At 33.5% G+C, this 138,423-nt stretch overlaps 1 protein-coding gene across 1 annotated transcript; it reads right to left on the reverse strand.

The window, feature by feature from the left end:
* Positions 1 to 3,618: 3,618 nt before the first annotated feature.
* Positions 3,619 to 113,894, reverse strand: LOC124369970 (collagen alpha-1(I) chain-like). Its single transcript, XM_046828204.1, has 34 exons — positions 113,801 to 113,894; positions 113,266 to 113,421; positions 96,441 to 96,533; positions 91,550 to 91,597; positions 88,666 to 88,797; positions 84,634 to 84,723; positions 83,998 to 84,026; positions 81,772 to 81,837; positions 80,785 to 80,898; positions 79,934 to 80,078; positions 77,991 to 78,115; positions 77,059 to 77,265; positions 75,711 to 75,809; positions 75,500 to 75,608; positions 73,300 to 73,487; positions 70,883 to 71,099; positions 66,194 to 66,282; positions 64,657 to 64,818; positions 62,034 to 62,195; positions 60,437 to 60,634; positions 59,314 to 59,367; positions 58,745 to 58,835; positions 52,188 to 52,448; positions 51,589 to 51,722; positions 34,367 to 34,636; positions 27,422 to 27,637; positions 23,466 to 23,555; positions 22,853 to 22,978; positions 20,097 to 20,169; positions 18,031 to 18,227; positions 16,532 to 16,733; positions 14,326 to 14,498; positions 9,522 to 9,743; positions 3,619 to 4,320 (listed from the first exon to the last, which is right to left on the reverse strand). The coding sequence occupies exons 1-34, from the start codon at positions 113,844 to 113,846 to the stop codon at positions 4,174 to 4,176; spliced, it is 4,731 nt and encodes a 1,576-aa protein (XP_046684160.1). The 5' UTR covers positions 113,847 to 113,894; the 3' UTR covers positions 3,619 to 4,173.
* Positions 113,895 to 138,423: the final 24,529 nt, after the last annotated feature.

Consider the following 138,423-nt stretch of genomic DNA (forward strand, 5'->3'; position numbering starts at 1 on the left):
CTTTAGTCAAGTTACTGTGTTAAAGTAGTCTGAATGTGTCTCACTGGTAAACAAGAAGAAATTATATGGCAAATCAGCCATTTGTATTTCCAGCTATTTGTACTTCCTAATGGGCTTCGGTCAGACAAACTTTATAAACGCTATGTTAATCTTGGTTGTTGATGATTTTTTATCCTTGCGATAACTTGTTTTACGATTTTGTGTCCTAAGTTCTCAAAATAATTACTGAGTGAATGTTTTATCTGCATTACAATAACTTTAAATGTAATTTGAAACAGTGGGTGTTAATTCCTTAATAATTTTTAAAACACTAGAACAACGAGATAAGTGATGTGTAGCAAGTGAATATTTGAGTGTCGGCTTGGAATTATCCAACAACACATCGCTACCAGCGGACTCCACGGAAATTGATCAAGGTAATTAACTAGATTGCTGATTAGGTAATCTATCCACGTAATTAATTAATTATTGAAGGACTAAATATTTGCCTATGTTTAGTTGTATGAGAAGTTCTGTTGTCGGAAAGGGGTTTATTATGGTTCTTTAACATAAATCTTATATTTATTGGTGCCTACAATTAAATACTTATGAATCTCTTGGTAACTGCATACAGTATGTAAACAGTCTAAGGCTATTTTACCGCTTCATGCACGTTGCATCACAGTTTTGAAAAGATCAGTTTAAATATAATTATTTATTATTTATGCTTTGCTGCAAACCCAACTGAACTCTGAAGTGACCTCTTACTGGATTTGCGGTAAGGCATTACTAGGAGTTTTGGAACTAAACTAAACATTCGAATTGAATCATCTCCTCCCACCATAGCTACTTTACCTATGACAATGTTATATTTTCTAACAAATTTCATTTAAATAGGAGGAAGAATCTGTATAGAACATCTTTTAAATAGTGGTGATGTTAAAATATCAATTGATTCAAATAAAGACAAAAATATTTGTTATATTTACAGACATAATACATGGATTTCGTTCGTTTCCTTGTAAATTATGAAAGGAAAATTTATACAAAATGGTTAAGCATTTCTTCATAAAGAAAGGTTGAACGAATGAATAAGACTTTCCAAAAACAAGTTATATTAAAAAAGTTTTAATTCTTTATTTTAAGGATTATTTTACAAAGTGAAATAAAAAAGATATTGATAGTTGAATTAACACATACTCAAAAACAAAAACACTCAAAGAAAAATTTCAAATTTATTTCCTTGTAGCGATTCAAATAGTGTATTGCAGTTTTTAAAATTCAATTCAGAATTTTTATAATAAATACTATAAGCGTACGTTTTAAAAGACTCTATAGTGTTCCTGAACATCTCTTTGTGGCATGCGCCATGAAACTGATTGACAAATTCATATGCATAACTTCTACAGAATCCTTTCAACGCTTCCAGGTCTTCTGCAAACTCCCACTGATGAGTTTAAGTATAAAATACCTGCGTACTCTCTCCACCTGCATCTTACTGAGTTTTCTGGAATGGTCCAAATCTGGTATTTCTGTTATTCTTGTAGAAGTGAAGTATCCAGTATATGTTTCTCTATATTGCAATGTTTGTAACTGCATCTGCTGTACTTCAGTTGTAGTATTGGTCTAGTAGGAGCTACGAAGAATCTAAAACCCTAGTATATTGCGTACCCAGATGTACTAAATACTTATTAGGTTACACTTTGTAATTTAGAGGATCTCCCAACAATTTTCGAGTGTTTCTGCCAAGGATTTTCTGTTTACAAGTCGTTTATTTCTGATAGGAAAGGTCAGTCAAATGAGCAGTCATATAGTGTACATTATTATTCTGTCCATTGCACGGATTGCAGGATATATCAAATTCCATCACACCAGGGTCTAAGTGATTTAATATTAAATAATCTAACATTGGTAAACACCATCCGCAAGCGGTTTGCAAAATGTCTAATCATACGTGTAAAAATATGACTCCCCATTATGCAGTAGACGTCTTTAGAAATAGTAGAATTTGAACTGGGCTTTAAATATATGTCATTACATACTGGTTACCAGCAGAGTGTGCCCTTAAATCCATTGCAATAATTTTATGTGATTTAGATTTTTTATTCTTTCGTTAAATTAATCTTGTGGTAGTAAACCACCATCATGCAATTTCTAAATTTCCTTTTTGTACTATTTTGTCTTTATATAACGTTTTTCGTTCTTTTAATATTGTGAAATTGTACTGTAATACAGTAATTTTATCTCTTTCGTTATTTTCCTTCTCTAAACTGTTCATATGAAATGTCTATATATATATATATATATATATATATATATATATATATATATATATATATATATATATATATATATATATCATATCATATAATATGTATATCAAGAACCATATCCTTAAGGTTAATTGACATATATACTATCATATGTTTCCTCTTTGTTCTATTCCTATGTTTCCCTCTTCTGTCAGTGGGAAATTTACCTTTAGTGGCCAGTTCAGTTGCAGGATAACTGTGTGTAATCAGCAACAAGAGCTCCACAACAAACCCTTATTCTGTCTTGCCCCTTTCCCTTTATTACAATTATTACTTTGTGTATATAAGAATAATGATTCATTTAGGGTTCTTGGTCTCTTGTTCTAGGCCGACCTCTATCCAAGGGCCAACAGAGAGTCCTCTTCATTAGCTTCAATATCTACCAAACTGCTTACACTGTTTTATATTTACACTTTGGTCCTGTTTCATAGATAGTACTCTCGAGTAATTTATCAGCATCCCTACTTAAACCTAGCGTAGTTCGTGTTTTGTTTATGATCCAAGAGTCACGTGACTTTCTTCATCACAGGAATATGTCATTATCGCTGAATTGCATTCAGAAGCGAAATTACACTAACTTACTAACTTCATACTGTATATTAGAGGTGAGAACACACAAAACAGTGCACTAGAAGAACAACACCACACTGCATCAGACAGCGAGCTAACTGATGTCAGCGCATGCGCAGAGAAGCAGTAGTTAGACGAGAAGCGTTACTGCTATGAGACATATTTTTTCACACAATTTCGGAATCTCGAACTCTATAAGTTTCTACATGACCATCTGTTACAACTATTAACGCGTTAAAAAAACATTTAACTATGCGTTTTTTGTCCTGAACACTTAAATTTTGTTAAGAATGTTTTATCGCGTTATGAGCCGAAAAAACTTAGATATTTATAACTCAGTACAGATAATCACAATCAACGTGATGAACTTATATTAAAAAAGTTAAGTAAAGTAATATCTTATTTTATCAGGCAAAGTTAGGGTTAAGAAGCCCTTTCTAACACTTAACCTAGAGACCAACGGCTTAAAGATGACTTCCGAACCACCAGCAAGGAGAGCTGCTTGCAAGGACAGGATAGCCCAGCGGCCACCCATCCAAGCAGCAACCACGCTCGACGTTGCTTCATCCGGTTATTTCGCGATAACCGCCGTACCCTCTACACTACGCCATTAGCAACAGGTATATATTACTTTCTATATTCAATCTCATGTCGAAAATAACAACATAAATATTCATTCCATCGGCATATAATCGTAATTTCAATATCTACAAAAGCACTCGTGTATGGAAATACGTGAAATAAAACCACAAAAACATATATTAATATACATTTATTAATAACAATGTAAAAAAATATTTACAAATTAGTTCTCATGGCAGTGCGTATGATTTACGGGGCAGTGACATTGGCAATGGTCTAAAATAGTTCTAGATCTTAGTCCACACAGCTTACTGACTTAAAAAAACATTCGAGATCTATTTTTATTTATATAATTTATTACATTTATTGAAGTTAGAATTGCATTATGCCACAGTCTTATGATTTGGTTGCACCTATGATTGCCAAACAAATCATTTTGTAAAGATAAATTTTAAATTGTCGGATGCATTAGGTAAAATCTACATTTTATTACATTGTCGGATGATGTGTATTTTCTTACATATCAAATTATCAAACATGTTATTGATTTTTCAAGGATATTAAATGTACAACTAAAAAACGAACAAGGTCAATAAAGTAAAACTCAACTCCCTAATGAAGAATAAGTAACATATGTTCAGTCTCTCAATATAAGTAACGAATGGTAAAAGTGTCAGACTACACTACGTCGATCTGTACGTGGTAAACCAATGTGCAGAGGGTACAGAGGCTACTTGAAGCAGGCCATTCCTATCTCCAGCCAGAAGCTCTGGTCGGACTTGCCGATGTCTCTGAGAGCGATGTCGGTGATGGGCAGCCTCAGTGACTTGTCCGTGGAGTAGCTGATCGTAGTACGTCCCCATTCTGGCTTCCGGGCCTTCGCAACAGAAAGTGGTCATCATTTGACAATGCTGTGGTAACGGGTGTTACAAAATGACCATTTTTTAAGACATAAAAAGTGTGATTCATTTTATTTTTCATTAGAATTAAAAATAAACATAGTAAAATACATGTAATAACATTATTAGTGATGAGATTATTAGTACAAGAAGATTTTCAAACTTATTAATATACTGTAACTACACAAATATAGGTCCAATTATAACTGACTAATCGATCACTGAGTATTTTTTTGTTATTCCAATGGATATTTGATATTTCGATTATCATTTAGTAATTCGCTACCATGCAGTATGTTTATAGTTATAAAGTGGACTTTGACCCTTGGAAGGAAATAAAATAAAATACTATAAAATATGCATTATCTTCTATAATATTGTACTGTATGTGTATTCAGTCCCATTTGTAGTTCTAGCTTTTTTCTCAGTGGCTTCATTGTTATGTTAAAGCTCATTTGTATTCCTGAGTAACACTGCCTTATATATTACCATTGTGTGTGTGTACTCACAGACAGTAGGAGGTCTAGTCGTCCCCTAGTGGCTTTATTGTTATGTTAAAGCTCATTTAGTATTCTGAGTAACACTGCCTTATATATTACCATTGTGTGTGTACTCACAGACAGTAGGAGGTCTAGTCGTCCCCAGTGGCTTTGTTGTTATGTTAAAGCTCATTTGGTATTCTGAGTAACACTGCCTTATATATTACCATTGTATGTGTACTCACAGACAGTAGGAGGTCTAGTCGTCCCCAGTGGCTTTATTGTTATGTTAAAGCTCATTTTGGTATTCTGAGTAACACTGCCTTATATATTACCATTGCGTATGTGTACTCACAGAAAGTAGGAGGTCTAGTCGTCCCCAGTGGCTTTATTGTTACGTTAAAGCTCATTTGGTATTCTGAGTAACACTGCCTTATATATTACCATTGTATGTGTACTCACAGACAGTAGGAGGTCTAGTCGTCCCCAGTGGCTTTATTGTTATGTTAAAGCTCATTTGGTATTCTGAGTAACACTGCCTTATATATTACCATTGTGTGTGTACTCACAGACAGTAGGAGGTCTAGTCGTCCCCAGTGGCTTCATTGTTATGTTAAAGCTCATTTAGTATTCTGAGTAACACTGCCTTATATATTACCATTGTGTGTGTACTCACAGACAGTAGGAGGTCTAGTCGTCCCAGTGGCTTCATTGTTATGTTAAAGCTCATTTAGTATTCTGAGTAACACTGCCTTATATATTACCATTGTGTGTGTACTCACAGACAGTAGGAGGTCTAGTCGTCCCCAGTGGCTTATTGTTATGTTAAAGCTCATTTAGTATTCTGAGTAACACTGCCTTATATATTACCATTGTGTGTGTACTCACAGACAGTAGGAGGTCTAGTCGTCCCCAGAGGCTTTATTGTTATGTTAAAGCTCATTTAGTATTCTGAGTAACACTGCCTTATATATTACCATTGTGTGTGTACTCACAGACAGTAGGAGGTCTAGTCGTCCCCAGTTCATGTACTAGTAATAAGATAAGTATTCTGAGTAACACTGCCTTATATATTACCATTGTATGTGTACTCACAGACAGTAGGAGGTCTAGTCGTCCCCAGTGGCTTTATTGTTATGTTAAAGCTCATTTGGTATTCTGAGTAACACTGCCTTATATATTACCATTGTATGTGTACTCACAGACAGTAGGAGGTCTAGTCGTCCCCAGTGGCTTTGTTGTTATGTTAAAGCTCATTTGGTATTCTGAGTAACACTGCCTTATATATTACCATTGTATGTGTACTCACAGACAGTAGGAGGTCTAGTCGTCCCCAGTGGCTCTGTTGTTATGTTAAAGCTCATTTGGTATTCTGAGTAACACTGCCTTATATATTACCATTGTGTGTGTACTCACAGACAGTAGGAGGTCTAGTCGTTCCCCAGTGGCTCTTATTGTTATGTTAAAGCTCATTTGGTATTCTGAGTAACAACTGCCTTATATATTACCATTGTATGTGTACTCACAGACAGTAGGAGGTCTAGTCGTTCCCCAGTGGCTTTATTGTTATGTTAAAGCTCATTTGGTATTCTGAGTAACACTGCCTTATATATTACCATTGTATGTGTACTCACAGACAGTAGGAGGTCTAGTCGTTCCCCAGTGGCTTTATTGTTATGTTAAAGCTCATTTGGTATTCTGAGTAACAACTGCCTTATATATTACCATTGTATGTGTACTCACAGACAGTAGGAGGTCTAGTCGTCCCCAGTGGCTTTATTGTTATGTTAAAGCTCATTTAGTATTCTGAGTAACACTGCCTTATATATTACCATTGTATGTGTACTCACAGACAGTAGGAGGTCTAGTCGTCAGTGGCTTTATTGTTATGTTAAAGCTCATTTGTATTCTGAGTAACAATGACATATATTACCATATCTCATAGATTAAGAGTGGTATTCTCCAATGTATTACTTTGTTGTTACGTTAAAGCAGATTTGGTATTCCCAGTAACAATGACATATATTACCATTGTATGTGTACTCACATACAGTAGGAGGTCTAGTCGTTCCCAGTGGCTCTGTTGTTATGCTAATACAGATTTGGTATTCCGAGTACCAATGTATTCTCTTTTACCTCTTATTCTATATGTATTAATATATTAAATACAATAGGAAATGGAGATTTTTTAAGTATTATAGTGTTTTTGTAATGAAAATAGTTACATATAATTAGTAAGTTTCCATAATACATTTTTATAAGAATAGTAAGTATATTTTATTGCTGGGTGCTAAATCCTTATTAATAATTTTTGATAATGTTTTTGTATATAAATTAATTAGTTAGTGCTTATTTTTAATTACTCGCACTCAAGGTAGAGCCACTTTTTGTTACTACTTTTTTTAGATGTTTTGTGATGTTGATATAAATCATGTCTACTCTAAGTACAAATACGCAATGCATATTTATTTGAAACCCTAAAGCTTTAACAGTATTCATTTACATTGTTATTAATAGAAGAGCCACCATATTCTTCAACAGTCTGAATTTGAAATCTTACTAGAAAATATAATTACAAGTGGTGATTCCTTCTACTACAGACAAATAGTCACTTAGAAAAGTGAAAGATTTTTAGGTTCTTTGTAAAGCAAAATAAGAGATCCTATATTATTAGCTTAGAACATAATTTAAATCAAGCAAAACAATAGTGGATGGCAAATAATATATTTAGAGTAAAAAATTAAAATAAAGTATGAAATATTCCATGGAACAAATGGGTGAGGAATATTAAATGACGGGTTCCAGTATGGAATTTGCGTTGCCTTATTGTAGCGATCAGTCTCTTGATAATAATTTTTTAAAGCAAGAAATAATATTCATATCGTGCAAGATTAGGAGAAACAAAGCACCTGGTTACGATAGAGCACCCTCCGCAAATTGATAACTTGGGACTCTGATGATCGAGGATCATTCACGCAAGGAACAGATGCGAAAAACGCTTGGGCAACCTCTGCTTCATCCCGCATCAGTTCGTCTCTAATTTTTAATTTTATTAGTTTAGGTGTGTTGTTTTATTTTTGATCATGACCAATGCTGTTTTTGAAACATTTTTGGAAGAAATACATATTTTGAGACGTCATGAGCTTTAGTAGCTTGGATTACTTTTCGATAAGTTGTTTTACAATTTCAAAAATACTACATTTCAAGTTTTAATTACAAATTTTACTGCATATTTGTAAGAGAAATTTCAGTTTTTCTCTTGAAACCAGTATTTTCTTTTTAATACAATTGTTAACTGCCTTTTTAGGTAAGCTTTCGTAATTTTTGTAGGACAGCATTATTTTAAATAAAAACTTGTTGGACTAAATTAAAAAAAAGTTCCATTGCTCCTCAGCAAGAGACAACTTGAGGAGAGCAAAGAGGTTTCAACCCTCTTATCGTTTTTTTTACTGATTTATTTTGGGCTCTCTTCGATTTGTGTTCCAGTAGTTACAGCCTCTTGGCCATAGTGGTTCTAGATTGTTGTGCTAACAACGGACACTGCAGCATTGGGAAGATTGAAGATGGCATTGTCGATAGCTGAATGAATTGTTGGTGTCACTCTCGTTGAAAATTTTACCAAACAAATCCAAGCCAAGGGATCGTAGCATGTCGACATATCGTGTATAGAATCTGTACACATAAAATATACACACCTGGTTATAGCCTTTGTGAAAGGCTGTTTTAAGATAAACACATATAAATTTACAGATATGCATTTTAAAGGGAGTCTCTGTTACGATAAATTACAAATTTTAAGAAAAGTCCTTATGCAGTTCGTATTATTTTGCTCTCTTTGTTCTACATTTATTTTGGGTTTCATTGTGGAACAAACTTCATGTACAAAGGGAGGCGGCCTATTTTGTAGAGTACACAATACTAAAGGTTTTAAATGGCCACTTTGTCGTGTTCTTTTAGAATTTAATTTTTGTAGTGTCGCTGTTTGTATTATGAACACCATTAATATGATATATACAACTTTATATATGATTCACCTGAATATTCTGAAGGTCTCCTCACTGCCTTTCTACCGTATGAGATAAATAACCGCCAATGATGTGCATATTCTGACTTAGGCCCTAGATTTAAATAAAAATATGTATTTTTATAAGGTACAATGTTTATTTACAAGGATTTATCAAGCCGTTCCATACTACTCACAAATCCTGAAGAGGAGGCTCTGAAGCAACCCACTTCGAAAGGTTCCTCTAATTTTACTAGGATTTCGGAAATTGGCCATCGTTATATGTTACAAACTGTGTAATACAACGCTTCCCACTTTCCCCTATGTTGATGTGACGTGTGATATTACTATTAGACTCCTTGTGACTTATGCTAGTGACTTGCATCCTGTGCAAAGACAACAAATACCAGGATTCATCTTCTCCTGTCTGGACAAGCAATTTTCGGGTATGTTTGATCCCTTTTCTTTCTCTTCTTTTTTTACTTTCTTTTCCGTCTTTTTTATTTACTAATTATCTTCCCAACTGACAAAGAGGATAGATTTCAATCCTCGATACGTTGTGTTTGTAACATATAACGATGGCAAATGTCCGAAATCCTATAATCCTTTCAAACCTTGCATCTTCAATAACCAACTTTAAACGAAGAATAACTTTTATTAGTTGACTGAGTTTATACCTGCCACCCCCAGTACTCACTCGACATTCGTCCTCGGTGACGGTATAGCGGAATTTGATGTTCCCCCGTGGGGTGATCTCAGCATCATTCCACCCCAGCAGCTTCAGCCCTCGCCGGTAGGTCTTGTGTTGTAGATCAAAGTAGCCCACGGAGTTACGGCAGTGGTACGTCAAATTCTGGGAAGCACTGGAGGACAGCAACTGCAGGAACCCTATCTGGTTGCTGTCTGCCTTGTAGTTGATCTGAGATAACAGAAATAGTAAGATTTAAAAACCATTGTTATAATACTTCAGGACTTATTTTGTACGATTGTTTCTACACTGTAGTTCAGTACGAAACGGTAGCAGTGGTTTTACGAATTAAACAGTTTTTTTACAATCTAAATTAGTGAAAACTTTATTGTATTCGACTGGTAAATACGTTAATTGTGTATTTCTCGTACATATCGAGGTTAAAACAGTTAGTGTTTCGAATATTTAATTTTGCTGCATACCACCTTAATTGCTCATTACAATTATGTGCTTACTTTGGATGTTTCTATGACAGTGATTCTATAGATAAGGATTCGTGGAATAAAACAACAAACTGGTGCTTCTACTATCCAAAGACTACAGTAGAAAGCCAATAGGAGAGTGGGAGAGTCAACAATCCAACGTGGTCTCAGCACCAGAACATGCACATCTTGAAACACAAAACCTTCAAACAAATAGAACAACTGAATTTGAAATATATATATATATATATATATATATATATATATATATATATATATATATAATTTTAAAATCATACAATAATCATAAACCAACAACTTTGGGGTTTTTTTAAATGGTACTTTACATTTTAAATAAGAGTTGAAAGTCAACTGTAAATGTAGGCCTATTTATAGTTAATGCAGGATTTTAAAGACGAAATTAGGGTTATGATGTCTTTGAGGGCAACGACGTAAAGGAGGCTTTCGAACCACCAACTCTCGGGAACTATAAAATCACTCAGCCAATGTACAACTAAGTAATAACATTTCGCGTTGATCCTTGATAGGTTTAACACCAATGGTTCAGAAATATTTTATTTTTAAAGCCAAATCGTATACAAACACAAATTTGTACTTTTAGCAGTATTTAGTTAATAAATTATTAATTTTATATTAGTCATCGAAAGAAGAGATTGGTTTTAGATCATAAAAAGTTGCAAAGTTTTCGTAAACAACAGAAAGTTAGGGATATTGTTTATCTTAAATTGGTGATATTTGTATACTCGTTAATAAATTTAATACACATGTCTAGGTGAATGTAGATCATTGGATGGTAACAATAAACCAAGATATCTTCATTCATTTTTTTTATTTTTACCTGATAACAGTTCACATTTTTGAACTAAGTTGCAGTTATTGTCAAACATGAACAATATAGGGAGTACCGATGGGCGAGCGGTCTAAAACGTTGGACTTTGGATCTGAATTAGAGATAGCGCAGGTGTAAATCCTGTCTGTGACCGTTGCACTTTTTATCAGTAACACCGATCTTGTACTGTATCGACTCTCTTCCTTATCCTGTTTGATAAGATCCTCGCACAGGCCAGTAGCCCATGAAGACGGGCAATAAGGCAAAAGGGGATCGGCCTCTGGCCGTAAACAAACGACGCTGGTTATCAGAAAGTCTCTGCTGTTAAGCGGTAATAACAAATAAAGAATTTTAACTTAGCCAGCTTAGAACTAAAACATTACACATAATATCTCTTTTTAAATTTTTACACCGCACGCAATATATTTGACTCATACATTAATAAACTCCCCCACCCACCCTTAAAGTTATCGGTTGCCAGCTTATGGATTACAGACAGTATTTTTGTTAATATGCATTTTAGAAGTATGATCTTAGATCATTAATTTTTAGTTACTTTATCTATAAATATAGTTCTATAAGTTATTTTCATAAAATCTATAGTTCACTAAATAAGAATTTTTGCGTTTTTTTAAGACCCATTTTTCGTTCTTTTCACTGTAACTTTTTTACCATGGACAACATGACAAAACTCTTTGCATAATGGTTTTATCACAATTTATACGTTTTCAATAAATGTAAACACGTCCATAGTTTTATGTAGTTATGAGTATTAAAAGCGAGAGTAAATGAAAAACACGTAGCCGAACGAAACCCCGTATACTCTGTCCGGCCGCGCGCCCGCCGGTTTATCAAAATGTTTGTGTCTTTGGGCATGAATTATTATAATTGAATTAATTTTTGCAATAAACTATCAGTGTATACATTATTATTAATTATACATTTCAAATATAAAGTTTATTTTGATATATTTCGAATACTATTATAGTACCACATGTAGCTATAATCTTTTTTTATTCTAATACTAATATAAACTATATAGGTTATTAATTTAGTATATAGTATTCTTATTTTTGTTGTATACAATAACAATATATTTTAAACTCATATAAAATAAACAAACGTAATGATCCTCAAGTATTGGATTATATGATTTGATTTCTTTGTATAATTTTCTGTATATTTTTAGACATAATTATTAATTGATTATTATCCCAAAACTAAAACAAAATATGTTAATACAAAAATTGAGTTTTTCTGTATACCCTTTTTTTGAAATGAGTTTATGCACTTTAATATATACATATTGTATATTATTTTATGAATTCTCTATATCATTTTGAATGAATAGAATATAATATGTTATACTTTAAGGTTAAGTTATACCCATTCGTTTTTGATCCTCTCATTTTTTGTATATAGTAACATTTTCTAAAGTTAAATTCTATGCAGTAAGTTTCTGCTCATTCAAACCAGACGTCAGGATAGTTCCTTTCAATGTAATTGAGATACATTGTTTGCCAACTTCCATACAAATCAGTTCATGTCACACTGTATATACATATAAATGGAATATATTTGTCTTCTGCATTCTTATTCTTCCCTTCCTATGTCATTGGCTAAGACATTGTTTGGCAGTCCTTTAGACTGATGGACTATATGGTTAACTTAAAGTATCCATTTTCCGAAAACTTATGATGTTGTGTCGCAAACAAATAAAATATATCTAAATATTACCAAAACGTTATTTACATTTTCTATAAACGACCACATGAGACTTATTGTTTGTGTTCGCTACGATAATAGCAAATATTTGGACTCCTGAAGGAAACTTATCTTATTTTTGACTTGAGAAAATATATATTCTTAAATATTAAGAAATATTTTGTCATATTTGTTATAGGATCCTTGGGATACAATACAACACGGCCATTAGGATAATCGTAATTTGTTACATGAGATGACTTCCGTCAGTAATATGTATCTTAAATACAGAACTGGCTCCTCCTTCACTCATTCCTCAAACAATTTTATAAAATTCAGTCTTTTCACGTTACTTTTTATTTTACAAACATCAAAAATGTGTGGTCTACATTTATGGTTGACGTAAAATTTTACATCACTTGTACTTTGGAACGCACACTTTTCCGGCTACACTCCTGATCTTATGTATTGTTCTTTAATTGATATTATAGCACTAGAATTTTAATAATGGTCTAAGTATGTATATATGGTTATAAGAAATGCGTAACCAAGCTTCTATTTACTTTAAATTGTCTAACGTAATTGAGAAAGTATTAGACAAAACAAAAGTAATCCTCTTAATCAATGTGTTGGATCAGTTGATTTGTATGGAAGTAAGTATGCGATGCATGTCAACTACATTACAAACATAGAATTTCAGTTCATAACGATAACACTCTCCAAACATATAGTTCGGTAGAGCAATCCGTTTGATTTTTGTAACAGTTAAAAATAAATGTTGTTTATATCGTGAAGATTACGAATGAAGTAATCAAATAAAGCTATAACTATGAGGGTAAGATAGGAATATCATAAAAGAACACAAGAAAACATATTCATTATTAATTTCAAGAACGTTGCTGAATGATTAAGGGAAGGTCATATAAAATATCCCCGGAACATAAACCTGTTTATTATTAGTAGTAATACTTCCTTTCTAATATAGTTTTAATACTTCGTTTCAAGTACTATAATAGGTTTACACCGCTCACATCTATAAACCAATCACGTGATTTAGAATTTATAACCTAATAATATTAATACATTATGCCCTAATGTATTTGTTGTAAATGCTCACTTCCTTTACAAAAAATTGCTTATTTCTAGTTTTTAATAAAAATTTAATATTTTTAGGTACAATAGAATAGAATTTATTATATTTGAAGATTTAGTTATATATATAAAATTATTTTTCATAACTTTTCATTAGTTTTGTAATTAATAATGGTTATCGGTCAAAAACTAAAATTTAATATTATTTATAGAGGAAAACGCACCTTAAAGTTGTATAGATCTGTATCAATATTTCAAATAAAACCATATATCAATTTAAATATTTTCTTAGAAATGTATAATTATTACTATAATAAATTTTGATTAAAACATTTAATTTAATTTTACTAATACACAAAAGAGTTAAGACACAAAAATTTAAATTTAACGCGACCAGGGTGTCGGACGGAGAGGCACGTTTTTCATGTACTCTCTAGCCGCTCTAAACTACATCAAACTATGGCATGTTTATATTTATGAATACCCTATAAACTATGCAACAACTATCACAAAAATAGTTTCGTCACTTTGTACATAATATTTCTTTTACCGTTCAATCTAAAATGACAAAGGGCACCACAAAGTAAATTTTCGTGCCTTATTAAGAAATGCTGAGTTTAGTTTTACTGGTAAAAGCTGTTTAAAATAGTTCCACACTTTTGCATAATCCTTCATAGGAACTAACCTTAAATCCAGGTTTGATCTCAGATAGCCACAGCTCTTGCTCTCTACCGACATGGGAAATCTGAGGACTAGCGGCAGGTTGCGGCAGGAGACAGGTTAGTTTGTTCTCCATGTCGCAATATACCAGAATGGCGTCCTTGATGTCTCCTTCATTAGGATCCAGCCAATACTCACCTGGTAAGAAATGGAGATGTGAACAACTGAAGTTAATTTAACGCTAAAAAATGATAAAAGTATATTGAAGTAATGCTGTAATATCGCTGAAAAACCACTATGTTACAGACAATTAGATAATTTGGACTGCTCCATGGTTGTCAAAGCATCAGCACTGTAACATCCCAAAATCTCCTCATGGCCTGAAACCCAACAAACTTTGTTGATCCTGTCGAGAAAAAGGAAGCCACCTAGAACAGTCCAAATAAGGTTACAGCTGAACACACAAGAGTCCAACACCTCATTACTGCATGGCTATTATTACACATATTTATTATATTGCTCTTATAGAGTGGACGAAGATTCGCAAAAGCACATTGAATAATGATGAAGACCTCTGGTAAGACAAATATAGATCAATTAAACGTTTGAATCATAAGTTATCTCAATGGTCTCATCCAGCAGTTCCAGTGTTCATGCCACATTTCTTCTTACAATCACCAAATAAGTTACACCTGATGGTTAAGTGTAACTTCTCTCATATCAACCTTCCTCAGAGTCACCACTTACCTTAAGAGTTTTTCAAAGGAAAAATTTAATCAGGTATCATGTGCAAGAACATCGTCTCCTTACAGTGAGAGAGGACAACCTGTTTCCTTCGCTTTCCTCCGGAGGTTGTCCAGAAAGTTAAGACAGCATTGTAAGGCAACACCTGGAGTAATTGAGAAAACTCTAGTGATTGCCATGTAGACTATCCTCTGAAATCCTGTCCACCGCTTCATTTACATTGAGCCCTATTGTATTTGGACTTAATCAGCTTAACAACTAACAGTCAGTATTTAGGTGTAACTAGGTTCTTCCACGAGGTACCCAAAATACATTCTTCTGGTCTTTAATTCGAGACGTTGCATGATACACTCCTTAGTAAACGGATTATATCAATTCAGACTTTATTTGGAACTGATTGGTGTAGCAGATTCCATATATGTTTTAGCTATAAATATAAAATATGTTTTTGTACTAGGTATGAAAAACTATGGATTATTCCTTAGAAGATGGTTTAACATAATGCATCTTAGTGTTCAATCGGGGAAATAGTGCTTGTTTTACTAGTCAATCAGTAAAGAACTACTTATTGCCTTGGTACCGGAAATTATTATTTTTTTAAATCAATATTGTTTATAATTATAAAAAATGTTTAGTGATTTTCTTTTTACTGAAACACAATCTCAAGAGGACCCTTTTGAATGTGTTTTGAAATGTTGCCAGCTAAATTTTGAATCAGATATATGAAACAAAAAACTTTGATTAAAGGAGCTAAAGAACATTTCGGGTCGAATGATGGATGTAAATGTCGACGGAGATATCCTGCTTCAACTTTATTTAACGCGAAACTCACTAAAAAATATAGAATGTTTTTCTCTAACTTCCTCAAATTTGAAATTTTGAAATGGACCATTGGAAACTGAATCAGAGGAATGTTTGTTTTGAGAAGTCTATATGGATAACATCGTTTGACTAAGACAATCTAGAATTACAATTTTGTATTGGAGATACTTGGAAGACTTTTTTACTGTTGTCCAATATGGAATTTGAGATAGAGTAGTCATTATTTTTAAAATCGAGAGCATGATATTTTGTACTGGCGATATTCAATTATCTTAATCAGTTCATTCATATTAAGAGCCATCACAAGTGATCGAAACATACCGTGTTGCGTGAAACAATGTTATAGGAATAACGGATTTTCTTGACTTCTCAGAAGAAAGCAAGTGACGCATCATTTGGCATCTAGTTGAAAGTTAGTCTTATCTGCTTTACCGCAATTTTAAAATTTGGAAAGTGAACAAAAGAGCAGATTTCAGTCCTTGAAATGTCGTGTTTCTTCTTAGCGATCGTAAATGTCCGTAATTCCCTTATCTCTTCTGATCATTTATCGTCTGTAGGGACTTACAACATAGGGCTTTTATCTTGAGTAATAGTTGCCCAATTTTATAACCAAGAAACACTACAAGAATATCTTTAAATAATACACAAAGGTAAAATTTACCGACCATTGGCCAAGGTGGGATAGGCTACTGAAAGGTCTCTGCAAGTCTTTGCTGGGGCACTCTTAGATCCATCCGGTTTCTTGAATCTCTCAAAACTTGCTTTCAGTTGCTGATAAGCCTTCTGTAAGAGGGCACGTCGCTCTTCTTCTGTGACATCATTGCCAAACAGTCTCGGTGGTTCATCCCCGCTGAGTGGATCCGGACCCTGCATCACAGGTGAGAGACAGAGGTTATCACAGATTGCAAGTAATCCTACTGTGATACTGTGAGACACAAAGTCCACAAATTCTTCAGTGTTCAAAAAAATGTTTCAGCTGTTACCAAACTAGAAAGCAGAATATTTTATCAAAATTGATAAAAGGGAAAGATTTCAATAGATATAAAGATTCCATATACCATATACCACAACTAAACACAAATTTCTATAGAATCAAATATGTCCATGACTTTAATGGTTTTTAGTCCCTCACATTACTCTGCTGTAGCCACTGGCTGGACTTGGAATTGGTTTTAGCCAACATTATTATTAGAATTAGTGGCCAGCATAGAATTTGATTCCAAAAACTAATTCTACTCTAGTTGGTTATAGAATATTAGAAAATTTAACACGTGTAGAAGTTTTTGAACATGGGATAGCCTTATTTGTGTACAGTAGATATCCTATCCAATACAATGCATTGTGTTCTGCAATGTTTTGGCAGATCAGTTGTACATATAGTGAAGTGTATCTTTAATTCAAAAAGACACAAACTTGAAATTGAGTATGTGTATATTCTTCAAAATCGAGGATTTATACAGGCGATTTGCACTTAACTTTCACTATTTATTGTGTCCAAAGTAATTTCAATAAAGTGTACAACGAATTTAGTTTTATTTGCATATATTATACATATATAATATATGCTTCAAGATATATAATCAGGAAATACAAGATCCAAAGAACTATTTCAGAATTAGACAGAACATTTTTTTTTGCCACAAGACCCTCTACACGGTAGTTATTTTTTTTTTGCAATATAATCATTTTTCGATAAATATATCTTTACAGTTATAATTTATTGTATTTCCGATCTCGTATTCTATGGACAATATGAATCACAGTTAGTTTAGAATACCATAAAGTAAACAAAAAATACGGTACCTAATACAGTGAATTAAATATTTACTCTTTAAACGTAACAATTACTCTGATGGAGGATTTTATTTGACAACGGTGGTTGGCACCATACAAAAATAGTTAGGAATATAAAGGATGCATATTGTATGTATGTGTAAAATTGGTGAAAAACTAGGCAGATAATATTTTTGATCTTGAGTTGGAATCTTCTTTCGAGTGGGTTTAAATTAGACACAACATAAACTTATACTTCATTATACTTAGATTTTTAACGGCATACAGTATTAATTGTTTGTAACTACAACTTTATGTTCTCTTGATTCGTTTTTTAGTAAATTCTATTAATTCTCATTTATTAGTCGGTTAATCTGTTAATTTAGCATACTTTGTTTGTCCCCTGTTCCAGAAGGGCTGCCAGAGCCGCGGCGTCGTACCCCAGTGGTTCCCCAGCCGGTCCTGGTGGTCCTGGTGGTCCAGGGATACCGGGGGTCCCATCCTTGCCCGGCTCTCCTTGTGGTCCCCTAAGTCCATGCGGTCCCGATACACCCGGAGGTCCAGGATTTCCGTCTCTTCCAGGAGTACCTAAAACCAATGTGTATATAACAAATTTAAGTTTTTTGCTAATTTTTCTAGAAAATATTTATTAATAATTTATGCTCTTAGATCAAATAAAAACAGTTAGTAAACTCCTTCAATACGTAGAGGGATTACCGTGAAAATATTCATAAATTATAACAAGTACCTGATGTTTTAAGGAATATTAAAATGGCATATGAGTTTCTGGAGAATACTCTAATACCCCATTTTTGAAAGTACTCGTTTTTATTTTTTGGATTCTTATTTAGAACTGAATATTGTGATTATAATTGTGTTAGGTGCGTCGAATCAATAAAATATCAAAATAAATGTTGTTTCAGCGAAATTCTGTATTCATTACAAAGTATATTACTTATACTACAGTAGTAACAATTCATTGCAAGAGTTATTAAATGTTAGAATATATTAGGCAAAAGGATGAGTTGGAGATAGAGAGCAGCACGCTGAATTCTAATCGGCGTTGTAATATCGCGGTGCAAGGTAGAGGAAATAGCACGCTGAATTTTAATCACCGTGGGAATATCACTGTACAAGGGAGAGGAGTATAGTATTCTGAATTCTAATCGCTGTGGAAATGTCACGGTACAAGGGAGAGGAGTATAGTACTGAATTCTAATCGTTGTGGGAATATCACGGTTCAAGGGAGAAAGTATAGTATTCTGAATTCTAATCGCCGTGGAAATATCACGGTACAAGGGAGATGGAACATCAATCTGAATTCTAATTGCCGTGGGAATATCACGGTTCAAGGGAGAGGAGTATAGTATTCTGAATTATAATCGTTGTGGGAATATCACGGTACAAGGGAAAGAGAACGGCACGAAGAATTCTAATCGCCGTGGAAATATCACGGTATTGGGGAGATGGAACATCAATCTGAATTATAATTGCCGTGGGAATATCACGGTTCAAGGGAGAGGAGTATAGTATTCTGATATCGGTATGCTTTGGAAATATCACGGTTCAAGGGAGAGGAGTATAGCAGAAGGAGGATCTCGACAAGAACGTGTGGAGAATCTAATCGCCGATACAGAGAGATATCACTTCGGAGCGGCTGTATAGCATTCGACGTGGAAATATCACGGTTCAAGGGAGAGGAGTATAGCATTCTGAATTATAATCGTTGTGGGAATGTCACGGTGCAAGGGAAAGAGAACGGCACGAGGAATTCTAATCGCCGTGGAAATATCACGGTATTGGGGAGATGGAACATCAATCTGAATTATAATTGCCGTGGGAGTATCACGGTTCAAGGGAGAGGGGTATAGCATTCTCAATTCTTATCGCTTTGGAAATATCACGGTTCAAGGGAGAGGAGTATAGCATTCTCAATTCTTATCGCTTTGGAAATATCACGGTTCAAGGGAGAGGAGTATAGCATTCTGAATTATAATCGTTGTGGGAATGTCGCGGTACAAGGGAAAGAGAACGGCACACTGAATTCTAATTGCCGTGAGATTATCACGGTTCAAAGTAGAGGGGTATATCACGCTGAATTGTAATCACTGTTGGAATATCACGGTTACTAGGGAGAGGGAATATGACTCTGAATTCTAATCACCGTGGAAATATTAGGTCAGAGGGAAAGGGAATAACACGCTCAATTATAATGTACGTGAGAATATCTCGGTCGGGTTCGTCTGCTCAAATATCTCTATCAAAAGAAAGCACATCATAATTTTATACTGATAACTCCTTCTATTACAACTGCTTCAATTATTCAATTTCATCGGATACATATAATAACTTATTCATTAGTGATTGCATCTTTACGTTTTAAACATCCATTTAGGGAAAGAATGTGACGTGTTTTACAGATTAATATGTTAAAATAGATTATTAAAATTTGCTCACCCCTAACACCGGGTTCTCCATCCTTGCCAGGCAATCCAGGAGGTCCTGTCATTCCTTTGTCTCCAGGAGGTCCCTGCGTTCAATAATTATTAATCGAATATGAAAATAAGTTATAAATACTACGCATATTAATACGAGCATGCCATATTGTTTGTCTCTCGCTGCTTTGAAGACACTTACTCGATTAACAGTGTATCTCGTTTATACCACAAACCAACTTTATATGCTAAATATAAACTAATAAATAAATTCCTAATTAAGTGACTCGAAGATCACCTCAACCTTTCATACCCCAGACAAAGTTTAACGCCTTCAGTGCGTAACGAAACATGTTTGGACAGCCGGGTTAATAATTAGCTGAATACGGTTTCCACAGTCAAGGTTTAAAACATTCAAGTCCAGAGTATTAATGAGTTAAAGTTTCCACTCATTTTCACACTCCTTAGAAAGGTTCTTAAAGAGTTATATACAGAAAACATCCCTGTAGCCGATTTGTTGGCCACTTGAAAACAATGAAGTCTTGAGTATAGAATAAAAAATTCTCGTCTCGTATGAACGTTTCTAATTCCTTGTCGAAGAATATAATTCGTTCAAAGTGTAAAGATGTAATAGGATAAATCAGAAACGTCTCGAAATAATGACAATTTAAAGGCATACTCTGAACCGTTTGCTACTGATAAATCATGATCATGCAAAACTGTATAAAAGAGCAAGTGTACCAGAGTACGAACAGCAGTAAGTCAGAGTTCCGTTATGGACATCGGCTCCAGCCAGCCCCGTAAACTTTCTGCCCACCATCGAAAGGAGTTTCCTTTGTACAGCCGCAATTGCTTCAATTCAATTAGAAACGTCCAATTTGATACAAAACTTCATTCGCGTGTAGTATATCAGAACATATTCTGCACCATATATTCGTGCTTTCTTTTGATGCTACTGTAAACAGGCCAGTAAAGAGATTTGGGACTTAAGTTGGATTATTTTTATGAGTAACCATGAACCCACAATTTTGCTACAGTTCAACATCTTATAGTAGAATAAATGGCTTATTATAGAGTTAGATGGACTTCGGCGATATTTCTACATTAACGTTGATGCTTTTTTCGATAAAAATATCTTTTCGGAACCATGAATACTTATATTCCAACAATGGCTCTATATTTCTTCAGAAGGAGGACATATCTGGAATCAGCAAACATGAAAAAAGGTTTTATTCAAAGAACGTATTATTTAACCAGGTGAAGCTTAGGGCTAATAAGCATTTTCTAACACTTAACCTGGGGACCAACGGCTTAAAGGTGACTTCCTAACCAACACCAATAGCCGGGCAGGCGGACTGCTTGCAAGGACAGGATTGCTTTAATAGTTACTCATCCAAGCAGCAGCCACGCTCAATGTAGCTTTATCCGGTGCGATAACCGCCGTACCCGCTACATTGCACTGCTTCCAACATTCTAATTGATGTAAGCATCCCAATAAACTAATATCATTTTACCTATATAAATAACAAATTAATAATACTATTACGGAAAAAGAGAAAAGGCATACTTTGGAAAATTGTAGCTCTATAATATGTTTTATATGCAGAATACCTCATAACCCACACCATTTTTTTAATGATATTGACTATAGATAGGAATATTGAAAAGTAAGAAATTAAAATTTAGAATTGCAAGCAAAATTTCCAACAAAAATGTTAAATCACATTAAACATTGGTGAAGTAGCTTGATGCATAAATAACTTTTGAAGTTATCCTGCTATTCTCTGTTTGTCATGGGTCAACTATAAAATAACATGGCCTATTTAATACCTAGTTCTTTCCAACTTTTGCTGACTGTTCATTTTTTTATTTCATACATGTCAAAATTTCAAAATTATATGCTGTTTTTGTATGGTTAAATTCAGTATTTTCCACGGCTAGTGGGAAAATCACCAAATAAATTGCTGTTGTAAAAAATAACAAAAACATTTGGTAAAGTTTATAAAATTCTTATTATATTTTTCATTGTTTTATCTTTAGTATACGTGGTATTACTAAGCACATGTATTTTAATAATTAAAATGACACATTCATTTATATTATTTGTGCACCCGTGTTTTAAAATATACTTTATGAGACTTTTATTTAAAGGTGATTTAAATATTTGTACAAAAGTTTCGAAACATACTATTACAAATTGAAACAGTGTATTCGTTTATTAAAAGTTTAACTTTCATCTTATTTTGCCAGGGTATTGGATCGCTGTCTTCAATTAGTATAATTTTTTTAATGTACATTATGAGCATATACACTTATTTTCAGTGCTTCACTTCAATCATTGGTACTATTATTTTGCTAAGGCTGTCGATTTCAATACTGTTGGCAGCCAAATCTTGTATTCCACACATTCTGATTGATATAATACTTTTCAATGATGTTCCATTCTGCGGAGACTGCAGATGTTTCATTGAAAACGTTTTGAAATTTTGAACTTGATTTCCAGTCCTGGAAACTTGTTTCATAGCCGTGGATATTATCGAATGAGCAACGATAATTTAATACGTTCTTGTTAGTTAAGGAATTTTCACCTAAATTGTATACTTGCTGTTTCTAGCACATATTCCTTTTTTGTAAAATATACACTGTTTTTGTAACACAGTTCAGTCGTATGTTAATAAAAGAAGCAAATGAGCTAATAAAGGCTCGAGTGTGTAGAGGTCACCTCTGAGGATGCTGAAACGTTATTATAGACGGTAAGTAATTAAAAGCGTCTCTTACCTGCAGACCGGGCAGTCCCTGAAGTCCATTCAGGCCTCTATGGCCCTTAACTCCTTTGGCACCAACCTCCCCTCTCTCACCCCTGGCCCCTTCCGGTCCCGGAGGTCCTGGCTTCCCTCTTTGTCCCTGTTTGAAGGAAAACAATCAATTGACTTTAGAGGTAGTAAGTCATCTTTGCGTTTTACAACTAAGCCGACTGTATCGTTAACCTCTTTTAATGAGAGAACCAATAAAAAAGTGTCTTTCTGACAAAATAGAAAGCTAAAACAGTAATTTTTTCTCCGTAGTTGAGGTAAATTTCATTAAAATGTGAAATTTTCTTAAAAAAATAGCATTGCTTGAGTGCCTTAAAAAGAAGTTTGATTATTAAATATGGCAATTAGAAATAAAATAGTAATTTATACTAAATTAATTAATCTCAGTTAAAAAGTTTCGATAAAAATTAAAACTAATATTAAATTAACCACTTAATTGAGCTAAAAAAATTTCAAAATATTTTAGTATGGTAGTCTATTTTTATCTTTCTTATTCGTACAATTTTAATACCTACCGCTTTAATAACTCAATTTTTTAAGAACATTTAAAATAAAAAAAATAAAAATAAGATACGTACAATCGGACCCTCGACTCCTTGAGGTCCTGTTTCTCCTCTTTGACCCCTCTCGCCAGCAGGTCCTGGGGGACCCGAAGAGCCTGGAGGACCCTAAGAGAATAAAGAAATTATGTATTGGTATTTCATAACTTATAAAATAAAAAGAATCAAACGTAGAATCTGGAACAAGAAAAAGGTTCTGCTTAGCATTTTTAAATCAAATAAAAATAAGTAAGTAAAAAGGTAGTTAAAAAATAGTTAATGCTAGCTTATACTACTCTAAATGTAAAAATTGTATAATGGATCACTTGAATTCAAAACAATGATCAATTTCTACTTCTGCTGATGTACTTCCAAAATGTATTCGTTGAATACCCCCTAACTAAAGCACCATGATATCATTTCCCAATGTTCCGTAAACCGTATAGAACATTTGAGCAGTCTTAAAAACATTCAATACCTATGTATAAGTTAAATATATTTCACTCACATTGTCTTAAAAACGGTGAGGCCTTAGACCATGAAACTAGGCAAAAATATTCTTTATAGGCTTTTGCTGTGTGCTATGACAGGGTTTTGGAAAAATGTAACCTGTGGGTATGTTGAATATTTTAAAATGTGTTTATATGCAATTTTATGATTGAACTGACCATTCCTCACAACATCTTTTAAGCGTGATAATTTTAATATCAATGGTCATTGAAAGGATTATCTCTTATTTTATTGAAAAGTCTTCTTTAAACTTGAATACGTGAAACAATTTGGCATTTGTTTTTTGAGATGGTTGAAATTATCTTCCCTCGATAACCGAAGAAAAACACACAATTTATGGAAGCAAGTGATTTCACCTGAAGTTGGTTCCTGTTACCTAATGGTAAAAGTTTATTTGGGCGTAAATATAAGAGTATACTTTACCCTGGAAAACTTATTCATTCCCGCAATTACTTTAAGGGAATATTGTTATATTTAGTTAATTTATTGCTCGGAAGCCTAAGGTAAGAAAAGTTCATAGCAGTCGCGGTTGTATCATCTGGAGCCGCGATTAGACATGGTGGAAAACTGCAAATCTGGCTTTTAAGTTGCCTCTTGATGTACAGATTCAAATTTGAAACAATCTAGAAAAATCCAACTCCGCCCAAAAGTTCATCTAGAACGATAGTCTGGAACGTTGGCCCATAAGAGAGGATTTGAGGCTTTGGACAGGACACTCCAACACATACTGTACGTAGCTGAATGCCAATTATGGTGGGATAATGTTGATGGATCTCTAATAATGTTGCTACGAAATGCCATCCCTCCTAAACTATGTAATGGCTCAAGACTAAAAGTTAAAAATTTGCACTTAAATTAAACTCTGTTTTTCAGTGAACACAAACGATTTCTTCCACCGCCAGTTGTGTGGGGCCTGCTCTCGAATAAGTTCTACTGATATTCATGGTGAATCTGCAAAGCGAGCTTGAAAAATATGTTGTGTACAGGGAAGTTTCAAGACAGTAAACTTCCAAATATCAATCGCTAACTCATTTATTACAGTATCCAATGCATAGCAATAGTTGGCACATAAAAAACTAAGTGAGACAATTTTATGTTTTAATCCCATAGTAAGCATTGTTTATTAAACTGAATGACCTTAAATTATTTTATAATGTTCCTAAAAATTTGTATTTTTACAGAAGTGACATTATAAATTGTCATATGGAAACTTTAGATTAGCACACAACAAAACATATATCAAACATAATCATGAGTTGAGAGGTACGAAATAGGGTTATATAGGAACACAGTTTAGTTTTTCGAGGGATCGGTTAACGAATTTGTTTTAAAGTAGGAGTAATCAGTTGTGCTAGTTTTGATGGATTCAAAATAAAATGGTTGTAAAAGGTTTAACAATACCAAACGATATATTTTTACAGGTCATATATTTTTTAGCCTCTATCAAATTAAGTCAATCCTCAAACAGGTAAATAATAGTTGTGCTACTTATTATGAGATAAATAGACTAGAAACAGTAACTTTCAGATCATTAATCATAAACTGAAAAAGTTTTTTAACAACTTTGGAAAGGTTTAATGGAAACTTCATAACTATCCAGCTTCATAATCGATTGTCATTATTTTAAAGGTGTTATACTGACTTTTTTATTTGGAAATGTCCCATGATAAAATTTGAGAGTTTTCATCAAAGATTTTTAGTCTACTTTTAGACTGATAAATCCTTTTCCTCAAAAAAGGGCTGGGGTGAATTCCTAGAACATTTTAAAATTAATTGTTGTTACATTGTATGTTAATTATGGAAATAAGTTAAATCAATCAATCAAAAGCCTTGATCATATATTTTCATGAAAGTAAATTAGACTTATTGGCAATTCCCGCAGATATTGCATCTATTTGAAATGCAGACTGCCCTTCGGTCCTCACCTTCTAATGCCTTCAGAATGTTTCGGAAATGCGACCTGAACAACTGTCTTTGATATGCTAAATAGCTCCAGTTGCTGAAAGGGAATGGGAACATCTTACTCAAAACTTTGCCCTTTGAATTAAAATTCGGCTACTTGTAAACACGAATAATTTATCAGTTCAAGGGCATAGGAATACTTCATATCTGAAGGTTTTATATCTAACGTGAAAAGTATTTAAATTGTCATTACAGCCCTAACTAATCATCTAAATTAAACTTAAAATAACAGGCTTCATTTATAATGGTAGTGCTTCCATCTATATATATATATATATATATATATATATATATATATATATATATATATATATATATATGGAGATGTATTTGTAATAACATGGCTGCTTTTCGGAACTTTGTTGTTTAAATGAATTTTCCTTTACATCTTTATTAACAGTTATTAAATGATCTTTAATGGCCATAGAAAGCTGTTGATCCTTTTCTCAATAGGAGTATATTATAAATTTCCTTTTTTGTTTCAATGGTCCTTATTTTTATTATAACCTTTATTTTTGTAATCACACTTATTAATATAACAAAAGTAATATATTTAAATATTAGATTCCATAACATGACCTTGAATCATTGATTTTAAACATAGTGTGAAAAGCTGCAACAATTTCACATTTTCTATTTTGTTAAAAATTACCATAATCCGTGTTTATTTAGACCAAAACGTAAACGAAACCTTTATCATGAAGAAGTTTAATTCTTCGCCTTAAATGCTTACTCTGGTTATCCATAGAATAGTCCTGCATTGTACTCATATTGAAATGAATCCAGAATAGATTCAACAGATCGAATGAATGAATAAGTTGTTATTATTATTAATTCCACTAGTTTATAATTGTATTTTAATCCGTAATATATCTACTATTTATTCTTCTACGAATTTAATACATGTACCATGAGCAATAAAGCTATTCAATTCTGTCACTATTCTGTTGTACAGCAATAATTCGCAAAATTCCTATTTTTGAGTTGGCTATTATGTATTTTTGGTTTCACAAAACTCTGGTGCTGAATTGTGGAAACCCGAATTGTTATCGTAATTTTCATAATTATGGAATTTCCTTACGAAATTATAAAATAAAATACTGCATTCCGTTATTGCATTTAATACTGCATTATGTAGCAATACAAAATCTATGACTAATAAAATTATTTGTAGAAAAGTTGGGATGGTCATTCGGCACAAAATCGGGTACGTAAACTGGCGGTTGAACTCTGTAATTATATTGTTCCGCTGTACAAGACTTAAAAATAAATAACTACAATAAAGAATTTATTTAGTTGAATATATGTTAAGTTTACTTTATTCCAGCCAGTTCAATTTGTTAACTTAATTTTATTTGTTATCTTTCTAAATGGATTTAAATTTTAAAGGTTTCTTAAGCCTTTTAATAAGACTGTGGTATTAAACTGGTAGTTTTATCTCTAAACCAAACTAACCGAACACGGTACATTGTAGGGGCTATGAAGACACATGTTTACTTTGTTGTAGATCTGGAACAACTCACCATAAGGCCAGGTGCTCCAGGTGCTCCAGGATTGCCAGGAATTCCTACAGGACCCTTGTCTCCAGGCCGACCTGATATCCCTGGGGGTCCCATCTTCCCACTGGGACCTTCAGGACCTTGTTCGCCGAGAGGTCCTGGAGGTCCTGGGTTGCCCTGAACACCCTGTGGTCCTGGAGCTCCATCCGACCCAGGTTTACCAGCAGGTCCTGTTTCTCCCTGAAAAGAGACATTTTCTTGTCAGGTCAGATTCACTTACCATTACTTAGACGAAGATATAATAATCACTAACGTATAGTAATTATATACATAAATACTAGATTATACATATATTTTATGTCTACATATTGTTAACTGTGTAATTTGATTACAATAGTCTACCTAATATTTATTATATTACCACACGATATATTAGTGATAATAATTCATACTTTAATCAAAACTAATACTTTTTGTCATTGTGATAATCGTCTTTAATTAATCTGTTTATGGTAGACAATCTAGAGTTTTCAAACGTATACTGATAATTATAAACTGATTTTTATAAACAACCTATATTTGAGGAAAGAAGTCACCATGTATATGATCTTGAAAAGTAACATACAATGACGACATATACCATCTATATCATCTATATTTGGTACATAGCTCAATGTTTATCTTTGGTCATTAACATACATGTATGTTCTTGATCACATACACTACCGTTTTCAAATTCGATGCATAATAATATATACATTTAGTATTTATGTTCTGAAGGATTAAACGTAATTATAACTTTGCTAAACTATAAAATTATTCATACAAGTTGTAAACTATATATTGAAGAAACACTCTAGCTGATAATTCAATATAAACATTTTCAAATTCAATATTTTAACATAGATAGGAGCATGGCAGTTTTCGGTAAAAGCCTAACACCAGTTCGATGCAATTGTCCTACCAGGCTTATAAGGTGTCATTTTTTATTCAACAATGTAAGTTATATGACTTGCAACAAAGCCTTTTATCAGGGTTTATTATCTCACTAGATCAATCATCATTTGTTATTTATAGACTTTTAGCAGAGTTTATCAAGGATGTATTATTGATACAATATTTATTATCTTGCTGAATTAATTGTCAATTTTTTGTGCATTCAATCAAAAAGTTTTAGCAGGGTTTATCAAGGATGTATTATTGATGCAATATTTATTATTTTACTGTTGTTATCATCGATGTTTTACGATTTCATTCAAATACTTTTAGCAGGGTTTATTACTAGTAGTATTTTCATTTATTTATTTACCATATTTATTATATCACTGATTACCATCATCAGCGTTTTATGCTTTCATTTAGCAGCAGAATGAAAGAGAATAATTTATGACTTTAATCGTGTATTCTCGGATTTGGATTTAATGGTTGTATAAATACAGAGAGGTAGTCTGCTACCTTATTTATTTATGTTTTATTCAAACGTTTTATAAAATGTACAGTTACAAAAGCACTCAATGCAAAAGAAATGTAAATTAATGAAGATACATCAGACGTTAAAAGCATTTAATCAGGATAATCTAATTTTGTTATGACTTTTATGCATACATTAATCAATAAAACTTCCAGTAAATATATATTAAACTTTTTTAGTCGAAAAGTGATGAAGTATAAGCTATTCGTTTAGCTTACCTTCCTTTTACCTTTTGGTAACTTTCGTTGCAGTTCAAATAAATAGTCCACGAGGAGGTCATGGTAGTCATAAAAATGACAAGGGACTTTTGAGTTAATTTAAGCATGAAAAATACAGGAAAACTCCCAGGCATATTTGATAAAAATGTTGTCCAGCATGTCTGTAAATCTTATTAAAATTATATTCTTTTCAAAAGACCTTTTACGTGACAGGTTTGCAGCCTTGTTTTATTTGTTCATAAATATTTCATCTTATTGCTTAATGGTGCTTATTTTCATATATGTTTAAAATTATACCAAGAAATGTACAGAAACCTTAAGTTAATTTTACAATAAAACTCTAGAAAGATTTGTAATCGGTTCGCTTTACAATTCGGTTTATTTCTAGCCTTGCGCTGTAAGGCTAGTCAGACAGAGGATAGTCGTGATACCAGTGTGATGTGCACACAGTACCTGTGTAGAGCCTGACACCACAGAATGATACTGATAAAGTTAGAGCATACAAAAACACAGTCTTGCATATGAACATACAGGATTACTGGCGAAACCGGTTTATTTCTAGCCTTGCGCTGTAAGGCTGGTCACACAGAGGGTAGTCGTGATACCAGTGTGATGTGCACACAGTACGTGTAGAGCCTGACACCACAGAATGATACTGATAAAGTTAGAGCATACAAAACACAGTCTTGCATATGAACATACAGGATTACTGGCGAAACCGGTTTATTTCTAGCCTTGCGCTGTAAGGCTAGTCAGACAGAGGATAGTCGTGATACCAGTGTGATGTGCACACAGTACCGTGTAGAGCCTGACACCACAGAATGATACTGATAAAGTTAGAGCATACAAAACACAGTCTTTGCATATGAACATACAGGATTACTGACGAAACGGTTTATTTCTAGCCTTGCGCTGTAAGGCTAGTCAGACAGAGGGATAGTCGTGATACCAGTGTGATGTGCACACAGTACGTGTAGAGCCTGACACCACAGAATGACACTGATAAAGTTAGAGCATACAAAACACACTCTTGCATATGAACATACAGGATTACTGACGAAACCGGTTTATTTCTAGCCTTGCGCTGTAAGGCTAGTCAGACAGAGGATAGTCGTGATACCAGTGTGATGTGCACACAGTACTAGAGACACCACAGAATGTTGAGATAAAGGATTACTAAGCTAGTCTCGTGATACCATACAGTACCTAGAGCCTGCTGATAAAGTTAGAGCATACAGGCATATGACATACAGGATTACTGGTTTATTTCTAGCCTTGCGCTGTAAGGCTAGTCAGACAGAGGATAGTCGTGATACCATGATGTGGTACCTAGCTGAGCATATGTGATTACTAGTGCTAGCCTTGCGCTGTAAGGCTGTAGTGATGATGTACACTACGTGTAGAGCTGATACCACAGACACATGTGATAAAGTTGGAGCATACAAAAATACACTCCGAATTTAATTTAGATTAGATATTTACACAATCGCGCATTCGTGCTTGTTTTTTATAAGACCACCACACAGAGTGCCCCAAAAAGGTATTTTTTTTAAAACACAATTTTTTGTAAAACATTTTATTTATAAGTACACTCTATTACTCTGTTTTACTTTTATTGTAGGCATTAACGAGCGTAAACAAGAGCAAATGTAGAACACATCTGTCCCCACTCATTAGTTATCTGTTCTAACTTTTATCGTAACCCCATCAAGGATGCTTCGAGTACTACGATATGAGACGTAATTACTTGATCATATAATCGGTTTGCTTTCTGAACCAATTAAATTTTATTGGTTACACGTTCAAAGTTAGTATATCCTTACCGTTGAAATAGGTCAAATTGTATGCAAACAGTTAGTGTAACTTATACAGTACTACTCTACAGTACTACTAGAGTAATACGAACTATTAACAGTGTATAAAAGTCGTAGACAATACTACTTTATACAACGGTCATATCATGATAAACACAATAATCTGTAATAACGTCGGTTACGACAGGAGCCGGGAGTAATACAAGTCACATCTCCATTTAGTGTTATACAATAACCCTAACAACACGACTATCTCAGCTCCTGGATAGCTCAAGGTCTATAAAAGTTGTTTGAACAGCGTGTTAGTACTGATGGTTTCCATGATATCCGTATCCGTTCCAACTGGTTTACTGTTTCTCAATAAATATATTAAATTACCTGTAGGTTCCTATGAATTAAAAATTTAAATAGTCAAGTTGTAGATGTGTACATATGATATACTTTTATAATTTTGTATATTTTAAGTTATACAACATTAAATATACATTTTCCTAAAACTTCCTCATCTTTGTTCATATATCAAGTATAGTAACTAAACATTCCATGGAAACAAAGTAAGAAATAAAATTGTCTTCATTACTTTTTTTAATATTAAACCCCAAAAAGGCCTAATAAACAAATCTTAAAAGTTTTTAGTTTCTATACATATTATACATATTGGCTGACTTTTAGCGAAGCCTTTCACTGAAGAGGCTGGACTAATTTCATTTCTGTCTGTCTGTCTGTCTATACGTCGTCTTTCCGCACGAGATCTCGAAAACTGAATGAGCTACAGACTTGAAATTTTGCATGAATCTTGATTGCAATATGAGAAACACTGCCTTGAATGATGGTGCATGTCACTTCATGGGTTTTGGCTGAGCGTTAGCGAACCTTTTTACGTTGGCCTAATGGGTGACCATGATGCCAATGAAAATTTACAGAATAAATACATATTAATTAAAAAATCAATACTTTCATAAGAGATTCGAATATGTAAAGTATTACCATGTGTAGGCTTACTATCCCAACAAATACAACACCATTTTATAATGGCTTTTACTTTTCTGTATTTAAAGAAAACTGAGTACAATAATGTGAGATTTGAACATGTGATATTTTTAATTATAGAGTAAAACAAAAAATAACAGAATGGAAAGTCAATATGAAAAGTACGGTGGCAACCGCATTCGCGTTGTAGTGCCCTCCCTAGCTCTCCGGAACTGTTATTATTTGAACACCGCTAAGAAACATAACTTAATGAACAAAATTTTGGATGTATCATCTGGCTAAATATCCCGACAAAGTTGTTACCCATAGATTGTTTATTTTCCATGAAATTTAATTTGTATATAGACAAGGTGTTCTAGGATGGTGCATACCCAACAACGGAATTTGTCTGAGCGTATCAATTTCTGTTCTGTATGGTTGTATGTCTGCCTATCTGTCCGCAGGATATCTTGAGAATGAAAGCCGTTACGCGGCATGTGGTAGGTATATGTGTAATAATGTTGAAAGAGAGAGAATGAAAGAGACACAATTCTCACTGACGGCTAGGATAGAACCCTCTGGAGACGCCCGCGGTGTGAATTAATCCCCGAATCCCTCGGCACGACCCCTAAAAAAGTGTTTTGTGGTTTGAAGTCTACAGTCAACTGTAACGTCCTGGCACAAGTGATCGTTTAGTTGCAGTGTCGTAAGCTGGTAAATATTCACTTATTGTATGACCAAATAGTGGAAAGTTAAAAAAAATAAATCACAAATATCCGTTTTTGTATAGAATATTGTACATATTTTACATTTTATATTGTATTCTTGTGACACGGATAAAATGAATTAACGTTTAACGCATTCCTCATAACTGTGGTGAATTGTTATTCATATGTATCAATTTTAATTATACATATATATATATATATATATATATATATATATATATATATATATATATATTTATATTTGTTAATATTTGGTGCAATATTTTGCTTGTATAGCAATTGCATGGTTTATAATATTGTATGTTATAGTTTAACATCAAATATTAATACAATATTTTTAAACATTAAATATGATATATAACATGTGTGTGTGTGTGTGTGTGTGTGTGTGTGTGTGTGTGTGTGTGTGTTTGCTTTTTATCTTTGGCCCAGTATTTGTATATTTGTAACATTTGCTTAGCGTACATATATATATATATATATATATATATATATATATGGTATATATATATTTATATATAATTATACAACATGTATATAATACAATACAGTATATGTAATTAAAGAACACAAACTGCTTATAAAATCTGTAATAATGAATATAAATAGAGATGTTACAGAAGTTATTAACAACAAAATCTAATAACATAAGACCTGTTTTAACCCTAGATTGTGTCTGTAGTTTATTTGTGACTCTATTCAAAGCAATTTTAAGTCCGAAAACGTCCAGAGTAGTCTGGAAACCAATTTATTTGTATTTAACGAACATTTGTTTTTTAAATCTATAGAGGAGTACTAAAAAGATAACTCGACAGGCAGCTATGCTAGTTTTGATAGTAAAACTATGGCAGGAAATCGATTAAAAAGTTTTTCAATTAAAAGTTTTTTTTTCTAAATTTAATTATTAATTTGAGGCGTAAAACCATTTGTCAAATATGAAAATAATAGTTATACAGCCTTAGCCATAGAGATAATACAATCGAAATAGTGATTTTCGAGTCTTTTGTTCATGTAAGATTGTTATTTTGAAGTGCGATAAGTTAAAAAAATAGTAACCGTTAAAAACGTTACCTTGGGCAATGTTAAGTTAAATTATAAAAATTAATAAATGTAATTATAAAATTATTATACAAGTAACAAAATAATTTAATGTTTTTTTTATTTAAAAATATAAATAATTAAAAATTTAATTTATTTTTTTTAATTTAAATTTCAAATATTCTTTTATTATTTTTTTAATGTTTATCCCCACTAAACCTCGTGTAATTTTGTGATGATCCGTTTCACACTAGTCTCTCGACTCCTGGGACAGGGCACGATCACGCCGCACTAGTCATATAACAATAATTTTCGATCTTCTAGATGAGGTTATTGCAGCTGTTTACCACCATTTTTGATGACGTGAATAGGTGAAATATGCTTATTCACAAATGAAAGGTCTTTCACCAACATTTACTTGCAAAACATTATTTTTATTAAGTTATTTTCTTCTGGTACCTGTATTAAATATCATGTTTATAACCAAACATTTTCATACTAAAATCATTAATGTATATTTGTTTACTATATAATATATTTAATGAAAGTAGACCTAAGACATATTATAAACATGTTTATATCGTACGTTCATCTAAACAGTGACATTATAATTCAACGAGACTGGCAATACTTAGGAAAATATAAAACCATAGTTGTAGAAAATCAGCACTTCTTAAAACTTAAAAAGAAGTGTGAATGTGTCAAAAACTATACATTGAAGAAGAACGTACCGGAGCTCCCCGTTGGCCGCTGAGACCGGGAGGTCCTGTAGATCCAGGAAGTCCTGGTAATCCTCTGTCACCGGGAGAACCCTGAGGTCCTGCGGGTCCTGGTCCTCCAGGAGGGCCCTCGCCTCCTCGCTCTCCCTTGATCCCGTCCAACCCCTGAGGTCCCGGTTGCCCCATTGGCCCCGGATTGCCAGGTCGACCGGAGTCTCCTGGGATTCCCTTGATGCCAGGAACCCCTGCTGGCCCCGGAGGTCCTGTTGGTCCTGATTGACCCTGGATATAAAGAATGATTTAATTTTAGGTAATTCTATATTTTCAGTGATTTATACACTTCTTCCCTTAAACAACTGATAAGATATATATAGAACGATATTTTTCTGTAATCATATTAATCATTAAATATTAAAATCATTAAATATGTACTAATTATTTTGTGTATATATATATATATGTATATATATATATATATATATATATATATATATATATATATATATAAGTGTCAACTAAATGTCGTCTTGTAACATATACATTTAAATAACCACATAGTTTATTCGAATAAGTTACATAGACTAAAGCAATCGTTCAAAATGTATTTGCATGCGATATTTACTGTATTATAGGATTCACGCATACTACTATAGACTTGTAAGCGATCGTTTTGAACAACTATGTAATTAATATTTATTATACTTTTAGCCGCGAGTATTGTGTATTTTTATGACGTCAGTAAGATTATAATTATTTTAAAATTGGAAATCCATTGTCTAATATATGGACGTCTATCTTCATTTCCATGACAAAAGTGGCGGTACAATTTTCAACGGACGATAAGTTTTTTTAAGTGAGAGGCTACTCAAGATAATTTCATTGTATACCAGCAGTGAATGCGTGAACAGAATTACGAAGTAAATATTTTGACCTACATTTCATGTGATGGATTGCCAATTAACTAGGTTTTGTATTCAAAAAATAAAACATTGTTTGAATTTATTACCACATTTGTATTATGAAATAGTTCAATAATATAGTGTTCAGTGAGTAGTGTTGTTTCTTTGGTATTTATCACTAAAATTACACCTTATCCTGCTGATTAATGCCATTTTAATTAGTCAGTATATTCGGTCACCAATCCAGGCCAAAATTATAACACAGTGCAGTACAAATATACATTCAAAGATCAAAGCAAATAACTCTCAGGCTGGATTGGAAATACAAATGCCAAGCGTCTTGATTGGAACTCGTTTTCATGGTCTTTTATTTACTGATCTTAATTACAATCAAAAGCTCGCCTTGAAACATTGTATTCAATTAGCCAAAATAGTTATATTATGATTTAAAATGGACTTATATATAGCATAAAAACTATGTAGAACTAAATATGAATTAATACATTCAATGACATTTTTCTTTTTGTTAATTCATTTAAATAATGTTTTAAGAGTGTATCATCATTTATCCTTTAATAATAATAATGGGTATGCTATTTAACTGTGTAAAATTTAACACACAACCGTTACGTGCCGATTACATCTTTTGATCATCTTTCTACAAATAAATATAACATTTTTATATTTACTACGCAATACTCTTGTGTAAGTTTCGTGTAAATAATGAATAACGTTGGAAACAATATACAGTACTTAATTTGGATTATTAATTTATTTTTTATTTTTTCTACATTAAAAACATGAATTTCAATGTGGTATTTCAGTCACATTTATAGTATTTATAACAATTTTATACTTATTCTACTAAAGCAAACGTTGCTGATAGTGTATGGTATTGCATTGATATAATTATAATGAAATTAAACAAACACAGCATAACTTCTCTTTACGTGGATTTATTTTATTTTTTAAGGATAGTTCGATTCCCTTGTATTCCTCGTTCTGCCCGTCCTTATGGGCCACTGGCCTGTGCGAGGATCTTATCAAAGAGATTAAGGGAGAGAGTCGGTGCAGTACAAGGTCGATAGTACTGATAAAAATGCAAAGGTCACACACAGTATTTGAACCTGTGTTATCTCTAACTCAGATCCAAAGTTCCTAGAACACTCTAACATATACCGCTCGTTATGCTGGAATACAGTAAATAATTTCGAGAACTTTAACTTCCATTATCGAGATATATTATACCGGTAAACATACCAAAATATTTTGATAGTTCATCTAGCCCAAAATAGTTCGGTACCTCCCAAATTTATTGAATTAGTATGTTAACACAGATTCTACTGTTACAATATTTTATAATACATGTATGTACATAAAACATAAGTAGTTGAACTGAATAACTATTCCTTCTCCTATATATAAACTCTATGTTATTGTTTGGCAACAAGAGAGTAATTTTAATTTTTTTTTTCCATCATGATAGTAATAATGGTGTGATAACTTTTCTGAAAGAGCCACAAACTCAAGAAATATCTAAGCACACACACACACACACACACACACACACACACACACACACACATATATATATATATATATATATATATATATATATATATATATACAAATACATATATATAAACAAATGAGTAGATATGAATATAAGGGTTCTAGCGCACTTTTGGGACAGTCAGAAAATCAATGTAAAATACTGTCCATTGAACCATAAACAAATCTAAGAAATCTAACAGGAAACCACGAATGTAAAATAAACCGAATCTATAGCTGTTTTACTGTTTCATTGTAGGCTTCTACATTTTATAAGCTGTTTTAATGAAAAAATCCAGAAATCTTAATGAAAAATCTAATAAACGGAAATAATGAAATTTGCTAACATTCGCTCAACAGAAATCTAGAATTTTACTGAATTTCTTTAATATCGTTCTTAATCACATCATAGGCTAAACATTTCTCAGAAACCACAACAACATAACAAATCGCGTTTGTAACAGCATTTTGAAAATCCATATTGATAATTATATCGTTCTTTGAAGCAGAAATATTTGTCAAACTCTTTGTTGTATCAATGACATAAATAGGTCTATTCGCTAAAAATTCTTTAGGATTATAATACATTTCCATATTTTTGTAGTAAACTTTCTTAAAATCTTGATACATCTGATACATGATTCTGAAAAGACCACCGGAAATGTTTAAATTTTGTAATCCATCTGGATAATAAGAACCATTCAATTTTACTCTGATATTTTTTACATCCAAACTATCAAACTTTGAAGGATTTTTTTCTTGATTATTCTGTCTATCTGTTTGAAAACCTATGATAACGAACTTGGGGATTGAAGATATATTTCTATAAATATTTGTGATATCGAACGAATAAGTTTGTTCCGGAAATACCTTTTTGCTCAATTACATTGCCAATCTAGAAAATTAAACGTGATGTTTTGAGATTTTATAATTTCATCAATCAACTGAATTTTACTCGTGGTTTTGTAAATAAATCATCGGAACTCTAATGAAAAACTCGTTAATTGTAATTTTGCCATCAACAGGCATAACATTTCCAGTTGCAGTCTTCAGAATCACATCATCGTCTTCAGCTCTTATGAAACTAATGTAAAATCCACCTTTATAGATCGAATAGTAACATTTTCAAAGAATCCTAAGCCGAAATGTGCTAAATCACCGACCGCTTCAAATTGTCCAAATTTAAAAGTTGATTCAAAACTGTTTGAAAATACATCACTTTTGGAATAACAAATGGTTCCTTTAATAGTGCTTAATTGACCACAGTTTTCGACTTCTTCTATCAATTTATTGTGTTTTCTTACTTCAATCTTAGAAAATAAAAACGGTATAAAATTATCGATTAATCTAACATTATCAGTTTCCAAGATATGCTTGACCATCTTGTTTTGTTAAAGTTTCCAGAAATATAAAACTGGAAGTTAGACGAGCAAAAGTTATCTCCAAAATCAATATTAAACTCAGTTCTTTTATTCGGTTCATTCAAATGTTGTTTACTAATTGGATAGAATTTTTAAACTCCGCCCTTTCAATATTCGCCTGAATACTTTTTGTAGGTCCACCATTTAATAAGAGAAAATTTAGAAATTTTAAAACATCATGTATAAGTCGATAAGAAAAGATTTTAGTCATTTTTAATGATCTACTTCGTCATATTCAGGATTCTGTTCCTTAAATTTTTGCGATCTCGGTCACATATTTCAATAAAATCTGCACAGGGTAGTAACCGCTATCTATAATATTGTTCCAATCAACTGTATCTTTATTTTCATCCAAAAAACTTTATACTCAAGTGTTGATAGAGGCAAAGAACAGACATATGATCTTTTAATTGATAATGTATATTTTCTTGAATGAACTCTGGGGACAGATTTTGATATTTTGCAATGTTTATACCAATTCAATTTGTTTACGTATAATCTCATCATATCTTCGGATAATTCATATTTTTGAGAAATATCATCCCAATGTTCTTTTTTCAAATCTCTTTCGTGTTGCATTATAAAAAGATCGAAAAGCACTGTAGTGTCCCGCCATCTCTATTTATTAGGGAAAAATTTCAAGTTTTTATAAATTGGCTCTTTTTAGCGTTACATTCAGCACATTTTCCAGAAATTCTCTTAACTCCATTGATGTTTTGCATAGTATTTTATATCGTTTGTGGCAGATTTTCTCTTTACATCTCACACAATATATGAGCGCCATTTATTTAGGGAAAATTTATCGTGCATAAAACCCTACGCGAATACCTATTTCAGTAAGATCTTCCTCCATATTATTAAGTTTTTCTTGTAATTTTTGAAATTTGACAGCATAAGAATCATTGTATTCAACAAATTTATGACCAATATTCTCAAAAGTTTTTCGTAGCATCTAAACTAAACTTATCAAAAGACTCTTTAAAATTAGTAAGTTTTTCATTAATTTCACCAACATCGTCTACTGATCTTCTATTTCTGGCTTCTAACTTGTCATAGACTTCTGTTGTAAAATCTTTAACATGCTGTTTATGATTCTCATAATTTTGTTTTAGTTCATTAAACACTTTAATAGGATCTTCTAATTGAATCATTACAACAACATCAAATGGATTAATTCCTTTACTAACACTGCTAATTCTTTTTCCTTTAAAATCTAAGGCACTTTTAAAACATTCGGATCAATGTAAATCAACAATATCGATGTTTTCTGATAATTTTAGAGGTTTTAAAATTTGTTCTTTAACAACAACATCATGTTTGTCAATACCAGGTCGAACACCGACAATTCTTTTTTTATTAGCTAAACTAACATATTCTTTTCAACTTTGATCGCTTCAGTAATTTTATCAGCTTTTTCGATATGAGACATTAAATTGGTAAATAATTTTTTTACACCATCATCAACTTCTTTTTCCAATGTTTTTATTTTATCAGCAACTTCATTTGAACTCATGAAATTTGCAAGTTTGTTGTCATATTCTGCTTTAAAATCTTCAATCTCGACAGCAAACATATCTGAATCTGGAAGGTTTTTGTAATAAATTTTCTAACTTGTTATCAAACTCATTTCTCAAACTATCAAAATTCAAACTATTATTCTACATTTTGAATAATTTGTGTTCCAAATACGTCAAAAATATTTTGTGAATCCATATTTATTAAGCCAATAATTTGTTAACAACTTCTTTAAAATCTTTACCATCACTCAGTTCATTCAACACAAAAACACATAAATGACCACAAATTGGGGATCTTTGTAGTCTTGAATTTGAGAATCGTTATAATAAACGTTTGATTTTTTCAAATATTTAATCAATTCTATAGGTGGTTTGTCCTCAATTCTTCCATACGAATCAAAATAACATGCATTCTTATCATTTTTATAATAACAAATCCAATGTGTTCCACTTCCATAATCGAGTCTAAATTCACAATTCCACATTCAAATTTCTTAACTTTTTCAGGTAATGTATCTCTCATGAAGATTCCTCTAAAATGTTTAATGTTTTTGCAGATTTCTTCCAATTCTCCGAATGTTAAAGGTTCAAATTTTTTTTTTCCGATGTTTGATTTCACGTAATTCAAAGTTTTTTCATCTAATCCAGATCCTGTAACATCTTCCAAACTCTTTATCTAACCAATTTTAAAATGTTTCGAACAATAGGAATCACATCTTTTTTAACGATTGGAGCAGCTTTACGAACATAAGGAACAACATTTTTAACAACTGGAATATTTTCTCCAAAATCTAATAAATCTTTCAAAAGTCCACCATTTTTAAGTTCTTTCAACTGATTATAAGAAAATTCTATTCTGGTTCCTTTATTGTTTTTCTTATGTTTTTCGAGTTTATTGTAGTATTGTCTATTTGTTAAAAATATCTTATCTTCGCCATTTTTTAGTTGATCTATTTTTAAATTGAATACTAACGGGTATTTTTTTCTTAAAAGCGGATTTTATTTTTTCTTTCTGATTTTTGCTGAAATTTACGTTCACCTCCATTTATATAGTTAAAATTTCAAGTTCTCTTCAATTCCCATTCCTAGTTTTCTCTTTCAAAAACATTGCTCCAACTGTTGGAAGTGCAACAAATCTTTCACCTAAACTAGCATCTTTTGATAAAAATCTATCCATTGCCTTATCTTGCAAAACTTTATCTGCTATAATGTCTGGAATTTGTGTCACTATGTTTTGCATAAAAAAATATCGTGTTCCATAGCAGCTTGATCTAATTTATTTATACCAGGATCTCCTCTTTGTAGTCTTTTTTCGAGTTTTGTGCCAGGCCCCAGATACTGATAAGTTGGTACGTGTAATTCAAAAGGTAAATTGTTGATAAAATCATTCAAAAGTCCGCTACCTTCAATCATAGATGAACTTATTGCCGGCAAAATTCGTTTTAAATATTTAATTCCATCAGGTTTTTCAATCATTTCGTCAAGTTTGTTCGAAATAAAATCTTTAATAGCTTTCTTTTCATTCAAAAAAATTGTTGTTTCCAGCCTTCTCTTGAGCATAAATATAATTTTATAATTCCATCGAGTTTTGTCAAATCGTCGATATATCTGTACTCAATCTTATTATCATTGTATTTTCTTACACCTGATCCTTCGATTCGTTTTTTCCCAAATTGGTTTAATCAAATTGATATATTTTTTACCTCTACTTGACTTAGGCTTCTTAGTAGATGGATCATTATTTTTGTAAATTGAGTCAGATTCCCATAAAATTTCTGTATACTTTTTCAAATCTTCTTCAGAATATAAATTATCTTTTGGAACGTCATTGTCTGTTAATAATCTCCATAAACCTTGAGTACCTTCGTACATTTTTTCATTAATAATTATATCATTTTGTTCAAAATTAACGGGTAAATTTCCAATCATAAAACTTTTCTTTTTTCTATCCCAATACAAACCAAATTTATCATCCTTCGCTCTAGGAAGGAATTTTTTACCAATTTCACCAATTATTATATCCGTTGTTTTCCAGGACTTATTGGTTCAACTATGGTAGAGTCTTCAATGATTCGAGGTCTAAATGGTGTTGAAGATGGTAATTTTGGCGATTCAAACTCAGATTCTGGAATCGAAATATCGGCAAATTGTCGTACAACTGGGAACCAAATTCATTAAATTTTGATTATCGCTTAAAACATTTTCAATTTTGCCCTCAACATTTTTTATTGCAGAAGTTACAGGTTGATTAATTTTTTGAATAAGTTCTTGTTCTTCTTCATCAATTCGAATCTGTTCTTTAAATTCTTTGATTAATTTCTTTTCGATTTGATCAAGTTTTTTTCGCTTCTTCAGAAGTTACGTTCACCATTTATTTAGGAAAATTTTTTGAAACGTGGAACACGAAACGTGGAACGTAAAAACGTTGAACGTGGAACGTAAAAACGTGAACGTGGAACGTAAAAACGTGAACGTGGAACGTAAAAACGTGAACGTGGAACGTAAAAACGTGAACAGATTTACCGTTTTTCAGTTGTTTTCATAATGTAAATAAAAAGTAAAGATAATGTAAAAATAATTGTAACAAATATTTTATCAAGTAGATTTGTCAGACCACTGAGCAGCATTTATAATTAGAAAATTTATTCATATATTTACCATTTTTAGGCTTCAAAGTTAGATTAATAGTTAAAAAATCCATAGTCTTCTTTCCAAATTTTATCACACAATTCATTAAAGTGGTTAAAACTCATATCAGATCCCACATAATTGTTGTAAATTTTTCTCGAATAGTGATCGTCTTGCTTAAAAACACACAGCATATTCAAATTATTTCTAATAACTTGTTTATCAACCTTTGAAAAGCATTGGGAAAGATAGATACAAGATATGTTTTTGTGACGGGACATTACGAAATATTCCTTAATAACGTCTTTATTTTCTAAAATACAATCATCAAAAACGATTAACGAATTGGGCTTACATTCGCTTAACGGAACTATATCCCTCAGAGGCATTATAAAAATGTGATACCTTTTTTGCTTAAGTTTTTCTCAATATTTTCAAATCTTTCTTGCAATTTTTTATAAGCGTCTTGTTCTAAAGATTTACTAAAAACATACAAATTGGAATAAGGAATCAAACCTATTGTAGATAAAATTCAATAATAAAGTTTGTTTTTCCACATCCACTGAACCAACAATTAACAATCTGATTGGTTGATCTTTCTTATTTTCTTCAAACGTTTGAAGTTTTATCTGATCTTTTTGCTTTAAAAATTTCTCCATTTAAATAGAAGATTTTCATCTTGAAGCAACGCTTGCGAAAATGAAGCTGTTCAAGTTGACTTCAGAAAGCTCTAAATTAGTTTTAAACTTGGAACATCCTATACACTTAGAGGAAGAATCAAATTATTTTATCGGTTTAAGCGGTTTTTATTCTGACAATTTTGTAATAAATATTAGTGAAAGTTCTCCTTATTGTATAGGATTTAGTGAGAAGAACATAACAAAATATTATGGTTTAAAACAAAGGATATTATACCTTCGTTCAAATAAAAAAATTCCCTTAAAAATTATCTGAAAACATTCAAACAATCAGATAAATCTTTAAACTTTGACGAAAACAAGTTTGAAATGCAAAAAAATTATCTCTCTAATAAAATTCAAATAAAATCACCAGTAAGAATAATGTTTTCAGCAATTATTGTAGATTTGTTAGGTTTGTTCAAGAAACTATTGAGCCAAATCAGGTATATTTAGGAAATAAAACGCCAAAATTTAGACCGTTCGATGTAATTGAAGTGCACTGCAATCTCGTTGAACCTAGTTTTGAAAATCATACCGAACATTTACACAAAGAATCGGAAATTTTGTACACTTTTTTCCCAAATGTTGCTTATGGATCAAAAATCAGTGAAAAACCGAATGAAATCGATTATATTCCAATTAGAAAAAATATGAAAAGAATTCAAAAAATCGTTCTAACTATACAAGACTCTGAGGGAAATTTATTAAATAATGAGAGTAAAAAACAACAATATATTTAAGATTGTCGAAAGAATGATGAATCAAGGGGGAACTTATCGTTCTTACCTTCAAACTTTCAAAACGAGTTGATAATGATGATAAATACCAATACTTTTATCTAAAAGATAAGGTAGCCCTCGAGGCCACCTCACAAATATTCACAAAAAATACGAATAAAGACAATGTTAAAGAAAAATACAAAAAAAAGCTTTGAAAACATAGATTCTGACAAGGGCGTCGATTCGACGCTCTTACAAAAAATTTTAGAATATGAAAACACGAGACAAGCAATAATATTAAACGTTGACGAAGATGATAAAAACTTCTATTTTTAATCCTAAATATAAGGGGGGCTATAAATAGCTTACCTTCAAACTTCCAAAATAACACTGTTTTCGTTAATTAATCTGGACTTTTATTCTTTAATTTTGAGATCGCATAAACCAGAAGCGAAATTGTTTTTAAAAATTGGGTTACGAAAGAAGTATTATCTTCCATTAGAAAATATGGTGAGTACAAACTCAAAAAACGAAAATAAGCAGTTAAAAGATGAAATAAAACAGTTACAAATTAAAGATGAAATGAAATCATTGAAAATAGAGAATCAAGAATTGCGAATGGAGTTAATGAAACCAGATCTTGTTTGTAAAGATTTTTGATAAGAAAAAACACCATGTTTTTTGTGTTAATTAAGAAGAATCACATGTGGGAATATCCCTTATTACGTTATCAGAGCTCAGAAACGAGAAATACCAAACCGATTAAAACATCTAAAAATAAAATTATCCTGAATTAGAGATTTTGTTCATTGATGACGAACCAAATTCTATCAATCTGTATAACCAAATGAAAGAATCTTTGAATATTCCTTATACAACGGAAATCATTTTACCACAAATATGACTGAATCTCGACTGATTTATAGAATATCTAAATTACACGATGAAAATGTTACTCAATTTTACTAAAAACTCTTGAATTATGATATTTTTGTTTGTAAATGTTTTTGATAATTATTTAACCATTTTATAGTTCTTCCACATTCACATTGAGTATCTTCATAATATAATCTATGGTGATTCTTCTTTACACAATCTTTACAATATGAGTCTTTCTTATCTCTACTATAGTGATCACTATTAAACTCTGAAATTTTTTTAGTTCTTTACATTTAAGACATTCTTTCTCTTCCAAAGTTAATTTTTCTATTTTATCATACAGCTCTTTATGATACTTCCAATAACAATCTTTACAATTATAAATAATTCCATCTTTTCTACTTTTATCTTTATAAAAAGCTTCAAAACCTTTTATTTCTTTGCACATTGAACATTTCTTTTGAGCCTCCATTTATATAGAAAAAAATCTTTGACTTTCTCAATTCATATTCATAAAACTTTCCGGTTATTTCTTCGTTGTTTAAATCTTTTATACTATAAGTTACAGGATCTGTGTTATTAATTTGATAAATCACAAAGATTTCTCTTGACCAATTGTTCTTATATTTGTTCGAAAATGTTTGTTTTTTTTACTAACAATTTCTTACATGATCATTGACTTTAAATTTAGTTTTCGTGTGAATTTCAGGTGAGAACATACTCGAAAACTGTCTCTAATAACTCCTTTTCTGCATCCTTACCTACGTCCTTTGGGCTTCATTTTGATTGTGCTGTGAACCGTATCATTATAATTTGTGACTATTTTTTGAAGAATATCGATCCATTTAAAGTTTTTTATTAACCTCAAAAAGAACTTTCATTCTCTCATTTTGAGTTCTGTTATATCTCTCTACGATACTTGATTTCTCTTCGTTTTCAGTATGATAAATCTTAATGTTGTATTTCCTCAAAACTTCGTTAAATTCTTTATTTTTGAACTCTAAACCCTTATCTGTATGAAGTAGGTTTGGAGGTTTGTGATTGATCCTTATGGCATCTTTTACTATATCTTCGAAAGCTTTTGAAATATCCTTGCCGTTTTTTCTTTTGATAGCTCTTGACCAAGCATATTTTGAGAAAGTATCAATAACATTTAACATATACTTAAATCCATCATTTTGATCTGAATAGTTAGACATTATAACTAAATCTGCTGCCCATAATCGTCAATTCCTAATGTTATAATTTTTCTCTTTTTAAACTTTTTTCGTACTGGTGCATGAATTTCTCGAGCTTCAATCTCTATCTCATCTTTAGTCTTCAATTCTTGCTTAACAGGTTTTGGATTTGGATTCTTTATAAACTTACTCTTGTTTGTCTTACATTTTGAACATTTTGCAGCAATTCTATACAACCCGTTTTGAGTTTGAACGATTTTTGAATCTATATTTTCGTTTTTTTCTTGCATTTGTGGCAGTGAATCAAATCATCTTCCATTTACATGTCAAAGTTTCCAAGTTTATTTAACTCATCTAATATATTAGATTTTGCTTCGCCTTTATATCCATACGGTACTGTATCGATCTTATTTTCTAGGACATTTCTCTTATCATCTTTAGCGTTCAGTGCCAGCTTGTTTATGGTGATGGTATACAAATCATGTTTTATAGCTTTTGATTACTGTCATCTCTCTAAATTCTTCTTTATCTTCAAACAAACATCTCTTCAAGTTTTCGATATTTATTGTTTTATTTACAACGCTTCTCTTAATTCCTTTACACCTAACTGGATTTTTGTCTAGATATTTGTACGAGTACATCTTTCACCTCAAACCACAAAATTCTTCTAAGATTTCCCCATTTAGTTCGTCTTTGAATTTCCCTATTACCTTCTTGTTTTTAGTAGCGAAACATTCGTGATCTTTTGGATAATCGCTCGTATCGAAATCATCTATATTTTCTTTAATAATTTTTGTAAGGATCACGTTTCAATTCTAGGAAGTAACTGTCTGTGTCCATGTAACACAGATTCAAATCTGGATCAAACTTCTTTAATTTGTTGTAATAAAACTCGTACATTAACAATTTTGAAAGGTCAAGAACTGAAAAACCTATGTAGATTGGGCTTGTTAAATTTAACTTTCTGCTTGTACATGTGACTCGCTATACAGTTGTCGTCAAAGATGTTAAAGCATTTGAAATTTGTTTTCTTAGCTTGTTTCATTGAAAATTCTTCATTTCCTAGTCTAATATCACATCTGTTTCTCACATTTTCCATAGATTTTCCAAAAACAGAGTTGTTCATCAGCTTGTAAAAATCTTTCTCAAAGTCGCTTGTAGCTTTGGTTCTCATACTAGTATTAAAATCAATGTAATCTTTCATAAAAGGCTTCTGATCGAATGCAATAACTCTATTCACATGTTTTAAACACCATTCCTTGTTTCCAGATAGAATTTCAAATTTCTCGAATGAACAACATATTCAGTTTTATCCAGTAGAGTTGTGCAAAGTTTGTTGTTATAATGTTCTGGAGCAAGAGGCAAATCTTTTTATGATTTTCATGTAAATTCTTCGGATATTCAAGATCAACTTCTAAAAAATATATCCATAATCTTCGTCGCCAGTGAGTTCCAAAATTGTTTCTTTCCATTCTGCTGTTGTATACGTTTTAGGATCCATCCCACTTGATTTCGTTATATGGTAAATTTTGCATATAAGTCCATACCCATAAAGGTTGTTTGCATCGACGTACAACAAATAGTTTTCGGCTTTGTCTTATCAAAATCTTTTAAATATTTGTTATTTGCTTTCACATATCGTTTAATACACTGAGAAATGCCTCCGCGAATACCTTTTTTCGATCATCAAATACATGTTATAATCACTAATTAATTGTAATTCTATCTGCGTTAATTTTAACATAGCATCCCAAGCAAGACTGGGAGCTGTTAAATAGTGTGCTGGATCAAGCTTATAGCAATTCAAACAAATGTTTCTGAAATTTTCAAAGATATCAGCGAGCAATAGAACATCTTGAATGTTATAGAGATCGGAGTAATTTCCTAGATTTTTTACTTTTAATTTGTTCCATACATTTAAGTAGTGTTGAAAAATCTTTCTCAGATTATGCTCTCGTCTGTCAAAAGTGAATAGAAATCTTGAATTCTCAATTCTTCTGTGTAAATCAAGTTTTTCAATACTATCGATAAATTCATAGGGAAATATTCCTTTTCCAGATAGAATTTTTAAAGATTTCTTCTTCGTCATTTGGTTGTCTATCTAGAATTGCGTTCAGACCATCTTGTATAAAAATGATTTGTATGTTTGAAATCATCTTTTTTGAGGTTTTTAGCTAACTTTTCTATAGACGATGCCATAAATCTGAACGTATCTCGAAAGAAAACTTGATGAACTTTCTTGGTTTATCATCTTCAAAACTCATACCCATATCCTGAATTTACTGAATAATTTTATGTATTTTTCATCGGTGTTTGCGATCAAATCAACGTTTCCATATTGTTTCGCCAACTCTTTTATGTACAAATGAGTATCGTAACATGACATATTGTGGCAGAAAAACTGGAATATTCTGAGGAAATTTGAGATTCAAGTTACAAGATAAATGAGCTGAACCTCTAAATTTACCTGTTAAATGACAATGATCTCGTACCTTTTTTTCTTGTTTGATTATCAAAACCCTCTCACATTCACAAATATGGCAAAAGATTTGAATTTTGATATGCAATTTCTTCTTCTTCGGTCAATTTCATAGGTATTTTATTCTTAGAATTATACTTTTTAGCTATGTATTTCGATAATTTATTAAGTTTCTTCAAAAACAATTTTGCAGGAACATTTGGCCAAATCTTCTTCATTTTTTGCTGGATAACATATCGGCTTGTACATACGATTGGTCACATTAGACACTAAGTATAGAGTAAAACCATATGGAATGTGCTTCTGAATCTTGGTTGTGATCGATTTTTGCGGATTGTTTTTGGCATGTGGGAATTTTTTTCTAATATGCTTTCAAAATCCATATAAATAACGTTACGGATGGCTAAACTTCTTTTGATAATTAGTGAATTTAGTTGTTTGACCAGGAAACGGCATAACTGGTTTTACAAACTTTCATGTGTTGCTTACAAATTTCTAAATGGTCTGTTAAATCTCCAGATTTGTAGAAATGGCTTAAAACATCTTCTGCATAGAAATTTTTTATTTTTACACTTAGATAACTGAGAAAATACAAGTTTGTTTAAATCTGTTATCAAAACATAATGAGATTTTTCATCTTGTTTTACATACAATAAATTGATTTCTAATTTGGCGTCATAAACTTCTGAAATTTTCAACGGAACAATATTGAGTTTTTCCATCAAAACTATAGACATTTACAGACATTTTCGGATAATTATACTTTTGCTTTACTGCTTTCGTTTTTTCAAATAATTGTATATCTTTTAAAGACATTGGATACTCGAAACCTGAAAATATCTCGTCATTTACAAATTTTTCATATTGTTTTGATCTTTTCGCAGTCTCTTTTCGGGTTTTTCAATAGCACATCGGATAGAATAAATAAAGCAATAATCATCTTTATTTTTGATATTTATACAAGCTTTCTTATCTTTGATTTTCTTTGGTAAATCGATATATGATCCTGCGTTCATAAATTCGTGTTTATTAAGGCTCAAAATCAGTTGTTTACAGCGTTTTTAATGTCCATCCCAGAACCTCGATTTGGATGATTTGTCTGTTCTCGATGTGTTAATTTTATTAAATTGCTTAGTAATAAAGTCGTTTATTATGTCAAAGATTTCGTCTGCTTTTATAGTAAAGTACATTGGGCAAGTTATGTGTTTCACCGTTCACTAAAGTACGTTCGTATTCGCATTCTAAAGAGAGATAGCCCTTCATATTTTTTAACGGTTTCTTGAAATTTTTCGATTAAACTTTTAATTTCTGGGACGCAAAATAGAAAGATATTTGTAAATTGACATGAAAATTTTCATTTAAATTCGTTAAAATGTATTGCTTGAAAAGACCATGGATAGAGGATAAAACTTCGACATCAATGATATTTTCTGGTTTCTCATTTAAGCGTTTTGTCAATTTCTTCGGATCATTTCCAGACTTAGTTTTATCGTTTGTTTCAATGGACAATTTCTCAGCGATTGATTGAATTTTTTTCATCTTTAAATAGATTGAGATCTTTTTTACTTTCCTTAAAAATTTTTCTTTAGTTCACGCAATTTTTCTATATTGTACATCTTCTCGTGACCATCGATTTGATTATCTTTTAGCCCAAGTCCTCAAATAATTTAGTTCTTTCTCATAAAGTTCTTTGTTTTTTAGATGGTTTTTTGACTTATAATGTCGGGTAAAATGATGTTCGAAAACATCTTTTTTGCAGTACGGGCAGGATATCTTTTTCCTCTCCATTTAAATAGGGAAAATTTTGAATGTGCCAAGTTTTACTATTTAGTGTGAAATATATTTTTATTAAGCTGAAAAATAGCAATAATTCAGTAGATTTCTAAGGATTTTTATCAAAATTTGATAAAAATCAGCACAATTTATGGTTGAACAGCCTTTGATTCTTCTATTTAAAGAAGAAAAATTTGTTTAACTAACACTTTGAAAAAGTGGAGAATTTTACTAGAATTTTACACAAATCAGGCACAAATTGTAGTAAAACAGCTGTAGATTCTTCTATTTATTATAGAAAAATCTGTAAACTAGACTTAAAATTATTGAAAAAATAGTATAGTTATAGTAATAAAAGTACTTTTATTACTATATTGGTTTGTAGGGGGTAATTTAAATTCTATAATACTATTTTTTCAATAATTTTAAGTCTTAGTTTACAGATTTTTCATTAAGATTTTAATATATTTACAACAGAATTTTTCGAGAAAATATCGTTCACATTATCAACTTTTAAAGCTAAAAATTCGCAATAATTAGAGAAATTCAGTAGATTTTCAGGATTTTTTAAAAAACTCTAGTATGTATGCACCTTAAGAGCTGTTTGGTTTTGACCCTAAAAACACGTTTTTTAGGGTCAAAACCCCGGTTTTTTTTGTGTATTTTGGAAGTATAGTTTTTTGATTTTTCACCTTAAAAGTGTAGAAGTATTAATTTTTTTTCTATGTAAATGGCGCTGTTACAAGAGTTGAATAAGGTTGGTGATTTAAAGTTCAAAGAATACAAGAGATTAATAGAATTAGAAGAAAATAAGAAATACAAAATTTTGAATCTGGAGAAAAATGAAAGATAAATTCGGGTTTACAATAATTGCCGAGTTGGAAGATTATAAAGTACACTTACCGAACAGATTTTTTTGACTGTTTTGGATGAAAAAAAAGATTAAAGAATTGAATAAAAATGAAAAATTACACTTGGTTGTTACTGGAAAGAAGACTATTAAAGATAAAGACTGTGTTACAATTAACTTTGTAGAATAAAGATTTTTCATTAAGATTTCTGGATTTTTTCATTAAAACAGCTTATAAATGTAGAAGCCTACAATGAACAGTAAAACAGCTATAGATTTCGGTTATTTTCCATTCGTGGTTTCCTGTTAGATTTCTTAGATTTGTTTATGGTTCAATGGACAGTATTTTACATTGATTTTCTGACTGTCCCCCAAAAGTGCGCTAGAACCCTTATATTCATATCTACTCAAATGTTTATATATATATACACACACACATAATAAAGGATAAGTGTTTAAAGGCCAATTAATATGATTAATTTAAAAAAAGAAAACACATGATTATATCTGATTACGATAGGAAAATTATTTACTCTATCTCTAGATAAACAAATCACGTATGTGACTGAAAATTATAATGTACAATAACAGTGTGCACTAGTTAGTGTAATAGTGTAAACATAATTATAGCATGATCTATGGATAGTTGAATGTACACACCGCTTGTCCCGGCTCGCCCGGTCGTCCAGGTGGGCCCATCAGTCCCTGGTCCCCCCGAGACCCCGCCTCTCCTCTCGCTCCCTTAGCTCCGGTCAATCCCACAAGCCCTGGTGGACCCTGCTCCCCAGGACTCCCTATCAACATTAGTTTTTATTGAATTAGATTTCCAATTTACAATTCCAATCGGCTGCAACAGAGCAAGACTGAACGACTATGGGCTTGGCGTCACGAAAAGCTCTGCAATATTATTGTAACAATTAAAGTTACTGAAATGGTTGAATAAGAGGTAACACATAAGAGTGTGACTGTAAACAAATACTTTTTATAAATATTTTTGACTTACAAAGAAACTGGGCAGGAATAAAAAATTTTATTTATTTTCATAAGCATATTTTTTCAGGGAGCATGAAGTAAACTTTGATCAATGCGACATTATAAGGATAAGTGAAGAAGGCATATTACATATAAAACACGCATTAAGTATACCAACAACTATAATTAGTAAAATGTATTGTACCTTACTTAAAAAATTCGTTTAAACTGTTTTAACAATGAAGTCAGTATTTAGTCAGAATGTTTCCTGATAAAAGAGATCTTACCTGAAGGCCCTGGGTTGCCTTGCTCTCCTTTCAGCCCGGTGAGTCCTCTTTCGCCCTTGACCCCTGGTAGTCCTACCAACCCCTGCGGCCCTGGGAACCCTTGAAGGCCTTGGGGTCCAACGGGACCTCTCTCTCCTGGGTTGCCCGTCGCACCTACTTCTCCCGGCGGCCCCGGTTGTCCTGGATCCCCTCTCTCAGCCGGTTCTCCGGGAGGTCCTTGAGACCCCAACGGACCTGGAGGTCCTCTTTCACCTTGTCTTCCTAAAGAGTATTATTTATACTTGAAACTTTAAGTTCAGAACAACAACTACATAGAGATATTAAGTTTTGAAATACTAAATATTACTTTTGCAAACCTCCCCCAAAGAATCATACTAAATCGGTGTGCAAGTGGTATCAATAAAAATTCCATGTATTTATCAAGGAGTAAAACTGTCTACCTCTCTAACACAACATGTTCCTTTATTCGGTTATCAAGCTATAACTGCGCGTAGGGACCTATGCGGTCTGGATTTTTCATAGACAGAGTACATATATTTTAATGTAGCGTTCAAAAGTAGTTACACCGCTTAATTCAATGTTTGGATTATCCAATGACGACTATTCCTCTCTCGGAGTTTACACAAGGTGTATTCGATAAACCTTCAGTCCCTGACATTTCAAACCATGACTTTGAAATATAAATTTGTCAATCAATATTTTTAATACACTATTGTGTTACAAATCTCCCGATTTTTCCAGGAAATGTATTAAATAGATTAGATTTATTAAAAATTCCATGTATTGATCAAGGAGTAAAACTGTCTACCTCTCTAACACAACTTTTTAATTTATTAAATAGATAACCTTCAAACAAAGAAAAAATGATTGGTTTTTTCAGATTTTATTTACACATGTGCAAGGATCATTGTATCTTCTCTCAAAATGTGGCATTTCAATATGTATCACTACTGGTGATGGGGATAGTGATACACTCAGCTGGTGCTGGGAGACTTACTAAAGCGAGCCTAATATTTTCCCTCACAATCCTCTAAATAACGTTCTTCAGTATCACCCACAAGTGATGTAGCCATCGACTCCTCTGATACTGTCTGTAAGACATCTTCGAGTCACTCAGTGAGCTATCAGAGACATTGTGCCTACTCTAAGGTCTGTAGGGATAGTTTAGAAGTTTGGGGCACGTAACAGATTGTGAAACTTATAACTAAACATACACAAACTAGTTCAAGTTTCAAACATCATAAAGACGAATAGGGAATACCAATGATACAAACTGTGCCAAGCAGCTACCAAGGGATTGATTTTACGGTCGGTGGCGCAACCAACCAACAATTAGATTACCCTGGAGCCTACGTGGATTTTGGACATTTGACGATTGGTGGAGCAACCTACAACCATCAGACTGCCTTGGAGCTTGTATAGAGTTTGGAACTTTGACGATTGGTAGCGCAACCTATCAGCTTTCAGACCACCCTGGAGCCTCTATGGAGTTTGGACCTTAGACGATTGGTAGCGCAACCTACCAGCTCTCAGACCACCCTGGAGTATATGTGGAGTTTGGGCCTTTGACGATTGGTAGCGCAACCTACAACCATCAGACTGCCCTGGAGCCTATATGGAGTTTGGACCTTTGACGATTGGGAGCGCAACCTTTTTATTAATTTTCTAGTTTATTATTTTGTTATCTTAACTTTGGTATCCAAGCTACAAAAACACGTATCATCGTAGCCGGCAATAACCTTTCAAAGTTTTAATGGCACCGTTCAATATCTAAAAAGGAAACCAATTATATTAGAGACCCCCTAGACATTGTTGCTATTTGTAAAGGGTTTTTTATTCTTGTATTTTATTCCGTTCCAGCTAATTGAAACAAATGAATGGAGCTTCAAAACAGGCACAACCTTTGACTTCCTAAATAGTCCATTATTGTTTTCTTTTAATGGTACTTATCCATCTTTTTCATTTTATCTAAGTTTAATCTCGAAAGTTTAAAGTCGAATCTGAGACGAAATTATCAAACTCATTGTATTTTAAGAAAAATTACGTCTGATCAACTTACTTTTTTCTTGATTTTATTGCTTTTCACTCATATTTTTATTTTATTTTATTCTTGTGAAAATATAAGAATTCTTTTATTATTTAAAAAGTTGTTGAAAAAGAAAATAAAACATTCTTATACTTAGTGTCAAAGACCTGCTGAACACTGGACTGAAGAAAACTGAGTCGTATTCGCTTTGATACAGTTTGCTAACTAAAATTTCAAAGCTGAATTAACTCAAAAGAGTCGAAACTTTAACTTATTTTTATAAAGGCAAATACATTGGTTTAGTTATCAAATATTACTTGTTATTGTAATTTGTATACCTATGAATACGAACGAGTTGTGTTGATGTCCGGAGGATGGTATCAATTAGTTCTGAAACCTGACGCATGACTGCGCTACGCAACTTGGATTTTTACCGTTCCAATATTTATTCCCTTAACTACTTGAGCCCTCACTCTACATATGACAGTCTGAGCGCTAACTTGTTCTTATACCACTGAATTATCTATATCTTGTGTAATTAAAACAATCAATTACTGCTAACACCGAATCATATTCGTTTTGAAACTGTATGTTGTCAAAGCTGTAACGACTGAAATAAATCCAAATATAAAACCTTATATTTTATTGTTCCGAGAAGGCACATTTACACTAACTATTTTACACTAATATTATTATCATATATACATTACCAAACCCGGGAGTCTTTAGCAACCGATAAATTCTCCCAGGGGCCACCCTTGAGCTCTTCCACAGTCAAATGCATTTGACACCATAATGTATTTTAAACGACTATTTACGAGTATATGATTTTACTGGCTTTTGAAGGTTACAAATTCTATTTAGTTTATATTTTGCATAGCTGTTCTAGAGTCTTATGACACAGCTTAAATGGAGGTGTATTAGAAAAATAGGCCACATTAAGACTTACGGAAAACAATATCTGGCAATATTACTCAAGTATGATATGCATGCCTGAAACAACCCTAGAACGCCTTTCAGTGAATGCAGTTCATTAGAGGGTAATCTAAACCTCGATCGAAGGGCATGCCTAGGATTTGATGATGGCAGTGACTATAATGCTCAAACGGACAGAAACTACATTTTCCCTGCCCCTTGAGTAATAAACTTCGCAAACTCTCAACAAATGACGAATTTACTTTAATAATTAAATATATCAATATAACAGGTACCTTAAAAAGCATGTACTTTTGAGCAATCACTTGTTTTACTTGCTTTTTTTAGTTTATGCTTTTATTCGGTTTTATAGCCGTGTTTATTTATATTAATGTTCATATCTCTCCAGTACTGTTTGAATTATATGAAACTTGATGAAAAATACATTACAGAGTTTCTATTTATAGCTCAATAACCATGGTGCCTGACAAATAAAAAGTTACTATAATATGAAAATATAACTCTTAGTGGCATAATCAAAGTTCCATATGCCTTCCTTGAATGAGCAGATTTTCATTTTATAATTGGAATCAATAAATTTTCAATTGCTAAATTTCTTACAGTGCAATTACAATAATTCGTTTCATCTCTAAAAACTCGCCTTTTAAATTTAGGCTAATGTACCTTAGCAGAATTTGCATCGTAGATCCGTATCGTCTGTATTCGAGTCGACCTCTGTGCGGGGTATTTCCCGCCATTGAGCATCCGTTGCCAATAATTCCTTTGTAGTAGGAACATAATCGATGGGAGTTATCCTCGGATAGCGACGTATTGAATCCCTTAGAAGGTTACTGTATAGTGGCAATGTGTGTATCATATCGAATATCGATATAGTAGTACACGATACAAGCGAGCACGATACGATTTCGGTACGTTACATCGATACTCTTGTCTACTTGTGTGCCACTCGTATCTTTCACAATTGTTTGTGTATTGTTGTTAACTGTTGTGTTTGTGTTTATTTTTTGTTATGACTATTTTCTTGTAACAATCTTGGAGTAGTTTTGTATTGTAATCGATTAGTGTCACACTACAATTGGAACTCGATTCATCGAAAAATCGATAGTGACCCTATATTCCACGCGTACAAGACGACAATATTGTACTATAGAACAGATTACTATATATTTATTGGGCCAGTTAGCTTTATGTTGAACTAAGATGTGAATTAGATACATTAACGTACCGGTATTTTCTTTTATATTTAAATAAACGGTATGTTTATTTTTTCATATAGAGTTGTTCTCGTGAACATGCATCACTCGTTTTAGATTTTTGCCTATCTTTCATCACATTTATGTTGTACATTTATGTTTCGATACTGTTTTAGTAGAACTCCAGTTTTTTAGGAGTGGATTCATGTTATTCCTAGACATATATTTTGTTGGTTTCTACCCCACTGATATTTTGATAGAGGCTTATAACGTCAAGCCTTGACGGTTTTTTTCTTTGTTTATAATTATTAAAAAATAACGTGACTACACGAAAATTTCTATACTTATTCAGGGTGGTTAAGCTAAGTCTAAATAGGCTAAGGTTTCAGTCAAAGTGGTCAGTTATTGTTGAACCCGTTGTGATATTGCTTATCATGTTGAATCCTCATTTTTGTCATCCCTCAATATAAATCATACTATGTAGCTTATTTTTCATTATTGAGAGGAAATCGACTGGGACAGCTTTATCTCCTAGCAACAAACCAAGGATTAAATTCAGTTTCACTTTCAATACGATTTCAGATCTTCTCAAACGTTTAAGTGGTATTACTAACACAAAAACTGTATGTCACAGAAAATATACGTTTCGAGAACTAGAACCCATCCTCTTCTTCAGGGGTGAATATAAGAGTGGATAAAAATTAAAACTAATTAAATTACAGATACAAACAAAATGTGTTTTTCTGTGTATGTCTAACAGTATGTGTTAGGTTTTGATGCCTGTATACGAGGACACATTCCAGTTCTTGAAACTTGCGGTTTTATATTTTTGTAACTTATATGTTATATATTTTATAACAAAGAAGCAACGTCCGGAATTCCCGGAATCAGTATTAACATTATAACATCGCTATCGCTATCAGACGATCCAATGCGGACGTTTAACAACAGTGAGGAGTATTGGGACTGCCGATGACCGAGAGGTCTAAGTTGATGGACTTTGAGTCTGAGTTAGAGATAACGGAGGTTCAAATCCTGTCTGTGACCGTTGCACTTTTTGTCAGTACCATTGATCTTGTACTGTATCGACTCTCCCCCTTATTCTGTTTGATAAGATCCTCGCACAGGCCAGTGGCCCATGAGGGCGGACAAAGAAAAAATAAATAAATATTCACTTCCCTTGTCTCAACGGAAAGAGGAGTTTTTTAAATTTATATTCAGTTGTTAAATACAAGTTTTATCTTTTTATTGTATTATTATTGTTCTTCGAGTTTGACTGCGAAATTATCCTTCATTTCTGTTCCATACAAGGTTTGTTTATCTTTGATGGCCATTCACATTTTCATTTATGCTGAATGTAGTTATTGAATGTGATCCTAATCAAAAAGAGGCTGAGAACTTTCTGAACTAAGGGGATGACTAACACACTGACACAGAATTCTCAAAATGTGCATTTAACATAACCGTTCGGTTATCACTAGACCTAGTCATTTTAGACAACGACTTTGGAACACGCAAACAGATTCAAGATTTCATTAACTTTTAATAAAACTTTCATTTGTAACATACAATAGAATTATGATATATTATGAACACAACAATAAACAAAACATTATTTGGATTATTGGAAAGAAATTATCTTTATAGCCAAGCCTGTGAGTGAATACAACCCAAAGAGGAATACAATATTTGCACTAACTAACACTAAAGCTCAGCGTTGTATCCTTTAGATCTCAAAACAGTGTTGAATACTTCTCTTAATAACGTGTTAGAAAAACCTGAGTAAAGTTTTTCTTTGGCCACAGAAGGGATCGTTGGAATTTTGGAATGTTGCATCATACAAAACTTTCGCAGAAGTTAGCAGTGTTGTAGAATGAAATGAGAAATGGACATTATTTAATGGTGGAGTTAAGGCTGTTTTAGCCCTACTTCCACTTAACCTCGAGATTTGATAAACACTTGTTTACAAAAGATTAATGACAATTACTTAAAACCTAAACATAGATCGGAGTGCCGATGGCCGAGTGGTCTAAGACGTTGGAATTTGAGTCTGAGTTAGAGATAGCGCAGGTTTGACTCCTGTCTGTGACCGTTGCACTTTTTATCAGTACCATCGACCTTGTACTGTATCGACTCTCCACCTTATTCTGTTTGATAAGATCCTCGCACAGGACAGTGGCCCATGAGGACGGGTAGAATAAGGATTAAAAGGGGATCGGCTTCTCCTTAAAAACAAAATAATGATCCTGTTGTTTCTTTGATTATATATATCTTTTTATATTACTGCTTGATGGCCCTGAGAAAAATTACCTGTATTCTGCTTCGTTTTCATAATTTGCTGTCAACGGTTTTTAATTATCAATAATTCAATGTTTGACAATGTAACTTAGCGTATATTTTACCTTCTGGGCCTTCCGGTCCCATTGGACCCACGGATCCTCTATCTCCTTTGTCCCCTGGAGGGCCGGGCATCCCCCTCAGTCCGGGCAAGCCCTAAGCAGTGAAATTTAAGTAAAGCATGGATTCAAAAAAGCTATCCTTAAATATGTATTTTCTAACCTGAACATTGTTGAAAATGTAGCAAAAGCCATTAAATACTTAAAATGCAAAATATTATTACCTTATTGATAGTGTTTGTGATTTTAACCTAATCAAGTAATTCAGTAATGTCATTGTATGTACGTCACTTATGTTTCATACACTATTCAAAACACATCACTGAAACATGTGTAAATTCTTATACAATTTTCGATAAACAACGATTAAAACTTTTAAAATATTATTATTAATAATATTATATATATATATATATATATATATATATATATATATATATATATATATATATATATATATATATATATATATTGTAATCATTAAATGTAGTTTTATGTTTCTATTTACAATGCACCTTAATGAAAAAATAATTTTTATTGATAATGCTGTAATATTAAAATGTAATATTACTTACCACAAGTCCAAGTGGTCCAGAATGTCCCTTTTCACCTCTAACCCCAGGAGGTCCCTAAGACAAAACGTTAGAAAACAATAAATCCTCTATATAATATTAGCTTAGCATATCTTATTTGATACTAAATAAAACGTTTGAAATCAACGGTTATTGATCGTTGCATTTGAATATTAATTTGTATTGCGTTGTAAAAAAGTGGAGAATTTTAAGAGATTCCATAAGAATATTTTACATTTAAAAAGAGAAAATTACAAAATATTATTTTATTTGAGGTACTAGTGAACTAAGATGTCTTAAAAATTTACAATTTGTATATATTACGCATATCTTAAATAGTAATCAGATGTAATATAGTGAACGATAAATTAAATTAGTTTGTCATTTTTAAATTAATATTACTCTGTAACGTGACTTAAATCAGAACATCTTATTAGTAGTACTGTTTACTGGTCATTATAATTAACGGCAAAAATTTTGATTATTGAATTTCTTCGTTAAACAAATTATAAAAGGTTTACTCTTGTCCAGTTGAAACTATGGAGATAGTCAGTGAGAAAAGGATTTAGTATAAATTGAATTTGAGCTAAACCAATTTTATCGTGCGAATATAAGAGGCTAGAGAGCTTTAGACTAAACGCTCAACATCACCGGCTATCCTTTGCAGTGTTTTAATTTGCAATTCCAATTAGGGATTTTTAAATTGTTTAGGAAAAATGCGCTTTTCAATTTCCGGCCAAGACATTTTTTTGCAATTTTCACACATTAACAAGATACTGTAGATCAAAAGGTTTCAAAGTCGGTACATTTCGATGTAAGACAGTGTACGTAGTATTTTTATTTATTAAGTGCAAATTATTAGAGTACTTAAATATAGCCAATGCACTTCCAACTATTGTTTTCATGAAGGAATTATTCTTGTTAGAGTATATAAATCTCAAAATAGTGTATTTATAAAAGCTTTTGCTTTAAGTATTATTCTAAAAATTTACAATTTTTTATGCAACTCAGAGTACATTATATTAAGAGTACAAATATTATAGCACATATCATATTATTGCATTTAATGAGAATCCTGACCCCCTTCAAATCTCCACATGTAGACTAGCACTACAGTGTAACTCACCGGTGCGCCGTCACTGCCTTGAACTCCAGGCTCCCCACGTTGTCCTGACGGTCCCATAGGCCCAACCGCTCCCCTCTCACCCGGGAATCCTCTTTCTCCTCGAAGTCCTGCGGGTCCTGATTGTCCTGGAGGACCCTGTACTCCCGGCTCACCATCTTTACCTGGTGCTCCAGGGTTTCCCGATATTCCTGGTAGTCCCTGTCAGATAAACAATGAACTTTTAACGAAGAAATCTGATAACATGGATTTGTTTAAAGCCTTACACAAAGGATTCTGTTAATATGTTTTTTTTTTTTTTTTTTTTTTTAAGTTGAGCATTCTTTCTTGCCTGAAATACTGTTTTTATTTTTCAGGCTTAGTAGACATATTTTAGTAGCGTTGATATGTTTGCTTAAATATTGTTGTGTTTCGCTTAAAAATTAACAAAAAACATTATTAGTTGTTACAAATTTTTTTAAAGAAGCATAAATGTGACAGGCAAGAAAGGTGTTTTGCTAAGTTTATATGCTAATGTGTATTATTATTTCTCATAGACCTATAAAATGGTATTTTAATAATTAAATTATTACTTTTAATCAATTTTTCCTTCTTTTAAAGACCTGATACTCTTCTAAGGTACCGATCATACTAGAGATTTAACCACTCGTATGTCTCCAGTATGTTAGGTGTGTCAGTTACTTTAGAACTTTGACGAGTTGTCAGTAGTTGTCTGTCAGATATATACTTACTTTAAAACTTTGAATAGACTACAGGCCTAATCAATTTAGCTCGGATTTTATATTTTTATAAGATTTTACTCCCTCGTTTCATGGCTATAGATATTTATACCCTGCCATGTTGTTGCCTTTTTCAGGTTTTAAGATGAATTCCATTTATTTTCTTCTGTGTATGCTGTAAGCAAAACGAAACACTTGTAATGATCAAGGCTCATTCCAAATATGAAACGTACAAAATAAGCAACATTTAGTTTTCAACTTATTTATATTACCTGTTTCAAGGTTACTTTAATGAATTTTTACTCCCGGATTTCCAATTTGGGTAAATTTTCAGGGAACAGTTTGAGTTTTATTTCCCTATCAAACGCTCATAATTGTATCCCTTAAAAAACATAATAAACTTATAAATAACAAGATGTAAATAGGTCTTCATTAATTACTCGTACAATAGAATTAACTTTGTGTAATATTAGTCACATTAAGAGATTTGGTTAAATATCTAATTTAAACTTTCATTACAAGCTCAATTGATTTCTGAATACTCAATTTTAGTGGAAATAAACTAATTTTGTTGTTTGAAGAGTACGATTTTGCAAAAGAATTTTTTAAATCTTTACTGAATCAGCAGTATAATATTAAATAAAATTTCTATCGTAGAAAACAAATATACTGAAATATAGCAATTTTACAATTACTCTACAAATTCTATAATACGGTATTAAAATAGTCATATGTTAGAAAATTACTTGTTATTAAATTACTTAACACCACAATTGTTAAAGTGAATCATAAAATAATTAATTATCGTTCTCAAAAAAACGTGGTTCATTGTAAAAATCCTCAGATAAAATCAGTGTTGACTCATTTGTTATTATTATTACCTGAAACCCAGTTGGTCCAGGCGATCCGACAGCTCCTCGTTCCCCGTCCAGTCCTGGTGGTCCTGGAGGTCCTTGTATGCCTGGTGGTCCGTCTTTGCCAGGGTCTCCTCGCGGTCCCACTGATCCTTGTGGTCCTTGATCACCATCCTTCCCTGGTTCTCCCTTGAAAATAAATGCACACTTTGTAGTCTTTTCTTGCTTTAGCCGTGTTATATTACTTTATAAACTTCTGAGTACTAATATCGGTCCAAGTAGTTAAATATCGTTAGGTGGAAGATACGCCGACGAATATAACATCCTTTTTTATTCCAAGATTTAAACTAATCGATCAAAATCAAAATAGCTTTTAAGAATAAATCAAAATAAAATAGTTGAAGATTTAAGTTTTAAGATAATGGCCAACAGATAGCTATTTTATTACTGACACTAGATTAAATTAAATACAGTATAATCTACTTCCATTTCAATGAAAGTACTTTAATCATTTTCTTTATTTTTTTATTTTTGGTGGTAATTATTTTAAACGAGTCCAGGAGTAGATGTAGAACTATTGGGATAGCATATTAATAGTATAATATACGAAAAACACCTATGTATTCATAATTTTAAAGAAATCTGTGTTTAAAGCGTTTTAAGACCCTCATCCTAAGCATTCCAGTTATTGTAAAGATTATAAGTAAATTACAAGATAGCATCTGTTTTACTCCAGATATTAAAAATCGGAATAGTTTTTTACTGCCAACAAGCGCTTGACATGGACACGTAATTTATGATGCTGCAAGACAGCTGAACATAATTAATACACTGCAAGAACAACAAAGGACAGAGGACTAGTCCTCTTGTCTGTAGTAACTAATCTTACGTCCTACTGAACACTGTTTACATTAAACACATAATTTACAATCTGTGGTATCAATTATAATATTAAAAGCTTGTCATATACGATACTTATGATTGTGAGTTATTTTACTGAAAATATCTTTTGTATCTTTATAAAGCATGTAATCATTAAGCTCAAGGTAGTATTGATGAATACCTACGTAAATGAATAAATCTTGTATATCTTTGTATCTTGTACTATGCTGTTCGAATTAATTGGGACAAACATGTTTTTCTGGTCTTTGTTAGTTTGTGATAACTGGTGATGTCCCAGACCGCTTCAAACCGGTTATAACTGCATAGAAGTAGTGTGCTGGGTTGACCTTGACTGTAAAAAAACTTGTTTGACTGGTTTTGGAGTGTCATTCCTTCAGTTGTGAGCCTTTCTTTGTGGCGGTCGGTGGTTGTGGTACTGTGTTCCGTTTATTACGTGCTTCTTCAAAGATGGATATAACACCTAGGAAGCGTGCTAAAGTTGTTGCTCTTAATGAACACACGTCTATGACTGTGAGAGATATAGCTACAGCAGTTGGTGTGGGAAAATCTAGTGTTTCCAGAATTTTAAAAACATATCAAGATTCCGGATCATTGTCTCCAAAAAGAAAAGGAAAATGTGGGCGCAAACGTAAAACGACTCCAAGAACTGACAAAATTCTAATAAGAAATAGCAAAATAAATCCAAGAAAGACAAGCACAGACCTTCGAAGGGATTTGTTGGATTCTGGTATTGAAGTGAGTACTTCAACTGTAAGGAAAAGACTTCTGGAAGTTGGTCGAAAGGCAAGAAAACCGAAGAAAAAACAATTTCTTACTAAGAAAATGATGCAAAAACGTTTAGTATGGGCTAAGAAATACCGATCATGGACTGTAGATGACTGGAAAAAAGTTATTTTCAGTGATGAATCACATTTATTTGTGCAGGGATATCTATCAAGTGTTGTTAGGCGGAGTGAAGGTGAACCTTTGCGAGAAGGTCATATCCAACAGACTGTTAAACATCCTTCTAAACAGATGTTTTGGGGTTTTTTTACCACAAATGGTACTGGGAGCTTAGTTCCCATCAATGGGATGATGAATTCAGCCAAATACATCGACATACTACGCAGTCGGATAGTTCCATTTATGGAAACATTTGATGGAACATTTCAACATGACTTAGCCCCTTGCCACAATTCAAAATTGGTCAAGACTTTTATGCGGGAAAACAAAGTAAATGTGCTTGATTGGCCTGGTAACTCACCCGACCTAAATCCGATTGAGAACTTATGGCATATTCTCAAGAAACGTTTAGCTAAGATGGATTGCACTACAAAAGAAAAAAATGATAACAAGTGCTATACAAGTTTGGTTTCACGATGATGAAGTCAAGAACATGTGTGCTAAACTAGTGGAGTCAATGCCAAGACGTGTAGGTGAGGTCATTTCTGCTAAAGGAGGACATACTTCATACTAATGTATTGATTGTTCAATCTAAATAAGGTATCTAATGATTAAAAACTAATGTTTTAGGAAAAAATTGGTTTTTTTCATTTGTCCCAATTAATTCGAACAGCATAGTATACTACCAATTATCAGACTCCATATAACGTAAAATCTTAATGAGCACTGCAAGCTGCTGAATGTCCAAGGGGTCCTGGAAGCCCCTGGAGTTTCTAAATTCCCTGATCACCAGGTTTTCCTGGGTGTCCTGACTTTCCCGGCGCTAGAATAACTAAATCAAAGATCAACTATATATATGTTTTACCGGCATTCCCTTTTCCCCTGGTGGCCCAAGGGGTCCTGGAAGTCCCTGGAGTCCCTGGATCCCTTGATCGCCGGGTTTTCCATCTGCCCCCTGGATTCCTCGCTCGCCTGGATTTCCAGATTTTCCCGGTGCTCCTGTACGTCCTACTGGACCTCTCAGACCCTATAATCGGTTTAAATTTAGAATAATAAATGGAATAATAACATTTACATATTATTAAACACAGTTATAACTACAAATTCCTTAAGTTTTGGATATTCATTTAATACTTATGTGATGCTGGCAAAAAAATAAGGTAAACCTTTTAAAATACTCTCATATTTTCCGATGCGGTGTCGTGAGAAAGGTCAGAACAATGATGAGAGGAGAAAATGGTCACGGCTGTAGAGGTGATCAGAGGAGGGGAGAAAAGAGGTTAGAGAACTCAGAGATATTGATGGAACGATGTTTGATAGTAGTTTTTTGCAATCTATTAGCAGTTGAAGAACACTTTTCATTCCTGCAAAAGGAATTGTGCCATGGAGACTTTTTTGAAGGTTTTACGTGGTGAGGAAGGACATGTGAGATCGTCCTGGAAACCGACAAAATATAGAACTCTAGATAAATATAGCACGTTCTAAATTTGCAATACTTTCTCTCAGAACAAGAAATAACGTGATGTAAAAACGAAGATCAGACAGTGGCATTTTACTTGGATTTGAAAGTTTTTTCTTGAAAACTTGAATTAATACGTTATATTTATATACTGTTCAAATGGACGCCTATTCAACAAGAATTTTCTCAATGTTAAACTGTAGAAGAAATCTCAATACTTTGAGCTCTCATATCTTAGTTATTAAAGAAAATATAAAAAGTAATAATAATTAAAAAGTCTTAAAATTACTTTTATACTAAAAATAATCATACAGAGTGTTCCATAACAAAAAAATGTTACTACAAATGTTAAGACCCCCATTTAAAAATGGCGTTAGTTTTTAAATGTTTGCCTTGCATATTTTTAAATGCCTCTAAGATAAGGATAGATCCTCCATTTTAAGTTTTCGTCAAATTTATATTTTCAAAAATTACAATGGCGGTCCACTTAAAACTGACATCCTGTTTATTTATTCTGTTACGTGTATTAAATTTATGTTATAGCTTATATGTATTTATTCAGTAGTAATCGCTAAGTGGATCATAAATTATCTGCTAGGGTCTCATACCTGAAAACACGCTAATGGAATTTATGGAAAAGGCTACAGTTGATGACTTTCTTTACAAACTGTATATTACACAACGTTTTACTTTTTTTAATCATGAAGAGTGTTTGTGAAAAAATTATCAAATTTATTTAATTATTTCACTGGTAACACATTATATAATCACTTGACCTTCAGAACATGCTCTCTGAACATCCGTTTGTAAAAAGTCCTTCATTTATAAAACTAAAATGACTCTAATTAAACAAAATTCTAGGTAGATTTTAGAATATTAGATTTTAATTTTGTGAAATAGCTTCTCTATATTTTTCTGTATTAAATCGATACAATAGGTTTACCTGAAGTCCTGGAGGACCAGGCCTGCCTGAATCTCCTGTGGCTCCTTTCGTCCCCTGGGGTCCTTCCGGTCCTCTGTCTCCTGTTTGGCCTACATAAACAGACACAGGTAATATATAAATTATTGACTGTTTTTGATACAACAGATATGAAATATGTCTTTATTTGTCATATTTAATATGACAAAGTTAGGCGGTATTAGCCCTCTTTTCCACTCAACATCAAATGTATATTTTCTATATTTATTATTTTAATTGTATTATTATCAGTCTAACGTTTAATAAATTAAATATGACGGTCGTCAATTTGTGAATCGAAGTATAAATTCAGAGGATAAGATAGCCAATTTTTTCACTGTTTATGATCAATTTACTTCTGGAATGTATTTGCCTACGACATTTGTTGTTTCCTACCAGTGTACGTCCACCAGTGGCGGATCTAGGAAGTCATAAATGAGGACTATCCTACCCCCTCAAGTATAATGGAGGTTCCCAGAAAACCGTATGAAATGAAGTGTCTAATGCGGTATTATGATGCTCTGTTTAATGATAACTTTTTCGTATTAACGTTTTACAACGTCGTTTATAAAACTTTAAGAATTTCGTATCATTGCTAAAATTTTAGTTTTATAATTGAGACTATTTTTAAATATGTATGAGCCAATATATATATATATATATATATATATATATATATATATATATATAGAGAGAGAGAGAGAGAGAGAGAGAGAGAGAGAGAGCCACATAATTAACGCAGGTAGATACAGATTCAGGTAGATATTCATTTAAGCTGTTACTCGGTCCGAGAGACATATTGAGTACAGGTACATAAAGAGAAATCCATTACGACCACGCAAAGGTTACAATGGTTATTAGAAGAGTACAATGCCGCAAATCCGACTTCAAAAGGTTCACTCTTTAAAAAATTACACTGGTTTACAGTGTTATACATTTACAACGTTGGTCCTGTTGTAGATGGTTTAATATTCTTGTCTGGGCTCAACACCATCGTAATAAATGTTATTCGTTTACGTTCCACAAGCGACATTGCTTGAAATTTGCAAGCAATATCACACTCTTTGAATAATGCACTGAAAGAAAAGTTGGACTGCACTACTACAACAGAAAAACTCAAATGAGTGTACTGGCTAAGTGTAAAGTCCAAAGGCTAACCTAAAAACAAGAACTCTATTGCAATAACTGATACCAGGTTTTCCCCTTTATCATTCATCTCTGTTAAGCAATCCCTATAAAATGTAGTACACCTTTATCTATGCTTACGTTAATTTTTTTGTAAAACTCCGTGTAGACCATCCTTCCAAGAGTCACTAACTACCTTCAAAACTATTTTTAAGGCTATTATTCAGTAAATAAGTTTAACTTTCACATCTTAAGCCAAGATAGGAATATTAAACCATTTTGAACAGGACCTACATTGTAAATGTTACGGGCCATCCCCCTGGCGTGACAAAAAATGGTAGTTTTTTCAAAGAGTAGATTTATAGGTGCAGTAATGATGTAAGTTTTATAACTTTACATGTACTCGTCTAGGAATTTATCAGGCGCGTCTGGGTCTTTATTAACACCATGTATATTAATACTATAATACTATTAATACTATAATATACATGGTCAACTATAATATACAAAGTTTATTTACAAACTATAATATACAAATTTTTGTCAACGATGGAATTAAACGTAACTCGTAGAATATAAATTTATCACTGTACCCAGAACATGTATGATTGCATTTTTCCGATCTGTCAATTCTCATTCAAATTCCATTTATCGGCACACTCGTGACAAATAGTAAACCACATATGGTTTTATCTTTAAGATATGGTTAAAATCTTGTTTAATTTTTAAGTATATTATGAGATAGTTGTTTTAACATTTGAATCCCACGAAAACAGTGTTAAAATAAATTTAAGGACTCAGCCATTTAAAAGAGACCACAATTAAGTGATGTAAAGTTTTACTGAATATCCTATCGTTTTGTTTGTGAAGTTTTAATAATTACTATTAATTTATCTAAATAGTATTATATTATAGAATTCAAATAGAATTCCCGTTCCTTAGTGAGGACATTTAAATTAACATGAGTATATATATATATATATATATATATATATATATATATATATATATATATATATTCCCTAAACGGGAATTATCGAGGAATTATCATATACATTTCTGTTCTAATTTTTTTAGGAACTTATTATATCTTTTTTAGTAGGAATTTATCAAAAGTGACGGAAATTAAACGTTCTATTAATTTTTATATTAGCCGATTTATAATAATAGTTTTTATAACCTATATACTGAAATGAATCAAGATAATTCCTCTAATCAAGATCAAAGACTTAGTAAGTATCTCAGAATCGAGTTTCTTGCAGCTCGAGTGAGATGTTATCAAACGAGCTTAACGAGCATCTTTACAAACGATGTATCTTGCTCTCGTCGCGTCTTAGGACCAGACCTCACTGTGTAAAATTGTAAATGGCTGAGAACTTTAAACACGTCCTGGATACAATCATAATATGTTGACCATTGCTGTTACCATTTTGATATTGTTAATACTAAGTGAAAATTGTTATACTCTTACATTTATTAAAATTATACGCCCTATGGTGGTTGTTTTTATTCATTTCTAGAAGTGTCAGAAATGCAAATTATAATGAACATTTTATAGAAATGCACGTACAAAATCAATTCAATAATGAAAATAAACTTTGTCTCCCCTATGCTCGTTTCGTTTATGATTTATGTATATGAGTTTATTGCAAGATAGCAATATTCGACGTTCTATTAACCCTGTTATTTTGGTTAAGTGGATTTATAATATTATAAAGTTCATGAAGGAAACAGAATTTTTCCGGAAATTTGCCATCATTCAGTGATACAATAAAATCAGTAACACTACGTTTCGAGATCTGCAATCTGATCTCTTCTTCAGGTTGACCTGAAGAAACCTGAAGAAGAGACCAGATTGCAGATCTCGAAACGTTGTGTTACTGATCTTTTGTATCACTGAACGATGGCGAATGACTGGAAAATCCTGTTCCCTTCACAATCCTTCCATCGTCGAAAACAAACTTTAAACATAAAATTCATATATAAAATTTATTTTTAAAACCTTTATAAACCGCATCGCATTGTTATTATCAAATCTGCCATTATGTGTTCATTCGAAAATAGAGAAACCCCCGAACAAAGAAATTAATAAGAAAGTAAATTATGACTATTTACTGAACTGACCTCTTCACACTCTTAGGCTTCAAAGTGTGTCAGTATATCTAGTTGCATGATTCAGTTGAGAAATGTTGTAAGAAAAATGTCAAAATAATGTACGAAATTCAAAGTTTAGATAGGCAAGGGGCCCTGTAAACACTGGAACATATGAATACACACTTGAAATTGATTGTCACTCGAAACACTCTTGTCAACTATTCAATCTTCAACCACCTCTCGAGTATTACTTTTAGCATCCGTCATTGTTTCTAAAACAAGTTTTTTACTTTCTGCTTGTTGGGTGAAAGGTAAAACTGTTTCATTGTAAAGACAATTTACGAACTCATACCGTTTAATAATTTACGAAAATTGAGGAGTTATTTTCAACGTTATAAGTAATAATGTCATAAAAAGGTAAATCTGCAAAAGGTAAGTCAGCTCCTTCGGGTCCAATGTAAGTCAAATTTTGATATGAACATTCTTTTTAAATTCCAATAATGTTATCAAATACTTTGAAATGACGTAACGTGCATTACACTTCAGTAATAGAGTAACTATCACATTATATTATATTACAATTATATTGTTTTCAATGAAAGATTAAATTCTCGCTCCAACGGAGTCAAACTTTAATAGCATAATGTATGTAGTGAATGATATATTCATATTTAAATATTTCATTTACTGAAGTCAACGAAGTGCGCTAATGATATCGTGTTTAATCTTTCTATTTGTTCTATTTATACTATACTAATTATTGTATATGTAATACAATATGCAAGATATTATTTGCCAATACAGTACAATTGTACTTTATTAAACATTATTTAAGCACTGCTATGAAACGTAACTCAACGAACAAAAATGTGAATATAAGGCGAGATATCTCGATATTTAAATCTTAAATTTAATTTCTACATAGACAAGAATGAATTTCCATGGAATGTAGCTGAGCGTTATTAAAGTAAACCACTGTGTAGGCTGATACAATATATTTTTTGTCTGCCGAGTGGATGTAAAGTTTTCTTCTCTGTAAGATATCTGTGTGTTTATCTGACCCAAGGGTATCTCGAGAATTAAATTACCTATAGGCTCGAAATGCTGCACTGAACCTCAGCAAAACGTACTTGGCGACACGTGGTGTGGCTTACTTCTACCTCGTATTACAATTGTTATTCATTTTGAAACAATACAAAGGTATTCTCGCAAAACAAAAGTTAAGTAAAGATGTCTTATTTTACCAGGCGAGGTTAGGGCTAAGAAGTACTCTCTAACGTTTAACTTGAGGACAAACGGCTTAAAGGTGACTTCCGAACCACCACCAATGGCCGGGCAGGCGTGCTGCTTGCAAGGACAGGATCGCTCAGCGGTTACTCATCCAAGCAGCAGCCACGCTCGACGTTGCTCGATCCGTTATCTCGCGATACCATTGACAACTAACAAACTACTTACCTTTAGGTCCAGCAGCACCGTCCGCCCCGGGGAGACCCCTCGGCCCGGTGGACCCCCTCTCGCCCACTGGTCCAGTCGGTCCGGCGGGCCCTACCTGGCCACGCTTCCCTCTCTTGCCATCAGCTCCTTGCAGGCCCGGCAAGCCTCGAGGTCCTGGTGCTCCTCCTTCTCCTTTCATTCCATTTTCTCCCTTGTAGCCCCTCTCTCCTGGCGTACCCTACGGACAAGATATCTCGTAGTTCACACGTTCGTAAACAAATGAGCAACAACTGTTTATTGGAATTATCTTATTTTAAAGAAAAGTATGGCATTGGTGACATTTATTTGCATTATTCACATAATGGAAGGAGTGCTATACATTTTTAAATAAAACTCAATATCATTAAGCATTTAATCATCTCTTTATACCTTCTTCTCATAATAAAATAAAACTCCTCAGGAGAGGAACCTAACAAAATTATTCAAAAATACTGATCCAGTGGATTCACGTTTGGGATACTCACAAGGGATTCAGGTTTGGGATACTCACAAGGGATTCAGGTTTGGGATACTCACAAGGGATTTAGGTTTGGGGTACTCACAAGGGATTCATGTTATGGATACTCACAAGTGATTCAGGTTTGGATACACACAAGGGATTCAGGTTTGGGATACTCACAAGGGATTCAGGTTATGGATACTCACAAGTGATTCAGGTTTGGTATACACAGAAGGGATTCAGGTTTGGGATACTCACAAGTGATTCAGGTTTGGATACACACAAGGGATTCAGGTTTGGGATACTCACAAGGGATTCAGGTTATGGATACTCACAAGTGATTCAGGTTTGGTATACACAGAAGGGATTCAGGTTATGGATACTCACAAGTGATTCAGGTTTGGTATACACAGAAGGGATTCAGGTTTGGGATACTCACAAGGGATTCAGGTTTGGATACACAAAAGGAATTCAGGTTTGGGATACATACAAGGGATTCAGGTTTAGAATTTTCAAAAGGAATTCAGGTTTGGGATAGATACAAGGGATTCAGGTTTGGGATACTCACAAGGGATTAGGTTAGGGATACTTACAAGCTTAACTTTATACTTGAAGGAGGATAGGCTAGAATTGCCTCTGTTCTAAAAATTTATATAATAATGAAGAATATTAAATTGTATAAAATAATTCTAAATCCCGGAGTAGGGTTGTTTTAATGAATTTACCCATTATAATAATATTATATAGGGATTGATAAAAACTTAATAAACCAAATTTTTTATTATAAATAAGTAATCAGTACTTATTCAAAAGTACTGATTACTTATTTATACCATTCCATATACTTCATTGTTAACCAATTTATTAAAACTCCTTACTATTCAAACTTTTATTTTTTGCCATTCTTATGAATCAATCCATTTTAATTAATTGTTATATTAATGGCTTATTTTGGCAAAAGGAATATTTTGCCCAACAATGTCTCATACCTTGGTGTACACTTTATGTCATCTGTGAAGCATCCAATTGTATGTGCCCCAATACATGATTGATAGCCACCGAAATTGTGGTTTCCGTGGCTGAATACAACGCAGGTTATTTGGAAACAAATTAAATTACGTTCACAAAAGGAAACAACTTCATTCAAACAATATTCCACAAAAATGTGCCAAACTGAATTAAAATGTACACTTGACCACTTATCGACGTTGATGTAATTAATATAGGGTTTCAATTTTGTGTGCGCTATATTTTTATAGTGCCATGTTTGGATATTTCATAGCAATGTAATAATTAGAATATTTAGGGAATTTAAAATATCAACAACTCTACATGACGCATATTCATGATATTGTAGAAATATATTAAAGACATGAATGTATAATAAAAGTTACTACAACACAGAACTCAATCTGACTTAATCGAATGCTTTCACTAAACATGAGTTCAACAGAGTAATTGATCTTGTTTATTTGATAAAGTTACTTGCCGTTTGCTTTAGACTTTAGATTTTACAAAATCACAAATTAACGAATGAACTGAACCAATAGAGATACCAGTTCTAGAAAATAGCGTGATGTAAAAAATGTTGAAACCTTAACTATGGAAAAAGTATGCAATCCTTTTATCCTTTGATAAATGTAGATATAATTGTGGAAGAGACATAAAATCTGAAAATTGTTTCAATTTTTTTACTGCATTACAATGTATTTACTTTATATGTTTGTTCTGCACTATATAGGTATATTAAAATAATTGAAGATAAAACGTGCAACCGTTTTGACATTAATGAGAAGGATATAATATATTGTTATTTGATTTTCTACTTTATTCGCAGATGTAATTTTCCACAGTTCTGAAATACGTAGGTTGTACGGATATAATATAATATAACTCCAATATCTATGATCCTTTTTATTAATTCGAAGAGATCGTTTACCTGTTGTCCTTTAGGGCCTTGAGGGCCGACACTGCCAGAGAGTCCAGGGGGTCCTCGAGCTCCTGGAAAGCCCGGAGGACCTGGAATGCCGTTAGCCCCTGGATTTCCCTTCTCTCCTGGGTATCCATCCTTGCCGGGTTGCCCTGGTAGACCTGACTCACCGGATATTCCTGGACGTCCAGACTCACCTGTCGCAACCAGCAGAATTACATGCCAGTAAAATGTACAAGGAAACGCACTGAGATGGAAAGTACCAGACAAAATCGCGTACCGTAACCCGATCCTCGATTTAGGAAGGTTACATGAATTGTGAGGTGTCTGTGGTTGTCTTCGTTCTGACACCTCTTCTGAATAGTACTGTGTACTATTAGATGGTTCACAATATTTTTAATTTATCATTAAGGTCCGGAGATAGATAATTGGGGAGTTTCTGTACATGAATATAAACTCTTTACATCACAGAACCATGTTGATATTCCATGTGGACCATGAAATCCTATGACTTTACATTGCCAGGAAATTTAGGACACCGTGGCTTGTTTCTGATGAGATCTATAGGCTATGGAACATAAAGCATCGTAAAAACTTTGCTTCACTCTATCTTTGTAACATGTTAGCAGCGGAATATAAGACGCAGCCATTATTCTTGAGTGCTTCCAATCCTTACTGTACACCGTCTTGCAGTGAATGTGCTAACTTTACTGCTAAAGTTCTGCAATGTACTAAGGTCTGTAAACAGTAGTGACTTATTACTAAAGGCATGCACTAATTTTCTGAAGCAAAAATAGTAATGCCAATTCAGGAAGGAATCTAATATAATACTAAGAAATTATTAGACAAGAGTTAACAGCAAGTAAAAGTGTCATGGGTAAACCCGATACAATTATGATATATATATATATATATATACATATATATATATATATATATATATATATATATATATATATATATACTGCAATACTAATATTAACAATCAGAAAAAGATCATTAATTTAGGAGTATGGCGAGCATAAAGCCCTTTTGGTTGATGCGAAATTATCCATTAATCGACTACAGATATAAATCGGTACTCGTATTACGAAACAGTTGAATGAAATATAAATGAGAGTATCACAAACCAACGTAAGATTGATGATTTCAAGCAGTCTATTGTTGGAATGGGAGAGTGGAACTGGTGAATGAAAAGGTATTTTTTACATTGGTTAAACGGTTTTGAAGGAGAGGGCGATACCCTTTTTAGCTTTATTCTGTCCATACTCGGTACAGTATTGGCAAAAAGTGCAAACGTCACGGACAGAACTAAAAGATGCGCTATCTCAAACTCAGTCACGGAGTCCTGAGGCATTAGACCACACGGCACCGGCTCCGCGACTTAAACTTATATTATGAGTGGCTTTAAATTAGCAGAAATATTCAACAAAAGCGGAATTTATAAGCAATATTTGTCATAAAGAAACATAACAACAACCAAATACGACTCGAATGACTTTCAGTGGTTTCGGAACTTCGTTCACTGATCAGAGGCGGAATAACACAAAAATGAGAAGAAATAAAACTTATTTTGCTTTCGCAACGACTTAAGAAAATTCTCATGAATAATTCATTCGAAGGCGAAGTAAAGTAATAGAAATTTAAATAATTAAAATTGGACGAGGTAGAACGAGAAAAAGAAACAGACGGAACAGTTTAATTAAGCTAATTTTTTGGTCGATTAATTGGTTTATGGACGCCTGCCTTACAACTGATTTTCTCTTTGTTGGAAAACCTACTTTTCCTACACCCGGTTTACGAAAACGTCAGCAATGGTTAACAATACACCTATGCATGTATAATAAAGCTATTACTGCGTCGGGTATAATGACCGAAATTATGATGCAATTAAGTGCGGATTAAATAAATATTGTTGTTCACATCACACACCTGGGTATCGTCACTTGTTAATGTGACTAAACATGTACAAGTGTAGGGAGACCTATAACAATTTGGCCCGTTAACAAATTATTGATATAAAAAGTTTAGCAATGGATTCTACGAGTTTATAATTACTGCAATAAAAACTATGGAATAAAATTTAAATATAAAAATAATAACAAATAATAATTAAATAATGCGATATTTGCAAATAAACCAACATTTAATCAAGCATTAATTTTCTATTCAATTTATCCTGCGTGATCTACTTAGTAGCACAACTGACCTCTAGGCCCTTGTAAACCCTGACTGCCCTTCGGACCCTGCGATCCTTGATCTCCTTTAGCTCCGGGAGACCCAGGGAATCCTGGTGATCCTGGTTTACCGATTGCACCCTAAAATACAAGTCGGATTGTTAGCTCACAATACAACACCATACTTTTAGGAGCTTAGCAAAATATTATGCAAAACTCATTGCTCGTGTTTCTCAATCTTACCGGGGCTCCAGGAGTTCCTGCGATGCCGTCGATTCCCCTGAGTCCTGGAGGACCCGGAGGACCTTCTCTTCCTCTTTCTCCTCTGGGCCCGACGGGACCCTGTAAATGAAATCTAGTTTTAACTATTGCTCGTTTAGATAAGTAAAGACAGGAAGAATACTCTTCAAATACAATAAAACACTATTTAAAATTTTCAAAGATAGAATAAAAGTATGAAATTGTATATATTACATATTTATTTTTTATTTTACTGTTATCGATATAATCTTTTTCTTTTGGATTAATAAAGTTGATATTATTGTTATTATTTATTAATCATTCATCATCACATTATAATTTCTGCCGTTGTTATCTGGTAGTCATCTTATTGTCTAACACTTGCTTTGTTGCAGCTATGTAGTATTTGTTTTTTTTTCCTTATATTATAAGTATATATATATATAACACGTTAGATTAGAACGTATTTATATTCTAAATTTCATGTTTACATTACGTACTTTTTCCATACTAAGTTTTACAGTACGGTTGCTTATTCTGTTAATTAGTATACTGTATATACATGATGCTGATCGCGTCTCGATCTCCACACACAGGCTAAGCCCATGTGGAGATAATTTCCTGTTTTTGTATGTATGTTGTGATGATCTGTCTCATTCATTCATTATATATATTATGTGTGTGTGTGTGTGTGTGTGTGTGTGTGTGTGTGTGTGTGTTTGTGTGTGTGAGTAATAAATAACATATGTGTATATATAATCTAACATGCATTTTCAGACAACTCGGTTTTTAGTTGTTTCAAACCGCATATAACTCATACCACTGTTCCTAACTCTGCAGTTTTCATCTTATCATTTTCATGGTAAAATCAATTTTAACTCCTATATGTTTAAGCTCTTCTAGTGACTAACTACTGTATATACCAGTGTTTTTGCCTCCTAACCATAGCCTAGGTAATGGTTGAATATTTTCCCCATCCAACTGTTAAATACAAAGTACTGTTACATTCAATGTGGCTGTACACAGTTGTATGTTCTATACCATACGAGTATATTAAATTCTATTTCAACTGTTTCATGGAATTCTTGAAAAGAATATCATACCATTCCGATTTCAAAAAAGGAAAATCATGCAAAAATGTGTGGCTGAAAGGATGGAAAAGGTGCTCGTTTATTAGCTAAGTAAAATGGCCTAATAACTTTTAGTTTAATCAACAAGAAATAATGGTACATAGACAAGTTTTCGCAAGACTTTACGTAAGGAAATTCAAACTAAGGTGCTCGTCTTGAGCTGTTAAACTATGTGGATTATTTGCAGATGGCGATTGAGAGCTACGGAATATTCCACTCACCACTGGTCCGATGGGCCCCATGGGGCCCGAGGGCCCTAGTGATCCCTTCTCCCCCGGTTGGCCCTGTTCACCCTTAGCCCCATCCAGACCCGGAAACCCACGGTGGCCTTTAATGCCTGGGAGTCCTGGCATGCCCGGAAGGCCCCTAGGCCCTGGAGGACCTCCAGATCCTGACGTTCCAGGTTCGCCATCCTCACCTTGCTCTCCCTGGAATAACATGTAATTGTATATAATAGTGCACCAGCACATTTTATCTTCATCATACATATTACTATTTAATTTAATTTCTGTTTTTATAAGCTGTATTCATTAAAATTTAATTAGGTTTTTTGTTATTTCAACTTTCACTGTAGCTTTTTCAGTTAATTACTGGGTAATATTCCTGTATATTAATAACAATAGTTTACCATTCCATGGCTATAAAAGTTTAAGTTAAACTTTACATATGTTAAAAACTAAATAATACAAATATTATATTTTTATACGCACTTATAAATTAATAAAAGATATTTTATAAACTTATTAGTCTAGCAGCAAAGTGCGAAATGTGGACAACGGAATATCATAAAGTCACTGAAAACACCTGAAAAAAGTCATGACAACAACTATAGCATCTTGGCGAACGCTACTAAATTTGGCAACAAAACATTATCCCTACAAATCTGGATACTTTTGAAATTATCCACAAGTTTCGCCTCTTTAAGGCTGCATAACAATTATTTTCAATTGCGTTTGACAACGTACTCTTATACTCCATAAATCTGTATACACTGCTCTTAATTATTTTAAACATTGAAGACATTCAACTCATATTAATCAGTAACACAAGTTTAACTCAATACATTTACAATATTGTCTAATTAGTTTTAAAAATATAAAGCTTTTTAGTGTTTTTATTCTAATTATTAAAATACTTTACTTCTGTAGCTTACATCTTTTCCTGGCACTCCTGGGGGACCCCTAGGACCCGGGATACCAGGGGATCCTGGAGGGCCAGGCTCTCCTGGCTCACCCCTGACACCTTGAAATCCTTGAGGACCCGCAGATCCTGATGGTCCTAAATTCAATACCCATGTTATTATTAATTTACTACTTAAAACGGGTAATCACATGTATAGTAGGCTAAATCGTATGTAGTAATATCATTAAATAACTATATTTACCCTAATACGTTTATTACTAACAGCAATCTCAATTCATATAGTAAATAAAAATTAATTCCTATCTACTTGTCAAATACAATAAAAACACAACACAACCTCAGACTAATTAAAATACAGATTCAACTTATTCTCCAATGGACTTGAAATAAAAGGATAATATTACAATGTAATTGCAGTATCTGTTCTAGAAGTTATAACAGTTTCAACTGATTTCGCAACTAAACTGGAAAACATTAATTACCCAAACGATGAAGTTATCGTCAGTTATCCCTCTCATTGCAGTACTGTAAACACTGTATTTCATTAGGGAAATAAAGTAAATATTTGAGTTAACAGAAAATAAAATAAAGATATACGAAGTAAAACTTTACAATTGTTAATTAAACAAAATGAATAGTGTTTCAAAGTAAAATTTACGTTAGTGAACGGTTCTTGGGTTTTATTACTATGCTATATACAAATCTGAAACTTTCAACTAAGGTTATATACGTAAGAAAGATTTTCGCACCTGTTTCTTACTGTGTTCACTAGTCAAAATTCAGTATAAATATTATATACTTTACTTAGACATACAGCATACGATAGAGACTTCCAGCACATCTATAGTACGTACAGCAATCTTGGTTATGCATGCGTCCCAACATTGATAGGCATTTTTTGGATCCTACACAATTATTTTTTGGATCCAGATGTTGCAAATAAAAATTAGAGTAATTTTACTATTAAAAATTATATTTTTAGATGACGTTGATAAGTCAAGTATGACGAAAGGTTTCACCCAAATTTTGATGTTTTTTAATCACATTATACTGATCATCGGGTTATGCTATTACTGGAACTCGAAAATTCAGTTACCTACTTAACAATACAAACTTAATTGTGTTGAAAACTATTTCTTATTGCTTACATTTTCAAATTATCGTAAAAAGTAAAATGTACCAGTTTATAGTAAGCAAATATTTTATTACAAAGCGTATTTAAACATCTTCACCATTAAATATCCAAAAAAGCACAAGTAATTTCGAGCCTGATATCCATATTTCAAAACTGACTCTTACCCCCCAGGTTTACTTTTCAGTTTACAAAATTATACGTGATTTCAAATAACAAAATATACCCTTAGACTGAGGCATTAGGATTTTTAAAGGTTTACATAAACAATTGACATTTGCTGATTTTTATATGTATTACCTTAGCGAGCGTATGAATTTTCAAATCGATTTACAAGTATTCGTTAAAAACTAAAATATACTAATTCTAATCTAATTTTAAATAACTCACATCTTAAAGAGAGAAAAAACAATTATGGCAATAACTGCACCACCATAAAACCTTAATTGAAATCCTTTTAAAAAATAAAGTGAAATTGCCTTAATTTACACATTTATCAACGAGTGATTTTGGTAATCAGTTGTGACTCATCAGAAAAATTACAGATTATAACAGTAATTGCAACAATAACTATAATTAAAGGTTCTTTGAATCCTTGTTGAAGTCAGAATATGACAGGAAATATGAAGACGATTTGACTATTTTTTAAAGCCATCGGTGGGAAAATATTTAAACACACGTTATTTATGTATGAATTATCTGATTGTTGACCTCTGGGTTTCGCTTTCTCACTTGGATCTGAAGGTCCTGAAATGCTTCAGATAAGCCCCTTTGCGTAATGAGTGACTTATTAAGAGTAACTATAATGTAGACTTTCTTACCCGGCATGCCTCTGGGCCCCGCCGGTCCTACTTGGGCCTGAAGGTAGTGAAATGCGTCAGGATAACCCATGTATGGCTCCGCGTCGCTGGGTCCCTTGTCATTGCCTGCATTCACTAATGCCAACTGGTTGTAGTATGAAGACACCTGTTCAGAAAGTTTCCATATTCTGTGAATACGGAATGCTGTTCACTATTCATATCTGATTTGCAAAAAAATTAACTCGACTGCCCCATACATTTTTTTAAAGTCTTTAATATACACTTAATGAATTTAATTCACACGAGAAATCTTTAGGACATGTAGGACAAATGCATAATTAAGTTATTATATTTTAAATTTTTATTTAAATTATAATAACAAAAAATTTAATAAAATATTAATTACTGAATGTTGATAAATATTTAGTTGAATATTTAATAAACGGAATTATATATCGGATTTTTTTTATTCCACTACAAAACTACGTTTATTTTTCTATATAACCAAGTCTAGCTAACACATCAGAACATATGTTTTAAATGTAAATTTCAATGTTAAAAATGTTTCAACATTTCCAAGTTTGCTTATACATTTTTAAGGTTCACACTTTCCATCACAATTTTACAAATCAAACTAGTTCAATCATACCAAAATTTGACTCACTGTGTACCAAAAATCTTGAGGTTGAAGTTAAAAAGACATCAATAAATCTGGTCTCCAAAATATGTATTAATGCGTACAAGAAGCGTTCTCAAAACTAATTCAAACTTATTATAAAACGATGCTTCAAAAACAATTAATTCCAGCATAATTAAGTAAGAAAGGTCTTAAGGATATTTCAGTCGATGCATTTTCCAAGATGATTACTTACGTCAGGTACGGGTCCTGGAGGCCCGGGATTGCCCGGTATCCCAGGATTGCCGGGGCTTCCTGGAGGACCGATATCCCCTGGTTGTCCTCTGTCTCCCGGCGTACCTGTGTCTCCCTTGGACAGATAAAATATCACTTTTGTGGTAAATTCTAACAGAGGAGCGTGTTACTGAATAATTATATTGTTTTATAAATGTCCTGATTTTGATTAACCACATGTGGCTTAAGTTTTGAACATGGTTAAAACCCTCTAGAATCTGCAAGAAAATTTCTTAATTTCCTCTCTTGTCCATTCTTGCCTATATTACTTTAACAAGAAACCAATTTCGTACAATTAATAGAATTTACCGAAAATTTTGTAATAATGTTTCTAGGAATTATTTCATAATCACTACTTGTAAAACATTTTATTATTTCTCGCGTTGTTTCTCACAACTTTCCAACGTTATTTGTGTCAGAAGTTCTCAGTGAAATAACACAAAGTAATAGAAAAAGAAGACTCATTTGTTTTATTTTTGTATAAAAACAACGTAAATTCATTCTTGTTTGAAGCTTAAATTGTATTTTTAAATATCATTGTATCAACGGCGTCAGGCCGTTTTATTAATTTATAATTTTCTAAAAATAATTCCATCTAACTTACTAACATTGTGACAACTGTACACTTTAAAACGTCATAAGACAACACAATGAAAATAAGGTTTTTATTTAAATTAATTCATTTTTTGCATAAAACGATGCAAATTCCGTTGTTTTTATCTTAACTTAGTATGAATTGAAAACATTGTATTTATTTTTAGGAAAAAAATACTTTTACGTTATTAAAAGACATTTATTGTAAATAAGAGAAAGAAACTGTCTCGTCTATAATTGTGACAAATTTCAACACATTTGAAAATAGTTGGAGTTTTAATCTACAATTTCTTTTTTCTAAAGAAATTTAGTTTATTTTCCACATGTATGTTATAGTTAGACACTATTATCTCACCCTTGGCCCAGGAACAGGGACTGCCTCCGCTACTGTACCTTCCTGAGCGTATCCACTAGGCCTAGACTGAAAATATAGATAAATTGTGATATTAAAACTGTCATGAATATTTAAGTTCTACAAGTAATAAAACATCGAAAGGTCTTTACTATTTTATATACTTATTGATTTTTCTTTTTAACAGCCTCTTTTAACAGTGTCTTAATAAATATTTACAGTGAACTATTATTGATTTCTGTTATTCTATAGCAAGCTCATGTGAGTACATTCATAGCAAATACAAAAATAAAACATTACACCTTAGACACTCTATAATAGAAACCCTTACAGGCCGCCACTTGGCCACTAACATTAATATTAGTTAAATTTTATTAACAAATTCCTATTAAAATTTGCAGCATGATTTTTGCTATCCACTTCTAAAAATACGTGAAAGTATGTCGGCATTATAATACTTCACTTTAGTTTTCATCCTGTACATGATTATCACTTTATATTTTTCTTGTGAATTTATCTTCTCAATACTGAATGGTTACATCATTTAGAATTACTCATTAGAATTAGAATTATAATTACATTTAGAATTACTCATATTGCTGATGTTTTTACATGTTAAGAACCAACTGTTTTTCCCACTCAAATATCTTGAATTCTATTATAAAAGTAAAATGCCACTAATTTTAGTATATTAAAATACTAAACGATAACGAAATTGTTTAGATTGTAATGTAAGCTGCTGGCACATGCATTAGATTTAAAGCTGAAGCAGGTTAACATTACCAAGTATCATCACCAGTGTCATAGAATTCCATGGATAGCACATGTCTAATTCAGTTCCCATCAATGAGATCTCCATCAAATGTACTGCTGAGTAATTGACTTAGAAGAGGTGGGGGACCTGTTTTTCAAAACGGCCAATATAGCTCGTCATTCAGTATAGTTGGAGTTCCACTGGATCGTGGACTACCACCAGTAACTTTTAAAAAACTTTGTTTGGAACATAGCTTTTAAAATTTGTGAAGGCCGAAATTTTACCCTTTTATGTCAAAATGTAATTAGTTCGATTTGTTTTATTGATTTAAGTCTTGTACAAATTACACTTTGAATTTAAGAATGTAATTTGTAGAGTATTATTAATTAAAGTTAGAAGACCATATATATTTCTACAAAATAAGTTGAGAATAATGTATTATATATAATTATATATTATCCATAACAATTTTGCATTTGTAATTTCAAATGCCGCACGTCATGAACTAACAAGGGAAAAAAGATGTCTTATTTTACCAGGCGAAGTTAGGACTAAGAAGCCCTCTCTAACACTTAACCTGGGGACCAACGGCTTAAAGGTGACTTCCGAACCACCACCAACGGCCGGGCAGGCAGGCTGCTTGCAAGGACAGGATCGCTCAGCGGTCACCCATGCAAGCAGCAGCCACGCTCGGCGTTGCTTGATCCGGTTATCTTGCGATAACCGCCGTACCCGCTACACTACGCCATTGCTTTGCAAAAAACATGTTACATAACCCTATCTTGTGTCAAACTGTATTTTATTTGAAGAAGTTTTAATACTTATTTCAAAGTATTTAGTAAAATCGCTGCATATGATAAACAGAAATGTTTGTTTTATATTTGAGGATAGTGTCAATTTTTAAATCCTATTTTTAAAAGAAAATATTAGTTTTAGTTTCTTTATTTCACAAATTTAACCGTTATTTACGGGTCTATTATGTTTTAAGTAAAATATCAAGCAGAGCACAGTTAAATATAAATATTCAAATTTTATTACAGTTAAATTAAGATATCAAAGAAAACGCTCAACAAATACTTTTGAACTTTTACATTAAACATAATTTTTGCTTTACAAGTGACGCTATTGCGTTATTTACATTGAACAGAAAATGTTTTAAAAACTTACTGAAATTAATTTTTATGTTTAAGAATAAAATAAAAATAAAGTCAAAAATAACGTGTTACTAATACCGAGTCTTGAGAAACGAGATAAGTGATTAATGACTGCCTGTTATACACTGATAGTCGTGTAGGGTTCCAGTGGGGATAACTTCTATTTAAGTGATAGGAAACTGCTACAGGGACAGATACCAGATAATACAGGATAGGAGAAACAAATCTGTTGCGTTACTCAAGTTATTGGTGAAACAAAATCTAAAATATATGAAAAGCAATACTTGAGTAACTGTACACAAAACGTTTGAGAATACTCACTGATAACCCGGGTGGTACGTCTAAGTTATCTGAAAAATAGTGAAATTATTATACTCTACCTCTATATACATTAAGCACCATACACTAAAAGCGTAGTGTATTTCTTAATTAAACCACAGTTGCTTCATTATTTTATGAATTTGAGTAATATCTTTGGACATTACACATCTGTATTTGTGATGTCAATATTAATATACAGATGAATAATATAATGTAAAAATTTTGAATTCATATACAAATTTTTTTATGAGTTTCAATAGTCATTTAAAATATATTTCAATTACATTATACATCATATAAAAAAGGAATTAATACTATTTCATATACTTTATCGTTAAAATTGGTTAATACGTAATCAAAAATTTGCAAAAAATAATTACAATCCAAAATACAAGATTAAAAAATAAACAGATCAATCAATTGTAATTATTCAATAACCTGACACATTTCAAAACAATAAATAAGACTAACGTACGTTCGGGTCAAGTAAATCATGTATGTCAAACGTACACCAACTATACAATGAATATTTTTCAAGCAAGAACTGAAAAATATTAAACCTCCAAATTTAGCCCAAATCTTAAAAAGACTTAATAGCCCAAGTTAATAAAAAGAAGACTATAGTTTACAACTGACCAGCACAAACAGGACAGCATTCTCCCAGCGGGATATAATGCTGGGTGGCACATTGTTTCTCAATACAGACTACTCCAGCACACTCGTCTCCTGAAACACATAAATGTAAATTCACAACGACCACATTACATTAACTATGGCCCAGTGGGATGTAATGCTGGGTGGCACATTGTTTCTCAATACAGACTACTCCAGCACACTCGTCTCCTGAAACACATAAATGTAAATTCACAACGACCACATTACATTAACTATGGCCCAGTGGGATGTAATGCTGGGTGGCACATTGTTTCTCAATACAGACTACTCCAGCACACTCGTCTCCTGGAACACATAAATGTAAATTCGCAACGACCACATTACATTAACTATGGCCCAGTGGGATGTAATGCTGGGTGGCACATGTTTCTCAATACAGACTACTCCAGCACACTCGTCTCCTGGAACACATAAATGTAAATTCGCAACGACCACATTACATTAACTATGGCCCAGTGGGATGTAATGCTGGGTGGCACATGTTTCTCAATACAGACTACTCCAGCACACTCGTCTCCTGAAACACATAAATGTAAATTCACAACGACCACATTACATTAACTATGGCCCAGTGGGATGTAATGCTGGGTGGCACATTGTTTCTCAATACAGACTACTCCAGCACACTCGTCTCCTGAAACACATAAATGTAAATTCACAACGACCACATTACATTAACTATGGCCCAGTGGGATGTAATGCTGGGTGGCACATTGTTTCTCAATACAGACTACTCCAGCACACTCGTCTCCTGAAACACATAAATGTAAATTCACAACGACCACATTACATTAACTATGGCCCAGTGGGATGTAATGCTGGGTGGCACATTGTTTCTCAATACAGACTACTCCAGCACACTCGTCTCCTGGAACACATAAATGTAAATTCGCAACGACCACATTACATTAACTATGGCCCAGTGGGATGTAATGCTGGGTGGCACATGTTTCTCAATACAGACTACTCCAGCACACTCGTCTCCTGGAACACATAAATGTAAATTCGCAACGACCACATTACATTAACTATGGCCCAGTGGGATGTAATGCTGGGTGGCACATGTTTCTCAATACAGACTACTCCAGCACACTCATCTCCTGGAACACATAAATGTAAATTCGCAACGACCACATTACATTAACTATGGCCCAGTGAGATGTAATGCTGGGTGGCACATTGTTTCTCAATACAGACTACTCCAGCACACTCGTCTCCTGGAACACATAAATGTAAATTCGCAACGACCACATTACATTAACTATGGCCCAGTGGGATGTAATGCTGGGTGGCACATTGTTTCTCAATACACACTACTCCAGCACACTCGTCTCCTGGAACACATAAATGTAAATTCGCAACGACCACATTACATTAACTATGGCCCAGTGGGATGTAATGCTGGGTGGCACATGTTTCTCAATACAGACTACTCCAGCACACTCGTCTCCTGGAACACATAAATGTAAATTCGCAACGACCACATTACATTAACTATGGCCCAGTGAGATGTAATGCTGGGTGGCACATTGTTTCTCAATACAGACTACTCCAGCACACTCGTCTCCTGGAACACATAAATGTAAATTCACAACGACCACATTACATTAACTGTGGCCCAGTGGGATGTAATGCTGGGTGGCACATTGTTTCTCAATACAGACTACTCCAGCACACTCGTCTCCTGGAACACATAAATGTAAATTCGCAACGATCACATTACATAAACTATGGCCCAGTGGGATATAATGCTGGGAGGCACATTGTTTTCGATACATACTACACCAGAACAGCCATCTGGAACACACACACGTTTTTTAACGACAACCCCTCAAAGCCGTCCTCAGACTATCTTACAGTCAATTGCATTGTGAAAGAATACATTGTATCACTTGTCCCATTGAATGTAGAAGGTGGCACTTCAATCGCTTTTAAATATTTTTTTTTCAGAAACTGTTTCTTATAGTGTTGTATACTTTTAAATTTAGCATACATTTGATCAACATATAAACATATAAAATTGATACGCGAGGTAGAAAATTTTATATTCTTGCAACCCTTGAACATTTTATGTGTATCTGTGTATATAGGATATTTCACACTAAACATATGGGAACTTTTCGATGTGGGACGGTCGAAAGTAAGTTTACCTAGTGAGCTATAAATAACGACAATATTTACAACACAAAATATAGCATAACTTCTTGTAAATTCAATGGTATACTGGACAAATTCTACTACATTGTAGTACACTGTAAAAAATTACTGTTTTTATAATCATTAAAACACGTTTACAGTAACTGATCAATTCGCTTTATATGTGGGTGTCATTAATGATATATTGATCGAGACACTAATCTTAACCTGTCTTTGATCTATAAGCTTCATGCAGGTATTTCTTTCACACCAGGTGGTTTCAGACGATTTAATTGCTACCAAAAGCTCGTGCCATTAACATCTAGCATTGTACTTATTAAAAAGAACCCTATAGCCAACGTAAGTCAACGTTGTAGATCTCGCTTCAGTGTACAAGGCTTTTAAGATATTCGTTTAGCTTCCTCTTTTGCTTTCATTGGAAAATTAGTATAAAAACGTGAAACCTTTAAAAGTTACAAAATATTAGGCTAAAATACTAAATACTACACAACAAAATACGGAGGACGAATTGAGGAATTATTTCAGCTGAACATTTCACTTTATTTTGAAATATGCAGGGTTATCATGAAAAAACAGTGCAGTTTCAGTAATTCGTAGGATGATACTAGAGAAATATCTAGATGTTATATTGATATATCTATAAGTCTCAAGTCCAAAAGTTTCCTTATAAGCTGTTCTAACCTCAAAATCAGTTCTTATATTTTTGTTGCGGTGAGTTTTGTGAGTTGCTATGTTTTCAGATAAAGATAAAGTAAAGTGTGTTTTATTGTTGGCTGGATTAAAATTCGCAATTTTAGTTCCGACGTAAATTTGGAAGAGATCCACCACAAAAAAAAACATAATACGTTGGTTTAAACAATTCTAAGAAGAAGCCGGGTCAGTTAAGAAACAGGAATCAACCAGGAGACGAGGTGTACCAGATGGAACGGTTGAACTAATTAAACATTTGGCAATTAGTAGTCCTAGGAAGTCCACCCCTCGCCGAAGCGTTGAATTAGGTATTACAAAAACAACAGTTTTACATACAAAACTCAAATTACACGCATATAAAATCCAAATACTGCAGGAATTGAAACCCACTGATGGTGTAAACCGTTACAATTTCACTGTTGGAATGTTAGACAGAATAAGTGAAAACGAATCATTTTTAGATTATGTAATTTTTTCAGACAAAGCTACTGTCCATATGAACGAATGTGTTAACAGACACAATTCAGGAATATGAGGCTCTGAAAACCCACACGTAAATTTTGGGAAACAACGTTATTCCCCTAAGGTTAATTCTTGGTGTGGTTTGATGAAACATCGCTTAATAGGGCCTTTCTTCTATGCTGAAAAAATGGAGATTTGTATCTTGACATTTTAACCAATTATTGCTTTCCTCAGCTAGGTGTACTCGACAACGTTCATCAACTTCATTTCCAACAAGATGTGCTCCCTCACACTTCAGTGCATTGGGAACAAGGAGTCCAGACCTGACACCTTGTGATTTTCATGTGGGGGTACCTCAAAAGCGTTGTTTATTCACAAAACATTCGTGACCTGAACCACTTAAAACGCAGGATTAATGAAGCAATGACAACCATAACCAAAGAAATGTTACTGAATGTTTGGAGAGAAGTTGAGTATCGTTTGGACAATCGTGGAGCGCCTAAGGGCGCACATATTTAAATGTATTAATTATGTAAAAAACCTGTTTGAGTTACAACAACTTTGATGAATAACAAAATTAACTGTAAGTAATTCGGGGTTTCTTTAAACCATGTTGGAAACCGCACCATTCTTTTATGATAACCCTGTATTAGGAACCGTAATCCTCCAGTTTTTTAAACCTACCTTTCCCCCTGATACAGGACTCCAGCTGCTGGCAGTGCACGTTCCCCCGCTGACATGAGCACGATGTACAAGAGTCAGGATTCCAGGAGTCGCCCTCGGCGTAGAACCGGCCTTCGAACTGGCAAGGCTTAACTGAACGTAAAAGACACGTACCTTAATTTATTAGTTTTCAACCCTTGTCTTCTTTTCTCTTAAGTTTTAATCTTACTAGAAGAAGACTTATCAACCTTGTTGACAAGAAGATGTGTGTTTCGTTTAATTTGGTCATTCTTAAAAAGCAGTAAATTTACGAGTTTTCTTTTATTTCATATACCTCAGTTGTGAATGCTCACGTTTGTAAGTTTTCATTACAAACGGTTCCGTATGAACTTATACTAGTCATACTATATTCTGTAGTTCAGTTTTAATAATTATTGTTGTTTTTAGATTTGTATTAAGTGCATGTTTTAGAATTATTTTGAAGTTGACATACAACATTGTGGTTGTGGTTTCTGTTTACGCGTGTCACAATGTTCTGGTATGATTTGTTTATTTTATCCTAGTTTGTAATTATGAGGTATGTTAGTTATTTACTTGAAGAAGAGATCAGATTGCAGATCTCGAAACGTATTGTTTTTTTACGATGACAAATGTCCGGAAAATACTGTTTCCTTCACAATCCTTCCATCGCCAAAAACAAACTTCAAACGAAGGATACTAGTCATATTGTTAATTTTCGTACTTACGGTATGGTATCGTACGATGATAAGTTTCTAATAAGACCGGTTCTGCTCTATCGTACGCAATGTCACAACATAACCTCTCCTCGCCATAAAAAAAACTTTCTTCAGTAACAAAACATACACCACCTGTCAAAGTCTCCTTTGTGTTTTACTGTACCAAAAACGTTTAAAAGCAAATGTGCTTTTTTACTTCGAAGGGTCCTACGGTGTCAAGGATTATCCGGCGGATAAAAAGTCCTCGTTTTACGTTAAACCTTTTAATAAATATAGTAAAACAGTGTACAATTCCTATAATTTCACTTTGCTCTCGCTTTATCGCATGGATCTTAGTATTGTTTGTGGGAACAAAACAATTAACTTTGGATTTACGTCTGCTCAAGCTCCCGCCACAGAACTTCCCCCCTTCCACTCATTATTTTATCGTTCAAACACGAGAACTTTACCTTTTATCGATCTTTACCCTTTAAACTCTGTATTTTTAATGCATCGAAATGTATAAAACTTTCAAAAATAGTACATTCGTTACTAATTCACTTACTTCTAAATAACTTAGATTGCTGAAATTTGGTATATGCACTACTGTAGACATAAAAATACTATTCCTAAATGCTATTCCTACGTAGTCCTAAATGCTAAGAAACCGTTCGCCAAAGACAACTATAAATAACTAAGAAGATTTCTAAAGCTTCGGTAAGCTCCGCAGCGGAGGGCTTTAGGGGGAGCCATTTTTTACCGTTTATGACACTTCACCAAATTCTTCTACCAAATAAAAATATGAAACTTGGAATGTGTTTTAGGTTTCACTTGTACACTTTAAATGGTAGTTGAAAAAATGTTTAGGTTTTTTAGCTTACCTTAAATGAAAATTTCAAATGTATCTATCGATTTTAATTTTAGTTTAAAATTCAATATTTAATAATAAAATTAAAAATTATGAATTCATTATGATTATTCATAATTTTAATTAATTATGATAAATAATGCTTAATTGATTATGATAATTATTTTTTAATTAATTATGGATTCAAAACTATGAATTTAAATCACTTTCAGTTAACATCTTTGACTATTGGTTATTCAAATAACTACAGTTATTTACAAGATACGACTATATGTAAGCTATAATTCAATAATTATATCTAGTTGTTAAATTATTATGCAAGTCTATAAATAGTTCTTTTTTAATTTTAAATAAGTTATAATAATTCAACAATAATAATAAAACCAGAACTACGATTAATAGGTCTACTTCTTCAAGAGTAAATGAAAAACCAACGCTGAATCTCGTAATAAGCCGTATAACTTTGACCACCTCTCGCTCCGTTATTTGGAGGTCCAGTAGACTGTTAATCCGACACGTTCTAAACTTTCCGGATAACCGCGATAACAGGGTAATACACCACGTTTAATGTCGCTGACCTCTGAGTTGTTGGGTTAAGAAACAAAAGAATAGCATTCAGTAAACCAAATCTTTACAACATTAATCCAATACATAATACTAAATTTTTATTCCTAAAATAAAATATGTGTAATTTTAATTTTCAGTCCCGTTTCATTAATTTGCCGATGTATGTACCCGGCACTAATACGTATCAATGCAATAATAATAATGTAAATGTCATCTTCCATTGAGTGTAGGTGATAGTTAATATAACTATAAATAATACCGGAACTGAATAAGAGATGTATAGTCCCGTGAAATCGGGTAATTAAAATGAATCTAGAGCAGAAATTATAAATAATAATTTATTAATCGAGTAAAATATGGAGATTCGGTTGTCGAAGACACCGATTAATCGTCTATTAAAATACTTAAAATCGTTGCTAAAAATCTATAGGCCATGCGACTGCGATAAACAAGTAGCTCACGAGTTGTTGCAAATATTCCGAAAGAAAGACTCCTAACCATTGGTCGTTTATGATCGTAGTATATTTGTGTATTTGCGAACGTTTGAGCAAAACCGTGTTGAAATATAAGAATATGCAGTTCCAAAAGCTTCAACAACTTTTTAAATACTGTGTAACAATCTGTAGATAAATCACTGTTAGTAGGTTTAATGTACAGTATTAACAGCTCGTGTTATTATGTCTAGCAATTGATTAAAAAAATAAGCTATTAACAAATATTAAGATTAGTATATTGTTTCTTTATTTTGATTCACCTTCTCTGTTGTAATTTTCTGGAGCAGCCGGAGCGGAGGCCGGTATACCTGAAACAATAGAACATATGTAGTTTAATCTGTTCGTTACTAAACAAAACCAAGGATCCATATACTATTCTGGCCTTTACTGTAAAAATAGTCTCCGGAATTATTATTTCACATTGACGCGGGTTTAACAGTGTTACGAATTAGATCACGTATGTTAGTTATGCTAAAGAGCCAGATAGTACTGTCATTATTGATATAACAGCTTCTCAAGCACATGTTATTGTAGGAGAGATGGTTGTCGTGAAGCACTTCTTATATCACTGCCTTAGCTGATTGCTGGAAGCCTTGCTATAATTTCCAAACACTAATTAGGCTGAGACTAATTACGTTATTGGATACAGATAATGCCTTCTAGCAATATGGTAAAGCTTCTAACGTAGGAGAGATGGTTATCGTGAAATACCTCTTGGATCATTACCTAAGCAGAACGCTGGAAGCTTTGCTATTATTTCCAGAGTCTAATTATGTTATTAAGAGACAGAGAATGACTCCTAGCAATATGTTATATCTTCTAACGTAGGAGAGATGGTTGTAGTGAAGTACCTCTTGGATCATTACTTCAACAGAATGCTGGAAGCTTTGCTATTATTTCCAGAGACTAATTATGTTATTAAGAGACAGAGAATGACTCCTAGCAATATGGCATAGCTTCTAACACAGGAGAGATGATTGTCGTGAAGCACCTCTTGGGTCATTACATCGGCTGAATGCTGGAAGCTTTGCTATTATTACCAGCTGGGTGATGATTTTGGATCAGATCGAGAGGCAAAAGGAAATCCTTAGAGCTTTCCCAAAAAAATAACCTTACAGTCTCAAGAAAAGAGGTTGGTCTCAAATAAACCTTTTTTTTAATGTTTTGTCACATACTTACTTGCACGTACTTTCAGCGTGTTACTCTTGGTACACCTACTTATGAACCCATGAACATTCAAACAAATTTAGTTTTCTTTTATAGAATCTCATATATTTAGTAATCTATAGAGATGGCGCAACATCGAACAGTAATTGAAATCAAATTCTAATAATATAACAAAAGGTCATTAGTATTATTAAATATTTAAATTAGTATTATTAAAATTAGGTTTTTAGGATTCTGTAAAAGAACGTGTACGATCATTGGGATTTGCTACTGTTTACGGATTGTACCTTTTTCAGTTGATAATTCACATTTAGGGCAATTTAGACCAACTACCTAAAAATGGGAAGGTCCCAAAATTAATACACAAGAAGCAGTCAACAACCAGCTTATGATAGTCATAGACATGAAAGTACCAAAGTGCTACCTGCGTTCAAAATATTTCAATAACTCGCTGATATTGTTGAGACAGTGACATACGATGTCTAGTATGTAGATGGAAAAGTTTGTACCGTATGTTTGAATGTTGTATTAAGTTTTGACATGTAACAACGTGACACAACTAGATATTATGTATAGTAATCATGTAGATGAAGGAAGCTTATGCCATATTTTTTAGTGTTTTATTGCTTTTTGTCATGTAAGTACCAAGTAATATCCCATCTTTGTTTAACGTATCGTCATAACTCTCTGATAGTGTTGAGACAACCAAATACGATGTCTAGTAACCATGTAGATGAAGGAATCTTATGCCACACTGTGGACTGTTTTAATTGCTTCTTATCATGTAAGTACCAAGTAACATGCCGCCTATGTTTAACATATTGTCATAACTCTCTGATAGTATTTAGACAATTAGATACAATTTCTAGCAATCATGTAGATGAAGGAATCTTATGCCACACTGTGGACTGTTTTATTGCTTCTTATCATGTAAGTACCAAGTAACATGCCGCCTATGTTTAACATATTGTCATAACTCTCTGATAGTATTTAGACAACTTGATACAATTTCTAGCAATCATGTAGATGAAGGAATCTTATGCCACACTGTGGACTGTTTTATTGCTTCTTATCATGTAAGTACCAAGTAACATGCCGCCTATGTTTAACATATTGTCATAACTCTCTGATAGTATTTAGACAACTTGATACAATTTCTAGCAATCATGTAGATGAAGGAATCTTATGCCACACTGTGGACTGTTTTATTGCTTCTTATCATGTAAGTACCAAGTAACATGCCGCCTATGTTTAACATATTGTCATAACTCTCTGATAGTATTTAGACAATTAGATACAATTTCTAGCAATCATGTAGATGAAGGAATCTTATGCCACACTGTGGACTGTTTTATTGCTTCTTATCATGTAAGTACCAAGTAACATGCCGCCTATGTTTAACATATTGTCATAACTCTCTGATAGTATTTAGACAACTTGATACAATTTCTAGCAATCATGTAGATGAAGGAATCTTATGCCAAACTGTGGACTGTTTTATTGCTTCTTATCATGTAAGTACCAAGTAACATGCCGCCTATGTTTAACATATTGTCATAACTCTCTGATAGTATTTAGACAATTAGATACAATTTCTAGCAATCATGTAGATGAAGGAATCTTATGCCACACTGTGGACTGTTTTATTGCTTCTTATCATGTAAGTACCAAGTAACATGCCGCCTATGTTTAACATATTGTCATAACTCTCTGATAGTATTTAGACAACTTGATACAATTTCTAGCAATCGTGTAGATGAAGGAATCTTATGCCACACTGTGGACTGTTTTATTGCTTCTTATCATGTAAGTACCAAGTAACATGCCGCCTATGTTTAACATATTGTCATAACTCTCTGATAGTATTTAGACAACTTGATACAATTTCTAGCAATCATGTAGATGAAGGAATCTTATGCCACACTGTGGACTGTTTTATTGCTTCTTATCATGTAAGTACCAAGTAACATGCCGCCTATGTTTAACATATTGTCATAACTCTCTGATAGTATTTAGACAACTTGATACAATTTCTAGCAATCATGTAGATGAAGGAATCTTATGCCAAACTGTGGACTGTTTTATTGCTTCTTATCATGTAAGTACCAAGTAACATGCCGCCTATGTTTAACATATTGTCATAACTCTCTGATAGTATTTAGACAATTAGATACAATTTCTAGCAATCATGTAGATGAAGGAATCTTATGCCACACTGTGGACTGTTTTATTGCTTCTTATCATGTAAGTACCAAGTAACATGCCGCCTATGTTTAACATATTGTCATAACTCTCTGATAGTATTTAGACAACTTGATACAATTTCTAGCAATCGTGTAGATGAAGGAATCTTATGCCACACTGTGGACTGTTTTATTGCTTCTTATCATGTAAGTACCAAGTAACATGCCGCCTATGTTTAACATATTGTCATAACTCTCTGATAGTATTTAGACAACTTGATACAATTTCTAGCAATCATGTAGATGAAGGAATCTTATGCCACACTGTGGACTGTTTTATTGCTTCTTATCATGTAAGTACCAAGTAACATGCCGCCTATGTTTAACATATTGTCATAACTCTCTGATAGTATTTAGACAACTTGATACAATTTCTAGCAATCATGTAGATGAAGGAATCTTATGCCACACTGTGGACTGTTTTATTGCTTCTTATCATGTAAGTACCAAGTAACATGCCGCCTATGTTTAACATATTGTCATAACTCTCTGATAGTATTTAGACAACTTGATACAATTTCTAGCAATCATGTAGATGAAGGAGGCTTGTGCCATATTTTAGAGCGGTTTTTTTGCGTTTTCGACGTGTAGCAACATGTTCCTCTGTCCTACCTATTTTTAGAACAAAAATTATATCAGTTACGTCGCTGTGGGGTTGAAGGGGTGCGCAGGTCTGCCAACTCTACAGATTGTTTTTCTAAAGAAAATCCCTTACGGAGCCGGGTCACAGAAACCTCTCTAAACATCTCTTTTCAAACATGTGCCATATTAAAATATACACCAATATTACTTCGTAAGTAGTTTTTACAGTTTTGGTAGTATTCACCCATGTATTTGAGTAAAAGAAAAATTGTGTGTGTTATTGTAGATTATGATAACCAAACTATAGAGAAAACACAGTTTTCAGTTTAAAATTTAAGCTCTCTCCACTTTAACTTATCATTATTCCAAAAGTAATTACAGAAAGAACTTCTTATGCAGTATTTGTTGTCTATTTGTCTCTTGAAAAACGACATACCTAAACTTAAGATTTCTAAATTAATAATTAAAGGCGGAATTAATTTTTTTTTAATCTCTACTATTGATTGTTATTTTGAGATTTTGTAAATACTGTTTCATACAATACGTACTGAATATGGATATTGATTTGGACCTTTATTTATTTAAAAATCAAGCAATATTGCTGACTTTCTTTACTTGTGAGAGAGGGTGCAGCGAGGTTGATAAGATAGTAATTGTAAAAAAAAGGATTAGTGATTCACAGTTAATTAAAACAATCAAAACTTCCACTTCTTAAGGATCAATAAAATTCATTTCATTGTAGAGATAAGGGAATATTTGAATTAACACTCAGATTTCAGTTTATATTTCACAATATGCTTCACTGAAAGGGAGGTGTACATTGAGTGATTACCCCTACCTCATCACATAACTAAGCATCAATTCTGTAAAATTTGTCTCCTAATACTAATATATTTTTAAATATTACTATTAAAACTATAAAAACTTTGGTTTTTAACTATCTATTTTCCGCACAATAGATATTAGCATCGGTATGTCTTTATTTTAAATATTTTCATTTAAACAAGTTAGAAATTCTTATTCTCGTATTTTGATATTTATCTGCAGGTAACTTCTCCACTGATCGTGGTGGGGGGTGACAAAAGTTCAGTGGGCACCGGGTACGAAAATGCTGGCGACGCTACTGCATCACATGTTCAGTAATATATTGTACGTTTACCTGGAGCCGTAGGTAAGTTCTCCCCCAGGCGACTGCCGACATCCTCAGGAGATGAAGTAGCAGCGGTTGTCGTCGACGCTCTAGGAGTTGTAACTGAAAATACAGACAGATTAACAGATTGTTTTGGGAAGAATATACATGACATTATTAATAAATTTAATGTTTTAAAATGTTTTCAAACTTATCGAAAGGATAGCTATTTCTAAATCACGATACTTTCTATCTATCTATATCTATATATAAATAGTATAAGAAAATAGTATACTATAAATAGTATGAAAAATACAATAAAATATAAAACTATAAATATGTTAAAGTAATGCTTTTCTCTAAAAGCTGTTAACCAAATTCAAAAACCACATACACTTAAAATTGATCATATAGAAATAGCTCATCAGAGGTTTCTACAACTTAACATCCTGATGGTCTAAATTTAAGATATGGATATTTTTAGACGTAAAATTAACTATACAAATTTGAAATTGTATTAAATAACACACAGCTAGCTAAAACTTTATTTTCTAAATTAATATTCCTTTTAAAGTGGAAAATTATTTACTATTCGTAATTCTAAATTCTTTGTATCAGCATCTGATTTTTTTGTATATAATTTTTGTATACATCTTTAAATTTCTTAAAAAGGTATTGTAATAGAGGGAATTCTTATGTATGTCTGTCTGTCTGACTGTCGTCTTTCCGCACGATATCTGTTCACACCGAGTTCGATGATGGAGTATGTCACTGGCTGAGCGTTAGCAAAATTTTTACATTGGCCTTATAGGTAACCATGATGCCAACGGAAAATAGGAGAATAAATTAATTTGTAAACACTCAATACAACCATAAGAGATATTAACACATGTAGCCTAACTTTCGCAACACATACAAAACATCATATTATAGTAACTTTTATTATTTAAACACTTACATGAAACCTAATTTAATGCACAAACATCTGAATGTATATAGAGGCAAGATATGTTGAGAAATATTTCATATACAGACTTTATATTTTGCATGAAACGTCATTTCTACGAGCTTCATTATCCGTTTTTTTGTGTCAACTTCTTTTTTTATGATCATCTGTTTGTTTATATGTCCACAGGACATCTAGAGAATAATATGAGTTATAGATTTGAAATGTTAATTCAACCTCGGCGAAGGCTCTTACAACATGTGGTGAGGCGTACTCGTACTTTGGATATATAATTTCCCTTTCAGATATAAAGGAAACTTTGCAAAAATTGTGTAAAAAACTTTTGTAAAAAGGTCACTATTCAGGCTTTGTGCCTCCCTTAGTGCACTGAAATTTGGTCACGCCTCCCCTTTGCCATCATCTCCTTATTTGCTCAACACAGTAGTAAGATTTAAATTTGTAGTTTGGGACAGATTTAAGATTAGCACGTGTTAAATTAATATTAGTTTAATATTTTACAAAACTTTTAATATTAACTCAAATCCCTTTTTCAATATTCCCACACGTATTGCTTCCAGTAAGTATTTTTAATAAAAGAATGAATCTCAGATCAAAAATCATTTTTTATGAACTCTCCAAAAGGTAATTAATATCATATATTAATTATATTATTATTATACTATAATATTATATCAGTCACCTTTAACGTTAGTGTAAATGCTAGCAGTGTTTGTGTTTTTCAAGTTTTAAATATCTATTTTTGCAGCGACAAAGCACATCGCAGGGCACTTCGACGTCCATTTTTGCTTGATAGTTTCGCTTTAGATAGGCCAAGGTTGAAAATTCAGAATCACAGAGTTGTGTGAATGAGAATTATACTAACGACTCTGAAACTTTCAAAGTAACTTGCGGTGAACAGTAAGGTAACTCAAACAAACATTTTCAATACCCATGTTTTGGAATTCCGCCTTTGCTTGACAATCACATTTTATGTCATTGCATGTTGCTGATTGTGGCCAGGAAGTACATCCTCATCGAATTGAAATGGATGTCTTTTGTAAAGCTTAATTTCCAGTTCTGTACTAACATTTGGAAAATACCGTCCGATTTAATTTTCAAGTTATGCTAAGTACCGTCTGTTGGGATGTATCTTCAACAACTTTCTCGTTTTCTATTCTAAAACTTACAGTACAATATAGTTTCAATCGTTTAGGTTGCATGGAATTATTACTCAAAACAGCATTGCAAAGAACACACTGAGGGAAATAATTACCATTTGTTATCTAAATAAATCCATATTTAATATAATGGTAACTATACGGTCTTTTATTTTACAGTCATTTTAGACCTACTAAAACACGTAACTTGTCTGTCCCACGTTTTATGTTTACTGGTCCAACAAGTTGTTGTTTACTACACTAATGCAAACGTCAAGAATGACTGTACAAACTGACACATGAGGGTTACGATAATCGCTAGCAAGCCGTGTTTCCCCACCACTATTATTCTAATACAATGATACCTCCCTTGAACATTTTCTACGCCCCCCCCCCCCCAAGGAGGCGCGCCTCCATGTTGAGACCGCTGGTTTACACTACCTATATATGTCTAAGTGATACATTCTACGAAGGAATGTTCTTGATTGAACAGAACAAGCGGGTTTTCCACCGCACCGGCCAGCTATCAGCCTAGTCAACTCAAGCATTTATGATTTTACTTTCAAAAGGGTTCTGAAATGTTTATAATTTAAAAACATTGTATTAAACTTCAACTTTTATATTACCCATATTACGACCAACATGTATACAACACATCAATTTATCAGTCTGAAGACAGATAACCTCTGTCTTTATTAAAGACTAGACAATTCCAAAACCGTTTTTCTTTACTATATGATATATTAAATAAGCTCCCTTTAAAGTAAAAAATGTTAAAAGTAATATTCCATTAAAAACAAACTGAACAATGTATAAACAAACAACGAACAATACTGACATAATTTGTATTCATACTTAAATTCTTGGTTTATGGATCTGAAACAATAAACCCGGTTCTTGGACTTACACAAATTGTAAGAAAGATATATTCCACAGTTTTGTACAAAAACACGCGCGCACACGCACACACACACACACACACACACACACACACACACACACACACACACACACACACACACACACACACACACACACACACACACACACACACACACACACACACACACACACACACACACACACACACACACACACAAAGAAAGTTTGATCATGTTACACACTTATTTCAACAAGAAGATAATTTTTTATTTTAAACAGTTGTATGCTTTATGTACTCTTTGAAACATTTTGAAAAACGTTGAAAATTATAGTTTTAAAGAAAATAGAATGAACACACGCTCTTCCAATAATGTAATCTTATTATTATGTAATTCTTCAAAGGAAATTTCAAGAAGGCAATTTTGTTATTCGGGTGTTAAGTTGTTCAATAAGTTTCTCTTAGAGTATGGTAGTACATTGCTGTTTGAGGGTAAACCAAAGTTTAAAATTAAAGCAAAACATTTTTGTAGCTGATTATTTTTAGGATAGGAAGTAATCGAAAGCAAATTATTGTTATTATTATTGTTACTTTTATATATTAATTTTATTTAAGCATTGTATTAATCTTATCGTTGTTGCATTTATCTTGATTATGTTGTATTTATCCTGTTATTGTTGCATTTTTCTTGTTATTCACTCATTTTGTTATTGATTTCCTTGTTATTGCTTTGCTATTGTCACTAAGATATTCTTTATCTGTTATTGTTACTCCAGTTTTGTTAAATAATTTAGAATTGTTTGTTTTGTTTGATTTTCAAATGTTATTCTCAGTATAGCATAGCCTCCACACAAGACCAGAGACATTTTAAGCTTTTAAGAATTGTGCCAACAATATTTTTTGCCACACGTGCTTCACAGCACTTGGCAACATTTGTACTGTATTTTGAATTTTTTCGAAATAAAGATGATTTGAACTTTGAACTGTGTGTGTGAACTGTGAACACACACACACACACACACACACACACACATATATATATATAAGGGTTCCTAAATTGCCTCTTCTTCCCTCAAAATCATTTAATTTTGTTTTTCTTTTTCCAACATATTAAAATAATACTAATATTATCCTAATATGTTCCACCTATACGTTGCACATTTTTAGGCAACAGAGCACGCCCGCCATGTTTCGTAAGTAACTGTAAATGAGTAACTTAAATGACAACTTAAGAAATACAAAGGGCATAAAAGCTGTATTCCACTCACTCAATAAAACATTCAGAGCGGAAACCCTTCAAAACTTGTAATATAGCAAGTTTCTCTTGGCTTATTGCTGGGAAAGTTTGCAAAGAACCAATTAAGAATTTTTATTGAGATTTTATAATCACTTTAGTCTCATAAATGCAAGTAAATATAATTATCGATGTTACATCTGAGTGGTTTTCAACTCAATTAATTGTTTGCAATTTGGAAGTCTTTCGAAACCAACATTTCTCATGTATGCTAGAAAATTTACAATGCTATTGATAACTGAAATATAGTCAACATTTTGTGCAAGCATGCAGTATAGCCTGAACCATACATGAACAAATAAAGTAATTAAAAGCCCACGTCTATTTATCCACATTAGCCAACAAGCGCACTCTACCACTGAGGTTCTATTTGAATCGTAGAGAATTTACAGCTCTATATACTTTACAGAATTACGAACCAAGGAATTATTTTATTAACAAAAAGTCCTCAAGTACATTCTGAGGAATACCTGTACAGTTTAAACTCATTGGTAATACCCCTTTTGGATTAAATTGACAATTAATTAGTCATCTTGACCTTATGAAATCCAAAAGCAATCGTTTAGGTACTGTTACTCCATCATTAGACTACGGTATGCAATTTTAATACTGTGTTTACGAAATATTGCTAACAGTTACTGTGCTAAATATATATTTTACGCTATAACTATTTTTGTGCTATTTTTATCCTCCCTGCACGTGGCCTTGGAGCATCGTTGGCTAAATTAATTAGCTATGGAGACTTCTTAAATCCGTAGATTTTCCTTCTCAAGGCTCCTTGTTGCTCTGTCGGGTGAACAACTGAGCCCCAACAACGTAAGTCTGCTATTGTCTACGGAAAAGGTGGGACGAAAACTGGTATTGTAGGTGGAATTAAATGAAAGATACTTTTATTGAACACAAAGGAAAACATATTCAATTAGCGAGGTTAGGGTTATTAAGTCCTATCTTACTGTTGTACAATCAAAAATGATAATCAATGTATAAAATAATAAAATGAAAAGAGGGTTCTTCATGAAACTAACAAATAAATAAATAAAATAAAAAATAGAAGTAAAAATAACAGACATTCGCTCATCACCATTCATACAAGGCCATCGTCCCCTATGTCACGAAATCGTCAACCCGACGAGGCCCGAAACAGAAAGATCCTTAAGCACTCTCGAAACCATTCCCGACTAAGAATACCTCTGATATGATCGGGGAGATTATTCCAGAGTTGACAAGAAGAGACTGTGAATACTTCACTGTAAATAGAAGATCTATGAACAGGAATAGACAACAAAGAGGATCCACGTCGAGTATTCCAATTGCTTGTTTCAGAAATAAAAGAAACCCCTCAGACGAATAAGACTAATAGTTATACGACATGGAATGTAGCATGCTAAAAATGTAGAACTGGCAGAGTAAATTAAATTTTAGCAGATTTAACTGATGTGTGAAGGGTTATATGGTCATGTCGTCTAGTGTTGAAGATAAAGTGAACACAATAAATTTGAGCTCGTTGTAATCTGCCCGAAAGCTAACCGCCAAATCTTTCAAAACTACACTACAGTAACTAAAATGGCATAAAATTAGGGTCTTTTCACTAGCAACACTTTCAAATTCAAGGGTAAATAAATAGCAAATTACTTAAGACTATGAATACCAGCAAATACCCTGCCACAAGTCTCAGTAATACTATCGGCCAAAGTAAGATTTCTTGTGACATCCAGCTGGGATCACTTCTGGCTGGTTTATACCTTCCAGTTGAACCTACCAGTGGCACAGCAAAAACCGATGTGTCACTTAAATCTGGGCAACTAATGGATGTCCAGGAGCTGCACATCACTAACCGCAAATGTCGAGATTCTGGGATGCAAGGGTAATTGGATAGGTCTAGTCTATTGTGGGAGATGACTGTTAGAGTTGGTGGGGTTCGTTCCCTAAGTATCAAAGGTTCTTGCTTAGCCTCAATAAGGGCGTATTTTGACTGGAGAGCCTGGTTGAGATCTGGCCCCTCCTTCTTCTGGGGGGACTTGACTTTGAGATCAGTGCCCTAATTCTTCCTCATGGATCTTGATAGGAGGAGGCCCCTTCATATCCTGTCACTCCGGAAGCACCGCTAAGGTCCTAAAAGGACTAAGTGCAATTTTTAAGCTTCTTGTCCTAAGAGAAAAAAAAGATTTATTGTAATAGTCAGTCCAAGATATTTTAGGTGATGCTCCTACCAGGGTTTGACGCCCAGTATTTAGTTTCTTAGTGTTGTGACATACACAAAGAGGGGGTTCTCACATTGAAGTTTTGATCTACGGTTTACTCAGGCGATCCCACTCTGAATGATATATTTTGAAAGACTAATTATATCATCCCTTAATCAGTGATTCCTGATCGTGCTTCAAGCACTTTTTAATAACATAACTAAAAGTTTGGGCTCGATTTAAAGAATCTGTTAGATATTGGATGTTGAAAACTGGGCCTTTAGAGACATTTATGGATCGAACACAATCCAACCATTTCGGGAGAATTGCATTGGCGTCAGCAGTTATTGCTAGGCAGAGATTAAACCATTAATAATACATCTGGCAAAATGGCGGTGGTAATTCACCGTTATTTTTCATAATTCTGTCCAGTTCTCCATCGTTACCAGCGGCTGCTTAAATGGACATTCTCAATAAATATCAATGAAATGTTTTCAATCTTCAATTTTAATCAAGCGTTGATAAAAGTCACTTTTCAATCATTCCTGATTATTGGAAGTTCATTTATTGTATTTAGTTTTGCTGCTAAAGTCTAAAGGCTTGATCCGTTATTTTTTATCACCATTAACTACTTTGAATATACTAAAGGTTCTCATCTTCGCCATCGTACCTTACCTCCAATCTAAATGATATAATATATGAATCACTAAAACTAGCAGTGAGTAAGGGAAACCCCAGTTTTTCATAACGTACTAAACCTTAGAACATTACTATTATACGGAATTAACCTCAATGCTGGTGACATAATCGCTTTGGTTACGCCGGCATTCTGAGAATAACAGGCTAAAAACTGCATCTGATTATTCAGAGACGACAAACTGTTATAGCCACGAGTGTCCAATGCCCATTAATCTGTCTGCCCATTAACCACATGACCAACAGCTGTTTTCAAGGTCACGGGGTCACAGGCACCAGCTGACTGTATTAACAGGGCCGCTGTCAAAACTATTCTGGCGCCTCCATTCAATTGGCTGAAGCTCCTAAATTGAATTGTGGGCTTTGTGCTACCAAACAAGCGCTGAAGATATTGTGGGCAGACTCGATTTTAGCTTTCAGTTTTAAATTTGACTCTCTCCTGGGATTAAATAATATGGAGAAAACGTATTCGTTTCATGCAGCAACCCGTATTTCAGCGTTTGGAACTCAGAATACCACCAAAAGGTATGCTGTGAAATTTCTGATTCCTAGCCTCTGCATATGCCATGAAAAAGAAATGACTAACGCTACCAGCGAAACCAATGTTCTATCCTCAAAGCTTCAATTAAGAGAGAGAGTACTATTGACAAAAACATTATTCAGTACGCTGAAACAAATATCACAAAAAAAACTCCTATTTGAGCAATTCCAATTGTTTTTTTAACACCACGAAACTACTTTGCAACAGTTTTGAACGTGAGAGGATTACGTGTAGACCTGTTCTGGACTGATCCAGCACCCCGAAATGCAGAATTATATTTTGTGGTGCATAACACTGGCGTAAATCTCACTGAAACCAAGCAAAATTGAAATCTTGCAATTCGAAAACACTAGGTTGACTGTATAGTACACGGCTCAGTTTAAATAAACCTCAAAAGAGCAACTGACCTGTTTACATTCATTACTGTTTATATACGTCAATGACTAAATAGTACGTTTTCTAATTAGGTGATTTTAAGATCGACAATTTTGTTCTTTTTGACAGATTGTTATTACTTGCTTGAACCATCACTATTATAGTTACAAATTAAGATCTAATAGGATTAAACAATTTCATAGACCTTTCAATTGAAAGATTAAGTTCTTCGTAAGTTAGTTTCCACATACCTGAAAAAACATTTTCAACTAAAATACTGTTTGCTTGGTATTTCAGATTAAAATAATGTAAAATCTTGAAATTTAAAACTCCTACTTTCTACGAAATTTTAAGTAGCTTCTAGATACTCTACTCTTGACCTCTCGTCCCAGTCTTCAAATCTATTACGTTTTCAGTGTTTAATAGTGAAATTTCATTAATTAGAATTGTTTGTTTTACAAATATCTCATAAGACTTTGTATGATTATTACAAGACATCATACATTATATTTTGCAACCAAAATTTAAAAATAAATTTATTCGTTAATACTTTGATTTGCATTTTTACCAAAAATACCACAAACTGCTTATTATCCACTAGTAAAAGTGGTCTCTCTGTGTTTGTGGGATTGATTATATTCTTATGATAAATCGTATTCAGAAATTATTCAGTTTACACATTTTATTTCCAAATTTATAATACATTTTTATAACAAAACAGGGACGTTGGTACATCAATGATACATACATATACAATAGGTTATAGATATCTCGAAAAACAAAGTTTAAAAGTAAACTAAATTTAACAATTTACAAACGAATTATTTACCTAATGCATTACGTTAAGATTTTCAATTAACTTTCATGTATCAACTCTTTGGCGGTATGTGATTGGTTTATAATTAAATACTTAAATGTGCGTTATTTTTTAATTTTATTATTACTGCTGCAGTAGGTAAATCCCATATTAGCAAATTATTTAGTGATTTTAGCCTTCTAAAACACATAACCTGAGCATTGATTGACTACTTAAGGTTTTTTTCCCAATTAAGAGAAGAAGATGAGAGATCCTCTCATTGAATTTAGTCCTAAAAGGGCCTTATCGAGAGAGGATATTCAGGATAAGTAATGATGGAGTTCAGGGTCGCCCTCACGAAAAATCCTACGAGGACCTTGGGAGAAGGGTAGGCTAGCTCTGCCCCAACCTATCCCAGTCAAAACGGGCAGAAGTCATACTACCTCACGTTTAGACTTTAAGACCCATTAACATTACCAAAGTCCCATCCACATAATCATTTATCCTCCGCAGTCAACTAGACTTATGGATCAGCCATTTTTAACCTACTATCTCGACATTTGCGGTGAGTGGTGTGCCAGCCATGGACATCTATAGAGTTAAAAGTCAAAATCGCCAATGTTTTATGTAAACATAGTTAAGCCAATATTGTCGATTTTGTGTAATTTTTATTTTTGTTAGTGCTCATAGTATGTGTTTTCTTTATGTTAGGTTCTTATTACTGTACTATTATAATGAGCACTTTTTAACTTTTTTGATTGTGAATTGGCTACTTACCGTTAGTAAATAAATAAATGTTTAATTTTACCAGGCGAATTTAAGGCTAAGAAATTCTCTCTAACACATCCTGGGGACCAACGGCTTAAAGGTGATTTCTAAACTACAACCAATGCCCCTATCAGGCGGGCTGCTTGCAAGGATCGCTCAGCGGTCACCCATCCAAGCAGCAGCCACGCTCGACGTTGCTTGATTCGGTTATCTTGCAATAATAGCAGTACACCGCGCCATTTGCAAAAGGTTCAAATCAAATCTTGTATTACTCGTGACAATTTCACATTGTATGGAAAACGTCATAATTTATTCTAAAATTTTAAACACACCACATAACTACTGAAGGGTTACTGAGATATAAGTTACACTTCGGAATTTACTATACACAATGTAGATCCTATTAGCAGGTATAAATCAGCCAGTAATGAATCCTCCTGGGAATGCCTTAGCTAACATTATTTCCTGGCTAATTAGCAAAGATCAGCCATGCTGGAAAACGAGTCAACTATAAAAAAACACACACTTTCCGTTACTTGACTTGCTTGTGTTATGCGAAAAACGCTTCCTTCTAGTTAAGCCTAATAAATCTAAAATGTATTCTGAACGCATTTACCATCATTTTCTCTAATATTATTTTTGTATTTTAATTAAAAATTTGTTAGCTGTCTTTTTATCGAGTCTAAAATTTTGTTTTGTTTTACTACAAATGTACTGCATGTTTTCTATATATAATGTTCTCACACACACATACCATAGTCAAATGACGAAATTGTCAGATGGAATCAATCGAAAAAGGCTCCCAATAAAGCGACAACGTTGTTCCCATTTTATTTTGGTAGCAAAATGGACGAACGGCCTATTTGTTGACCAATAAATGAATTTCACATTCCATAGTCAACCCGTAAGACTGAAAACAGAGTTAAATTAATCTGCGCATGACAGTAAAAATGAATTGGGCATAATAAAAAAGTAAAAGTACAATAAAAACTAAAATTCACTGTGAACCCTCAACACTGAAAATCGAGTTTAAAGTTATTTGCTTATTTAATGGACTCTAGACATAGTTAAGAAGTTACAACTTTGAACTCGTTCAGTTAAAATTTATTTATCATAACCTCTTAAGAGTAAATATCAAGTTTTAACCACTTGAGCATGTAAGCCTATAATAGTTCTATACAAAGTTAATAAGCTAATATTCTGAATACTTCAACAGTTAAAATCTATCTTTGTGACCATTAAGAAGGAAAATCTGCCAACCGCAAAATTCAAGGAACGGCTAATTAAAATATGAAGATTTGTTCAATTAAGAAGGCACAATATCATAACTATTGAAGGCAGATCAAAAATTGAAGAACTATTTGAGTTCAGTGAAGGACACGATTCTACTGTGTACGCCTTCAGTCTAAGAAACCTAAATTTCCATGTAGTGTTTACGGTACGTCAGAGTACAGAAAAATATGCCATTTCGAAGCATAGTTTCAAAACAAAACATTCATTAGGATTGAAGAAAACATAAGTGCGAGCAATAATGCTCTACTCATGTAAATATAATAAGAGAAACGTTAGAAATCAAGAAAGAAAATAGCTTCAACAAAGAAGGCAGCGTCAAACTGTCGAAAACATAGTACCATTAAACCTGCAATAAAGAAACCATATTGGTAACACTGTCGATTGTAGTGATTTTTGGCTCGTTAACCTTTTAGCCAATCATGATAAAACTTCGCCCCTTTCAGTTGACATGTAGAGGCGGATATACATTATAGGCAATTTCGATTTAAAATATGTGTCTGAAGATAGTTATTCTTTTAGACCAAAATATTTCAAGAATTTAATATGTAAGCATTATTTCGACCCAGTTTCAAACGGATGACTTAGCTTTAAGTTATGATACCGGCCGAGTAAGCTTAAGAGCTGAGAAAACACGATATTAATGATGTGAAATTTACAATACCTACAAAAATATATGTAGAATGTTTGCCGGTAATTTGCATATTCGATCATGGGTAATACTGCATTGTGGGTTGACTAAAATTAGCTTCATGACAAAAAAGTTTAACCGTTTTATTTAATTTAGGTGAATATTTTAAAAAGCTATATCATTAGTCAAATGGGCTATATCTTTTTACACATAGGCTACATGGAGTGTTTGCAAATTCTCTACAGAAAAAAAAAAAAAAAAAAAAAAAAAAAAAAAAAAAAAAAAGTCATATAATTGTAGTTACAGAGGCAAAGTTCTTTACAAAGCCCTTGCTTTACACTGAACAAATTTGTAGTTTTAAATTAAATTTCTAAGATAAAATTTAAAAAAGCCATTTCAATAAAATATTCAAAATATAACACACAAATTCACTAGAAAATTAGGAGTACACAAACAAGAATAAATTTAAGAGAAATGTTTTGCAAGTTTATGAGTCTTTATAATAGTATAGCTAGAACAAATTAAATTGCTTTTTAGTTAAACAGCAAAAACATTCCACTGTTGCTTTGCATAACGCTTGTACTGTTTTGTTCCTTCGACATCTGTCTCTAGGCCGGTGAGTGTTTGCTTAATACCTAATAAACTGTTTAATTTAAAGAATAGTAACTTTTTCCCAATATTTATCTTATTAGAATCTTAGGGCGGAAAGTTTATAATATAGATTTTTTTGTTTCAAAGGCAGCCGTTTATAAAAAATAATATAAAACTCCTCGAAAACCGACTTGATATCAGAAATGCACTAAACAAATTGGAATATTGAATTTAAAACGTTGCATTGCAGAGTTATAGATATATGTCCATATGTAAACACATAATTTAGCTATTTACATTTTTAATGTGACCCCCATTACTGAACTATACACCCACCCTCACTTTGACCAATACCCCCTGTATAGTTTTTAAAATATCGCCTAAAACAGCTCTGCAACACTTAAGAGAATCGATGTTTTATTTAAAAAAGCTTAGTGCAAGAATATCAAACGTCAATCGACCAGTTATAGACCGTCAAAAGTTATTGTCAAAATATGTACACTAGGAAGTCGTAAATATTATATTCCAACTTAGGAACAAACACTTGTGAGGGATATACCTTGGGAGTCTTATATCTATATCTTCTGCTGATATGTCATGACTATTGGATCTCTTTGGCAAAGCAACTATCTACCTGGCAGGCCTTGTTTTGAGAGCTAAGAGCAATAAATTATATCCATATTAAACTAATTACAGCTAGTTGAGGATTATTATGGGTTTGGTAGATATGTTTTTACGTTAAAAACAGCTCTTTCAAATAATTTTTAAATTAATGTAGCAAAAGAAGACTCAATTTTGTCCTTTGTTCCAAGTTTGCTATTGACGATGGAAGGTTTGAAAGGATAACAGGATTTCTGACATTTGCCATCGTTATATGTTACAGGAAGGTAACACAACTTTTCAACGATTGGAATCTCACCTGACGATGAGAATAGGTTCCAATACTGGAAACGTTGTGTTATACATCTTGTAACTTATAACGATGACAAATGTCCGAACTCCTGTTATATTTCAATTTTAATTACTGACTTGTGGATTAAAAAAAAAAATAAAAATATTTTTAAGAATGACAAGTTTTAAATATTTCTTTCCGAACGAAATAAAAATAATCATGCTATTACTTGAAACACAATTACTCACTGTCAAAATGTCACACTTTTATCTCCTGCCGTTTTTATTTGGGTCTGATAACAAAATGCATCCATTTCCAACTTTAAATGCCCGTAATTTCACCTGAAGTGATAAAAAAAGTCTACTTTTTCTGTATTAAGGAGATTTATTTTAAATATCAATCAATTTAACACAGAAAAATATTTTCCAAACCCAAAATCGTTTGCACCGGCTTAACCGACTCCAAGGGCCAAGGGCCAAAAGCCAATTTTAATTGTTTAAGCACACAACCTGCTTTATCTTTAAATCATAGAGGGATTTCCGTGAAGAAAGGAATTTATCATCAATCGCCCTATTTTTTTGAGTGCCAAAATATGAGAGTTAAAAATATGAATGATTCTTTTCTCAGTTTATATTTATCCTAACTTGCTACAACTAGATCTAACCGCCAGTCAGGTGTTAAATGTTAAATCGACTGTCCACATACAGATCAATAAAGTGTCAAGTTGTCAAGTTTCAGAGTGTCAAGTGTATTTTTAACCCTTTCTATTCCTCCCATTTCGACTACCAGCAAAATTAGCGCGCTTACTGATATAATTTCTTTATTAGAAAAATGCATTTATCGATCTCAAGAAAAACCAGTTCATGTGCTTATACAGTCAAAATTGCCTGTTGGCTCCTAGACTATTAGTTAAAGCTACACATTAGTGTGTTACGTCATTTATGTTTCTTTATAGAGGCTCCCAAAATTGTTTACAACAACGAATTTTGTTTATAACAACGGGAGATATCCAAAATTAATGAATATCCGAAGCATTGGAACCGAATACAAACTTTGTCACAAGAAAATTGTTGTAATAAATGAATTTGGTAATGTATTGAATTTTAAAACAGTCGTTGCGGCTGGGATAAAATTCATTCGTATCCTATACTAAAAAAATGTAAATGGTATATTCGTAGCAAATTAGTTATTGCATATGTGCTTCGATTGTTTTCAGATTGAGAGGATTTATTTCTGTAAATGGTTTAAAGCATATCACCAAACTACACTAGTAAAATTTAATTTCAAATATGAGCCACACTTTGTTGTATTTTTCGGGTTCAAACAACATTTTGCTTACTATACATTCGCATTCATTCATGTATTTGTAGATCGCAAATTTTTATAACTGTATTTTAATTTAATATAAAGTGCTAAGACATTTACACAAATTATTTCCGTGTTTCACGCTTCAAATTTTAATTAACTTATCAAATAGCCCCACGGATCCTAAAACTGTATTGTTTAGGGTCGTTTTCTTATAATCAAATCAAAATCAAATCAAATCATTTTTATTTTGCCAGAACATTACAAAAAATGTATAGCAATAGTCATTTTTCTATAATGACCAGACACTCCATAAAATGTATTAATTATATACATTGATTCCCAATTAATACAGTAAATTCTTTGAAGATAAGGGGATAAAATGTAAAACTAATTTGCACTTTGATTCAGGTTTTAAAAGACACGAAACAATTCATCACACATTGTTGGATTTTATTTCCTACTCACACAGGTATTATTGTGTTAACACAGACTGATAACTCTGTCTGGGTTGTTGCAGTTAATAAAAGAGCATGATCATTTATTACTTATGGTGACTTTAAGTTCAGTTGATATAATAGTGCAAGTGGTATCGATGAGGACATGGTTAATAAGGAAGCAAGATGTCCTTCTTAATATCCTTGTCAACTAGCAGACTATTACAACAAGAGGATATTGTAACAATATTCCATTTGCGATTCTGCGTATTACGAGCTTAATCGCTCTTAGTCATTTATATCGTTATGTATGAATTGTCATTTTGACACGTCTGTACCGATTCCGGGACAAACCTACTCTGTTGTTTTACAAATTCAATGAAAATATAACAATACTTTCGTTATTGTTACTATGATTCATTCATTGTTCAGTACAGCTTTCATGTTTTGACACTAAGAATATTAATAGAAATATATGCAACATTTTATATATGGTATGTGTAACTGTAAATATGTATACAGTAATTGTATGGTACGTTAAAAAACTCCCAACACTAACGTACATATGAATCCTTTAACTAGGTTCTCAATATTTCAGTTTTAGAATATCGTATAGCAAATATTATATGCAACTTCATATATGGTATGTGTAACTAGCATTTGTATATAAAAAGTAGTTGTTTGATCCCAAAATTCCCAATACTAACCTATATATACTAATTAATCCCTTAACCCAGTTCTAAATATTTCAGTTTTAGAATATCATAAAAACCAATAGTATATGCAACTTTATACATGGTATTTGTACATTGAAATATAAATAACCATTAGTTGTCTGATCCAAAAACTCCCAATTCCATATTCACTAATGAATACATATTACTAATGAATCCCTTAACTCAGATATCAGTAGTTCAGTTTCAAAATATCATAGGATCTTTTATACAAATTTGTATATATCTTATGAATATACAAATTTTATATGGCACGCATACTAGGAAATATATAATCAGTAATTGTCTGATGGGTCCAAGAATACCCAACCATTAATCAACATTTATGAATTCGTTACTTACTTTCTCAACATTTCAATTTTAGTGTATCATAAAACCAATAGTATAATGCAACTTTTTATTAGATATTTTAATCTGTAAATATACAAACAGTAACGACAGAAACGTAGGTTGTCATTCTGTTTAATGTGAAAACTATAATTTTGATTGTACTAGTTCAATTTCTGATTCTTTCCGTATTGTCAACATTTATACCAATGGAATCTGGTTATGACGTATATTAGGTTTCAATACTTTTAATTTTGCCATAAGTATGTTTAAAATCTGTATTTATAAGTTATTCTTGCAACTGTCTCAAAATTTCCTGTTCTGATTCTGACAGCGTGAATCCATAGTTCCGGAATTTGATTTCTATGAATTAAGCAGACTCGTCAATAATAGTCAAGAATTTACTTATGATTCTAGTTAAAAATTAAAACTGTTTGCATTATGTCTGAAAACCATTTCATTGTATATCTCTTTCTCTAATTTTAAAATATTTTGAAACCACTTATTATGTTTTTTATATTTTCATTTAGTTTTTAAAATATGAGTATTTTGTTACGTGCGGAATAGAAACTCTTTCTGTTGTCTTTATTTCCGGGTTATAAGCAGAGTTATGAATTTGTGTGAAAACTAAACTGTTAAAAAATTTCTTTCAAAGACAGATACAGAAAAGGGGTTCATATTCTCGTAATGAAAAAGAGAGGAGAAAGGATAAGGAGAGAAATCGATAGGTATGGGACTGCTGATATGGTTACCCTTTTGTTTAGAAAAGTTGTAAATGACAGTTGCATCATTAAGCAATTTTGTGTTACAGTTTTAAAATGTATATCTCCTAACTGTATTGATCTGGAATAGATGGAATAAAAAAACTAACAGTAATAACAATACATATCGTAGCTATGGTAGGAAGGGTTGATTCAACTGAATTTTGAGTTTAGCTCCACTTCACCTTCCTTTTATCAATTAATTCAGCAATAATAATAATAATACAAAGTAAAGGCAATCCCAAAATACTCACTATTGTTTGCTTCGTCGTATTCCTCATATACTGTTCCGTCATACTCCGGGTTGTAATCTTCGTACTCGTAGCTGGTGGTCGCGCTCTCCCCTGCAGACTCCTGGGCACGCGTCTTACGCACCTGAGACCGCCTCACTCTCCCAGAGACACTCCATCCTGTACCACAACCTGTTACACTGTCTCCCTTGCCTTGCCATCTACTACGAACCTTGCCAAGGTTAATAGCGATTGCCAATGTTAATTTCAACTCCATTAATTTAAAATCGTATTAGTTTTTATTCTAAAATTTTATTTAAATAAATTTGTTATCAAAATTTGTACTGATATTCATTTTTCTTTTTTGGTTTTACTGTGTTTGTGAAAATGCTTTTGTCTAGAAATTCAAAATCACGCTAAGAAGGCAACTAAAACATGATCTAATTACTGTAACTGAATCGATACAGTAATTAAAGATACGTGAATGAAATATCAGTACTGGTCGATAAAACATATTAATGGTTTTAAGAATAAAATGTGTTCCCAAAATTAGTGGTACCTAGATTTAACACAAGGATGAGCAGGAAGACAGCTCTTGCAGCCATGGGCACGACAGCCGCACACCTACTGCCAGCAGAAGATCGACCCGCAGATGTAGATAGTCGGAGGAGAGGGAGACGAAGGAAGGGGGGAGAAGAAAAATGGGAAGATTCATCAAGATGGATTTATGTGTAACAGTATTTCCTAGTTGGCGGTGGACTGTTCATACTTAAATATAACGATGTACCAACATCACTTGACTCGGAGACGAATTAAAGAAAAGGCTAATGGAATGCAAGATCTCGGGGAGTGACTGGAAGATGCTTCAATCCAAAGAATGCACATTATTATGGAAAATTTCATTTTTACTGCTGAACTGAACGTAAATCTTGTGTCGTATTAGATTCACTAAATGATAACACAAGAAAAGTAAAAACTAGTATTATCAGTTCTCGTACCTCGGCCGATCACAAATCAATAAAAAATATACCTGTATTTATTTTACTTATTAAATATTTTTATATTAATAATATAATGTGCCAAACACGATACAAAACAGGTCATTTTTGATATTTTTGCAGTTGTATTTCATACCACAACATTCAAAAAAACAAAATGTTCTCATACGATCTGTTGAAACTAATGTATATGGCATTTAATTAGTATCCGGATTTAGGTCTTATGAATGTAATCAGACAAGCCATACTACATCCGTGTAGCTTAGATAACGTGAGAGATGTAGGTTTTAGCGGAGTATACACAGAAATATAAAAAGAAGATAAACAAACTTTTCAGTAAAATGTTTATAGGTTTTTATGCACACATTTTAAAGCTCCTAAAATATGCAATAAGCACTAAGTATATGAAACTACGGTTATTTAAACTCTGGTAATTACAGATTTAACTATTTGGGTTCACACTACACGGGGAGACAACCTAATGAGTTTCCAAACATCAGGAATCTTATGTATCCTGACAGATATAAGCGCAATACGTACTACAAGAGGGTGTTTTATGCTAAGAACCTTAAATGGTGGGACGATTAAGATCCTTCTTTACATTCACAATGCTTATGTACGTAACCACCTCATATATGTCATCTTATAGCATCTTTCTAAAAAGGTTTTTTCTGCAGAAAAAACAACTAAAAAAATTATATAGTTCAAATTGGAATGCTGACTGTAGGCCACTATTCAAAAGATTTCAAGCTCTAACCTTGCCTCATGCCTGCATGCAGCGTTTTTTGTTAAACACAACCTTAGCAACTTTCATAATTTTACCGATGTCCATGATCACTGTACAAACACAATAATACATGAACAATTTTAAATACCATGGAGTGAAACTGTTCACTGACACTCCTTCAGATATCTATCATTTATCTTTGCTCAGTTTCAAAAAGACATAATGAACATTGTAATAAATACGTGTCTAAACGCAGTGTCTGTTTGGGAGTGCCGATAGCCGAGCGATCTAATACATTGGACTTTGAGTCTGAGTTAGAGATAGCGCAGGTTCACATCCTGTCTGTGACCGTTGCACTTTTTATCAGTACAATCAACCTTGTACTGTATCGACTCTCCCCTTTATCTGTTTGATAAGATCCTCGCACAGGCCAGTGGCCCATGAGGACGGACAGAATAAGGCTTAAAAGGAGATCGGCCTCTCCTCTTTATTAAAAAAAAAGAAAAGAAAAAAAGAAAAAATACAACAATTTTATGATGTTAATTTTGTATATTTAATACATTAATCTTATACGTTAAGCTATTTTACTCTGTCATGCGTTATATACAATGTCAGTGACAATAAATGATTGATTGAAAATTCAAACACAGCGTGAACAGCTAAAGGAGCAGAACAGTAGAAGTTCTAGACATAAAATAAGATACTGAACCTTCCACGTCATTTACAAGGGAAATTCTCTCGGTAGTCTCAACCGCTACATTTGTCTGAGTCTGGTTCTTGCTCAAAACAATTGTGTTTTATTGTATCCAATGTACTTTCCTAAATCGTATTTGTAGTTTGACAAATTATTAGAATTCAACATTTTACTTAGTACCTTCTGTAACATTGGATTGGATTTGGATTTCGAAAAAAAATGTCTAGGAATGGTTCTGCCAACATTAAAACATTTAACTAACCTCTAGCCCAACTCTGGCCTGAAATCTTTCTATGGTATTAGGATAGACCAAGAAAACTGCGTGAAAAAATACGGTATCCTACTCATTGCGACGTTACTTACAGAATGATTACAATGATAAATTTAAATTATTGAACTTTATATGACACAAATTTATTTATCTTTCCATACAAAACGTTTCCGGGTAAATTTACCATTTTTTATCTGATGAACATGTGTTTAAGTTAATTAAGTTTGAACTTTTGACAAATGACATCCTACTAAAGTTCAATAGTAAGAGAAGAACTCTGCCCTAGCTACGTATCACAGATGGAAGGATGAGCATACTGATGAATTTTCACCTCAGTAAGGATTCACGAGGACCACGGCCGGCTTATTCACTCATGGCTTCGATGACTTCTCTCCACGAATTTGAAAAAGTACCAACGAATATTTCTTCAAAAACTCGAGTGTTCGTGCTGTTCCTTATCCGTAAACCAACTACGACTTAATAGGCACGACGTGGAATATCCAGGAATGCTTACGCGTTCTCTTGTCCCTGATCCCACTGTAATTAAGAAGGCATGGTGTTTATAGTCTTTATACTTATCCCTGAACCAAATTTAATCAAGATGACCTGTTTATGATCCCTAACTTGGGAAAATCCATTATAATCGGGCGTCTTCTTCTGTCGTAATTCATTGTAACGAAGAATACATGGTGTTCATAGTCTCTACAGTTAAAGGGATTATAGAGTTTCTACAGTTCGGAGTGTTTTCTTATCTCTGATACCTCTGTAAGTATGAAGGCACGTTATTACGATTATTAGTTCGTACAATGGAAATTCTTTGTTATGATCGAGTGATTTCTTATCCCTGATCCCACTGTGGCTATTAAGGTTCAGGATTTATAGTATGTACAGTCGAACTTTTATGCATGATCGTGTGTTTTGTTATCCCTGATCCCATTGTGACTATGAAGGTACGGTATTTGTAGTCCGTACGGTTGAAATTTGTTGTATGATCGGGTGTTTTCTTATCCCTGCTCCCATTGTGACTATGAAGGTATGGGATTTGTAGTCCGTACGGTTGAAATTGGTTGTATGATCGGGTGCTTTCTTATCCCTGATCCCATTGTGACTATGAAGGTACGGGATTTGTTGTCCGCACGGTTGAAATTTGTTGTATGATCGGGTGCTTTCTTATCCCTGATCCCATTTTGACTATGAAGGTACGGTATTTGTAGTCCGTACGGTTGAAATTTGTTGTATGATCGGGTGTTTTCTTATCCCTGATCCCATTGTGACTATGAAGGTACGGGATTTGTAGTCCGTACGGTTGAAATTTGTTGTATGATCGGGTGCTTTCTTATCCCTGATCCCATTGTGACTATGAAGGTACGGGATTTGTAGTCCGTACGGTTGAAATTTGTTGTATGATCGGGTGCTTTCTTATCCCTGATCCCATTGTGACTATGAAGGTACGGGATTTGTAGTCCGTACGGTTGAAATTTGTTGTATGACCGGGTGCTTTCTTATCCCTGATCCCATTGTGACTATGAAGGTACGGGATTTGTTGTCCGCACGGTTGAAATTTGTTGTATGATCGGGTGCTTTCTTATCCCTGATCCCATTGTGACTATGAAGGTACGGTATTTGTAGTCCGTACGGTTGAAATTTGTTGTATGATCGGGTGTTTTCTTATCCCAGATCCCATTGTGACTATGAAGGTACGGGATTTGTAGTCCGTACGGTTGAAATTTGTTGTATGATCGGGTGCTTTCTTATCCCTGATCCCATTGTGACTATGAAGGTACGGGATTTGTTGTCCGCACGGTTGAAATTTGTTGTATGATCGGGTGCTTTCTTATCCCTGATCCCATTGTGACTATGAAGGTACGGTATTTGTAGTCCGTACGGTTGAAATTTGTTGTATGATCGGGTGTTTTCTTATCCCTGATCCCATTGTGACTATGAAGGTACGGGATTTGTAGTCCGTACGGTTGAAATTTGTTGTATGATCGGGTGCTTTCTTATCCCTGATCCCATTGTGACTATGAAGGTACGGGATTTTTTGTCCGCATGGTTGAAATTTGTTGTATGATCGGGTGCTTTCTTATCCCTGATCCCATTGTGACTATGAAGGTACGGGATTTGTAGTCCGTACGGTTGAAATTTGTTGTATGATCGGGTGCTTTCTTATCCCTGATCCCATTGTGACTATGAAGGTACGGGATTTGTTGTCCGCACGGTTGAAATTTGTTGTATGATCGGGTGCTTTCTTATCCCTGATCCCATTGTGACTATGAAGGTACGGTATTTGTAGTCCGTACGGTTGAAATTTGTTGTATGATCGGGTGTTTTCTTATCCCTGATCCCATTGTGACTATGAAGGTACGGGATTTGTTGTCCGCACGGTTGAAATTTGTTGTATGATCGGGTGCTTTCTTATCCCGACTATGAAGGTACGGTATTTGTAGTCCGTACGGTTGAAATTTGTTGTATGATCGGGTGCTTTCTTATCCCTGATCCCATTGTGACTATGAAGGTACGGGATTTGTAGGTACGGTTGAAATTGTTGTATGATCGGGTGCTTTCTTATCCCTGATCCCATTGTGACTATGAAGGTACGGGTACGGTTGAAATTTGTTGTATGATCGGGTGTTTTCTTATCCCTGATCCCATTGTGACTATGAAGGTACGGGATTTGTAGTCCGTACGGTTGAAATTTGTTGTATGATCGGGTGCTTTCTTATCCCTGATCCCATTGTGACTATGAAGGTACGGGATTTGTTGTCCGCACGGTTGAAATTTGTTGTATGATCGGGTGCTTTCTTATCCCTGATCCCATTGTGACTATGAAGGTACGGTATTTGTAGTCCGTACGGTTGAAATTTGTTGTATGATCGGGTGTTTTCTTATCCCTGATCCCATTGTGACTATGAAGGTACGGGATTTGTAGTCCGTACGGTTGAAATTTGTTGTATGATCGGGTGCTTTCTTATCCCTGATCCCATTGTGACTATGAAGGTACGGTATTTGTAGTCCGTACGGTTGAAATTTGTTGTATGATCGGTGTTCTTATCCCTGATCCCATTGTGACTATGAAGGTACGGGATTTGTAGTCCGTACGGTTGAAATTTGTTGTATGATCGGGTGCTTTCTTATCCCTGATCCCATTGTGACTATGAAGGTACGGGATTTGTTGTCCGCACGGTTGAAATTTGTTGTATGATCGGGTGCTTTCTTATCCCTGATCCCATTGTGACTATGAAGGTACGGTATTTGTAGTCCGTACGGTTGAAATTTGTTGTATGATCGGGTGTTTTCTTATCCCTGATCCCATTGTGACTATGAAGGTACGGGATTTGTAGTCCGTACGGTTGAAATTTGTTGTATGATCGGGTGCTTTCTTATCCCTGATCCCATTGTGACTATGAAGGTACGGGATTTGTTGTCCGCACGGTTGAAATTTGTTGTATGATCGGGTGCTTTCTTATCCCTGATCCCATTGTGACTATGAAGGTACGGGATTTGTAGTCCGTACGGTTGAAATTTGTTGTATGATCGTGTGCTTTCTCACTCTGATCCTACTTTAACTATGAAGGCTGGGATTTATATTACGTATTTACAATTGAAATTCTATGTGTGATCGTGTATTTAATTATCTATGATCCCATTATGACTAAGTAGGAACTAGTTTTTAGTCTTTTAGACAGGAACATCCAAGTATGGAATTCAGCGTTTCCTAATCCCTAATCCCCCTGACACTACGAGGCTAAAGTCTCTTCAGTAAACTTATCCCGTAACGTGCCTTACTTAGTTCGTAAGTGAGTTAGAAGACCAAGTCGTCGTATCTGCACACTTTAAGTGAACTATGCGCCTTTTCGTGGCTTAAACGGACTTAAGGCCCTAAAATGATGATATTGGCTTTAAAAAACAAGACCTCTGTTTTACAGTGCAAAAATGTTTTCTGTTAATCCGTACAGCTTACCATATTGTATTCATAAACACTACAGTGTTTTTACATTACTCTTGTATTTATATAAACTGTATGCTTTGTACTTGGTAATAGATAGTTCAGATCCTAACACATGTCAAACAAGTTTGGACATCGCTTGAATTCTGACTTAATCGAATCAGAATTCTGAATCAAAGTGATTACAAGTTTCAGTTTTTTTTTTCACACAAATCTTGTATACGTTGGGCAAAATTTGTTAGTGTTCCATTAGTATCTAAACCTGTTAAATACTTCCATTGAACTCTCCCCAAAAACAGCTAATCTGATTTATAATATAAATAACATTACTCTGCAGTTCTCTTCTGATCCGGAACTGCAAGTGTTTCCATCTATTGACCCGTTGATAGTTGAAGAGAGTGCTCACCCAGCCCCACGAATTTATGCTTGCGGGTGACCATACCCCCCAAAACCGCCATACGGCATATGTACCGAACTTTTAATAGATGCAATGTCGCTAGGGTAAACGATTGGATCTCTCAACAGATGTACCCCCGCTGAAAATTCTCTCATCGATGGCGGAAGTCCTGTTTGTCAAGTTTTGTGGAGATTTGAGGGACGTCATATTACAAAACTGCTTGCCCTAACAAGAGAATTGGTCACAGCCCCTTTCCCAGCTGGTTCTCAAAGCGGCTTCGTGAATGTGTTTATTAAGAAAAAAAAAACTTCATTCTTCCCGTTTTCAAGTCAACGATGAATTTAGAAGATTATAAAATATTTAGAGAAGCTCGCAATGAGTGTAAGAAATTATCAAGAGAATGTTATTCTTCTTATATATCCAATGTTGAGGCGGGCCTATCAAATAATCCAAGGACTTTTTGGGGCTATGTGCGGAATCTTAGAAGTAATAATTCTACTCAGAATTATCTTAATCTTGGCAATCAAGTGGCTGGGGAACCGCACAAGATCTGTGAACTATTTGCTGATTTCTTTTCTTCCATCTACAGAGTGCCCAGTGCTGCAGTTCCTGAATACTCCTTTACCAACAACTTTAATCTTTCGACTGTCCATGTTACAGCCACTGAAGTGGAAGGGATTTTGAGGAGTCTGGATAGTTTCTAAGAGCCCAGGTCCAGATATGATTCCCCCCGCGTGTTCTCAGGATGTGTGCAGAGGTTCTGGCTCCCCCATCTATCGATACACTTCAACAATTTACTAAGCCAGGGAGTGTTTCCTACTAACCTAAAATCGGGATTTTCTTGTACCTCTCCACAAATCAGGATCCCGTTCTAATGTGAAAAATTATAGACCAATCGTCATTCAACCAGCTATGGCTAAAATATTTGAGAAATTGGTCTTGGACAGAATGACTTTTTACATTTAAGAATCTGATTATCCCTGAACAACACGGATTTCAGCGAGGAAGATCTACTGCGACCAACTTAGTGGAGTTTTACTAGTGTTGTTCTTCCTGCATTGTCGAGAGGAAAACAGGTGGATTGTGTTTATCTGGACTTCAGCAAGGCCTTCGACAGAGTTGGACATTCCCATTTGCTGAAAAAACTTGAGGCTTTTGGTGTAACTGGAACCTTACACGCATGGTTTCGAAGCTACCTTGACGGGCGTACTCTTCAGGTCAAGTATGCAGGAGCGCTCTCCAGACAAGTTAATGTTTTGTCTGGTGTTCCCCAGGGATCACATCTGGGACCCTTTTTGTTCTCCATGTTTAATCAATGACATTGGTACTACTTTATCGAGCCAATATCTCCTGTTTGCTGATGACGTTAAGATCTTTGCTGAGATATCAAGTATCCAACATCAGCAGGAACTTCAAAGGGATCTACAACGAATTCAAGACTGGTGTCAAGCAAGTGGTATGGACTTAAACACTGATAAATGCAACACTATGTCGTACACCAGAGCTCATGAAATCCTGCAGTTCAATTATACGCTCTATGGTGTCACCCTTCAGAGAGTTACGAGAACCCGTGACCTTGGAGTTCTCCTTACATCAACGCTGGACTTTGGGTGAGCACATTCGCAGCATCGTCAGTAAAGCAGTCTCAATCCTAGGGCTTTATATGCCGCACCTGTCGTCGTGTTTCTCTGCTACTGTAGTCGGGACCCTGTATGCTGTTCTGGTCCGTCCGGTCCTCGAATTTTCTTCTGTGGTCTGGTCCCCCAACCAGGTTGGACACATCTCAATGCTTGAATCTGTTCAAAAGCGTGTGTTTCAGAACTGTTGGTGTGAAGCTTGGTTATCAGTATCTCGATGTCGATTTGGAGACAATGTCTAATTTTCTTCACACCTTCCACCGCTGTCAGTTCGCAGAACCTTAATGGACATGGTTTTCCTTTTTAAGATCTTGAATGGGATGATCGAATGTCCAGCCATTCTTCAGGCAATAGACCTTCATATACCTCGTAGTCAAGCACGGAGCTCCCAACTGTTCACCAGACGTCCACCATCATACACCAACTACCTTTACCACGGTACGATCCCGAGGCTGATGAGAACGGGCAACAGTATGTGTTCTGACGTGGACTTCTTTGATCCGTCTTTTCGTCACATTCAGGAGAAGCGTACTGGCAGCTATAACTTCACCAACTGGAGCCTGAAAATCGACAGTGTGTTCTAAGTGATGAGTGCCTGGGTGGTGCCTTTAAAGGGCCACATCGTGCTGTATGCACGAATATTGGGCTGTGATAGCAACTTAATAAGGGTCCACATAGTGCTGCGAATGTTATATATTTGCTATCGTTACTGTTATCTATCTGTTATCTATATTTTATTATTTATGTTATTGTTACAATGTATTATATAGTTTATGTCCATTGTTTATTGTCCTAGTTACTTATATTGTTATGTACTGTTTATTAATTCTATTATTGTATATATTATTGTTGCACGCTGCTTCTAAGTTACTAGTCCTCTTCTGAGCTAATTATTGATATTTTGTAAAATGGTGTATTGCCGTAAATGAAATAAATAAATAAATAAATATGAAATACTCTTTTGGTTAAACTAGAGTATTCTAATCATGAATTTTAACAAACTTTATATTTCTCGGACTGGTTTAATCTGGTTTAAAATATTTAAACCTAAAAGTAAATTGCACATAAATACTAACTTCTAGGTTATATTTTACATTCTGGAGGATAAAGAAGTTGGCAGTGTCTGCCTTTACCTTATTTAATATTCTCTTTCTAACGAGGACGTTCCCTGATGAGTTCGTAAAAAATCTTAAATATGCCTCTGATATTTTGTCGTTAATTACTTTTAAAATGATTTGCAAGTATTCTCCGTCTCGTAACATTTTCTCTGGTTCTTCGTTCCTTGATTTTTCTTGATCGTCCTATTGGACGTCCTTTTGAGGCGAAACATTGTCAAATTTACAATTGTGCATTCAATAATAACTGGAAGAATATGACTGTAAAACATTGATCAAACAGGGCTTACAGACCGTACGATGTTACCGGACAATCGTTCATAGGAACTACTCTGGCAGAAGAACTTCATTCATACACATTACATTGAATCGTAACTTAAGAATGGTAGCTGTGTTTGAAAAATGACAACGGTGTACCGACTGAGCCGTATACATTTATCACATACAAAGAAGTGCGAGAGAGAACAGGGGTTTAATGCATGTCCCTTTGTTTCACCGGTAATTGAAATGTTGAAACCGAGTCTCTAAACTCAAAACTGATGTTACCTTACATAAAGGGTTGAGCTTTTTTAGTTTTAACACTTTTAAAATGAGTCTGAAGTCGTTGGCCATATTTACTTCTCATTTTGTATTTGGCACAATTTACAATGAGCGTATGATAAATTTCGTTACGTTCAAATCTTAATTGGGTAAATTTCATCCACTAAATTATTATTTTGGATTAATATTTGTACATAATCTTGTCGTTATGTTTATAATGGCAATTCAAGAAGCACTTTCTCTGTCTGAATATAATATTTACGTGTTACTCCCAGAACCGCATTTTTATATTTGATTACTTTACTTGTTTCTGCTTTGACATTGCAATTTTCCTTAACCCCCGACATGGAACTGTTTTGTAGTGGATTGTTATGAGGAGTTCCTGTGTCCGCAACACTACGAATGTGTTAACTTTAAGAGATTTTGGAACATGTTTTATAACGGTCTGACTGATCAATTCATAAAAAAAATAATAAATAATATTTAAAAAGTCATTGTCAATAAATTATAAATTTTTAAGCATATTTACAATAGAATATTTACTTGTTCTGTTTAGTGCAGGCCGAGAGCAGAAAAGAAAAGCGTAGCTCTAGCTTTGTTTTCTTAAAGAAATAGTCTTTGATTTAGGCATTAGAATGTTTGACTCAGTTTAATGGTATTTTCATAAAGGGTTTTGCAAAGCCGAAAGGATAAAATCTGACATTTGAAACTGCCAAGGATAGACGGTTAAATAGAAAAACAGATGGAGAAGCCAGGGCTTGCTGAACACATTATAGATGACAGATTGCGTAATCCAGACCGTCATGTAACTACTGCACCAGTTGAAAATAGCTGCATTACTCTCTAAAGACAATTAATAATCATCATATGTTTAAACAAATCTTAAAAACGGTAAATAAAATTTAAATAATGATATACATATGTATGCATGTACGTGATAATGCATTCACGCAGATCCAGCCCTTAAAGGAGATGTATTTTATACAAAAGTTTCATTTGTCAATGAAATATTTTATTTCCAATAAGAGACAACCTATGACATTGGTGAGGCACTGTAAACTTACATCACTTATACTCAAAGTCGATCCCCCATTAACTAGCAAATTCAAATCAGAAAGTCTTGGAAGTTTCTAATCGTAATACGTTCACCAGTTCCTCTAATTTCAGTCGGATGTCCTGCAAGCTCTCAACCATATCAGTACTAATGCAGTAGACTCTACTCTGCCTATATATCTATCAAACAGGTTAATGTGTTTTTCATCGTGATACGTTCACCAGTTCCTCTAATTTCAGTCGGATGTCCTGCAAGCCCTCAACCTCATCAGTACCAAGGGATTTGATCAAACAAAACACATCATATGAGGCCAGTCAGCATCTTCTTAATTGCAATACTTCCATCCGTTGATCAATGGTCAGCAGGTTGTCCTACAATCCTCATGAGGTTGAGCGTACTGGCCGGCTACAGAGGTTAGAGTACTTCCATTAGTAGTTTCAATTTTCAAAATACCAACAATAACTGTTAAATTCTCCAAATAGTGAACTTTTGTCTTTTTTTATTTCAAACAAGATCACTCACCTGTTTTTCCAAAGGAATACAGACCTGTTCGGATCCTTTCTACTGCTGATTGAATAGTGCGTCGTCATATTTCTAATTTTTAGAGTACGACGGAATCCTTAACATTTATCGATAACTATTGAGATGATGAGCGGCAATGCACCAGCTTAGTTTTGTTTGACACTCTAAAAAGCTTGTAAAGCTCTGTCAGTTTCCTAATGATAATACGATTTTCTACTGAGATGGATGCCTCGGTGAGTTAATCGTGGTGAGAAACAGCTGTACATTATGACAGTGGAAACCAACGATACTGGGTCGCTACACCGCTCCATGTTGATCCTGTACATTAATTCTGTACGTTAACAACAGACGGTCCTACCAGAGGCATTGTGTCTATTCTATAGCACACTAATAGACATGAAGTAACCATCCAGTTCAGAAAACTGTACTATTCCGCAAACTATACCAAAAGGTTAGGAAAACCAGACCCAGGCACAAAATAAAGAATGTAAACTTCCGTCATAAGTGATGTGGAGCATTTATAAACCTTCTATTATTCACAGTGGACTTACAAAACAGTACACTTTGATGTCCAGATAGCAAGCAATAAAGTTTATAGACTAACTGTAACAAACGATTAGACCAGACTTACCCGTCTCTGGATGGGTACATGGAATCGACGGTCGATATGTCGAAATTGAAAATACGAATTGGTTACGTATCTTTTGGCATGAAATGCATAATGAGGGCAGTGTAAATATTTGTCAAATGGGATCAACATAAAATTGAATTTAAGTTTTTGGAGCCTGTGGCACGAACAATTTTCAAATTTTTTTGAAAAATTACAATCGCTGGTAGACCAATTACTGTCACTGGGTTATCAAATGACAGAGAGTTATTAAACTCTTTTGTTACCACCTTGACTTGATTTTAAATTTGTTTTAGTAAAACTGTGTCTAGGTTAATTATGGTTGGCGACATTAACATCCACGCTCCGGATCCTATTAACTCCCTACCCAGTGACTACGTGACCCCCTTTCTTCTTTTGAATCAAATTAGTCCGTGGATTCTACCACAAGGGTAATTTCTACAACGAGTACAGCCATCAACATCGTCATTACAACCATTTGTAACGCTGTAGTGTCTATATTTTGTATTGCCGCATCTGATCATTATGTTCAGTAGATAACGATCCACGGATCGATGAGAGATCGAAGCTCAAAATTCTAAACCGAGAAATTTCACAACTTAAACAATACAAATGAACTCAATTATAATATAAAAAATAAAATTAGAGATTTTTAACCAGTTTATATCACCAAATTGAATATATGAAACCTTCAATAAACATGTTATTTACTATATAAACTTTTCATGAACCTTCAAAACATTTTACAAATTTAAGGTGGAAATAAATACTTGGATCGCCTTCAATTCATTTTGAATTTTCTTTTAATCTTTTTCATAATTTGTAATAATCTAGTTTACCTTATTTTCTATTTAAACCATTTTGTAAAAACACAGGACAGAAACATTCTTTGTGAATATTCTCGTTAGATTGTAATTGTAATATAGCTGCAAAACATCGTACAATTTTCGATTCACAAACATTTGAGGTATAATAATGAACAATGTTTTACATCAATTTAAAATTAAAATCATCTAACATATTAATCAGCTCAGTCGGAAGAAATGACACTACCATTTCGAAATATGAAACTGAAGATTCATTATTAGGTTATTTGCCTGATTCGCAAATCACTGATGAGACAGCAATCCTCAATTTTAATGTAATCGTAACACTTTCAAACATTTGGAAAGTCCATGATCTTGAAAGCATTAAAAAAAATGTATGAAAACCATATAAATTTCTCTGTAAAACCGTAGACTTTATTTAGTTACAATTAATCCGAAATTTTGTTTCTAAACATATTCACTTAGAAAGGTTCAAATCAAATCAAATCAAATCTGTTTTATTTGCTGAGACAATAATACATCGTATGGCAAACGTCAATTAATAATAATATCCTAAAATTTCGGTCATTCATACTATAATACACATACAGACATACAATGTTTAAAGTCACACCTCTTTCATTCATCGCCAATGCAACCCACTTCGAACAGCGGTGTCATTCTTCAAATTGGGCGGCCTCCCAGTTGAAAGCCAAAAACTCACCTGCATTATATAAAACGCTTGAGACACCAAGAAGCGTTTTAGGCGAGTCTTAAACGCCTTTGGCGTTGGAGCATCTTTGATTGGATTGGGCAGTCTGTTGAGGAATTGAAACACCCGCTTGTGAAGGCAGGCGTTCATAAACCACCGTTCTGTGGTCTACCAGTTCGGTAGTTTTTCTCTGCCACGTGTCTCATACATGTGTATGTCTTGTCCTCTGGTTAAGGTACATTTATTCACACAAAACATTAGTTGTTTCCAATATGTAGAGACATGGCAGAGTCAACAGTGCAATTTCTTGAAAACTTGCCTGCACGACTCTCTGAATTTGATTTTAGCGATGATTCGAATTGCTTTTTTTTTTGGAGGTCTGAAAACTCTTTGGAACTGAGTGTTAGCGCAAGCTCCCCAAAGGATCACTCCATAGGCCAGGTGGGGGTATATAAGCCATAATACGCCGTAATCAGTACCTGACTCGGGCAGTATTTTGCTAAAGACCTCAGAACAAAGATGCCTGAGCAGATTTTGGCGCAAACATGATCAATGTGCACATTCCATGTCAGTCCTCGATCAAGGTACATTCCAAGGAATTTTGAAAGAGTAGACTTCGTCCAGTGCGGAGTCAGCCATCAAGATGGCAGGTCCGCACTGGTTTGCCCGCAGTGTGCAAAGAAAAATTTAAAACGTTGGTTTTTGAAGAGTTTATTGTGAGGTTGAGGCTGTTGAAGTATTGGACACAGTTGTTGATATCAACAAAAGCCTGTTGTTCCAAAACTTCGCTTGATCTTGCATTGAAAAAAAGAGTCGTATCATCTGCAAACTGCAACTGTTCTTCCATGCAGAAGCGATGATTCTATGTCGTTGACAATAAAGCAGGAAAAGCACAGGACTGAGGATAGACCCCCTGGGGGACTCCATATGTAAGGTCTATTGGTTTGGATGATTTATTTGATATCTGGACAACTTGGGATCTGTGGCTTAGAAATGAGCTAAGCCATTTAAAAGGCACGCCTCGAATGCCGTGGGACTCAAGTTTGTCGAGCAGTATATTGTGGTCAACGCAGTCGAATGCTTTGGACAGATCCAGGAACACACTCATTGTGTGGTTCCGACATTCAATCCCCTCTACAATCATATCGACAAGACCAACGACTGCGTCGGTTGTCGATTTACCCTTTCTGAACCCAAACTGTTCATTTGAGAGCTGATTGTATTTGTCCAAAAAGTGAAGCATTCTTAATAAGAAAAAAAGCTTTTCAAAAATTTTGCTGAATACTGGCAAAATTGAGACAGGCCGGTAGTTATTTATAGAGGCTGGATCGTCTTTCTTTAAAATTGGAACCACTTTTGCAATTTTTGAGGTGAGAGAGGGGAACACTCCTGTTTGGAATGAATAATTTACTAATTCAGTTAAGGGTCTCACTAAATGCTTGCAGCATTTTTTAATGAGCCATGGGGACATCAGATTAAGGTCGTTTGACTTTTTGGCTGGGAGCTGCTGGATAATTAGGTGAAGCTCATCCTCAACAAACAGGCGCCAACACCATTGATGCTGCTGGGCTTTGCCTTCGCGAGGGGCCGTACTTTAGGGTCAGATGGCCGAGGACCTTGCCCGTCAGCAACGGATGCGAAGAACTCGTTAAACCGACTGGCAATCTCAGTCTCATCCTCCACAAGCCTATCCCCAACTTTAATTTTGATTTGTTTGTATGCATTTGTTTTATTGTTTATGATGCCCCAAAGTTGTTTTAGAAACGTTTTTTTGAAGAGAGAATTGATTTGGAGACATCGAGTGCTTTCGCAGCAGCTTGGATCACTTTCTTATATACTTTTTTATAATTCCTGAAAAAATATTTTGAACTGTTCATTAGAAGTGTTTTTATAAATTTCGGACATAAATTTCAGTTTCTCTCTAGAAACTAAAATTCCTGGTGTGATCCAATTGTTTTTTGAATTTTTGTCACAGACATTATATTGTTTTTGTAGGGGCAAGCAGGTGTTAACGTGGAAATTAAAAGTGTCGGTAAACAATTTAAACTGTTGCTCAACGGGTTGAGATGAATTTTAGAAAATTCCATCTTTCTTTAGAAAGGGAAGCGTTAAGGTGAGCGATGTTTTCTGGCCTTATGTCTCTTATTGTTTGTTTAATTTTGGGCTCCCTTGTAAGTTGTATCCCACTAATGACGGCCTCTTGGCCGTAGTGGTCAAATATAGCTGTATTCACCACAGACACTGCGACACTTGGGGTGATTGGTGATTATGTAGTCGATTACAGTTTTGGTTGTAGCCGTCACTCTCGTTGGAGATTTGACTAGCAAATCAAGCCGAAATGACCTAAGTAAATCGACCAAACGAATTGTTGCATGGTGAGTGTTGTCCAGCGCGTTTGATGTTGAAATCCCCCATAATGACAAAATGCTGACGTTGGTTAGTCAGACAATGTCAGTAATTTTTCGAATTTTGAAAAGAAGGTGTCTTCGTTTCCACTGGGAGACCTGTAAATTCCGACCACGAAGAATTTTGATGTTTTTGTTTGTAGTTTGATCCCGACTGCTTCGAAACCTTTTTCGATTGAATCCTGGATCGGAAAGGGGGCAGACGCAAAAATTTTGGTTTCAGAAAAATGGCAACTCCTCCTCCTCTGGAGTGGGATCGGCAATACGCGGAACCAATTTATAATACTTCAATTTCATTCAATAGGGTTCAATTTCAGGTTCAATTTTATACTTCAATAGCTTTTTTAAACGGCCGCCATCTTGAAATGTTAAAAGTTGTAGGAAAATAAGTAGGAATAAATTTTGATTGGAATTACTTTAAAATTTTATAAAAACTGTCAATTTTTATTTATCTTGTGAAATACTCAGATGAAAATGTTGCCTAAATGCGAATAACATACATCTAGAAACGTTTTATTGATTAAGACTGGCTAACGAAAACATCCAAACTACATACAAATACTGCCTCTCCAATAGGTTTAGTCTGTATCCATTAAGATGAACCTTAAGAGATATAAAAAAGTAAAGAATAAAGATTGTTTAAAATTATTGTAAAATTTGTAAAAACTTATCTATGTTGAGAATTAGTTGAGTTAAAACTTTGCTCGAATCCCAACTGCCGCTCGCTATCTTGAAACTTTTCATCGGTTAAGACTGGCTAACGAACTCATCCAAGCTATGTGCAATCTCTATTTTGGTACTAAGCCAATTGTGCATATGTAGAAAATACGACAGTTATAGTGTTCACAAACTCGCGTTATATTTTATAATCCCACACATTTTTGTTGTATGGTAGTTTCGGATTTTGGTGGTCATAATCGAATAAATTCTAAGAAACTCCTGGAAGTTCTGTCATAGGCCTTTGCAATAGACAGATTTCTATGGAATCTATCCAATATGTGTAGTACAACAAAAATAAATTATCCTTTAGTTTCAATTGTTAGCTAGCTAGTAAGTATAAAACTGTATCCTTGTCTTTAAAAAGTTATAGATTTAACCTTATTACAATTAAATTCGTAAAGAGCTGTATATGTTTTATTCAGTTAATTTGAAGGTCTTAAAACTGAATACCTCTCTTAATGAAATTTTTCATTCCTTCCTCAATAAGTAGAAACTCTATAAAAAAATTATTTAAGTTCACAATATTTTTTATGTTCATTAAAACGGCCTTGTCACTACCAAAGATAAATTTTAAATGACCTTATTGTTACCAATAAAACATCCATCTAAAAATAAATAGTTTTAATTAGAACCATATACAAAATCAAACCAATGTTTATATTACATTAATAATGTGAATGGTATATTTCTCATTGCTGGTTCTGTTAATCTCAAATTCTATTATATAGATATAATTGAGGTATTATAAATTCTATTTTCGGAATCCAGTGGGTTTAACATGTGCCATTTATTGGTTGTTGCCAGCGAGTCTGAACTATGCGCAGTCGGAATATGTTGCAAGCCAATCTGTGTTTGTATCCAATTAGTTTAACATTTGAACGCTGTAGTCAAACAGCGCAGTCGGCCATATATCAGCTCGTCTGATCCGTATATTAACATCTGAAGTATTGCATCACTCATTGGCGGCTCTCCAGTTGACTTTTTCCCCCTTCACCCCGTTGCCGACCGAGTAATAATACATGATTGAACTCTTCCAGACCGTTATTGGTAACACACACGTTCATTTATTTTGTAACCATGACTGGATGTCACTTCAGATTAGACACCATACCATTCCATCGACCACCGACCACGCCATATCACGTTGTACCGAATGGACGAAACACAAGAGGCTGGATACCGCTGAGGTCGTAGTAACGAACACTCAATTTTCAGAGTTACATATATATTTAACTGTGGCAAATAAATATAAAAGCACCACTTCTAGATGTTAAAGATAAAATAATGTATTGCCACGTTGCTACCAAATAGAGTGATAATGAACTAAATGATACCATGGGCGTGGGCCTAATGGTTCCAATGTTCTATGGGAATTTTGCAAACGAACTTAATAATTATTTAAAACTTTAAAATTGACTTCCCTTCACGTTGATGTCGACTCACGAGCGAGGGCGTCAGCATCTTGGCTCGAAATTGCAGTTGTAGTCGGAAAAAGTGAAGATTAGTAAACTGGAAGTCTAAAATATGAATGCTGGAAGCACTCAAAGTTGAAATAAGAGACCCTAAACTAAATCAGAGACTCGGTTTAACTCGACTAAAACAAAATCACGATGGTATTAGCCATTTATCGAGACAACTTAAGATTCATGACAACTTGGTCTCGTCAGAATGACATCACCATACTATTATCCATATTAATCTGCCAAATAAAACATCAACCAAGGTAATTTACTTTACTATTTACAACTTTACTTTATATTACATTCAAAATTAGATGTCTCGCATGAAAGGGCTAATTTATAATACGAAAATATACATTTTGCTTACGGACAAGGCGCGCGAGGTGTTTCTCGGCAGCAAGATGGTCGAGATAAAAAATTAATACGCGTGCCAATTAGGTTATTAATCCGCTAAGAATTTAGATCAAAGAACATCTGATGTAATTTATATCAACTCGTAACGAGTAACAGAGTTGCGAAAATATGTATTATATAAAATACAACTAAATAACAGTACAACGAATGTGTTGTAATGGAGCTAATGTTAATGTTTTTCTATACATTTTATAGAACTAGGTGGGTACAACTTCTTCGTGGAAGTTCAATTCATGTATTACACTTCTCTATTTACCAAAGTCTCCAATCATAAAGCGCTGAGAGTGTTTGGAACGTCTTCGTAGTTCAATCCATAGTGTACCTTGTTCCAAGTAGGTCACTGTGACAGGATCTAGCGATCAAAGCCTTGCGTATTTAGTGTGGCGTGGTCTGGAGGTCTTTGACTCCGGATTGTGGTTATTAAAATGGATCTAATAATTGGCGGGAACAAATCAGCTGGTCTGCCCTATGACGTCACCCTGTCTGCTCAGTCGTCGCAGGAAAGCGACACTTAATGGTGATATCTTTCTGGCTTTCTTTTTTCTAAAAAAAATGAATATTGTTGGAAAATAAAATCCAGATACATATTGAGGCCCATAAAGGGTTCTTTATTGTTAATGTTGTGATATAATTTGGTTAATTACTAGTTCTATAAGAACAAAATTTTTTCTTAGATTTGTTGGAAAGACCATTAAAATCACAATTTTTTACTTCGTATACAACGAATTTTGGTCGTTTACATTGAAAAGGGGGGAATCTCTTCGGAGTGGCATAGGGGAACATCTATTGTTAGATAGATCTTATGATATTTCTCCACTTGAGAAATGTTCTCTTTTAAAAATGATCGGATCCAATTTTAAGAGTGTCCTGATAAATTTGTAGATGATGTTCATACCTCTCATTGTTCAATAACAAGACTTCAGCTCAAAACTGACAGACGATGAGGTCAAGGAATAATTTACAAGAGGATTGTACGGGGATATGTAGTCAATAAAGGTGACTTTAAGCTTAATATTTTGCATAAAACTCAAACATAGGATCGTGAAGGGGAGAGGAAGAAATGTTAGATGTGGGGAGCGTCTTCTGGTAGAATTTTCTTTCAGATACGCTTTAAGTTTAAGGAAAGACTACATAAAATTGAGAACTGATTGGGTCAACCTAGCGATGCGCTACAGATCACAGAGGTTCGCCCACTTGGCCAAGTGTTGCAATTATACGAAACCAGTTGTTATTACAATGGGGAGACCATACGGACCGTAAGGAGTATAAGGAGAAGAATACCAAAGAAAGAGGACGACTATTGAGTTTAGCTTCATTTTACCTTCCGCTTAGAGCTACGTCTGAAATGTGACACTGGTACAGATTGACATCTGGAATGTAGAATCCACGTCCGTCCGAAAAGATTCATAATAAAGTCGATGACGAAAACGTTTAAACGAACTCTGTATCGTTTCGACGTCAGATACATCTAGGCTGCAAAGGTGCTTCCACTGGTTACTCAGTAATAATCCAGTGTAATCTAGATGCTCGTGGATTTTCATTTTCCCATTAGGTGTAACTTACAATGGTTTCAGACGCCGTACTAAGCTGAATGTGAAATGAAACTAAACTTAATATTTGCATTACATCAATCCTTCCCAGCATAACTACTTTATGTAAAGGAGTATTTTGTGTTATGCAAGAGAGAGGGGTGTTTGGGAATTTTGTATAATTCAGCATGGAGGAAGTGTCCAGTGTACCAAAGAACATTTAAAAGGTACAATAACACTGGGAAGGGAGTTCTTCTAGGTGATTATTCTACTTCCCCTAAATCCGTGTGATATGCAGCATATCCATGGTCCGGCCCACACACAATCTAGATTATAAAAGTAGTTCCTTTACGATGGTGCAAAATATTGCAAAGCGGTTTAAATAGAACAAAGAAAAAATTTATGAATTATACACAAGTGGATTTTTCTTTATAAAGACATAAGCCATTAAATATGGCGAATTCGAAATTATTTAAAACTTCTAAGGAAATCCCTAGTTTACATAAATTGTAACTTTTGCATTAAACATGTTTTCATTTTAATCTGCTTTGCGGAAGGTTTTATTTCTGTGTAAGGATCTGAAAATAAGGAGATTAAGGACCCTTTCTTCTTTAGAATGTAGCTCTGTCACAGTCACAACTTTGTGCAAATTACATACATTATCAACAGAACAAATTTTGTATAAACTTCAATAATCAATACGTACTATTTCGGTTTATTTGTGTGATAGCACTATTAAGTTAAAACTTTAACTATACGATCGAGATTTATTATTTTGACACTGAATTTTGGCACATTTTGAAGAAATTGAATACTACATTCTGCTTGGAAGGATCAGGAATATTTGGAGGCTTAGTCAGAAAATCTCTTGAACGATAGGGCTGATGATCATCTGATAAAGATTCAGGACATGAACAGGTAGATTCGGACTCGAAGTCTGTGAATCATGTTAAGCTATAGGGGCAAAGAGTTCTGACAAAAAAGGAATAATGGTGCAGTAGCTTCTTTTCAATTATTTTCTGACCAAAACTTATCGTCTCCTTAATTTCTTCAATAGGCAGATATTTTAATTCACACAAAGAAATAATGATGGGACTGTTCCTGTACATGAAACCATTATAAACCTATAATTTATATTCGATAAACATTTGAGTGAAATTTGGAATAATTTTATTACTTTATAAGGTATTAATGTTTTTTAATATAACCCATACAGGCAGATAGATGGGAAACTAAGCATCGGAGACCCATGTTCATATGGTGAAATATATTTGTCTTTACCTGAGCAAAAACGTGGTATACCTTTGTTCAGAGAGTTACTGGACAACCTGTATAATTTTACAATTTGAGTACAAATCAAAATAATTCCTTATTTGAATTATTTTCCTTTTTTTATTTTTCCATTTTATGTTTCCTGGTAGGCATAACAGTTGCAGTTTGCTTATCAGTGATTCCGTTATTTGAAAGAAAAAATCAAATTATTGTTTTAGAGATTTGCGTTCTCATTATATTACGTAATAAATTATCTTTTAATTGTTTAAATAATCCAATTTCCAAATAGCAATATTTAATGGTATTGTGCATCTACATTTACCAACGTCAAAGGCTGTCCACAAACGTCGTACATGGTCGTAAATTTTAGTTTTTGTTTCTAAGTTCTATTTTGATTTTCTTATCTGGGGAATCGATATATACATGTATCGGGGAACTCGGAAGTGTGTTTTCTTGAAGGGGATTACAGGCTCACGTTCGAGGAAAGATTTTCATTGTATGTGAATTAATACTAAGTAACCTAGATTACTAATAATGAAGAAATAAGCTCGGACTAATAAAAATATTGTTTGGAGTAAATCAAGCTGAGGTTACTGTAATATACGACTTGAAATCGCTTCCTAGCGTAGATGTTGATAGATGGGACTGGAATGCTAAGGAGGCACCGCACAATGGTCGGATAAGTTAAAAATCACTGAAACCAAGGTATAATCAGTCCAGGCCAAAATTGTGTGTTTGCGGTGCGAGGTTACACGTTGAGCAATACCCTGTGTCTGGTTTTAATTTGTATTTCTATTAGTATATACCTGACTCGTGAATGTAGGGTTCAGCTCCAGTTCGTCTTCTTCTTTGCGCAGCGTCTGGAATCTGACACTTCAAAAACTGTCCAAATTCCAGGAGTCATGTTGTCTGTGGAGATCCAAAATAGTCAACAACCTAGAAGCTCAAAACCTAGACTGCAAAATGTAAAAATATAGTATAATCTAGGTGAAGAGCCATTTTCATTGTCTCTCAGATGCACAACATCTGAGACAATGCTGTACGTGTGTCTGATTTTGAAACTATGTAAAGAGTTCATTTTCAGTGCCTTAGTCGCTCCGTTCTTTTTGGATCTCTTCAGACTAACATGTCTCCTAGAGTCTGGTTAATCTGTGACAGCCTCAGATTCCGGACGCTGCACAAAGAGGGAGGTAAACTGGAGCTAAATTCAACATTCACACTGTGTATTATTTTATTAAAATTTATATCTTTCATATGTTTAGTAAAACAATATATGTCAATCATATATTCATACACAAAGAATGAAGACGTCTATCATATCAAAGAACATTTATAAAGAAGTTTAGTAACTGGGTTGGAGGCACATTTAATAAAAAGGATCAGTAGATCAGTCCAGTGGGTCATGGTGACAGACCTTCAAACACGTTATAGGTTGTGGGGAAAGAGCTCGGTATTATAAAATTCACAATTTGTGAAAGACTTGCTCTCTATAGCTGATTGATACAACTTCATCGTTACAAGATGAAAATACAGGCCCACTTTTTGACGGGGATTCCTCTTTAGCCTCCATAACTCAATGTCCAAATATGAGTATGTATTTTCATATAAATAAGTGGCACAACAAATTCAGAGTTCAAATTTTTAGTCGGATAATATAGAAGTATCTGAAATGTCTACAAAGAGTCTTTACAGAACTTACTTGAACACATATTAAATATTTTCGTTAAGAAATATTTAGTATATTTTCGTTCAATTATATATATTTGAAACAACAAATTACAGTAACATTAATTTTAATTGTTGCCTCCAGCAATAAAAAGTCAAGTATTAAGTGTTTATGAAATCAATTAATTTTGGTGTTGTGTCTAAATATGCACAATACCATTGTTACATGTAAAAGTTTACTTTTTAGAGGTAATATACAGCAAATATAATCTTTGTAATAATCTTTATTTCCAAACGCATTACATTACAGTGAATGTATATTATATATGACTGGTGTTAATGTATGTATATATGAATGGTAGGAGAACCTCGAACCATAACATACTTTGCTGTAGGTTCATACAAATGTAAAGTCTAAAGATCAATTCGTGCACAAGATATCTTGCTAACTTTCAAACACATCCTATGGACGGACATGGACTATAACGAAGTCTTACAATAATTTACCAGTGGTAGCAAAATATGCAAAATTTTAGTTACATAGCTCAATCCGTTCTCTATGTCTCCTGCGGAAGTTTAGGGTTCACTGACGTTCATCCCACTCCCATGGATCCACCATCACATAACTCGATGTTGCCTGTATAAAAATAAATCTCATTCTTAAGTTAAAGTGTATGCAGATGGTCACTCGCAAATACGGAAATTGCTTTCGTCATCAACTAGTGGGAGAGATTCCGCTAACTTTCAACCAATTTCACTTCGTATTTGCTAGTTTTAAATATGTAAATACGTCCTAGAACACTACCTTCTGTGAAAGTTAAAAACACTACCTTATATTTTACAACCAAAATTTATTTGAACGCTAGTTCACACAAATTCACTCGTGTATGCAAAACCATGCAAATATATAAAAACAGCATTTCTAGTTAACAACATCTATTGACGATTTTCAAGAGTCTGAATGTAACAATATAATGTAATGATGATTCGCTGTCAATCCGTGTTATTTCATGTCAAAGTATGAAGAAATATTTACCAGCTTAATTGTACTCTCACTAGATAACTAACTAACCTGGCTGATGTTCATAATCTTGACGCTGTATGGTGATAAATACAATTCTTCTGATAATTTAAGTAACGTACCTAGGAATTTTAAGCTATAGTGATCAACCATAAGACCAATGGGTAATATTCAAATCGCATGGAGTGAATTGTACCATCAAATGCATTGTTCCTCATATATCAATAAAGTTTCGTAAACAATTTCAAGTCTCTAGGTCAGTTCGTTTTCCCGATATCGTGTGGACAGTCATACAGTAATGCAATTTTTTTAGCCCCCAAGTGATAAGCTTCGTTAAAGGCCAGTCAAAAATGTAATTTAGGGATAAAGATTGAAAACATTCAAACGTATTACTTGAACAGGAATACAAAAACGCTAATAATAAAAGTTAGGGTATAACTGTTATTTTCTCAAAATGCAGTTATCTTTTAAAGATTGAATTATTTGTATTTATTTTATACAGTACCAAAGTTAAATTCCAATAGGTCTGAAATATGGTTTCACCACCTCTGATTGAATGGTTCGTTATACTGCTCCTATTTGTAATCTTTCCCAATTTGTTCAGAGATATTTCATGTTTTAGTTAAATCAAGAAGCATATTGCTTCAGA

The sequence above is a fragment of the Homalodisca vitripennis genome, chromosome X (genome assembly GCF_021130785.1).
Source record: "Homalodisca vitripennis isolate AUS2020 chromosome X, UT_GWSS_2.1, whole genome shotgun sequence".
Classification (NCBI taxonomy): Eukaryota; Metazoa; Arthropoda; class Insecta; order Hemiptera; family Cicadellidae; genus Homalodisca; species Homalodisca vitripennis.

Bases quoted from the DNA above. Each gene is read 5' to 3' on its own strand.
- LOC124369970 (XM_046828204.1), bottom strand. From the start codon at position 113,846: ATGGCTGCAAGAGCTGTCTTCCTGCTCATCCTTGTGTTAAATCTAG. The intron at 80,899-81,771 runs GTGAGATAATAG...TATCTGTCCAAG, and splicing joins TCCCTGTTCCTGGGCCAAGG to GGAGACACAGGTACGCCGGG. The intron at 71,100-73,299 runs GTAAACGATCTC...TCTTGTCCGTAG, and splicing joins AAGGCCCTAAAGGACAACAG to GGTACGCCAGGAGAGAGGGG.